Below are 144,179 nucleotides of genomic sequence, written 5' to 3' on the forward strand. Positions count from 1 at the left end.
CTCTGGAAAGAAATGAGTCCTAAATGGATGCTCACATTTCCCTCTGTGAGTAGACCAGACACTACTGTCTCCCTCTGCTTGATGAACGCTAAAGATTTCTTAGTGGGTTTTTTTTTTGGGGGGGAGGGTGGGGTATTAAAATTTGGGTCTCAGAATATGTGATAAATGCTAAAGATATTGCAATATTTAAATGATAGGGTGGATGCAGGTAGATGACAGATTGTTTTTCAGTCTAATGGCTTAAAATATGCAGAGTACAACTTTTAAATTTTAGTGTAATTAATTGCTACAGTTGTATAATTGCTTGTCATCTCAGTTTTTGTCTTAATATGAATATTTTTTTCCTTCTCTGCAACCTCTCACTTGAGGGAGAATAGAATCCAACAAATATACTACAAACAATACACTAAAATTATGTGCATATGGAATCATAGCATATATGGAAAAAATCCTTTTGAAAACTATATAATAGTGTCATCATTTAATCTAGACCTTTTATTTTCACTCATGAAGGAATCAACTCTGGGAGATAAGATGACTTTCTAAAGACTACACAAAGACTACACTAAGAGAACGCTCTTAGTTACTAAGCATACTGACCCTGAGTCCAGTCCCTTTTCTATCATATCCAAAAGCTTTAATACTTCCTAAAGTCTTAGCAAAAATTTTCCATGTTCCTGTATTTCTTTGTTCTTCTGCAATCATCTTCTAAACCACTGGCCTTGAACTTATGTAGAGTACAGAAAAGCTCATCTGAGGCGGCACAGTGGGAATGACCCAGAACAGATCTCATCCTCTAAATCTGACTTGCGTTTGTGACTATTAGTTCTTCTCAGGTGTTGATGGGTACTGTCATATAAAAGCTAAGCAAGAAGGGAGACGAGACCTGAGATGCTAGTAATAACATAGTGCTGTCGATAAACCAAGTTTTGTGTCTTTTTCATTTTTGCTAAAGAATGTCACATTCCTATAAGAAGGGTCAGGTCCTGAAGGAGCTATTAGTGGCATCCCAACCAAGGTCCTTCCAGATATGATGACTTTCCTCTGTGGAAGTTTGGGTTGTCCTAGTACGCTTGAGTGTGCTGTCCGTGGTGCTGAGGGTCCAGTGCTAAAAATAGCTGTTACAAATTCCTCTCCCTTCTGGCGAAATCATCTTACCGTGTGTTTCAGAGCTTTACAGTTGCCTAGAGGAAGTTTTGAAAGCTCTACAACCATTTCAAAAACATAACAGCTCAAAAAGGCAGCTTTCAGAACATCCTGTTTATGACAGCTGAAGTTGAAAAATTCATATCACCAGGAGAAACAGATTTAAATTTTTGTAACTATTTTGCTGTTCTTAAAATAATACTCCATATATGTTTTTAAAAATTAAAGCAAGAGCTTTGATTGCTGTGTCCCTAGTTAAATTTTTCTCCAAAAATTTGAAGTAGTATAATATGACATAGAGTAATTGTCAACCAAAAGAATAAAAACTATCCAAAGAAAATTAAATACAGTTCACCCTGTGGATACAGGAATACTAGATAAGAATTAAGAGTCAGCTTCAAGTTGGGGTCTATATAAAATGATCAAACAGGAGCAGAAAAAAAAAGATGGGAATGCCTTTTATGGTATGAGTTAATATAAGTTGCATGGTGTGAATAATTGCATATTTAGAAGATCCCCTTTATCTACAGTCCCTACATATTAAAAAAAAAAAAAAAAAGCTCCTTATTCAGCTGCTACACCCACTAAAGTGAATAGGGGATATACTGCTGTACTTAATTACTCCAAAATGGCCTTAGATGCTTTCCTATTTTTCTGGGGGACCCTTATTGTAAATGGAGCCATTCTCTATGATGAACATAGTATCAGAATTTTAAACTGCACTTATGCCCTCTTATCCATCTCTGATATACATTGATAACATTTTTATTGACATTCAAGACTTCTGACCTTTGTCTCTGCTAGTAGAATATGATCTCCCTCAAAAAAGCCTCTGCAATGTGAAATTCTGTGCCTAGTTGAGATTTGCAACTCATCTCATATTTTATTTGCAATTGCTTTTCACTTCACTTAGGGTAGGAGGTTGTCCTAATATGAATTCCTAACAGGTAGTTCTAAGATAAACCTTGGAATACTCCACCATGCTATTTTACTTATCATGCCCAATCTCTTTCTGAGTTTCGAACTGTCTAGACCCTGAAAGCAAACAAATGGGAGAAAGTAAGGCCACCAAAAGCACTAACAACCATGAAAGTCACTGCAAACTAGGTATTCAAAGGCCCTCCCTAACTGTATTACTTGCCAGTTATTGAAAGATCTCTATAAACACTTCTTTTTACACTTTTTTCTGCCTACTGATGCTTTGGGTATTGCTGATACTTCTTAGGAGGTGAGTCTATTTTTATAAATCTTAACTATTGATGATGTTACTTTTCTCATTCTTGCTGTTTCTAAACTCACACTATCTCTGTTGATGAGCATTTCCTTATTAGAGTTACAAACATTTTATTAAGCACTAGTGACCTTCTCATTACTAAATCTTGTTTAACTTTTCTTCAGTAAGCACTCTCTTACTTTGGCCCTGTGACACCATACCATACTATTCTTTTCTTCCACTGCTGCACATATCCTTGAAGGTTAGTGTTTCTGTACTAGGTTTTCTTCTACATTTGCCAAAGTGGTTTTGTCTACCATCAAATATTCAATTATCCCTCATGTACTAATGACCTACTCCTGCTGCTGCTGCTAAGTCACTTCAGTCGTGTCCGACTCTGTGTGACACCATAGACGGCAGCCTACCAGGCTCCCCCGTCCCTGGGATTTTACAGGCAAGAACACTGGAGTGGGTTGCCATTTCCTTCTCCAATGCATGAAAGTGAAAAGTAAAAGTGAAGTTGGTCAGTCATGTCCGACTCTTCGTGACCCCATGGTCTGCAGCCTACCAGGCTCCTCCGTCCATGGGATTTTCCAGGCAAGAGTACTGGAGTGGGGTGCCATTTCCTTCTCCGGACCTACTCCTACCATTTTCCAAAACTCTTATTCCAAATGTCCAACTACCTTTTCAACATTTCTACCCAAGTATCTTGCTGGATTCTCTAATCCACATATCCAAAATTGAACCTATTGCCTTACCCTGCACCCCCCCCACACACAACCTTCTTTATTACCACCTTTATGTTTACTTTCAAAGAATAAAACCAACATCATGGTTATCCTCACCAAACTTCTGGCAGCTTTCCTTAACCCCATTTTCCCCTGATACTTCCATACAGAAACTCACTCTTTCTTACCCACTCTATTCTATGGCCATTTTCCCTTCTCTCACTTTCAATCACAAACTCAGAGGAGCCACCATCAGCTCTTATCTGAATTGCTGCAACAGCTCTGTTTTCATTGCTACCCAGCACTACCTCCCCTCACCTATTCTTCACAAAGAAGTCATCATAGTTTTAAAGCATATTTTATTATAATGATTCTCATGTAAGTTCTGAGTGTTTTTTTTTCTAAGTCACCATTAGGATGAAAATCACACCTGCCAGTTCTGACCCTTGACTGTTTCTCCAGCCTTTCTCCTGACTCTTCACTGCCTCCCTTTGTTTCATGTTCCAATCATGTTGACAGCTTTAAAATTTGTTAAATAGGCCATATTCTCTCTGGACTTCTGATCTTCCTCTGTTTCCCTTCCTACTCTTCTCTTTATGTAGCTGATTTAAAAGTCATTTTCTCTAAGAAACCATTACTGTGGCTCCTTCATTCTCTCCACACACTCAGATGCTTTGCTGTCCTCACTTCTGGTGCATTCCCATTGTATCATTTATTTATGATTATTCCTTTCTTTTCCTTTATTTTGTCTCCAATATTTAGCACAGTGCTTGGTACAGATAGGCAATTATCATCCATTGGAAGAACAGAAGAATACATGAAAGTACAAAGTGGTTTTTTTCCCATTGAGTTAATGTATATTTTTCTTTTGTCTGTAATACAAGGCTGCCCTACATGCTGACTATATACCCATGTATGTTTAGTGTCTGCAGAGTGGTGTGTAGGGAAAGAATTGAAGGTAGGGTTGGGAGAAATAGGAGACGGAGAATGGATTCCAGTCAGATGTAGTTCTTCAAGGCTTCAAGGCAGTTAAAATTGAGAAAATTCAGTAAGTAGCTTTGGATTTTTTTTTAATCATAAAAAGCTGTTTATTTTGAACTTATGATTTTTGCCTTTCAGTGTATTGGGAATACTTATTTGAGAGGAGTGAAGGAATTAAAAAGGCCTCTGCATATTTCTTATGAATTCTTGCTAAAAAATAAAATTCAAAGAAATCTTTCATGTTTTCTTTTAATTTAGCCTCAATAGAAAATAGCTAAGGTAAAAGGGACATCTTGGGGCTTCTCCAAATACAAAATTATTTCTACCTGGGTTTAGGATCAATAGAATGACATTTTATAGAGATCAAAAAATTCATGCTCCTAACTATGATGTGCTTATGTAAAGATTAAAGAGAGTTTACATTACTTATACACATATCTGCAAGAAAGGATCTGGAGAGTTTTGGAAATAGACAAGGGTCTAGGAATTTCTTCAACAAAAAAATCCATCTATAGAATGAAAAGTTTATATATTATCTAAATTTTTGTTTGACTTTTATTGTACACATATAATCAATACTATATATATATATATATATATATATATATATAATATGCATATTCAAATTTGTTTGCCCTGGTTGACATGATAAAAACATGAAATATAACAATAAGTTATTACATGGTCTTTGGTTCTACTAGTTTGTAATGTTATTTCCCTAGCTGACAATAAGAAGGCAGGATTTTTTTTTTCTCAAGCAGGAATCATACATATAAAAAGGCATTTTAAGAAAGACTCTTTTGTGTATGTTTGCCTGCCTGCACCTCTCTCTCTGTTGTTGTGTATATGTTTATGTGTGTGTAAAGTCAATGAGATTTTAGCTCCATCTGATTTGGAGATCCTGCACAGAACTAAACAGAGTTAGCTTAGTTTAGGGATCAGTTAGTCGCATGGTTTTCCTACACGGGGCTAATGCTGTCCAGAGCTTTGGTCCTTCTCAAGTCCTATCAAATAAGCTATATTTACATGCATATATGCATATTCAAAACTTCACATAAAGTTTTTGGAAGATGGGAACTTACACAGGGTTCCAGCTTTTCACCATCTTGCTTCATTGCTTTCTCTTCTTTCTCTTTAGTTTCCCCAAACCCCTATTTTTCTCTTGTGAAGGGAAGTCCTACATCTCTTTTGTTTCTTGCTTTGAGCTAATGTATGTCCTCCTTTGCTTCTCAGGGTCTTCTTTCCTTCCTCCCCTATAAGAGGCTTATCAAAATAGTTCTCAAAACAAAAACTATTCTCTCAATAAAATCATTGTCTTAGCTTCTTAAAAACAGCAAAACCAAAAGAACTTTATCACATTACAATAAAATTAAAATTGTATCTTTTTAAAGAACTAATGTTATCCATTAGTTTATACTTTGTCATTTTTAATAATACAATAAAGTTAAATGTGTGTGCTCAGTCATGTCCGACTCTTTGTGACCCCATTGACTGTAGCCCACCGGTCTCCTTTGTCCATGGAATTTTCCAGGCAAGAATACTGGAACGGGTTGCCATTTCCGATTCCAGAGCATCAAATCTGAGTCTTTTTTGTCTCCTGCATTGGCAGGCAGATTCTTTAGTGCTGTGCCACCTGGAAAGTTCCAATCTATGTAAAGCTGTCTATAAATTCCCTCTGTATATAATAAAGTTATGCTGATTTTTAATAATAATAGTTTGTGGGGAAAACAAAGTGCTAATTGTCTTTTAGTGGTAATGGAAACAATATAATTAACCAATATAAAATTTCAAAATCTAAAATAAAGTGATTAATTTTGCATTTAAGAGTAGGGAACTATACTTTGATATACTGTCATTAGCATTGGTTTTTTTTAAAGAATGTAAGTTAGTTAATAAATGAACTTTTCAATGGCTGATCAAATGTGTGTGTGACTGGCATGCATATTGTGTGAAAATTGCAATTTCTTGAGACTAGTTATGCTGAATAATACTTCATTGACTACTTAAGTATCTACTTATGCCTAAATATATAAATAGTTTGCCTTTTATTACTTTTAAATTGAATACTACTTTACCTTCCTAGAGTAGTAATTCAGAATTATTGTCACTATACTGCCTAAATTAGATAAGCTTGAGATGAAAACAATCTACTGAATTCAAGCTTCAGAACAGCTAAAGAAGAAAATCCAATACTTCCTTATATAAATATAATACAGTAGGCTATGGAAACAAATTAAGGGCAGAAAATTTAGTTCTAATATTTGAATTGAGCAAGTATTGATCACAAAATTTGAGTTTATTTCAATTCTACCATATTTGAAAAAAGATTATTCATTTATATAGGGCCTTTTTATTTTTAATGTTTTTTTTTCCCCATTTTTACTACAATTTCTTCAATAGTAAAAGGTAAAATTAAAGGAAAAAGTTTGACAAAGTCAAAATGTTATATTACAGTTTGGCAGCTTAAAATGTTAGCTATGGACCTTTGAAACTTCTGTCCCAGCTGTTGAGAGAATCTTTTATATGAGAGGGCTGGTAAATCATCATTTCAGTCAATAAATCTCCATGGAGGTTGTATCATTGCCCAAGTGTTGGTAAGTTCAGCTACTGCCCTTTGTGTCCTAACAAGCTATTCAGGACTGCAAGACAATGCTATTTTTTAGGACTTCCTAGCATGAAGCAAACGATATAAAATTACTACCATTAAATTGAATAAAAAGGTGAAGCTATTACTCCTAGTCATAAAAATAATCTTGGAACAATTTGGAGTAAGTTAAACCCTCACATTATTGCTCCTATGTGCTTTGAGTCCCAGTATGAGGCTTGTGTTGGCAGAAATCAAAGAATCTCACTCTGTGAGTCACTTAAAATGGTCAGGAATGATGGCAAATGCTGCAAAAATGATCAGAAGTATATCCCTAAAACAATTGATGAGACTATTTGCATTATTCAATAAATATTTAATGACAAGCTCTTGACCCATATTACTTAATATGCTTTTTCCAATTTCGCAGGCACCACTTTTTCTTTATGGAATTGTAAGATGTATATCAAGGAGAAGGCAATGGCACCCCACTCCAGGACTCTTGCCTGGAAAATCCCATGGGTGGAGGAGCCTGGTAGGCTGCAGTCCATGGGGTCTCTAAGAGTCGGACACGACTGAGCGACTACACTTTCACTTTTCTCTTTCATGCATTGGAGAAGGAAATGGCAACCCACTCCAGTGTTCTTGCCTGGAGAATCCCAGGGACGGGGGAGCCTGGTGGGCTGCCGTCTATGGGGTCACATAGAGTTGGACACGACTGAAGGGACTTAGCAAGATGAACCAAAGATTATAGGTCATCTACTCATAGGCTTTTTTTCTGGATTCCAGTCATTCCGTTTTTTATGGTCCAGTGATGAAAATTAAATACTGACTTTTTTGAAATTTAAGGATGAGAGCAAAAAAAAAAAAAAATAGATAAATGAAAGCAATATCAGAATCATTTCAAATTGTAATGATTCGTACGTAGATACAAAATAGTTGCATACAACTTAGATCCTACGTGTTAAAATATATGTTTTATATTTTCTACTCATAAATTGAATCCATTTTTTTTATTTGAAGACTGAAGTTACAGAGAAATATTAATGTAAAAGAAAATTCCCTTTAAAATAAATACATTCTGTATGGAAAGGAATACACAGAATTTTTTTTCTTTTTTCCTCCCTCATAGCTCATGGTGATTTTGGCCTTCAGCAGGCCAAGGTCTTTTTCTCAAAACTTCTTTATGCAGTTTCATGACCTTCTAATAATTTGAGTTTTATAATGAGTTCAGTTGATTACAAGCTACCTTTCTATAACTTAGATACAAGGAAAGTAATATTTCTATCCCCTTTATTTTTCATTGGTTGCTCTGGTCTCTTTCATTAGAAACCACATACTGATTGGTTTTTTAAAAATTAAGTGTATCTCCTATCCAGTTTAAAACCTGAACTAATCATACTATTAAATCATCCTTCAGATAAACTTTCAGGTAACTTCTCCACTTATCCTAGTCGGGGGTGGGCTTTGCATTTGTGAGGACAAGGCCCCTGACCTCATGCCAGTCATGAGCTGGGCATTGGCTGGTATCTGCTGATTGTGAGGTAAATTCTAGGTCTTTTGTCTTTATATGCACTTGCCATGCCCATTAACCTTTGTTCTACTCTCAGATCTAGAAACAGTCCTAGAGGGAGTCTTTGATGAGCCTGATCTACCTAAAGATTTGTTAATCAGAGATTTGCATGTGGCGAACACTGATCTTAGAGCAGTCTCCTCTGATTGCTCCTTGTACTACCTTAAGAGATTCTAGCAAGCCTTTCAGTTGTTTTTACTTCGGTAATAAAGGAAACAAAAGTGTTCCTCTGGAGAAATAAGACACAATTGTTTTTCTCTGCTGGATGGTGCAGTACCACCAAGTTACTTTAATATGTGTGTTGCCAGATCATTGATCCTAGGCTCCTCAGAGTTTCAAGTTAATAGTGTCCTAACTATTGTGCTTTGATTTCTTCTGTAAAAAAGTCCTAATTTTCTCCAGGCAGGACAGAGTTGGGCAAAAAGGATGTCAGATAAAGAAAAGTTTCAAAAGTTAAATAGAAAAGCACTTAAATAACCCCAGACCATCACACTTATTACAGATATTTTTTATATTTATGTTTTTAAAAGTAGAGCATGAATTAAAAAAACATATTAAAATTCAAAGGAGAATAGCCTTTATGGAGTATGTTCCAGAGTCAGAAAATATATATTGATACTGATAAAGTTTAAAGCATAAAAAATTAAACACATTTCTATGGTAAAAATAATGGTCAAAAATTAACAGCATATTGGTGAAAATGTTCTTAATGTAGCTATAAAATCACTGATACCCAGAATTCTCAAAAACTCTTACATATAAATAATAAAAATAAAGGTATTCTATTCATAAATAACTATTTGTAAAAGTAGAACTGCAGATGGCCAGCAAACATTAAAATAAACGTTCAGGAGACTTCTAATTTCTAGTTCTGCATATAAGAAGCTTGGAAGCTTCCAGTCTATCTGAACAATAGGTAAAAAACTGAACAGACTAAAAAATCAACAGCTTTTCTTGGATCCATTAGAAAAGGGAAGATCCAGGGCACACTGCAACCTCTAAATTTAAGACATAGACAAATCTGGGGAATCACAGTTTACCAGATCTGAGACCACTGTGGAAAACAGAGCCAGGTAGGAAAATCTGAGCTGTAATTGACAAATTGCTGAAGGCTCAGTGAGGACCACTCTGAGAACCAAAAGTTTCCAGTAAACTCACTTTAAGTGGAACCACAACAATTCTGAGTGAGATTTATTTTCAGGAGCCCACCCTGATTTCTGGAAAATATTGGACAAAAATCCACTCATGTTTCCAGCAGAGGCAGTGGAAAAAGGACTATTTTGAAACACACCAGCATACTCCTTTTCTTAACAAGACCTGCACTCAGAGGAAATGAGATAACTAGAGCCTAACCTGCTGGGGTCTTATCAGAAGTAAATTAACCTGAGGTAGAGGTAATCCCTTCACAGATCACTACCTTGTTGTGGTGAAGGGGCTTGCATAACTCAATGAAGCTATGAGCCATGTCATGTAGAGCCACCCAAGAAGGATGGATCATAGCAGAGAGTTCTGACAAAATGTGATCCACTGGAGGAGGAAATGGCAAACCACCCTTGTATACTTGCCATGAGAACCTCATGAAGTGTATAAAAGGAGAAAAAAATACGACACTGAAAAATGAGTCCTCCAGGTCAGAAAGTGTTCAATATGCTACTGGGGAAGAACAGAGGAGAACTACTAATAGCCCCAGAAAGAATGATGTGGCTGGGCCAAAGCAGAAGTGATGCTCATTTGTCTATGTGTCTGGTGATGAAAGTAGAATCTGATGCTGTAAAGAACAGTATTGCATAGAAACCTGGAATATTAGGCCCATTAATCAAGGTAAAATGGACATGGTCAAGCAGGCGATGGTAACAATAAACATCAACATCTTAGCAATCAGTGAACTCAAATGGATAAGAATGGGTGAATTTAATTCAGATTGCCATTATATCTACTACTGTGGGCAAGAATCCCATAGAAGAAACGGAGTAACCCTCATAGTCAACAAAAGAGTCTGAAATGCAGTACTTGGATGCAGCCTCAAAAATGACAGAATGATCATGGTTCATTTCCAAGGTAACCATTGGATGTCACAGTAATTCAAATATATGTCCCTACCACTAATGCCAAAGAAGCTGAAGTTGATCAGTTCTATGAAGACCTAGAACTAACACCAAAAAAGATGCTCTATTCATCATTGGGGATTGGAATGCCAAAGTAGGAAGTCAAGAGATACCTGGAGTAACAGACAAGTTTGGTCTTGGAGAACAAAATGAAGCAGAGCAAAGGCTAACTGAAGTCTGCCAAGAGAATGCACTGGTCATAGCAAATACCCTCTTTCAATAACACAAGAGATGACTTTACACATGGACATCACCAAATGGTCAATACTAAAATCAAATTGATTGCATTCTTTGTAGTTAAAAATGAAGAAGCTGTATAGAGTCAGCAAAAATAAGACCTGGAGCTGACTGTGGCTCAGATCATCAGCTTCTCATAGCAAAATTCAGGCTTAAACTAAAGAAACCAGGGACAACCACTAGACCAGCCAAGTACAACTTAAATCCCCTATGAATATGCAGGGGAGGTAATAAATAGATTCAAGGGATTAGATCTAATAAACAGCATGCCTGAAGAACTATGGACAGAGGTCCACAATATTGTACAGGAGGCAGGGAATAAAAACATCCCCAAGAAAAAGAAAAGCAAGGAGGCAAAGTTGTTATCTGAGGCTTTACATATAGCTGAAGAAAGAAGAGAAGCCACAAGCAAGGGAGCAAGGGAAAGGTATATCTAACTAAGCGCAGAGTTCCAAAGAATAGCAAGGAAAGACAAGAAGGCCTTCTTCAATGAACAGTGCATAAAACTAGAGGAAAACAACAGAAGGCAAAAGACTTGAGGTCTCTTCAGGAAAATTGGAGATATCAAAGGAACATTTTGCCCAAAGATGGACACAATAAAGGACAGAAACTGTAGAGACCTAATAGATGCTGAAGAGATCAAGAAGAGATGGAAAGAATACATAGAAGAACTGTACAAAAAAGATATTAATGAACCAGATAACTATGATGGTGTGGTCAGTCACCCAGAGCCAGACATTCTGGAGTGTGAAGTCAAGTGGGCCTTAGGAAGCACTGCTGTTAATAAAGCTAATGGTTGTGATGGAGTTCCAGTAGAGTATTCAAAACCCTAAAGGATGATGCCATCAAGGTGTTGCACTTAACATGTCAGTAAATCTAAAAGACCCAGAAGTGACCACAGGACTCAAAAAAGACCAATCCTCATCCCAATTCCCAAGAAGGGTATCACTAAAGAATGATCAAACCATTGGACAACTGCACTCATCTCCCATGCTAGTCACATCATGCTTAAAATCTTGTATGCTAGTCTTCAGCATTATGTGAACCAAGAACTTCCAGATGCCCAAGCTGGGTTTAGAAAAGGAAGAGGGACAAGAAATCAAATTGCCAACATTTGCTGGATCATACAGAAAGCAAGGAAATTCCAGAAAAGCATCTACCTCTGTTTCATTGACTACACTAAAGCCTTTGACTGTGTGGATAATAACACACTGCAGAAAATTCTTAAAAATATGGGAATATTAGATCACCTTACCTGTCTCCTGAGAAACCTATATGCTGGTCAAGAAGCAACAGTTAGAACCCTGTATGGAACAACTGATTGGTTCAGGATTGAGAATGGAGTATGAGAGGGCTGTCTGCTCTCATCCTGTTTGTTTAACCTATACTCTGAGCACATCATGAGAAATGCTGAGCTGGATGAGTTACAAACCGGAATCAAGATAGGCGGGAGAATCATCAACAACCTCAGATATATGGATGATACCAGTCTAATGGCAGAAAGTGAAGAGGAACTAAACAGCCTCTTGATGAGGGTGGAAGAGAGTGAAAGAGCCAGCTTAAAACTAAATATTTAAAAAAAAAAACACTAAGATCATGGCATCTGGTCCCATTACTTCATGGCAGGGGAAAGGTGGAAGTAGTGACAGAATTCGTTTTCTTGAGCTCTAATCTAAAATCACTGTGGATGGTGACTTCAGCCATGAAATTGGCGATTGCTTCTTGGCAATAAAATGGTGACAAACCTGGACAGTGTGTGGAAAAGCATAGACATTACTCTGCCAACAAAGATCTGTATAGTCAGCCTATGGTCTTCCCAGTGGTCATGTATGGCTGTACGATCTGAACTGTAGATCCAGATAGGTAGAGTGCCAAAGAATTGATGCCTTCAAACTGTGGTATTACAAGAAACTCCTGAAAGTCCCTTGGACAGCAAGGAGATCAAAGCAATCAATCTTTATGAAAATCAACCCTGAAAACTCATTGGAAGGATTGATGCTGATGCTCCAATATTTTGGTCATCTGATGTGAATAGTCAACTCATTGGAAAAACAACTCATTGGACCCTGATGCAGGGAAAGACTGAGGGGAAAAGGAGAAGACAGTGTCAGAGGATGAGATGGCTGGATGGCATCATCGATGCAATGGACATGAACTTTGGCAAACTTCAGGAGATGGTGAGAGACAGGGAGGCTTGGCATGCTGCAGTCCATGGGGTCATAAAGAGTTAAACATGACTGGGCAACTGAACATCAACAAAGGTAATATCTGGGGCTTCCCAGGTGGTGCAGTGGTAAAGACTCTGCCTGCTGATGCAAGAGATGCAGGTTTGATCCCTGGGTCCAGAAGATCCCTTGGAAAAGGAAATGGCAACCACTCCAGTATTGTTGCCTGGAAAATCCCATGGACAGAGGAGCCTGGTGGTCTATAGTCCATGGGGGTCACAAAGAATCAGACTTGACTGAGCACATGTGTGTGCATGCACGTGTGTGCTCACACACATACACATATACAAAGGTAATACCCAACTCCAGACAGCTCTAGCATACTGTTCTACCTAAGACTGGGAGGGAAGAAAAAGCCTGAGAAACACTTGTTAAGTTCACAGTCAGAAGCACAGGCTCACTATAAGACTGAGAACTAATCATTAGAATATAGAATATTTCCCATCTTCCTACACCTCACCACTACATTACAAAAGGCCTGTTTACAGTTCATTTTACTCTGTACATCATGCCTGTCTATGACAGAAGAACTGCAAAGCATATCAAAAAGAGGGGAAAAAAAAAAAAAAAAAAAAAAACTTTGAGGAGGCAGAACCAGACATAGCAGTGGTGTTGGAATAATCAGATCATAATTTAAAACACCTATGTCTAAAATGCTAAGGGCACTAATGGATAAAGTAGACAACAGGCAAGAATAAATGGCAAATTAAAACAGAGAGTTGGAAATCCTAGGAAATATCCAAAAAATAAATGTTAGCAATAAAAACAATTTAACAGAAATGAAAATACCTTTAATGAGTTTGTTAGTAGACCAGCCATAGCAAATGGATCCCTGAACTATAAGATACACCAATAAAATCTCCAAAAACTGAAAAATAGAGGGAAAAAACAGAATATCCAAATATTGTGGAATAACGGCAAAAAGTGTAACATATACATACTGAGAATAAAAAGGAAAGAGAAGAAAAAGTAAGAGAAAAATAGCTGAAACAATAATGACTGAAAATTTCCCCAAATTAATGTCAATAGATCCAGGATGGTGAAAGAATACCAACCAGGATAAATGTCTAAAATGCTACACCTAAGCTTATGTTTCCAAACTACAGAAAATCAAAGATAAAGAAAAAATAGGAAAACTCAGAGATTAAAAATATCTTACTGATAGAGACATAAATATAAGAATTTCAATCAATTTCTCCTAAGAAAGTACACAAGCAAGAAGAGCATGGAGTGAAATATTTAAAGTATTGAGAGGAAAAAAACTCTACCAATCTAGAATTTATATCTACTAAAATTATCCCTCAAAAGTGAAGGAGAAATAAAGACTTTCTCAGCTCCCCCCATCTCTGCCAAAAATGAGGAAATTTGTCTGCAGATCTACCTTGCAAGAAATATCAAAGCTATTTCTTTAGAGGAAAGGAAAATAATATAGGTCAAAAACTCAGATCTACATGAAGTAAGAAAGAGCATTAAAGAAGGGATAAGTAAAGATTAAAACTTTTATTTTTCTCATTCTAATTGACCAGATAGCAGTTTGTTAAGAATAATTATAATAATAATGTATTTCGATTTCTACATACACATACTTTAATGCATGCTTACACATAAGTGAAATAAATTATAGCAATGATAAAAGGGACTGGAGGAAGGAGTTAGGATTATTTATAAGGAACTCACACTACCTGTGAGAGGTATAGCATTATTTGAAAGAAGATTCGGATTAGCTATAAATGTATATGGCAAATTTGATATAATCATTTAAAAAGTAAAAAAAAAAAAAAGGATAACTGATATGCTAAGAGAGGATAAAAATGGAGTTTTATAAATGTTTGATTAAAATCACAAAATGTAGAAAAAAGGAGAAGACAAAATTAGGGAAAAAGAATGAAGGCCACAAAGAGTAAAACATGTGGTAGATATTAATCTAACTATATCAATAATCACTTTGAATGTCAATGACCTAAATGTATCTATTAAAAGACAAAAATTTTAAGAATGGATTAATAAAAAAAAACAAATACAGTATGTCTGCAAAAAACTAATCATAAACACATAAAGATTTAAAGTAGATGTATGTAGAAAAGGATACTATGCTAATACTAATCCAAAAAAAGTAGGGTTAGATATAGTAATTTGGGACAGAGCAGACAGTAGCAGGAATAGAGGAGGGCACTACCTAAAGAAAAAGGGATCCATTTTTAAAAAAGATATTACAATACTTAACATGTATGCACCTGACCAAAAATAGATAAACTATGTGAGGCAAAACTAATAGAATTACAAAGATAAACAGAAGAATCCACAATTACATGTGGAGTTTTCAACACCCATTGATCAGAAATGGACAGGTCCTACAGGGAGCAAGTCAGGAAGGCTATCACTGAACTCACCAGCACCATTAATAAACTGGCTATACCTTATATCTATAACTACTTCATTCAACATCATCAAAATATATACTCTTCTCAATCTCACATGGAATATTCACCAGGATGGACCTTGATCAAGATCCAGAATGGCCAAGCAATCCTGATGAAAAATAACAAAGCTGGAGGCATAAACCTCCCAGACTTCAAATACTACTACAAAGCTACATTAATAAAAAGAGTGTGGTACTGGCACAAAAATAGACATATGGATCAATGAAACTGATAGAGAACCTCCAAAAAATCCCACACACCTATGGACAATAAGGCAGGAATGACCAACCTAGATAGCATATTGAAAAGCGGAGACATTACTTTGCCAACAAAGGTCCGTCTACTCAAGGCTATGGTTTTTCCTGTGGTCATGTATGGATGTGAGAGTTGGGCTGTGAAGAAGGCTGAGCGCTGAAGAATTGATGCTTTTGAACTGTGGTGTTGGAGAAGACTCTTGAGAGTCCCTTGGACTGCAAGGAGATCCAACCAGTTCATTCTGAAGGAGATCAGCCCTGGGTGTTCTTTGGAAGGAATGATGCTAAAGCTGAAACTCCAGTACTTTGGCCACCTCATGCAAAGAGTTGACTCATTGGAAAAGACTCTGATGCTGAGAGGGATAGGGGGCAGGAGGAGAAGAGGACGACAGAGGATGAGATGGCTGGATGGCATCACTGACTCGATGGACGTGAATCTGGGTGAACTCTGGGATTTGGTGATGGACAGGGAGGCCTGGCGTGTTGCAATTCATGGGGTCGCAACGAGTCGGACACGACTGAGCGACTGAACTGAACTGAACTGATACCATGGAAAAAAGATACACTTTCAGTAAGTAGTGCTGGGAAAGCTGGACAGGCTTATGTAAATAAAAGAAATTAGAATACTCTCTAATGCCATATACAAAAATAAACTCAAAATAGTTTAAAGACCTAAATATAAGATATGACACCATAAAACTCCTAAAAGAGAACATGAACAGAATATTCTCAGACATAAATTGTAACAATATTATCTTTAGTCAGTCTCCCAAGGCAAAAGAACTTAAAGCAAAAATAAGTGAGACCTTATCAAGCTTAAAAGATTTTGTGAAGGGAACCATAAACAAATGAACCTAAAGACTGGGAGAAAATATTTATGAATGATGTAACTGACAAAGGGTAACTTCCAAAATATGCAAGCAACTTATGCAACTCAATGCCAAAAAAAAAAAAAAATCAAAAAATGGGCAGAAGGCCTAAGTAAACATTTCTCCAAAGACAGATAGCCAAAAGGAACATGAAATGATGCCCATCATGACTAATTATTAGAGAAATGCAAATAAAATAAAAATGCAGTATCACCTCACACCAGTCAGAATGGCCGTCACCATAAAGTATGCAAACAATAAAGCTGGAGAGGGTAAGGAGAAAAAGGAAACCTCCAATATGTTAGTAAGAGTGTAAATTGGTGCAGCCACTATGGAGGTCCCTCAAAAAACTAAAAATAGAGCCATCATCAGTTCAGTTCAGTTCAAGTTGCTCAGTCGTGTCTGACTCCTTGCGACCCCATGAATCGCAGCACGCCAGGACTCCCTGTCCATCACCAAATCCCGGAGTTCACTCAGACTCACATCCATCGAGTCAGTGATGCCATCCAGCCATCTCATCCTCTGTCGTCCCCTTCTCCTCCTGCCCCCAATCCCTCCCGCCATCAGAGTCTTTTCCAATGACTCAACTCTTCGCATGAGGTGGCCAAAGTACTGGAGTTTCAGCTTTAGCATCATTCCTTCCAAAGAACACCCAGGGCTGATCTCCTTCAGAATGGACTGGTTGGATCTCCTTGCAGTCCAAGGGACTCTCAAGAGTCTTCTCCAACACCACAGTTCAAAAGCATCAATTCTTCAGTACTCAGCCTTCTTCACAGTCCAACTCTCACATCCATACATGACCACTGGAAAAACCATAGCCTTGACTAGACGGACCTTTGTTGGCAAAGTAATGTCTCTGCTTTTGAATATGCTGTCTAGGTTGGTCATAACTCTCCTTCCGAGGAGTAAGTGTCTTTTAATTTCATGGCTGCAATCACCATCTGCAGTGATTTTGGAGCCCCCAAAAATAAAATCTGACACTGTTTTCCACTGTTTCCCCATCTATTTCCCATGAAGTGATGGGACCAGATGCCATGATCTTCGTTTTCTGAATGTTGAGCTTTAAGCCAACTTTTTTACTCTCCACTTCCACTTTCATCAAGAGGCTTTTGAGTTCCTCTTCACTTTCTGCCATAAGGATGGTGTCATCTGCATATCTGAGGTTATTGATATTTCTCCCGGCAATCTTGATTCCAGCTTGTGCTTCTTCCAGCCCAGCGTTTCTCATAGTGTTATTTAATTGGATTATCTTGAGAAGAACTTTCTAAGGAAAAAGAAGAGCACTGGAAATTCATTGGGCCTAATTAGTTGTGGCTTTTATTTTGCTGTGTAATTATCATTGTATCATGTATTCTTACAGCTCCCAATATGTAGAAATAGTTTTGTAAAGTCTCTACAGTATCTTCTTTCCCATAAGAATATTCTATGTTGCCAAAAGTAAGAAAAAGTTATCAGAGAAGATAAGATGGGTGAAATTATTTCTTTCTGGAAGGTTAAAAAGTATGTTGAGAGTGTATGTGTGTCCTGAAGGGATGTTTGCCGTACCGTAATACTAAATCATGGAGTAGTATCTTACTAGTGTTTGTCATTTTGAGATCTGACAGCACATCAAGATGCTTAGGGGAAAAAGCAAAGTAAAACAAGACAAAATATAATTTAACACAACAAATAAAGCCCTTTGAAACACAACTGAAAATTACTGCATTCTCTTTTTTGGTCTTTCATGTTTTTTCCCCCATTTTCAGAGGCAAGTATAAGATATTTTCTTTTCATAATCTCTGTCTTGAAAGCCTTCTATGGTTTTCAGTGGGAAAGAAAAAACTGTGAAGTCTTGGATAAGTTGTTAAACACAAAAAATACTTATTTATTTTTCACTTGCATTCAGTTACTCTTATCTGTGCATTGAACACTCTGTTGGGATGTGGAGAAGTAACCTGACCTTGATCTTCAAGGAATTATTTCAACAGCTAAATACAGAAGTCTTTAGGGAGTGAACACAGGCGTTTGATCATTTCTATGAGATACCTGATTTGCATTGAGATAAACACAGTGATTGGCCAATAGTCCTCACATACACAGTAGCATATTTTGAATGCCCCAATAAACCTGTGTTCTCTCTGATATTTGGCCTTGGAAACAGCTATGATTCAGACTGACAATATTTAGCTTCTACGTGGTTACCTGGGCCTGAAATTTAAAAGTCATCTTTGCTCCTTCATCTTCACCTACCACTACATATCAAGGTTCATCAGTTCTGTCTTCAAATCACTTGAGGAAGACAAATTTTACCCAGAAAAACCTTTCTATCACTTGATATCTCTTACTACAATTGCTCCTACAGCCTCCTAAAGTGTCCTTGTGCCTCCAGCTTTTCTCCCTCCAATCCAGCTTTAGCACTGAAACCAGCATGCTCTTCCTAAAATATAAATGTGATTGCTTGTTTTCCTGCCTCCAAATGCTTCCAATTTCTTTTTAGAGAAACTCCAAATTATTATAAAGTCTTTCATGATCTCTACCCTATGTATCTTTCTAGTTACACTCACATAGAGCGCCTTTCATTTCCTTCTATGCTCCTTCTTACTGATCATCTTGTTCACAGACTGTACCATTCCACTGCTGTTTTCAACTTTGTGACTTTGTACTTGCCTTAACTACCACCTCCTGCCATGCTCTTAACTCTCACTTCATTTCCTGATTCAATCCAGCTCATCTTTAAGACTAGGCTTAGGTGGCATTTTCCCCAAGAAGCCCCAAGAAATCTCTTGTCATGGTTAGAGGCTCTTCCTGAGCACTAGAGTATCTACACAACTCTGCTGAAGAACTGCTCATGATGAGTTATAGCTGTTTGCAGTTTATAGGTTTAAAATGCCAAAAGGTCAACCACTCTTATGCACAGAGTGTCTAGCTCTGTTCCCTGTCTTGAACAAATTAAGAAACATACTCTTTACTTCACATGAAGGTGAAGGATCCTAGGAGATGTTATCCTTTCTAGTGGAAGAAAGAATGAGATATTCGGTTGGTCAAAAAGTCTGTTCGGGTTTTTCCATAATATCTTATGAAAAATCCGAATAGACTTTTTAGCCAACCCAATAAAAAGCATTTCTGCTATTCTAGGCAAGTGGAACATTTCTTAGGACCTTCCACCAGGTGTCCCCTGAGTAAAAAAATAAATGGAAATTCATAGAAGATCAGAGGGCAGGGCTGTTCTCACATCCTGCACCAGCCCAACAGCCAGGGTCTGTTCTGCACTTTGAACATTACACTTGAATGTAGGGGTGTGTATTTAAATACCAAGAGAATGACAATTTTTATTGTCTAGCCTATAACAGTTCTGGTTTATGCAGTTATCTTAGGCTATCTCATACACATAACCTTTCATGTAAAACCTGTTAATTAAAATTTAAGACTATTTCCCACAACTTGAAGGGAGAAACTATCTAGAATTACTAAGCATACTTCACGGTACATATACTACATAATGTAGAACATGTATAAATATAAAATGCAATTTTAATAGTAATATAAAATTTTCAAGATACAGAAGCAGAAAAGAATAAAAACCATGCATAAGCTTATCTCTCTCATAGATCTTTACAAACTATCAGTTCAGTTCAGTTGCTCGGTCACATCCAGCTCTTTGCAACACCATGGACTGAGGCATGCCAGGCCTCCCTGTCCATCACCAACTCCCAGAGTTTACTTAAACTCATGCTCATTGAGTCGGTGATGCCATCCAACCATTTCATCCTCTGTCATCCCCTTCTCCTCCCGCCTTCAGTCTTTCCTAGCACTAGGGTCTTTTCAAATGAGTTAGTTCTTCACACCAGGTGGCCAAAGTATTGGAGTTTCAGCTTCAACATCAGTCCTTCCAATGAACACTCAGGGCTGGTCTCCTTTACGATGGACTGGTTCGATCTCCTTGCAGTCCAAGGGACTCTCAAGAGTCTTCTCCAACACCACAGCTCAAAAGCATCAATTCTTCAGCACTCAGCTTTCTTTAGAGTCCAACTCTCACATCCATACACAACTACTGGAAAAACCATAACGTTGACTGCTGCTGCTGCTGCTGCTAAGTCACTTAAGTTGTGTCTGACTATATGAGACCCCATAGACGGCAGCCTAACAGGCTCCTCCATCCCTGGGATTCTCCAGGCAAGAACATTGGGGTGGGTTGCCATTTTCTTCTCCAATGCATGAAAGTGAAAAGTGAAAATGAAGTTGCTCAGTCGCATTCGACTCTTTGTGACCCCATGGACTACCAGACTCCTCCGTCCATGGGATTTTCCAGGCAAAAGTACTGGAGTGGGATGCCAATGCCTTCTCCGATAGCCTTGGCTAGATGGACCTTTGTTGTCAAAGTAATGCTTTGCTTTTTAATACGCTGTCTAGGTTGGTCATAACTTTTCTTCCAAGAAGAAAGCGTCTTTTGATTTCATGGCTGTAGTCATCATCTGCAGTGATTTTCAGTTCAGTTCAGTTGCTCAGTCATGTCCGACCCCTTGCGACCCCATGAAATGCAGCACGCCAGGCCTCCCTGTCCATCACCATCTCCCGGAGTTCACTCAGACTCATGTCCATCGAGTCAGTGATGCCATCCAGACATCTCATTCTCTGTCATCCCCTTCTCCTCCTGCTCCCAATCCCTCCAGCATCAGAGTCTTTTCCAATGACTCAACTATTCGCATGAGGTGGCCAAAGTACTGGAGTTTCAGCTTTAGCATCATTCCTTCCAAAGAAATCCCAGGGCTGATCTCCTTCAGAATGGACTGGTTGGATCTTCTTGCAGTCCAAGGGACTCTCAAGAGTCTTCTCCAACACCACAGTTCAAAAGCATCAATTCTTCAGCGCTCAGCCTTCTTCACAGTCCAACTCTCACATCCATACATGACCACAGGAAAAACCATACCCTTGACTAGACGAACATTTGTTGGCAAAGTAATGTCTCTGCTTTTCAATATGCTATCTAGGTCGGTCATAACTTTCCTTCCAAGGAGTAAGCGTCTTTTAATTTCATGGCTGCGGTCACCATCTGCAGTGATTTTGGAGCCCTAAAAATAAAGTCTGACACTGTTTCCACTGTTTCCCCATCTATTTCCCATGAAGAGATGGGACAGGATGCCATGATCTTCGTTTTCTGAATGTTGAGCTTGAAGCCAACTTTTTCACTCTCCTCTTTCACTTTCATCAAGAGGCTTTTGAGTTCCCCTTTCTGCCATAAGGGTGGTGTCATCTGCATATCTGAGGTTATTGATATTTCTCCCAGCAATCTTGATTCCAGCTTGTGTTTCTTCCAGTCCAGCCTTTCCCTTGATGTACTCTGCATACAAGTTAAATAAGCAGGGTTACAATATACAGCCTTGATGTACTCCTTTTCCTATTTGGAACCAGTCTGTTGTTCCATGTCCAGTTCTAACTGTTGCTTCCTGACCTGCATACAGATTTCTCAAGAGGCAGGTCAGGTGGTCTGGTATTCCCATCTCTTTCAGAATTTTCCACAGGTTCTTGTGATCCACACAGTCAAAGGCTTTGGCATAGTCAATAAAGCAGAAATAGATGTTTTTCTGGAACTCTCTTGCTTTTTCCATGATCCAGCAGATGTTGGCAATTTGATCTCTGGTTCCTCTGCCTTTTCTAAAACCAGCTTGAACATCAGGAAGTTCACGGTTCACATTTTGCTGAAGCCTGGCTTGGAGAATTTTGAGCATTACTTTACTAGCGTGTGAGATGAGTGCAATTGTGTGGTAGTTTGAGCATTCTTTGGCACAGCCTTTCTTTGGGATTGGAATGAAAACACCTTTTCCAGTTCTGTGGCCACTGCTGAGTTTTCCAAATTTGCTGGCATATTGAGTGCAGCACTTTCACAGCATCATCTTTCAGGATTTGAAATAGCTCAACTGGAATTCCATCACTTCCACTAGCTTTTTTCGTAGTGATGCTTTCTAAGGCCCACTTGATTTCACATTCCAGGTTCTCTGGCTCTAGGTCAGTGATCACACCATCGTGATTATCTGGGTCATGAAGACCCTTTTTGTACAGTTCTTCTGTGTATTCTTGCCATCTCTTCTTAATATCTTCTGTTTCTGTTAGGTCCATACCATTTCTGTCCTTTATTGAGTACATCTTTGCATGAAATTGGTATCTCTAATTTTCTTGAAGAGATCTGTAGTCTTTCCCATTCTGTTGTTTTCCTTTATTTCTTTGCATTGATTGCTGAAGAAGGCTTTCGTATCTCTTCTTGCTATTCTATGGAACTCTGCATTCAAATGTTTATATCTTTCCTTTTCTCCTTTGCTTTTTGCTTCCCTTCTTTTCACAGCTGTTTGTAAGGCCTCCCCAGACAGCCATTTTGCTTTTTTGCATTTCTTTTCCATGGGAATGGTCTTGATCCCTGTCTCCTGTACAATGTCACGAACCTCAGTCCATAGTTCATCAGGCACCCTATCTATCATATCTAGGTCCTTAAATCTATTTCTCACTTCCACTGTATAATCATAAGGGATTTGATTTAGGTCATACCTGAATGGTCTAGTGGTTTTCCCTACTTTCTTCAACTTAAGTCTGAATAAATTACAAAGTATAACTTAGATTATATTTTAAATATGAATTTTATGGCGTTTTTTTCAATTAATATTGTAGATAAATTATCTCCTATTGTAAAGAAAGTACTTGTCAAGTTTGAAGCACCAAAAATTACAAACAACTGTACCCATCTTTCCTGGACCTTGGATAAACCAGCAATAAGATATAACAACATAACTCCCTGAAAGACTTTTAAATATAATATATTATCCAGGTAAAGACCAGTAATCAAACTCCTATGAAATATCAAGCAAAAAATTTTTTTCAATAAAGTATTTTTAAAAAAATGAATAATCTCGGTGTTTTCTATCAGCAAGTGCTTAAAGATAATTGGAAGCAACTTATTTATAGTATAATTAAAAATGAAGGGACACATAAAATGGCATGCAGCCACATGAAAGTTATCCTAACAGACTTACTGGGAAATCCTAATTGCAATGTGCAGGTGAGATTGATTCCCACCGTTGACTTACTCCTGACATTTAGCACTAGATTTATGCCAATTAAAAGGTTTTTTTTTAATTATAATAAATGGAATAAAAGAGATATTTCCAATGGGTACCGATAAATGGAAAACTCCTCTTTAGCTGATCACTACGTGGGGTATATAAAAGAAAATTGATATTAGAAGACCATAATTTCTAGACCCTACTATACAAGATAATTGAAAGATTAAAATAACTATACAATATACCAAACCAGAGGACTTGTGAATTACAAAAAAAAAAAAAAAAAAAATTCACCATGAGATCTTAGAATGTAAAGTACTTTTCCTTAATGAGTAAATCTGCATTCACATACACCCTGGGGATTTCTATACTAGTTCTATAATGTAACCAGGTATTAACATTTAGTATAGATTTTTTTCTTTGGTTAAAGAGGGCCAGGTCTAATAATGTTTATGTATAAAGAAAGGAGCCAAGAATATATGATAGGGAAAGGAGAATTTTTCTAATAAATGATGTTGGTAAAACTGAATATCTAGAATGAAACTGAAATCAACTAATGCAGACAAAAATTGACATGTATTAAACTAAAATGTATTTAGTACTAAGTCTTATATTTAAGACTTGAAACTGTAAAACTCCTAAAAAAAATCTCAGATAGTAAGCTTCTGGACATCAGTCTTGTCAACAGTTTCTCTGGATTTGGCACAAAAAACAAAGACAACAAAACAAAAAATAAACAAAGCAAAACTACACCAAATTAAAAATAAAGCTTCTTTTCAACCAAGGAAAGCATCAACAAAATGAAAAGATAACTCACAGAATGAAAGAAAAGCCTATATGAACTATGAGATACCATTAAGAGACACAATTATGTATTACTGAAGTTCCAGAAGAAGAGAGGGGAAAAAGGGGCAGAAAATGTATTTAAGGAAATAATGAATGAGAACTTCGTAAGTTGAGGGAGATATTTACACAATCAAGTTCATGGAGCTCAGATGTCTCCAAAATGTTTTAACTCAAAAGGATTTCTACAACACATTGTAATATAATGGTCTAATCAAAGATAAAATTTTAAAAGCAGTAAGAGAAAATAAATTCTCATATACAAGTGCAACTACATGAGAGTATTGGCATGATTCTCAGCAAAAACCTGGAAAACCAGGAGAAAATGGAATGATATATTCAAAGTACAGTAAAAAAAATTTCCAACCAAGGGTACTAACCCTAACCCAGAAAAATTGTCCTTCAGAAATGATGGCGAGATAAAGATTTTCTCAAACCAGAAAAAGAGAGTGAGAAAGATTTGGGACTTTATCACTGCTAGTCTTGCCTTACAAAAAGTGCTAAAAGGACTTCTTCAAGTTAAAATGAAAGAAGGCTAACAATATGAAAGCCCATGAAAGTATAAAATTCACTATAAAGCTAAGAATACAGACAAAATCAGAATATTCTAATCAGATCAGATCAGATCAGTCGGTCAGTCGTGTCCGACTCTTTGCCACCCCATGAATCGCAGCACGCCAGGACTCCCTGTCCATCACCAACTCCCGGAGTTCACTCAGACTCACGTCCATCTAGTCAGTGATGCCATCCAGCCATCTCATCCTCTGTCGTCCCCTTCTCCTCCTGCCCCCAATCCCTCCCAGCAGCAGAGTCTTTTCCAATGAGTCAACTTTTCGCATGAGGTGGCCAAAGTACTGGAATTTCAGCTTTAGCATCATTCCTTCCAAAGAAATCCCAGGGCTGATCTCCTTCAGAATGGACTGGTTGGATCTCCTTGCAGTCCAAGGGACTCTCAAGAGTCTTCTCCAACACCACAGTTCAAAAGCATCAATTCTTCAGTGCTCAGCCTTCTTCACAGTCCAACTCTCACATCCATACATGACCACAGGAAAAATCATAGCCTTGACTAGATGAACCTTTGTTGGCAAAGTAATGTCTCTGATTTTGAATATGCTATCTAGGTTGGTGCTTTGAAAATTGCTTTTAGCTCTGATATAAAACTTAAAAGGCAAATATTTAATAACCATAGCTACAATAATGTGTTAAATGTGTGCTGTGCCCTGCTTACTTGCTCAGTCGTGTTTGACTCTTGTGACCCCATGGATTGTAACCCACCAGGCTCCTCTGTCCATGGGGATTCTCCAGGCAAAAATACTGGAGTGGATTGCCATGTCCTCCTGCAGGGGATCTTCCCAACACAGGGATCAAATCCAGGTCTCCCACATTGCAGGTGGATTCTTTACCATCTGAGGCAACAGAGAAGCCCAAGAATACTGGCGCTGGTACCCTATCCCTTCTCTAGGGGATCTTCTCAATGCAGGAATAGAACACAGTCTCCCACATTGCAGGCAGATTCTTTACCAGCTGAGCTAATAAAAGATGTAAATTATGGGATCAAGAATATAAAACACAGGGACAGTAATGATGCTGGGCTTTAAATGGGATCAAATTCAATTTATCAACTTAAAATATACTGGCACATATATAAATGGTTATATGTAAGCCTCATGGTAATCACAAGGGAAAGTCTCACAGTAAATAGAAAACAGAAAAAAGTAATACAAGCATATTATTAAAGTTATCAAACACAAAGGAAGAGAGCAAGAGAGAAACAAAGGAAAAAAAGACCAACTACAAAAAAGAGGCAGAAAACAATTAATAAAATGGCAATAAGTATATTCCTATTAGTGATTGCTTTAAATGAAAATGGATAAAATTCTCCAATCAAAAGAAACAGAGTGGCTGCATGGATGAAAATAAAGAACAAAAATAAACATGACCAATATATATGCTATCTACAAGAGACTCACTTTAGAATTAAGGACTCACCTGGACTGAAATTGAAAGAATCAAAAAAGATATTCCATGTCAATATAAACCAAAAGAAATCTAGACTAGTGCTACTTATATCAAACAGAATGAAACAAAGACTTTATTAAAAGACAAAGAAGAGCATTACATAATGATGAAGGGGTCAATCTAACAAGAAGATATAACATTTGTAAATATTTACACACCCTAAGTAGGAGCACCTAAATAAAAAAGCAAATATTAACAATTCTGAAGGGAGAAAAAGCAATAAAATAATAGTGGAATTTCACATCCTACTTACAATGATGGATAGATCATTCAGATAGAAAGTCAATAAGGAAATATTGACCTGAAATGACATATCAGACCAGATGGACTTACAACATATTTGTAGAACATTCCATCCCAGAGCAACCAAATACACATTCTCCTCCAGCACACATGGAGCATTTTTCAAGACAGATCATATGCGTTATGTTCTTGTTATGTTCATGTGTTATGTCACAAAACAAGTCAACAAATTTAAGAGGATTGAAATCATATCAAGTATTATTTCCAACCAGAGTGGTATGAAACTAGAAATTAATTACATGAGGAAAACTTGAAAAGTAATAAATAGGTGGAGATTAAACAGGATGTTATTTAATATCAATTTGTCACAGGAGTAATCAAAGGAAAATATACAAACACACAGTAAGACAAATGAAAATGGAGATGTAATATAGCAAAATTTATGGGATGCAGCAAAAACTATTCTAAGAGGGAAGTTCATAGCAAAAAATGGCCTACCACAGGAACTCAGAAAATTCTAAAATAAAAACTTTATGCCTCAAAAAAAAAATGAAAAAAGAAGGAAAAATGAAACTCAAAACTAATACAAGGAAGGAAATAACAAAGATAAGAGCAGAAGTAAATGAGATAGAAACTTAAGGTATTAGAAAAGATCAGTGAAACTAAGAGCTGGCTCCTGATAAATAAATTTTACAAACTTTAGCTAGACTCATGAGGAAAAAAATGAAAGAGTACTCATAAAATTAGAAGTAAAAGAGATGATGTCACAACTGATACCACAGAAATATAGAGAACCACTATAAAAAACTGCTATGAATAACTGAGTACCAAAAAATTGGACAACTTGGATAAATGGATGGATCACAGAAACACACAACCTTCAGACTGAGTTATGAAGAAATACTAAATCTGAACAGATTGATTACTGTTAATAAGATTGAATAAGCAATCCAAAACCTCCAACAAACCAAAGTCCAGGACCAGATGACTTCATTTGTGAACTCCACTGAGAATTAAAAAATTAACATCAGTGCTTCTCAAACTTTTCCAAAAAATAGAAAAGAAAACTTCTGAACTCACATTACAAGGCCAGTATGAACCTGATACCAAAACCAGATGCAGATATGAAGACAAGAAAATGACAGACCAACTGAACATAGATACAGAAAACCTCAACAAAATATCAGCAAGTTGAATTTTACAGTACATTAAAATGTTTATATATCATAATCAAGAGGGATTTATTCTAAGGATTCAAGGATCATTCAACATCTGGAAATGAATCAATGTGATACACTACTTTAAAAAAGGATAAAAATTATGTAATCATCTCAACAGATGCAAACAAAAGCATTGACAAAATTCAATATCCATTTATGATTAAAGACCATCAATAAAGTGGGCATAGAGGGAATGTACCTCAACATAAGAAAGGCTATATGTGACAAGCCTAGAACTAACATCATATTCAATATTGAAAACTTGAAAAATTTTACTCTAAGATCACAAGAAGACAAGGATGCCCACTCTTACAACTTTTATTCAACCTGGTATTCTATGTTAGTATTCATATTGTTTACAGTTCTTGCCAGATGATACAAGCAAGAAAAACAAATAAAAGGCATCCAAATTGGGAAGGAAGAAGTGAAACTGTCACAACTTGCTGATGACATAATGTTATATAAAGAGAACCCTAAAGACTCCATCAATAGACTTTTAGTACTAATAAATATACTCCATAAAGTTGCAGGTTACAAAATCAATACACAAAAATTGAATGTATTTCTATGCTATCAGAAAGAAAAATGAAGAAAACAATCTCATTTATAATTGCATCAAAAATAATAAAATACCTAGAAATAAATTTAACCAAAAAGTGAAAGACCTACTACTTATGTACTGAAAGCCATAAAACATTAATGAAAGAAATGGAAGAAGATACAAATAAATGGAAAGATATTCTGTGCTCATGGATTGTACTAATATTAAAATGACCAATTGCCCAAAGCCATATACAGATTCAATGCAATCCTTATCAAAATTCCAATGGTATTTTCACAGAAATAGAATAAAACAACGCAAAATTTTCATGGAATCTTCAGTTCAGTTGCTCAGTCATCTCCGACTCTTTGCGACCCCATGAATCGCAGCAGGCCAGGCCTCCCTGTCCATCACCAACTCCCGGAGTTCACTCAGATTCACGTCCATCTAGTCAGTGATGCCATTCAGCCATCTCATCCTCTGTCGTCCCCTTCTCCTCCTGCCTCAATCCCTCACAGCATCAGGGGCTTTTCCAATGAGTCATTCTTCCCATGAGGTGGCCAAAGTTGGAGTTTCAGCCTCAGCATCAGTCTTTCCAGTGAATACCCAGGACTGGTCTCCTTTAGGATGGAATGGTTGGATCTCCTTGCAGTCCTAGGGACTCTCAAGAGTCACCACAGTTCAAAAGCATCAATTCTTCAGTGCTCAGCTTTCTTCACAGCCCAACTCTCACATCCATACATGACCACTGGAGAAACCATAGCCTTGACTAGACGGACCTTTGTTGGCTTGAAAGACCATAAATAACCAAAGAAATCTTGAAAAGGAAACACAAACACACAAAGTTGGACAGAGTAGACTATTTGATTTCGAAATACTATAGAAAGCCATATTAATCAAAACATTTGTATATTTTGGTGGGAATATAAACTGGTATCAGTTCAGTTCAGTTCTGTTGCTCGGTCGTGTCTGACTCTTTGCGACCCCATGAATCGCAGCACACCAGGCCTCCCTGTCTATCACCAACCCCTGGAGTTCACTCAAACTCATGCCCATCGAGTCGGTGATGCCATACAGCCATCTCATCCTCTGTCATCCCCTTTTCCTCCTGCCCCCAATCCCTCCCAGCATCAGAGTCTTTTCCAATGAGTCAACTCTTCGCATGAGGTGGCCAAAGTACTGGAGTTTCAGCTTTAGCATCATTCCTTCCAAAGAACACCCAGGGCTGATCTCCTTTAGAATGAACTGATTGGATCTCCTTGCAGTCCAAGGGACTCTCAAGAGTTTTTCCAACACCACAGTTGAAAAGCATCAATTCTTCGGCACTCAGCTTTCTTCACAGTCCAACTCTCACATCCATACATCACTGGAAAAGCCGTAGCCTTGACTAGACGGACCTGTGTTGGCAAAGTAATGTCTCTGGTTTTCAATATGCTATCTAGGTTGGTCATAACTTTCCTTCCAAGGAGTAAGTGTCTTTTAATTTCATGGCTGCAGTCACCATCTGCAATGATTTTGGAGCCAAAAAAAATAAAGTCTGACACTGTTTCCCCATCTATTTCCCATGAAGTGATGGGACCAGATGCAATGATCTTCATTTTCTGAATGTTGAGCTTTAAGCCAACTTTTTCACTCTCCATTTTCACTTTCAAGAGGCTCTTTAGTTCCTCTTCACTTTCTGTCATAAGGGTGATGTCATCTGCATATCTGAGGTTATTGATATTTCTCCCAGCAATCTTGATTACAGCTTGTACTTCTGCCAGCCCAGCGTTTCTCATGATGTACTCTGCATACAAGTTAAATAAGCAGGGTGACAATATACAGCCTTGACGTACTCCTTTTCCTATTTGGAGACAGTCTGTTGTTCCATGTCCAGTTCTAACTGTTGCTTCCTGACCTGCATATAAGTTTCTCAAGAGGCAGGTCAGGTGGTTTGGTATTCCCATCTCTTTCAGAATTTTCCACAGTTTATAGCCACTATGAAAAACATATGTAAGTTCCTCAAGAAATTAAAAATAGAGTTGCTATATGATTCAGCAACTCTACTTCTTTGTATTTATCCAGATGAAATAAAACCATACCTTGAAAAGATATTAGCACTCCCATGTTCACTGCAGTCTATCTTCCACAGCCACATTATGGAAACAACTCAAGCGTCAACTGGCCAATGAATGGATAAAGAAAATATGATATATTAAATGTGATATATATGTACACATATGTAAAGAGTAAAATATTATTCTTCCATAAATAATATTCTGCCATGAAATCCTGCCACTTGCAACATTGATAAACCCAAAGGACACTGTGCAAGAGAAATAAGCCATAAAGAGGAAGGCAAATACTGCATAATATCACTAATATGTGGAATCTTAAAAAAAAAAGAAGAAAAAACTAAAATTCATAGTAATATAGAATAGAACGATCTTTATCAATGGTCTCAATATGCTAAGAGTAGATTTCAGGTGCATGCATCTCACAACCAAAATGTAAACTTCCTAAGGAGATGTTAATTATCTTGATTGTAGTAACCATTTCACCATGTGTATATGAAACGACCATGTTGAATACCTAAAATATAGACAATTGTGTTCAAAAATAAGATAAATGTTCTCTCCTAGGCAGAGAAATTTTTCTACTTAATTCTGAATTTTAATTATATTTTTCTAGTAAAGTAATGCTCAAAATTCTCCAAGCCAGGCTTCAGCAATACGTGAACCGTGAACTTCCAGATGTTCAAGCTGGTTTTAGAAAAGGCAGAGGAACCAGAGATCAAGTTGCCAACATCCGCTGGATCATGGAAAAAGCAAGAGAGTTCCAGAAAAACATCTATTTCTGCTTTATTGACTATGCCAAAGCCTTTGACTGTGTGGATCACAATAAACTGTGGAAAATTCTGAAAGAGATGGGAATACCAGACCACCTGATCTGCCTCTTGAGAAATTTGTATGCAGGTCAGGAAGCAACAGTTAGAACTAGACATGGAACAACAGACTGGTTGCAAATAGAAAAGGAGTTCCTCAAGGCTGTATATTGTCACCCTGCTTATTTAACTTATATGCAGAGTACATCATGAGAAATGCTGGACTGGAAGAAACACAAACTGGAATCAAGATTGCCGGGAGAAATATCAATAACCTCAGATATGCAGATGACACCACCCTCATGGCAGAAAGTGAAGAGGAACTCAAAAGCCTCTTGATGAAAGTGAAAGAGGAGAGTGAAAAAGTTGGCTTCAAGCTCAACATTCAGAAAACGAAGATCATGGCATCCAGTCCCACCACTTCATGGGAAATAGATGGGGAAATAGTGGAAACAGTGTCAGACTTTATTTATCTGGGCTCCAAAATCACTACAGATGGTGACTGCAGCCATGAAATTAAAAGATGCTTACTCCTTGGAAGGAAAGTTATGACCAAACTAGATAGCATATTCAAAAGCAGAGACATTACTTTGCCAACAAAGGTTTGTCTAGTCAAGGCTATGGTTTTTCCTGTGGTCATGTATGGATGTGAGAGTTGGACTGTGAAGAAGGCTGAGCACTGAAGAATTGATGCTTTTGAACTGTGGTGTTGGAGAAGACTCTTGAGAGTCCCTTGGACTGCAAGGAGATCCATCTAGTCCATTCTGAAGGAGATCAGCCCTGGGTGTTCTTTGGAAGGAATGATGCTAAAGCTGAAACTCCAGTACTTTGGCCACCTCATGCGAAGAGTTGACTCATTGGAAAAGACTCTGCTGCTGGGAAGGATTGGGGGCAGGAGGAGAAGGGGACGGCAGAGGATGAGATGGCTGGATGGCATCACTGACTCGATGGACGTGAGCCTGAGTGAACTCCGGGAGTTAGTGATAGACAGGGAGGCCTGGCATGCTGCGATTCATGGGGTTGCAAAGAGTCGGACACGACTGAGTGACTGACCTGATCTGATTAACTTTTAACATATAATGTCCCTTTACCCCATGTTTGCATTGTGAATTATTTTGTATAAAATATTGGAAAGAGAAAAGACAGATGCCAGAAAAAGTGCTGATGTTCACATACTGTTAGAAAATTTTTAATCACCCCTATATTATTCTTTTAATGTCTTTGGTTTTTCCTGTTCCCTAAACACATTCCCTTAGTTAATCATCATTGGAAGACCTTTAGAGTATGACTAACCTTAGGATTTTCCAACTTTTAAAGGAAATAATGTATTTTTAACAGGTTATAGCCATTTCATGACTGGGAGCTAAATTATGTAAACTGAAGCGGGTAGTTGTTTTCTTGTTTTATTCTTTTAATGTGGCATCATTGACATATGAGTGGAGGAATATTTTCAATAAGATATATGTTTAACTGGTGGTCTTTGTTTTCAGTAATATGCATTTTTGTTGTTGTTGTTGTGTTCTTTATTCTGTCTACAGATATTTTAGAGAAAAACTTGATCTGATTGCATGGGCCTTAAAAATAGATGCCATTTTAGCAAAATATAGTCATATTTTTGAAATAAATTTTAAAAAGAAATGTTTAAAACAAGTAACATTGAACTCCATATATCAATAAAGTGTGATAATATAAAATCTACCTTCAGGACTTGGAACTGAATGAATAATAAATTTATCTTTTATTTTTAAAGTTTTTTGTAAAACCTGTTCAAAATATTGACATGTAACCCAGAATATTAAGATTATAATTTTAAATGTAAGATGACATATTCACTTTTATTTTGTAATCTGTTTCCATAAATAATTTAACTTTTGATTATATAATTTATCAATATGAAATTTTCTTGTTATGAGGAAGTTGTGATCTATAATTTTTGAGTAATTGATATAATGGTGTTATCACTAAATTGTTTTAATTACCAAAAGTTATGACTCTTAACTGTTTAAAGAAATATGGCAATATTGATCTGCCTCATTCTCTTGTTAAGATCCATGTGCTTAAGAGAGAAAGAAAACAAAGAGGTGTATTTGTATATAATTGTATAAGTAATGTGGCCACTTGTACACTGCATGCAACATGTTCATTAGAAATTACCTATCCTGTAGTTTTGTTATTGATCTTCCCAGGTGACTCAGTGGTAAAGAATCCACCTGACAATCTAGGAGATGCAGGTTCAATCTCTAGGTCAGGAAGATTTCCTGAAGAAGGAAATGGCAACCCATTCCAGCATTCTTACCTGAAAAAGCCAGTGGACAGAGGAGCCTGGCAGGCTACAGTCCATGGGGTTGCAAAGAGGCAGATATGACTAAGCACACAATTTCATTCTTATCTTTGGCTATAATAAAGAACTATACCACTCGTGCAAGCAAATATTTTCTTCCCCACTATCTGATGTCCCAAATTATACCAGCAACATTCTGGTAGGAAGCATGGGACTTGCAGTTAGATGTCCTTTGATACACTTTGTAATTAGTTTCTCAGAAACAAGAGCAATGTTTTGAAAAGGACATGTGGTTTTGAAGGACAACAATTTAAAATGACTTTCATGGCTGGTTCCTTTATTTCCTTATTCTTGCTTATGCTGTTTTTCAAATGATTGATTCTGTAATCACTGGGTTTTACTTGATAAATGAAAAGTATTTTGACAGTGTTTATTATGCAGTGAAATTTGATGTGCTAGCAATACACTGAATGAATTTATATATTTCTCTTTAATATTTCACAGAACGTACACATTAGCATACTCAGAAGCAAAAATGCTAACTTCAAAATTTACACTGTTGCTCTGATTCACCATTTCCACCTTTGAAAAATTCTCATTTTTAAGAAAGGGAATTATCCTTTTTTCTTTAATACTAAATTCTAAGAGAATTTTCATAAATTGCACTTTATTGTAGGATTTACATTTAATAACACATTATTAGAAAAAATAGAAACAGGTTTTTTAGGTTGTAGTTAAAAGGGCTGTATTGGTTTCCTATGGCTGCTGTAACAAAGTATCAAATACTGAATTACTTAAAACAGAAATTTATTGTTTTACAGTTCTGGAACTAGGAGTCTGAAAGCAACATGTTGGGAAGTAGAAGCAGAGAAATCTTTTGACAAAATTCAACTTCCATTTATGATAAAAACTCTACATAAAATCAGCATGCTACTGCTGCTGCTAAGTTGCTTCAGTTGTGTCCGACTCTGTGCAACCCCATAGACGGCAGCCCACCAGGCTCCCCCTTCCCTGGGATTCTCCAGGCAAGAACACTGGAGTGGGTTACCATTTCCTTCTCCAATGCATGAAAGTGAAAAGTGAAAGTGTATAGGAACCTAATTCAACATAATAAAGGCCATTTATGACAAACCCACAGCAAACATTATCAAAGGTAAAAAACTGAAAATATTTCCTCTAAGATCAGGAAAAAGACAAGGGTGCCCACGCTCACCACTATGATTCAACATGTTTTTGGAAGTCCTAGGCACAGCAATCAGAGAAGAAAAAGAAATAAAAGGAATCCAGATTGGAAAAGAAGTAAAACTCTCACTTTTTACAGATGACATTATACTATGTATAGAAAACCCTAAAAAGGTCACCAAAAAATCATTAGAGCTAATCAATGAATTTAGTCAAGTCACAGGATATAAAATTAATACACAGAAACCTCTTGTATTACTACACACTAACAATGAAAAAAACAGGAAGAGAAATTAAGGAAATATTCCCATTCACCATTGCAACAAAAAGAATAAAACACTTAGGAATAAATCTACTTAAAAAGACAAAAGATCTGTATTCAGAAAGCTATAAGACACTGATGAAAGAAATCAAAGATGACACAAACAGATGGAGAGATATCCCATGTTCTTAGGCTGGAAGAATCAATATAGTCAAAATGACTATACTACCCAAAGCAATCTACAGGTTCATAGACTCTATAGCTATGGCTATCAAATTACCAGTGGCATTTTTCACAGAACTAGAACAAAATTTTTACAATTTTTATGGAAATACAAAAGACCTTGAACAGCCAAAGCAATCTTAAAAAAGAAAGATGGAGCTGGAGGAATCATCCTTCCTGTCTTTAGACTATACTACCCATCTACAGTCATCAAGACAATATGGTGCTGGCATAAAAAAGAAATACAGAACAATGGAACAAGATAGAGAGCCCAGAGACAAACCCACACACCTATGGGCACCTTATCTTTGACAAAAGAGGCAAGAACATACAATGGAGAAAGATAGACTGTTCAATATGTGGTACTGGGAAAACTGGACAACTACGTATGTTCAAAAGAATGAAATTATAACATTTCCTAACACCATACACAAAAATGAACTCAAAATGGATTAAAGACTTAAATGTAAGGCCAGAAACTGTAGAGCTCTTAGAGCAAAACACAGCTAATAGACTCTTTGACATAAATCACAGCAAGTTTCCTTCTGACCCACCTCCTAGAATAAAGGAAACAAAAATAAAACTAAGCAAATGGGATGTAATTAAACTTAAAAGCCTTTGCACAGGAAAGAAAAAAATAAGATACAATAAGATAAAAAGACAACCCTCAGAATGGGACACAGTTATTATAAATGAAGCAACAGACAAAAGTTTAATCTCCAAAATATATAAGCAGCTCATATAGCTTAGTATCAGAACAAACAACCCAATCAAAAAATGAGGAGAAGACCTAAACAGACTTTTCTCCAAAAAAAGACATACAGATGACCAATAAACACATGAAAAGATGCACAACATTTCTCATTATTCAGTTCAGCTCAGTTGCTCAGTCATGTCCGACTCTTTGCAACCCCATGGACTGCAGCACGCCAGCCCTCCCTGTCCATCACCAACTCCCGGAGTTCACCCAAACCGATGTCCATTGAATTTGTGATGCCATCCAATGATCTCATCCTCTGTTGTCTCCTTCTCTTCTTGCCTTCAGTCTTTCCCAGTATTCGGGTCTTTTCCATTGAGTCAGTTCTTCACATCAGGTGGCGAAATTATTGGAGTTTAAGCTTCAACATCAGTCTTTCCAATGAACACTCAGGACTGATCCCCTTTAGGATGGACTGGTTGGATCTCCTTGCAGTCCAAGGAACTCTCAAGAGTCTTCTCCAACAACACAGTTCAAAAGCATCAGTTCTTCGGCACTCAGATTTCCTTACAGTCCAACTCTCCCATCCATACATGACCACAGGAAAAACCATAGCCTTGACCAAATGGACCTTTGCTGTCAATGTCTCTTCTTTTTAATATGCTGTCTAGGTTGGTCATGACTTTCCTTCCAAGGAGTAAGTGTCTTTTAATTTCATGGCTGTAGTCACCATCTGCAGTGATTTTGGAGCCCAAAAGAATAAAGTCTGCCACTATTTCCCCAACTATTACCCATGAAGTGATGGAACTGGATGCCATGATCTTTGTTTTCTGAATGTTGAGTTTTAAGCCAACTTTTTCACTCTCCTCTTTCACTTTCATCAAGAGGCTCTTTGGTTCTTCTTCGCTTTCTGCCAGAAGGGTGGTGTCATCTGCATATCTGAGGTTATAGATATTTCTCCTGGCAATCTTGATTCCTGCTTGTGCTTCATCCAACCCAGCATTTCTCATGATGTACTCTGTATATAAGTTAAATAAGCAGGGCGGCAATATACAGCCTTGACATACTTGTTTTCCTGTTTGAAACCAGTCTGTTGTTCCATATCCAGTTCTAACTGTTGCTTCCTGACTGCATACAGATATCTCAAGAGGCAGGTCAGGTGGTTTGGTATTCCCATCTCTTTCAGAATTTTCCACAGTTTATTGCGATCCACACAGTCAAAGGCTTTGGTATAGTCAATAAAGCAGAAATAGATGTTTTTATGGAACTCTTGCTTTTTCGATGATCCAGTGGATGTTGGCAATTTGATCTCTGGTTCCTCTGCCTTTTCTAAAACCAGCTTGAACATCTTGAAGTTCACGGTTCACGTACTGCTGAAGCCTGGCTTGGAGAATTTAGAGCATTACTTTTACTAGTGTGTGAGATGACTGCAATTGTGTGGTAGTTTGAGCATTCTTCAGAGAAGGCAATGGCAACCCACTCCAGTATTCTTGCCTTGAGAATCCCAGGGACAGGGGAGCCTGGTGGGCTGCCGTCTATGGGGTCACACAGAGTCGGACACGACTGAAGTGACTTAGCAGCAGTAGCAGTTGAGCATTCTTTGGCATTGCCTTTCTTTGGGATTGGAATGAAAACTGACCTTTTCCAGTCCTGTGGCCACTGCTGAGTTTTCCAAATTTGCTGGCATATTGAGTGCAGCACTTTCACAGCATCATCTTTCAGGATTTGAAATAGCTCAACTGGAATGCCATCAGCTCCACTAGCTTTGTTCGTAGTGATGCTTCCTAAGGCCCACTTGACTTCACATTCCAGGATGTCTGGTTCTAGGTGAGTGATCACACCGTCATGATCATCTGGGTCATGAATATCTTTTTTGTACAGTTCTTCTGTGTATTCTTGCCACCTCTTAATATCTTCTGCTTCTGTTAGGTCCATACGATTTCTGTCCTTTATTGTGCCCATCTTTGCATGAAATGTTCCCTTGGTATCTCTAATTTTCTTGAAGAGATCTCTAGTCTTTCCCATTCTATTGTTTTCCTCTATTTCTTTGCACTGATCATTGAGGAAGGCTTTATTTTCTCTCCTTGCTATTCTTTGGAACTCTGCATTCAGATGGGTATATCTTTCATTTTCTCCTTTGTTTTTCTCTTCTATTAGAGAAATGCAAATCAAAACTACAATGAGGTATCACCTCATATCAGTCAGAATGGCCATCATCAAAATATTTACAAACAAACAAATGCTGGAGAGGATGTGGAGAAAAGAAAACCCTTCTGTATTATTGGTGGGACTATAAATTGATACAGCCACTATGGAGAACAGTTTTGTTCAGCCACTCAGTCGTGTCTGACTCTTTGTGACCCCATGGACTGCAGAACACCAGGTTTCCCTGTCCTTCACCATTTCCTGGAGCTTGCTCAAACTTACATCTATTGAGTCGGTAATGCTATCCAACCATCTCATCCTCTGTCATCCCCTTCTGCTACTGCCTTCAATCTTTCCCAGCATCAGCATCTTTTCTAATGAGTCTGCTCTTCACATTAGATGACCAAAGTATTAGATCTTCACCTTCAGCATCAGTCCTTCTAATGAATATTCAGAACACTATGGAGGTTCCTTAAAATCTAGAAATAACTCTACTATGATGCAGCAATCCCACTACTGGGCATATACTCTGAGAAAGCTACAATTCTAAAATACACAGGTACCCCAGTGTTCATTCCACCTTTATTTACAATAGCCAGAACATGGAAGCTACCTAGATGTCCATCAACAGATGAATAAAGAAGGTGTGGTATATAAATACAATCGAATATTATTCAGCCATAAAAAGGGATGAATTTGAATTAGCTGTAGTGAGATGGATGAACCTAGAGCTTGTTATACCGAGTGAAGTAAGTCAGAAGAAGAAAAACAAACATCGTATATTAATGCATATATCTGGAATCTAGATGCATTAACATAGAGTAAAAAAGCTGGGTTAAAATTCAACATCAAAAAACTAAGATCATGGCCTTGAGTCCTATCATTTCATGGCAAATAGATGGAGAAAATTAGAAGCAGTGACAGACTGTATTTTCCTGGGCTCCAAAATCACTGTGGATGGTGACTGCAACCATGAAATTAAAAGATGCTTGCTCCTTGGAAGAAAAGCTGCGACAAACCTAGACAGCAAATTAAAAAGCAAAGACCACTTTGCCAACAAAGATCTGTGTGTCATCAATGCTATGGTTTTTCCAGTAGTCATGTATAGATGTGAGAATTGGACCATAAAGAAGACTGAATGCTGAAAAAATGATGCCTTCAATTTGTAGTGCTGGAGAAGACTCTCAGGAGTCACTGGACTGCAAGCAGATCAAACCATTCAACTATAAAGGAAATCAACACTGAATATTCATTGGAAAGACTGATGCTGAAGCTGAAGCTCTAATACTTTGGCCACCTGATGTGAAGATCTGACTTATTGGATAGACCCTGATGCTGGCAAAGATTGAAGGCAAAAGGAGAAGAGGGCATCAGAGGATGAGATGGTTAGACAGGATCACCAATTCAATGGACATGATACTGGGCAAACTCAGGGCGATAGTGAAGGATAGAGAAGTCTGGTGTGCTGTAGTAACTGGGGTTGCAAAGAGTTGAACACAACCTAGTGACTGAACAACAGCAACAAATGGAATCTTTAAAAAAAAATGGTACTGATGAACCTTTCTGCAGGGAAGGAATGGAGATGCAGATGTAGAGAACAGACTTGTGGACAGAGTTGGGGAAGGGGATGGTGGAACAGACTAAGTAGCCTTGACATATATACACTTGAAAAAGATAACTAGTGTGAAGTTGTTATAAAACACAGAAAGTCCAGCCTGGTGTTCTGTGATGACCTAGAAGGGTGGAATGGGTGGAGGGGAGGGAGGCTCAGGATGGAAGGGATATATATATATATATATATATGTAATTGAGTGATTTAAATGGTTGTATGGCAGAAACCAAGGCAACATTGTAAAACAATTTTCTCCAATTAAAAAGTAAATTTACTAAAAAAAAATGACGTTGGTAGGGCCATGCTCCTTCTGAAACTGGAGGGAAATACTTCTTTGCCTCTTCCACGCTTCTAATTGTTTGCTGACAGTCTTAACATGATCTTTGACTTACAGCACAACTCCAACCTCTGTTGCGTAACATTTGTTATCACATGATATTCTCCCTGTATCTCTGTGTCTTCACATGGCTGTCTTCTTATAAGGGCAACAATGGTAATGGATAAGGAGCCCTCAGCACTCTAGAATGAGAGTATCTTACTTATTGAATTACATCTGTAATAACTCTTCCCAGATAAGGTTTCATTCTGAAGTACTGGTGGTTAGGAATTCTATATGTATGTGTGTTTATTTGGCTGCTGCTGCTGCTAAGTCGCTTCAGTCGTGCCCGACTCTGTGCGACCCCATAGACGGCAGCCCATCAGGCTCCCCCGTCCCTGGGATTCTCCAGGCAAGAACACTGGAGTGGGTTGCCATTTCCTTCTCCAATGCGTGAAAGTGAAAAGTGAAAGTGAAGTCGCTCAGTCATGTCCGACCCTTCGCAACCGCATGGACTGCAGCCCACCAGGCTCCTCCGTCCATGGGATTTTCCAGGCAAGAGTACTGGAGTGGGTTGCCATTGTATTTGGCAGGAGGGTACAATTCAGCCCTAACAGTGTCCAACCATATTTAGAAGTGTGGAAGCAGGTCTTGGTATTTTGACTAGGCTAAGGCATTGAGTGCTATTATCAAACTTTCTCTCAGATCTCTTTTCTTGCTTTTTTTCTTTCTCCCATAGAACCTTTGCTCAAGATGTCTTCTCAACATTTTCTCAGCATTTTCCCCCTTTATTTCTGTGTATTTAAATTTGGTTCAGTCCCGTTCTGTATACTGTCTTTATATGTTGGCTTATGAAGCTCTGGTCAATGTACTTATAGATTCATCAGTATGGCAGTGATTTGATTAATGCCTTCCTCCTTTAATAGGCTGGAACCTATATAAATACAAAGACTCTAATTCTTTCCCCATTATATTATGACCCTAGTGCCTTTCACAGTGTCTGGAACAAAATTAATATTCTGTAATTTTTTTTGAGGAAATGACTGAATATTTCTATGCCATGGGAAAAGAAATAATACCATCATTTGGTGTAAAAAAAAAATTTTTTTTTTGGCTGCATGGTGGCATGTGATCTTAGTTCCCAACCAAGGTGCAAACTCACCTTCACTGCTTGGAAACAAAGAGTCTTAACCATTGGACAATCAGGGAAGTCCTCAGTGTATGAAATCTTATAACTGTTTAAGAAAGGATGGCTTTTTACAATTATTGTACATGAGGTATGTGACTGATAATCAAATAAGAAAAATAATGCTATAAAAATAAGAAAAGAAACTTAGAAAAATGAACCTATGGATGAGGAATTATAAGATCATAGGCATATAAAGTAATAACTTAAGAAAACACTTTGGAAATAAATATCTGTGATTTCACATGAATCACAGGTCTGACAATGGTCCATATAGTCAAAGCTATGGTTTTTCCAGTAGTCATGTATGGATGTGAGAGTTGGACAATAAGGAAAACTGAGTGCTGAAGAATTGATGCTTTTGAGCTGTGGGATTGGAGAAGACTCTTGAGAGTCCCTTGGACTATAAGGAGACCAAACCAGTCAATCCTAAAGGAAATCAATCCTGAATATTCATTGGAAGGATTGATGCTGAAGCTCCAATCCTTTGGCCACCTGATGAGAAGAACTGATTTGTTGGGAAAGATTGAAGGCAGGAGGAAAAGGGGATGACAGGATGAGATGGTTGGATGGCATCATTGACCTGATGAACTTGAGCAAGCTCTGGGGTTGGTGATGGACAGGGAAGCCTGGTGTGCTGTAGTCTATGGGGTCGCAAAGAGTCAGACACAACTGAGCAATTGAACTGAACTGATCTGTGCTTTCAGAACCACAAAGGCCATTTTTAAGCATGGATTTCTAGTGTATCATGACTTTATGACTAAGATTAACTTTTCTTGGTCTGAGTTGAAATTCCAGTTCATTGTTTACTCTTTGTCTGACTGTGGTCACATTACTGAATCTGTTTACTGACCTGCAAAATGGGGATGATAATGAAAACCTATTTCTAGTGTTATATTTAATTTCTGTCATTCAAGTAAAGCATTCAGCAAATATAATTGTTGACCCTGAGCTCAGTCTTGAAAGGTGATAATGTATTTTTTTCCTAAGAAGAAAAAGTATTCAGATAGGGGTATTTTTCATTTTTCCAGGAAAATTTTTCAAAAAGGCCTCAAAAGTCATTATAGGGAACAAAGTGCATGGTAGCTAGGACACTGCATGACAACAAAAATATGACAGGCTCTGTTCCTAATCACTGTGAAGCAGATATCAAAAAGGGACATGTGTTTAATATGTTTTGGACAAAGGTAACCAACAGATATATTTTTCAGAGTTAGTAGGAAGATAATGAGAAAGAATGCATTAGAAAAAATGTTTCTCCATCTTTAATATGCATTTGAATCACTTGGGAACTCATAAATATGAAAATTCTAATTCAGTGTGTCTGGGATGGGGCCTGAGATTCTGCTTTTCTACCACATCTCCTGGTGATTCCACGGCAGTTCATCCTTGAATCAACCTAAGGATTAAGTTTCAGATATACAATAATAAGATATAGGTTATCTTAAGAAGCACAAGCTGGAATCAAAATTACCGGGAGAAATATCAATAACATCAGATACGTAGATGACACCACCCTTATGGCAGACAGGGAAGAGGAACTCAAAAGCCTCTTGATGAAAGTGAAAGTGGAGAGTGAAAAAGTTGGCTTAAAGCTCAACATTCAGAAAATGAAGATCATGGCATCTGGTCCCATCACTTCGTGGAAAATAGATGAGGAAACAGTGGCTGACTTTATTTTTTTGGGCTCCAAAATCACTACAGATGGTGAGTGCAGCCATGAAATTAAAAGACGCTTACTCCTTGGATGGAAAGTTGTGCCCAACCTAGATAGCATATTGAAAAGCAGAGACATTACTTTGCCAACAAAGGTTCGTCTAGTCAAGGCTATGGCTTTTCCAGTGGTCATGTATGGATGTGAGAGTTGGACTGTGAAGAAAGCTGAGCGCCGGAGAATTGATGCTTTTAAACTGTGGTGTTGGAGAAGACTCTTGAGAGTCCCTTGGACTGCAAGGAGATCCAACCAGTCCATTCTAAAGGAGATCAACCCTGGGATTTCTTTGGAAGGAATGATGCTAAAGCTGAACCTTCAGTACTTTGGCCACCTCATGCGAAGAGTTGACTCATTGGAAAAGACTCTGATGGCGGGAGGGATTGGGGGCAGGAGGAGAAGGGGACAACAGAGGATGAGATGGCTGGATGGCATCACTCACTCGACGGACATGAGTCTGAGTGAACTCCGGGAGTTGGTGATGGACAGGGAGGCCTGGCGTGCTGCGATTTATGGGGTTGCAGAGAGTTGGACACGACTGAGAAACTGAACTGAACTGAAGTGCTTATTTGTCTTCCATTAAAAACTTCCTTGGAATATTATGGAATTTTGGTTAGCAGGTAAAAAAGATCATTGAGCCAATGATTTTAGTCACTAAAATTCTTGGTGCATCTTATTAAGACTGGTTTTGTAATTCATGGGCTTCCCTTGTGGTTCTGCTGGTAAAGAATCCACCTGCAATGTGGGAGACATGGGTTTGATCCCTGGGTTGGGAAGATCCCCAGGAGAAGGGAAAGGCTACCCACTCCAGTATTCTGACCTGGAGAAGTCCATGGACCATATAGTCCAAAGGGTCGCAGAGAGTCAGACATGACTGAGTGACTTTAATTTTGTAATTTTGGGGCCTCACTGGCCAGGTTTTCCCATGTGAGATACTATAGTAATTGTTACCTCAAACATAATCACACAAATATCATTTTCATCAACAACTCCAAGAGAAAAATATATCAGACCCTTCACATAAAATAGAATTAAAAGGCCACATATTATTGAAAAAATTGTCATTTTACATATTTCTGGGGCTTTCAATCTTTTAAAGAAGGAAATATTTGTTTGATTATAAGTAAATTGATAACATTTTAATGAGAATAGTATTTTATTATTCCTGAATGAACGTTCTACATAGAGGACAAACACAAGATAATATTTGATTTGATAGTCTGTTTGTCTGGAAACTCTGTTGCCCTATTAACAATATTGTATCATGTGAACATGCCCAGATTCACTTCAAAAATCATTAAAAGGCAGCCTGCATGTACACTAGATTTATTGAGACATCAAATTTTCATTTCATGAATTCCAAATGTTCAATTATAGCTTAGAGAGTTTTTATGGGTCTTCTAATTTGATTCTGTGGATGTTGGAAAATTGGAAAATTAGAAACATATTAACAGTACCTAAGTTTTAGGAAATAATCAATGACAAAAAGCCTGAGAGAAAAAACTAGTCAATACAGCTGGGAAATGGAGAATTAAGGTATATTTAATAAATAGATTTTCTCTAACCTGTGTACTTCCAAATACATTTTGGAATAAATAAACCTGAACATGAACTCCTACGTGTTATTCAATCCTTATGGATTCAAAGAGGACATCTAATCTGAAAGCCTCCAAATATTCGCTCTTTGTAAACTTTATTAACAAACAGGTTCGCTAATAGCCATCACGTGTAATTTATGATGAACCAAACAGAACAGTTGAGAAGCAAATTCCATATATCAATTTTTACATTTATGGTGACTCAGAATGCAACCACTAAAATAAACTAAATCATCAACTAAACTAAGGTTTAAAATTTCAATAGGTAATGTAGGATATAATCGAATATACTTTTCTATACGCATTTACACACAAACCACACAAACATGCATAAAAACATAAGTGATGATTTGCATTCCTGATTTACTTCTGTAATGTGGAATAGTTTGGGCTTGGATACTGAAATATTTGCACCCTACACTTTCATAGGAACCCAAAGAATCACTACCTATACCCTCACCAAGAAGATGAATTTTGTTTGTAAAAGGGGCAAAAGACTGAATCTTAAGCTATAAATTTTTTTTAAAAATAACTCCAAATTTTGGCGAAGAATTTGTAATAAGTAGCTCTGATGGAAGTAGCTCTGAAAAATTAAGCTGAGTGTAAAATATGATAGCTGAGCATTACTGAAAATATCAGCCAAACTATTATTTTTCATCTATGAACTGAGGAAAATAATTACTGCCTCATAGGTTTTCTGTGGAGATTAAATGAGATGGCAAATATATAACTATCTTATTGTAGATGTAAAATAAGTATTTATTCATTTCATTTCATTTCTCTCTGCCTTCTCTTTTTGAGTTATTTAGTGAATTATTTTCATTGATTCAGGTTCTCTTTTGCAAATTGAACCCATTAATGTACTATATATTTGGTTACCCTAAGAACTAGTAAATACAAAATTAAAAGTGGTAAATATATGTCTTACCTGGAAAAGAAATTAAAAAGTGGAAGAAACAAGCCAACTGGACATATTAAGATTTCTTTTATATAAGCATGTAGCGTAAATCTAGTAACTGTCAAAATTAGTTTAATAAACAGACACAATTGACAGTCTAGTTTAGTAGCTTAACTGGATATGACGTACCTTAACTGGATATGGGTGACCAAGATAAGCAATGTATACAACCTAAAATTTTAAAAGACTTGACTTATCCTACCATCTCTGATATACTTGCCATCAAAATTTTTGCCACCAACTTCAATTAAAACTCTTCATAACCTTAACTGTCTTCCTTTTTCCAAATGTCTCCTTTAAGCATAGCTCAAAGCAGCAAACAAATTAACTTTTTAAAAATCCCATAAGTTCCTGTCACCTCCCTGCTCAAAATCTTCCAGTGGCCTCCCATGTTACTTATAATAAGAACCCAGACTCCTTACCAAGTACCGCAAAAGCCTGTATGCTCAAACACCTGTATACCTTGCTTGTCTCTTCAAACCTTATGTACTATCTCTCTGTTCTTTACTCCTATACAGCTACAAAGCCTTCTAATATAACCAAGTGAAATGCTGTATTTTATACAGTTTTGCATAAATTTCATTTATATTTTTACTGTGGTATCCTCAGTTCAGAAAGAACCTGACTCTCAATAAACGTATATATTGAGTAGATTAATTTCAACTCTGCTTTATTCTATGATGTACAGTCTAACTGAATTGAACAAACTTACTGAGCACGTAATGTTGATAAGGCACAGAGTTATATATTATGGATAAATATAGAGATTGACAATACATTTGTTCCCTCAAAGAGTTTACAGTCTATTAAGGATATACATATACAATGTGTATATGTGTATACGTATATAATATCCTTCAATACATATATAATGTATTGAAGTTTAAACTAATAAATGGTATAAAATTGTGCAATATAAATACTTGAGGGAAATTCATTTTTATTCTGGCAGAGGTATTTAAGCTTAGTCTTAAAATATGAATAACATTTTAAAACTATCATCACCAGCATTTTTGCATAAGCAATGTTGAATCATATTCATGAATATCTACATAAATGTAAAAATGGCCTATAATTCTAGTGCTTCAAAATATTAAGATCTGTGACAACCTAGAGGGGTGGGATGGGTGGGAGGTTTAACAGGGAGGGACATACGTATACCTTTAGCTAACTCAGGTTGATATATGGCACAAACCAACACAATATTGAAAAAAAATTATCCTTTGATTAAAAACAGATTTTTAGAAAAGAAAAAAAATTAAATATTTGGCTCCTTTTCCTTCTAATCTCTTTTTATATTGATACTATTTGTACAGTTACAATTAGGATATACATTCAATTCTTTCTTTTACTTTTTAATACCCATAAACTTTTAAAAATTTTATTTATAGTTTTCAGTTTAATATATGAATAAAATTCCAGAGTGTTTTAAACAAAATTTAGCTGTTTTATGGCTACTTAATTTCTTCTCAATTATTCCTTAAAATGAATACATTTTTAATGAACATGCTCAAGCACATGCCTACTTAAGAATCAAGAAGATTCAGCAATGAACATGAGAAAAATTGTATTCTAGGGATAGGAGATAACACTACACAACCTAGCTATAGAATAATTTTTACAATTTAGGAGTAAAAGGATTTAAGACATCATCCACTTACTTTATCACATTTTCCAGATGAGGAATCTGAGGTTCATACAAGTTATGTGACTTTTCAACAATGACATGGCTAGTGGTCTGCAGTTCAAGAACAAGTTTCAATCTATATTACTCTAGATCCCATAGTCACTCTAATCTGCAACTCAGTTCAGTTCAGTCCCTGAGTCCTGTCCGACTCTTTGCGACCCCATGAATCACAGCACGCCAGGACTCCCTGTCCATCACTAACTCCCGGAGATCACCCAGACTCACATCCATCGAGTCAGTGATGCCATCCAGCCATCTCATCCTCTGTCGTCCCCTTCTCCTACTGCCCCCAATCCCTCCCAGCATCAGAGTCTTTTCCAATGAGTCAACTTTTCGCATGAGGTGGCCAAAGTACTGGAGTTTCAGCTTTAGCATCATTCCTTCCAAAGAAATCCCAGGGCTGATCTCCTTCAGAATGGACTGGTTGGATCTCCTTGCAGTCCAAGGGACTCTCAAGAGTCTTCTCCAACACTATAGTTCAAAAGCATCAATTCTTCAGTACTCAGCCTTCTTCACAGCCCAACTCTCACATCCATACATGACCACAGGAAAAACCATAGCCTTGACTAGACGAACCTTTGTTGGCAAAGTAATGTCTCTGCTTTTGAATATGCTATCTTGGTTGGTCATAACTTTCCTCCCAAGGAGTAAGTGTCTTTTAATTTCATGGCTGCACTCACCATCTGCAGTGATTTTGGAGCCCCAAAAAATAAAGTCTGACACTGTGTCCACTGTTTCCCCATCTATTTCCCATGAAGTGATGGGACCAGATGCCATGATCTTCGTTTTCTGAATGTTGAGCTTTAAGCCAACTTTTTCACTCTCCACTTTCACTTTCATCAAGAGGCTTTTGAGTTCCTCTTCACTTTTTGCCATGAGCGTGGTGTCATCTGCATATCTGAGGTTATTGATATTTCTCCCAGCAATCTTGATTCCAGCTTGTGTTTCTTCCAGTCCAGTGTTTCTCATGATGTACTCTGCATATAAGTTAAATAAGCAGGGTTACAATATACAGCCTTGACGAACTCCTTTTCCTATTTGGAACCAGTCTGTTGTTCCATGTCCAGTTCTAACTGTTGCTTCCTGACCTGCATACAAATTTCTCAAGAGGCAGATCAAGTGGTCTGGTATTCCCATCTCTTTCAGAATTTTCCACAGGTTATTGTGATCCACACAGTCAAAGGCTTTGGCATAATCAATAAAGAAGAAATAGCTGTTTTTCTGGAACTCTCTTGCTTTTTCGATTTTCCAGCAGACGTTGGCAATTTGGTCTCTGGTTCCTCTGCCTTTTCTAAAACCAGCTTGAACATCAGGAATTTCACGGTTCACATATTGCTGAAGCCTGGCTTGGAGAATTTTGAGCATTACTTTACTAGCATGTGAGATGAGTGCCATTGTGTGGTAGTTTGAGCATTCTTTGGCATTGCCTTTCTTTGGGATTGGAATGAAAACTGACCTTTTGCAGTCCTGTGGCCACTGCTGAGTTTTCCATATTTGCTGGCATATTGAGTGCAGCACTTTCACAGCATCATCTTTCAGGATTTGAAAGAGTTCCACTGGAATTCCATCACCTCCACTAGCTTTGTTCGTAGTAATACTAGGCACTAATTATGAAAATTTAACACATCATTTAACATATGGTATTTTAGCACTGGCTACCTGGTAATATCAGTTTAATGCAACTACCAGACATTAATTATGAAAACTTAACACAACATTTAACATATGGTATTTTAGCACTGGGTACCTGGAATGTCTGTTTAAAGCTCATTCTTCATTTAGTTCCTCTTTTGGTTTCTGAATGATGCATTAAGTCTGATATTTGATGGACTTCCTTATTTATCTCAAGTGTTACTATCATCAGTATCAGTCAGCTCAGTCACTCAGCTGTGTCCAACTCTTCATGACCCCATGAACTGGAGCACGCCAGGCCTCCCTAACAATCACCAACTGCCGGAGTCCACCTAAATCCATATCCATTGAGTAGGTGATGCCATCCAACCATCTCATCCTCTGTTGTCCCCTTCTCCTCCTGCCCTCAATCTTTCCCAACATCAGGCACTTTTCAAATGAGTCAGCTCTTTGCATTAGGTAGCCATAGTATTGGAGTTTCAGCTTCAACATCAGCCCTGCCAATGAACACCCAGGACTGATTTCCTTTAGGATGGACTGGCTGGATCTCCTTACAGTCCAAGGGACTCTCAAGAGTCTTCTCCAACACCACAGTTCAAAAGCATCAATTCTTCGGCACTCAGCTTTCTTTACAGTCCAACTCTCACAACCATACATGACTACTGGAAAAACAATAGCCTTGACTAGACAGACCTTTGATGGCAAAGTATTGTCTCTGCCTTTTAATATGCTATCTAGTTTGGTCATATCTTTCCTTCCAAGGAGTAAGCGTCTTTTAATTTCATGGCTACAAGCACCATCTGCAGTGATTTTGGAGCCCCCCAAAAATACAATCAGCCACTGTTTCCCAATCTACTTGCCATGAAGTGATGGGACCGGATGCCATGATATTCATTTTCTGAGTGTTGAGCTTTAAGCCAACTTTTTCACTCTCCTCTTTTGCTTTCATCAAGAGGCTTTTTAGTTCTTCCTCACTTTCTGCCATAAGGGTGGTATCATCTGCATATCTGTGGTTACTGATATTTCTCCCAGCAGTCTTGATCCAGCTTGTGCTTCCTCCACCCAGCATTTCTCATGATGTACTCTGCATAGAAGTAAAAAAAGCAGGGTGACAAAATACCCTTGACATACTGCTTTTCCTATTTGGAACCAGTCTGTTGTTCCATGTCCAGTTCTAACTGTTGTTTCCTGACCTGCATACAGGTTTCTCAAGAGGCAGGTCAGGTGGTCTGGTTTTCCTATCTCTTTCAGAATTTTCCACAGTTTATTGTGATCCACACAGTCAAAGGCTTTGGCATAGTAATAAAGCAGAAATAGATGTTTTTCTGAAACTCTCTTGCTTTTTTGATGATCCAGCGGATGTTGGCAATTTAGGATCTCTGATTCTTCTGCCTTTTCTAAAACCAGCTTGAATGTCTGGAAGTTCACAGTTCATGTGCTGTTGAAGCCTGGCTTGGAGAATTTAGATCATTACTTGTACTAGCGTGTGAGATGAGTGCAATTGTGCGGTAGTTTGAGCATTCTTTGGCATTGCCTTTCTTTGGGATTGGAATGAAAACTGACCTTTCCAGTCCTGTGGCCACTGCTGAGTGTTCCAAATTTGCTGGCATATTGAGTGCAACACTTTCACAGCATCATCTTTCAGGATTTGAAATAGCTCAACTGGAACTCCATCACCTCCACTAGCTTTGTTTGTAGTGATGCTTCCTAAGGCCCACTTGACTTCACATTCCAGAATGTCTGGCTCTAGGTGAGTGTGAGTGGTCACACCATCATGATTATCTGGGTTATGAAGATCTTTTTTATATAGGTTTTCTGTGTATTCTTGCCACCTTTTCTTAATAACTTCTGCTTCTATTAGGTCCATACCATTTCTGTCCTTTATTGAGCCCATTTTTGCATGCAATGTTCCCTTGATATCTCTAATTTTCTTGAAGAGATCTCTAGTCTTTCCCTTTCTATTGTTCTCCTCTATTTCTTTACATTGATTCCTGAGGAAGGCTTTCTTATCTCTCCTTGCTATTCTTAGGAACTCTGCATTCAAATGGGTATATCTTTCCTTTTCTCCTTTGCTTTTCACTTCTCTTCTTTTCACAGCTATTTGTAAAGCCTCCTCAGACAGCCATTTTGCTTTTTTTGCATTTATTTTTCCTGGGGATAGCCTTAATTCCTGTCTCCTGTACAATGTCACGAACCTCCATCCCTAGTTCATCAGGTACTCTGTCTATCAGATCTAGTCCCATCATGAGTATATACGTATACTAATAATCAGTATATATGTATATATATGTGTGTATGTACAACTGTCTGCTTTAGTTCTTTGTTTCATGTGATTTTTAAAAGAAATACAATGAAGTCGTGTATAGGTCTTTCTTTATTTGAATTTGGAGTCTGTGATATGTGCACACATGTGTGTGTGCTTGTGTTTATTCATCAGACTGCCAATGGACAGAACTTAGTTGTCTTTCTCTGTGATCTCTATTTCCACAAATATATAAACTGAATTATGAATATTCAAACATGAGGATATTTGATCTAACACAAAAGATATAATAATTTGGTACCGTGATTCCAATGTAAAAAAGTAAAACCTTACCAACAATGGGATGATAGTGCAGTCAAACTCAACCTTAAGCAATATAACAAATTTTATACTCTAAATACCTCTTCTACTTATTAATTCAGCACATTAGGATGTGAAATCCTTGAATTCCATTGCTTTTTTAGGGCAATGTACATTACCATTTCAACATCCTTAAACCAAACTATCATTTTCAAGAGCTCTGCAAAATATGTTGTTTACTGAACTATATAATTTCCTATTAGAAAATTAACTCCTTATTGTCAAATTCAGACTTAAATTGAAGAAAGTAGGAAAAACCACTATACCATTCAGGTATGACCTAAATCAAATCCCTTATGATTATACAATGGAAGTGACAAGTAGATTCAAGGGATTATATCTGATAGACAGAGTGCCTGAAGAACTATGGATGGAGGTTTGTGATGTAATAGAGCAGGCAGTAGTCAAGACCATCCCCAAGAAAAAGAAATACAAAAAGGTGAAATGGTTGTCTGAGGAGACCTTACAAATAGCTGAGAAAAGAAGAGAAGCTAAAAGCAAAAGAGAAAAGGAAAGATATTCCCATTTGAATGCAGCTTTCCAAAGAATAGCAAGGAGATATAAGAGAGCCTTCCTCAGTGATCAATGCAAAGAAACAGAGGAAAACAAAATTGGAAACTAGAGATCTCATCAAGAAAATTAGAAATACCAAGGGAATTTTTCATGCAAAGATGAGTGCAATAAAGAAAAGAAATGGTATGGACCTAACAGAAGCAGAAGATATTAAGAAGAGATGGCAAGAATACACAGAAAAATTATATAAAAAAGATCTTCATGACACAGATAACCATGATGGTGTGATCACAAACCTAGAGCCAGACATCCTGGAATGTGAAGTCAAGTGGGCCTTAGAAAGCATCACTACGAACAAAGCTAGTGGAGGTGATGGAATTCCAGTTGAGCTATTTCAAATCCTGAAAGATGATTCTGTGAAAGCGCTGTACTCAAATTTGCCAGCAAATTTGGAAAACTCAGCAGTGGCCACAGGACTGGAAAAGGTCAGTTTTCATTCCAATCCCAAAGAAAGGCAATGCCAAAGAATGTTCAGACTATCGCACAATTCTACTCATCTCACACACTGGCCAAATAATGCTCTAAATTCTCCAAGCCAGGCTTCAAGAGTACATGAACTGTGAACTTCCAGGTGTTCAAGCCTGATTTAGAAAAGGCAGAGGAACCAGAGATCAAGTTGCCAACATCTGCTGGATCATCAAAACAACAGAGTTCTAGAAAAACATCTACTTCTGCTTTATTGACTGTGCGAAAGCCTTTGACTATGTGTACCCCAACAAACTGTGGAAAATTCTTCAAAAGATGGGAATACCAGGCCACCTGACCTGCCTGAGAAATCTGTATGCAGGTCAGAAAGCAACAGTTAGAACTGCACATGGAACAACAGTTGATTCTAAATTGGGAAAGGAGGATATATACAGTCAGGGTTGTATATTGTCACCCTGCTTATTTAACTTAAATGCAAAGTACATCATGTGAAATGCCATACTGGAAGAAGCACAAGCTGGAATCAAGACTGCCGTGGAAATATAAATAACCTCAGATACACAGAAGACACCACCCTTATGGCAGAAAGTGAAGAAGAACTAAAGAGCCTCTTGATGACAGTGAAGGAGGAGAGTGAAAATGTTGGCTTAAAACTCAACATTCAGAAAACTAAGATCATGGCATCCAGTCCTATCACTTAATGGCAAAAAAAAAAAAAAGGGGGGGGGGAACCAATGGAAACAGTGAGAGACTTTATTTTGGGGGCTCCAAAATCACTGCAGATGGTGACTGCAGCCATGAAATTAAAAGACACTTGCTCCTTGGAAGAAAAGCTATGGCCAACCTAGACAGCATATTAAAAAGCAGAGACTACTTTGCCAACAAAGGTCCATCTATTCAAAGCCATGGTTTTTCCAGCAGTCATGTATGGACAGGAGAGTTGGACTCTAAAGAAAGCTGAGCACCAAAGAACTGATGCTTTTGAACTGTGGTATTGGAGAAGACTCTTGAGAGTCCCTTGGACTGCAAGGAGATTCAACCAGTCCCTCCTAAAGGAAATTAGTCCAGAATATTCACTGGAAGTAGTGATGCTGAAGCTGAAACTCCAATACTTTGGCCACCTGATGCAAAGAACTGACTCTTAGGAAAAGACCCTGATGCTGGGAAAGATTGAAGGCAGGAGTAGAAGGGGATGATAGAGGATGATATAGATGGATGGCATCACTGACTCGATGGACATGAGTTTGAGTAGGCTCTCGGAGTTGGTGATGTAGGCCTGGCCTGTTGCAATCCATGGGATCACAAAGAGTCAGACACGAGTGAGTGACTGAACTGAAACTCAGAAAAAAATCACTTTGCCTCAAATGATTTGCTTGTTTCTTTTAAAAATATTTTCTTTTTATATGTAAGAAGGTATATAGAACTTTACCAAGAAAGCATTCTTCATAAATCCCACCAGTTTTTATCAGAAACATTTGCAAAATCAATACTAGGATACTGAGTTGCGCTGTTTGCAAATTACTCCAAAACTCAAATCTTAATATCAATGTATACAGAACATTACTTAGAGCACAGAATCTTCAATTCAATCATGCATTCAAAGCACCCTAACCTATTCTACTTTGTAGGTGTGAGTATTTCTTTTTAATATATGCAGGAATTATTGTTCAGAGAGAAGATGTGACTTGAAAATTCAAGAGGAAAAAAAGCATTTTTCATTATATGGCAACCAAGCAGAGAGCTGGCCTCATAAAATCACTCCATAGATTATATCATGTGATGGTGAATAATGTTCTGCAATGCAATTACATAACACATGAACTACTTTTCAAAGTATGAAAATGAAGTTTTGATAAGGTTGGAAAAGAAAAAATCAAACAGAAAAAAATGTTTTTAAATAATGTAACTAAAACATGTTTTGCAGGAGAATACACAAGTATTACATATAAATATAGATACAGAGATTTATAGACATATATTAAAAATTTGTTGAACTTATCACTAATTTAAAATAAATACCTGAAAAATTAAAGATTATTATATAACCATAGTATGCTTTATTTAAACTGAGTTTTGTCTATTAAGTATATATACATTGAGAAAATCATATAGTCTTAGAAGCAGAAAATACTTCACCTAAGAGTTCAACTCTATTGTATGGTTGAGGATTAAATCTTTATCAAAAGTAGAAAGTGCCTTTGTAACAGGTGGAAAGGAGCAGGGCACAGCTTTTGAAACAGTGACATAGCTCAATTCTGTTCGGTTTAATTGCTCAGTCATGTTCAACTCTTTGTGACCCCATGGACTGCAGCATTCCAGGCCTCTCAGTCCATCACCAACTCCAGGAGTCCACCCAAACTCATGTCCATTGAGTCGGTGATGCCATCCAACCATCTCATCCTCTGTTGTCCCCTTCTCCTCCCACCTTCAATCTTACAAGCATCAGGGTCTTCTCAAATGAGTCAGTTCTTCACATCAGGTGGACAAAGTATTGGTGTTTCAGCATCAACATCAGTCCTTCCAATGAATACTCAGGACTGATCTCCTTTAGGATGGACTGGTTGGATCTCCTTGCAGTCCAAGCGACTCTCAAGAGTCTTCTCCAACACCACAGTTCAAAAGCATCAATTCTTCGGTGCTCAGCTTTCTTTATACTTCAACTCTCACATCCATACATGACCACAGGAAAAACCATAGCCTTCACTAAACAAAGCTTGGTTGGCAAAATAATGTCTCTTCTTTTTAAAATGCTGTCTAGTTTGGTCATAACTTTTCTTCCAAGCAGCAAGTGTCTTTTAATTTCCTGGCTGTGGTTACCATCAGCAGTGATTTGGGAGCACAAGAAAATAAAGTCTGTCACTATTTCCAGTGTTTCCCCATCTATTTGCCATGAAGTGATGGGACTGGATGCCATGATCTTAGTTTTCTGAATGTTGAGCTGGAAACCAACTTTTTTGCTGTCCTCTTTCACTTTTATCAAGAGGCTCTTTAGTGATTCTTCCCTTTCTGTCATAAAAGTAGTGTCATCTGCATATCTGAGGTTATTGATATATCTCCCGGCAATCTTGATTCTAGCCTGTGCATCATCTGGCCCAGAGTTTCTCATTATGTACTCTGCATATAAGTTAAATAAGCAGAGTGATAATACACAGTCTTGACGAACTGCTTTCCAAATTTGGACCCAGTCTGTTGTTCCATGTCCAGTTCTAACTGTTGCTACCTGACCTGCATACAGATTTCTCAAGAGGTAGGTCAGGTGGTCTGGTATTCCCATCTCTTGAAGAATTTTCCACAGTTTCTTGGGGTCCACAGAGTCAAAGGCTTTGGCATAGTCAACAAAGTAGATGTTTTTCTGGAACTCTCTTGCTTTTTTGATGATCCAGTGGATGCTGGGAATTTGATCTCTGGTTCCTCTGCCTTTACTAAAACCAATTTGAACATTTGGAGATTCACAGTTCACATACTGTTGGAGCCTGGCTTGGAGAATTTTGAGTATTATTTTGCTAGCATGTGAGATGCGTGCAATTGTGTGGTAATCTGAACATTCTTTGGCCTTGCCTTTCTTTGGGATTGGAATAAAAACGGACATTTTCCAGTCCTGTGGCCACTGCTGAGTTTTCCAAATTTGCTGGCATATTGCATGCAGCACTTTCACAGCATCATCTTTCAGGATTTGAAATACCTCAACTGGAATTCCGTCAGCTCCACTAGCTTTGTTCGTAGTGATGCTTCCTAAGGCCCACTTGACTTCACATTCCAGGATGTCTGATTCTAGGTGAGTGATCACACCATCGTGATCATCTGGGTTGTGAAGATCTTTTTTGTATAGTTCTGTGTATTCTCTCTACCTTTTCTTAATATCTCTGCTTCTGTTAGGTCCATACCATTTCTGTCCTTTATTGATCCCATCTTTGCATAAAAAATTCCCTCTAATTTTCTTGAAGAGATCTTTAGTCTTTCCCTTTCTATCGTTCTCCTCTATTTCTTTGCATTGATCGCTGAGGAAGGCTTTCTTATCTCTCCTTGCTATTCTTTGGAACTCTGCATTCAAATGGGTATATCTGTTCTTTTCTTCTTTGCTTTTCATTTCTCTTCTTTTCACAGCTATTTGTAAGGCCTCCTCAGACAGCCATTTTGGCTTTTTACATCTCTTATTGTTGGGGATGGTCTTGATCCCTGTCTCCCATACAATGTTATGAACCTCTGTCCATAGTTCATAAGGCACTCTATTAGATCTAATCCTTTGAATCTATTTCTCACTTCCACTGTATAATTGTAAGGGCTTTGATTTAGGTCATACCAGAAACCTAGATAGCATATTGAAAAGGAGAGACATTACTTTGCCAACAAAGGTCTGTCTGGTCAAGGCTATGGTTTTTCCTGTGGTTATGTATAGATGTGAGAGTTGTACTGTGAAGAAAGCTGAGTGCCGAAGAATTGATGCTTTTGAACTGTGGTGTTGGAGAAGACTCTTGAGAGTCCCTTGGACTGCAAGGAGATCCAACCAGTCCATTCTGAAGGAGATCAGCCCTGGGATTTCTTTGGAAGGAATGATGCTAAAGCTGAAACTCCAGTATTTGGCCACCTCATGCTAAAAGTTGATTCATTGGAAAAGATCCTGATGCTGAGAGGGATTGGAGGCAGGAGGAGAAGGGGACAAAAGAGGATGAGATGGCTGGATGGCATCACTGACTCGATGGACGTGAGTCTGGGTGAACTCCGGGAGTTGGTGATGGACAGGGAGGCCTGGTGTGCTGCGATTCATGGGGTCGCAAAGAGTTGGACACGACTAAGGGACTGATCTGATCTGATCTAGAAGATCCTGTAAGTCTTCATAGAAACGTTCAACTTCAGCTTCTTTAGCATTACTGCTCAGGGCATAGACATGAATCACCATGATATTGAGTGGTTTGCTTTGAAAACGAACAGAGATCATTCTGTTTGTTGAGATTGCACCTAAGTACTGCATTTTTGACTCTTGTTGACTATATTGGCTACTCCATTTCTTCTAAGGAATTCTTATCCAAGATAGTAGCTATAATGGTCATCTGAGTTAAATTCACCCATTCCAGTCCATTTCAGTTCGCTGATTCCTAAAATGTCAATGTTCACTCTTGCCATCTCCTTTTTGACCACTTCCAATCTGCCTTGATTAATGGACCTAACATTCTAGGTTCCTATGCAATATTGCTGTTTACAGCACTGGACCTTGCTTCCATCACCAGTCACATCCAAAACTGGGTGTTGTTTTTACTTTGCCTCAGCCTCTTCATTCTTTCTGGAGTTATTTCTCCACTGATCTCCAGTAGCATATTTGGCACCTACTGACCTGTGGAGTTCATCTTTCAGTGTTTCATGTTTTTGCCTTTTCATACTGTTCATGGGGTTCTCAAGGCAAGAATACTGAAGTAGTTTGCTATTCCCTCCTCCAGTTGACCACATTTTGTCAGAACTCTCCAACATGACTCATTCATCTTAGGTGGCCATACATGGCATGGCTCATAGTTTTGTTGAATTAGACAAGGCTGTGGTCTTTGTGATCAGATTGGTTAGCTTTCTGTGATTGTGGTTTTCACTCTGTCTGCCCTCTGATGGAGAAGGATGAGAGGCTTATGGAAGCTTCCTATTTGGAGAGACTGACTGAGGGCGAAACTGGGCCTTTTTCTGATGGGAGAGGGGGGCATGCTCAGTAAATCTTTAATCCAATTTTCTGTTGACAGGTGGAGCTCTGATTCCTCCCTGCTATTTACCTGGGGCCAAACTATGGTGGAGGTAATGAAGATAATGGTGATTTCCTTCAAAAAAAATCCAATGCATGTAGTTGGGGGCACTACACTCAATACCCCCAACCTTGCATCAGGCCACCACCAACCCACACCTCTGCTGGTGACTCCTGGTCACTCCCAGGCAAGTCTGGGTCAGTCTTTTATGGGGTCACTGTTCCTTTCTCCAGTATCCTGGTGCACACAAGTTTCTCTTCGTGCCTTCCAAGAGTCTATTTCCCAGTCCTGTGTAAGTTCTGGCAGCTCTATGGTGGGGTTAATGGCAACCTGCTCCAAGAGAGCTTATGCCATACCTAGGTCCGCTGCACTGCATCCTGTCACTTTGGCAGTCCACTGCTGACCCATACCTCCACAGGAGATGCTCAAACACAGTTCTGTCTCAGTCTCTGTGGGGTCTCTGGGTCCTGGTGCACAGAGTTTGTTAGAGCCCTCTGAGTATCTTTGCGGGAATGGAGTTTGATTCTAAACGTGAATTCGCCCCTCCTTCCGTTTTTCTAGGACAGTGGAGCGTGAAAAAGTTGGCTTAAAGCTCAACATTCAGAAAACGAAGATCATGGCATCTGGTCCCATCACTTCATGGGAAATAGATGGGGAAACAGTGTCAGACTTTATTTTGGGGGGCTCCAAAATCACTGCAGATGGTGACTGCAGCCATGAAATTAAAAGACGCTTACTCCTTGGAAGGAAAGTTATGACCAACCTAGATAGCATATTGAAAAGCAGAGACACTACGTTGCCAACAAAGGTCCGTCTAGTTAAGGCTATGGTTTTTCCTGTGGTCATGTATGGATGTGAGAGTTGGACTGTGAAGAAGGCTGAGCGCCAAAGAATTGATGCTTCTGAACTGTGGTGTTGGAGAAGACTGTTGAGAGTCCCTTGGACTGCAAGGAGATCCAACCAGTCCATTCTGAAGGAGATCAGCCCTGGGTGTTCTTTGGAAGGAATGATGCTAAAGCTGAAACTCCAGTACTTTGGCTACCTCATTTGAAGAGTTGACTCATTGGAAAAGACTCTGATGCTGGGAGGGATTGGGGGCAGGAGGAGAAGGGGACGACAGAGGATGAGATGGCTGGATGGCATCACTGACTTGGTGGATGTGAGTCTGAGTGAACTCCGGGAGTTGGTGATGGACAGGGAGGCCTGGCGTGCTGTGATTCATGGGGTCGCAAAGAGATGGACACGACTGAGTGACTGATCTGATCTGATTTGATCTGTGGGGTATCTCCCCACAGCTGCTCTAGCACTGTGCAGCCACCGCTCCAGCGCCTACCATCTTACTGGGTTCTCTGACCTTGGACTTGGTGTATCTCCTCATGGCCACTCCAGTGAAGCATAGCCATTGCTCCTAACATTGGACATAGGGTATCTCCTCATGGCCGCTCCAGCACCGCGCGGCCACTGCTAGCTCCAGCGCACCACTCCGTGACATAGCCCAAGGACACAATACAAACCAATTAGAATCAAATGGGACCAAGATGGCAGACAAGACTAGACCTTGAGCTTCAATCAGCAAATGAAATAACACACCCAGAGGTGCCATGACAGTTCCAAGGCACTATTAAAAGACCAAGGAGTGAGCAGTGGCCCAAATCCTGGAAATCTCTGCCCCTTCCCAAATATAGTTGGAATAATCCTCCCACTCATTAACATATGAACTTGCCCAGCCTATAAAAACTAACCATGCCACATTTCACAGCCATGCTCACCCTCTGTGATGCCCCAGGCTCTGTGGGGTATGCTTCTCTCTGTATCTGAATAAATCCACTTCTTACCTATTACTTTGTCTCTCACTGAATTCTTTCAATGATGAGACATCAAGAACCTGATCTTCATTAGATCCAGAAACCAGATACCATGGATTTTGGCTGGATTTGAGTCCCAGACACGTTGGTTCAAGTCCCAAGCTGGGTTTTGGCTGGGTTTGAGCCCCAGCCATGTGGGTTTAGGTCCCAAGCAGGGTTTTGACTGGGTCTGAATCCCAGCCAATGGGTTCAAGTCCAAATCTGAGATATATGGTTTCAGTTTGAGACTGGAATCCCAGTTTTCTAACTTTACTAGTTTTTTAACTGTATGAATAATATCACATGATTTTCTGAGTTTCAGTTTGATCATCTGCAAATCTTTTACAATACCCCTATGAAAGCACAGAGCTGACTCTGGCTGCCATAAAAAAAAAAAAGAAAAAAAAAAAGAATTTATTAGAAAAATAATGCAGTATCAATGGGAGGCTGCAAGACAAGCTAAATCTGAGGGGAAAATTAAAAGAAGCCAGAAGGAAGAGTGGACCCCTACATTACCAGCAGTCATGACTTGGGGCACAATAGTCATTTCAACAGTTATGACTTGGGATACATTTTTTTCCAGTAAGATATCAGGTAATTCTATCTTATTTCATCTCATGCCAAACCCTTATATACACAAGCTATGATCTTATTCTTTCTCAGTAACTATAAACACGTTTCTGAGTCCAGTTACTTAAGAGTATCATATGGTTAATGGAAAAACTGCAAATGAAAAGGGAGTTTTTTGTTTTTATTGTTATTGTTGTTGGCTTGCTGATTGGTTGTTGTTTTGCCTTTTATAAAATACATGTAGATGTAGCTGGGCTAGCTGATAGCTTACAGTGAATGGGGTTGGATTCATGATCTCTGAAGAAGATTTAGCTTTGGGACCAGGGACCAGGCTTGATCACTCAAGAGCTTTTGTGTAGCAGAATTTTATTAAAGTGAAAAAGGGACAGAGAAAGCTTCTGACATAGACATCAGAAGGTGGATGGAGAGTGCCCCCCTTGCTAGTCTTAGCTGGGGAGCTATATGCTTTTTCAATTGGTTATTACAGTAAATCAAAAGAATATCTCAAGATTGTAAAGTGAAAGTGAAGTCGCTCAGTCATGTCTGACTCTTTGTGACCCCATAGACTGTAGCCTACCAGTTCCTCTGTCCATGGGATTTTCCAGGCAATAGTACTGGAGTGGATTGCTATTTCCTTCTCCAAAGGATCTTCCCACCCCAGGGCTCAAACCCGGGTTTCCCGCATTGTAGACGGACACTTTACTGTCTGAGCCACCAGGGAAGTTCAAGATTGTATTTTTTTTTCTTTTTTTTTTTAAATTTTATTTTATTTTTAAAAGATTGTAAAGGTCTTACCAAACCCACTCCTACAATTTACATTTTAAGATAATGGGATTAGAACTAACAATAGAAAGGTCTTACCAGACCCACTCCCAAAATTTACATTTTAACATGACAGCATTAGTCAGAAGGTTCTCATGAAGGAGAAACATGTCCTCCAACACGATACATTGTTGTTATATAATCATGGGTACAGAGTTTAAGGAAAAACATATCCTTGAGCAAGATGAGTTTTTTTTATTTTTTTAGTTTATTTATTTTAATTGGAGGCTAATTACTTTACAATATTGTAGTGGTTTTTGCCATACATTGACATGAATCAGCCATGGGTGTACATGTGTTCCCCATCCTGAACCCCCTCCCACTCCCTTCCCATTCCATCCTTCAGGGTCATCCCAGTTCACCAGCCCTGAGCACCCTGTCTCATGCATCAAACCTTGACTGGTGATGTATTTCACATATGATAATATACATGTTTCAATGCTATTCTCTCAAATCATCCCACCCTCACCTTCTCCCACCGAGTCTGAAAGACTGTTCTATACATCTGTGTCTCTTTTGCTGTCTCTCATATAAGGTTATCATTACTATATTTCTAAATTCCATATAAGTGCATTAGTATACTGTATTGGTGTTTTTCTTTCTGGCTTACTTCATCCGTATAATAGGCTCCAGTTTCATCCACCTCATTAGAACTGATTCAAAGTCTTTTTTATGACTTTTTAATGACTGAGTAATTATTCCATTGGGAGAAGGCAATGGCAACCCACTCCAGTACTCCTGCCTGGAAAATCCCCTGGATGGAGGAGCATGGTGGGCTGAAGTCCATGGGGTTGCTAAGAGTCGGACACGACTGAGCGACTTCACTCTCACTTTTCACTTTCCTGCATTGGAGAAGGAAATGGCAACCCACTCCAGTGTTCTTGCCTGGAGAATCCCAGGGACGGGGGAGCCTCGTGGGCTGCCGTCTATGGGGTCACACAGAGTAGGACACGAATGAAGTGACTTAGCAGCAGTAATATTCCATTGTGTATATGCACTACAGCTTTCTTATCCATTCATCTGCTGATGGACATCTAGGTTGCTTCCATGTCCTCGCTATTATAAACAGTGCTGCAATGAACACTGGGGTACGCATGTCTCTTTCAATTCTGGTTTCCTCAGTGTTTATGCCTAGCAGTGGGATTCCTGGTGGTATGGAATCTCTTAAAAGATTCCAGTTTTTAAAGGAATCTCCACATTGTTCTCCATAGTAGCTATACTACTTTGCATTTCCACCAACAGTGTAAGAGGGTTAGCCCTTTTCTCTGCACCATCTCCAGCATTTATTCTTTGTAGACTTTTTGATAGCAGCCATTCTGACCAGTGTGAGATGGTACCTCATTGTGGTTTTAATTTGCATTTCTCTGAAAACAAGTGATGTTGAGCATCTTTTCATGTGATGAGTTGTTTTGTTGTGCAATCATCAGCTCTGGGCTTAAAGAAAAAAAAAAACATTTATCATTTTCTCCTCCTTGAAAACTCTGGACAATATCTTCTCCAGAGTCCCAGACCCCTTTTTCCTCCTTGGGGTCTGCGGACTTATCAACCTGCTTAAGAATTGACTCTCTCATAGCCTTAATAAAAATTTTCAAGTTTGATGTAGGCCAACGTGTCATGGTGAGGTAAAAATACTATAAAAACCACCAGATTGAAACCACAGTGTTTTTAGCCATTAGGCATGCAAATAAGAAAGAAACGAGTCAGTTATACAATGAAGGAGCAATTGTGTAATAGTTTCTCTCAATAATATCTGATCATTTATTTTGCTGGTGCTGGAGAAGACTCTTGAGAGTCCCTTGGACTGCAAGGAGATCCAACCAGTCCATTCTAAAGGAGATCAGCCCTGGGTATTCTTTGGAAGGAATGATGCTAAAGCTGAAACTCCAGTACTTTGGCTACCTCATGCAGAGTTGACTCATTGGAAAAGACTCTGATGCTGGGAGGGATTGGGGGCAGGAGGAAAAGGGGATGACAGAGGATGAGATTGCTGGATGGCATCACCAACTCAATGGACGTGAGTTTGAGTGAACTCCGGGAGTTGGTGATGGACAGGGAGGCCTGGCGTGCTGCGATTCATGGGGTCACAAAGAGTCGGATAGGACTGAGCGACTGAACTAAACTGAACTGATATATAAAAAAAAATTAATATTATTTGACAAAAAGTCTCTTTTATCTTTATTTGCATTTTTAAATTGTGAGATTAAACATTTTACTATTTATTTCATAATCTCTGCATTCTTTGTTATAAATGCTTTTAGCCATTTACCTACTAACAATTAACATATTTAAGAGGGGGCTAGAGAAAAAATAAATATTCAATCAAAAAGCTTTATAGTAGAAATGGAACTGCTTAAATTTCTGAAAGAGTTTTTAAGCTTTCACAAGATCTTTAAGTCTCTTAAAGGTCATAATATACTATAGGGAAGTTAGATTCATGGTTAGGTTTTGCAGAAACATTCATGTTATTGCATTGTTTGGATTAAAACCACAAAGTCTATAATTTACCTATGTTGGGTGGAGAAACAATCAGAAATAATTATATGCAGATATATTTATTATAGATGCAGATATATATTCTAAGAGGATAGTTTATAATGATAAAAGACCACCTCAGGAAATAAGAAAAATCTAAAATAAATAGCAAACTTAGATCCAAACTAGAAGAAGAAAAATCTGAAGCCTGTAGAAGGAAAGAAAAAAATAAAGATCAGACCAAAAATTTAAAAGTAAATAAATAAAATATAGACCAAAAGATCAATAAAAGGAAGAGCTGATTCTTTGAAAAGATAAACAAAACTGGCAAATCCTTAGACAGACTCATAAGGAAAAAGAGGGAGCCTAAACATAAAATCAGAACTAGAAGAGGATCTGACACCACAGAAATATAAAGGATCATAAGCAATTACTACCAACAATTATATGACAAAATATTGGACAACAAAAAAATCAGGAAGAAATATAAAATATGAACAGACCAATTACAAGTAATAAAATTGAATCAGTAATTTTAAAAAGAAGCTGTCAACAATTAAAAAGTCTAGGAGCAGATAGCTTCACAAGTGAATTCTACTGAACATTTAACATATATTTAACACCTATCCTTCTACAAAAAGTTGAAGAAGATGGAACACTTCTGAGATCAAATTATGAGGCCAACATCACCTTGATATCAAAAACCAAAGACAAAGAAAATTAAAGGTCAGTATCACTGACAACATGGATGCAAATCCTCAATAAAATATTAGCAAATAATTCAACAGTTTATTAAAATATCATATACCATGGCCAAGTGGGACTTATCCCAGTGATGCAGGGATATTTCAATATCTGCATATTAGCTAATATGCCAAATCTCATTAATAAATTGAAGAAAAATTATAATACCATCTCAACAGATGCAGGAAAAGCTTTGCACAAATTCAACATATTTATGTTAATTCTCAACAAAGTGGGTATGGAGGAAATATACCTCAATATAATAAATGCTAAACATGACCAACTCAGCCAATATCATAATCAACACTGAAAAGTCAAAAGCATTGTTTCTAAGATTAGAAACAAGACAAGAATGTGCACTTGTGCCACTTTTGTCCAACATAGTATTGAAAGTTCTAGCTGCAGAAATAAAACGGGAAAGAAATAAAAGAAACCTAAATTTGAAAGGAAGAAGTAACACTGTCAATATTTGCAGATGACATGATACTATATAATACCATCAAAAACTATTAGAACTAAGAAATAAATTCACTAATACTTCAGGATACAATATTAACATATAGAAATCTGTTGGGTTTCTGCACATTAACAAAAAACTATCAGGAAAGAAAATTAAGAAAACAATCTCATTTATAATCACATCAAAAATAATAAAATATCTAGGGGAAAAAAACTCTAACTTAGGAGGTAAAACATCTGTATTTGGAAACTATAAGACAGTGACAAAGAACACTGAAGATAATAAATATATATATGTTAGAGTAGGAAAATTAATATTATTAATATAATAAAGATACAATAATCAAAATAGCATGGTACTGGCACAAAAAACACATAGATCAACAGAATAGAGAGTTCAGAAATAAACCCATGCATTTATATAGTCAATTAAACTGCAACAAAGGAGGTAAGAGTTAATCATGGGAAAAACCAACCTCTTTAATAAATGGTATTGGGAAAACTGGACAGCTACATGAAATAAAATCTAATTGGACTACTTTCTCATATCATATAAAAATTAATTCAACATGGATTAAAGATTTAAATATAAAATTTGAATCTACTCCCAGAAAAGAACATAGTCAGTACGCCCTTTGACACTGGTCTTTTCTAAATTCTTTAGCTATATCTTTTCAGGCAAGGGAAACAAAAGCAAAAAGAAACAAATGAGGTTACACTAAATTAAAGAGCTTTTGCAAAGAAAGGAAGCTATCAATAAATGAAAAGTCCACCTATATAAAGGATGAAGATATTTCTGATAAACCTAATAAAAGGTCAATATCCAAAATATACATAGAACTTGCACAGCATCAAAAACTCCAACAGCCTCATTTTTAAAAAAGCATAGGAACTGAATAGACATTTTTTCCAAAGAAGACATACAAATGGCCAAAAAGCACATGAAGAAAATGCTCAACATAACTAATCATCAGGGAAATGCAAATCAAAACCATAATAAGATATCAACTCACATCTTTCAGCATGGCTATCAAAAATGCAACAAGAGAGATGTGGAGAAAAGAAACCCTTGTGTGCTGTAGGTAGGATTGTAAATTGGTGCAGCCATTATGGAAAATAGTATAGAGGTTTCTCAAAAATTAAAAATAAAATTGCCCTTTGATTCAACAATTTTACTCATGTGTAATTATTTAAAGCAAAAACACTAATTTGAAAAAAATATGTACACCCTATGTACATTGTAGCTTTATTTACAATAGCCAACATATAGAAGCAACCTAAGTGTCTATTGATAGATGAATGCATAAAAAGGATATTATATATATACATATATGCATATATATAATGGAATATTAGCCTTCAAAAATGAAATCTTGCCTTTTGCAATAACATGAATGGATCTAGAGCAACTACGTAAAGTTGAATAAGTCAAACAGAGAAAGACAAGTACCACATGATCTCACTTTTACGTGCAGTCTCAAAAACCAACCAAACAAAATACAATGAAAACAGACTCATAAATATAGAGAGCAAATGAGTGGTTGCCAGAAGGGAGCGGGTAGGGGATGAGTGAAGTAGGTGAAGGGGATTAAGAGATGTAAACCTATGGTTGTGTAATTAATGTCATGAGGATATAATATACAGCATAAGGAACTTGGTAACTTTATATGGGTCAGATGGTTACTAGACTTAGTGTGGTGATCATTTCATATGCAAATGTCAAATCATTATGTGGTACACTTGAAACTAACATAATATTATATGCCAATCATATTTCAATTAAAATATGCTAAAAAATAAAAATGTTATTTTTCATTTGGCTTTTTGAAAGAAAATTGCTACCCTCCATAATTCCCACCCCCTTCATCTTGTGGAAAAGGATGGGAGAGTGAAAACACTTCTTTCACGTCACTTATAGACAGGCAAATTTTCTAAGCATTTTCTAAGCAAATTTTGGAGCATGTCCTTCTCAGTTTGGGAAAAAATGGAAAGCAAGTGAAAGAAGTTGCTTAGAGAGCTGCTTAACCAGGGAAAAAACAGGTAACTGAGTGCTTCTAGGGAATAACTGGACTACTTTTCACTGATATATCAAAATATGCATGAGTGCTTCCTTGAAACAGAAATAAGCAATATAGGAGAGTGGGCCTAGAGCTCTTTTAAGTCCTACTAAAGAGAAATGTTTAAAAAGTGTGCCAAGACTCTAGAGACTATGAGGAGTGAACTACACACACACACAACAGAAAGGAATAGTGAAGCCATCGACTGAGAGAAAAGTATTGCTTATGTTCTGAATGTTGCCCCTGAAAAGTGCCATCAGGAGAATGTGTTCAGCACCAAGGACAGATCCCACAATATTGCCTCTATTTAAATGTCAGCCAGTCATACAGAGCAAGAAGTGACGTCCCTTTCATCTTCTCCAGGGCATTTTCCAACCCAAGGATCAAACCCAGGTTTCCTGTATTACCATCCGAGTCATCTGGGAAGCCCAAGAAATTTAATTGATTTATTTTCTTTATAGTTCACCTTCCCATAACATCTCTCTATTCTCTAGCTATGAATGAGTTAGTTTGTTTATTAGAGAGGCATGGAGTTGAGTGGGAGAAATATTAGAATTGAATGACCATAATGGCCATCCCCACTGCTAATTGACAGTTTACTATGGTTTTTCTGGAGGATGGGAGAGGAACTGCTATTTAATCACATTTGACACTGTGGTAAATTACAGTTTTCCAACACTTCTTTGTTCCCTCTATGCCATTGTCTCTTCACCTACCTCACTGTAAGAGATAATTTCTCACCTCATTGATGTTAAGCTTGGCCATGTGAGTTTCCATGGCCAATGGAATTGTAGTGAGTATAATAAAAGCAGAGGTTTCAAATCTTGCAGGATTTGTTTTGATCTCTTGTACTTCTACTATTTACCATTAGGAGCAAATACCCTGAGTAGTAGCTGGTTGAAGCATGATGAAGACAAATGAGAAAAGCATAAACTAAACTGAAGCCTCATATACAGCTTAAACTAGATGAACCCAGGGGAGTTGGGTTCTCAGATCTCAGAGTAAGAAATAAACACTTTCCCTGGCAGCCACTGACATTCTGAAGATATTTTCAATGCACTGAAAAACTTGCTATTTCAAACAACTTGATTAGTATAAAGGATTGTCTTTTCTAATTTCTTAATTAAGATTCTATTAATCTATATGACTACAGAACAATTTACTATCTAAAAGCTATTTTTAGAACTTTGAAATCAAAGACAGAGATTGTTTTCAAGAGAAAGAGAAAAATACTTTTCCACCAACTATGTTAAGGGAAAAATGGAAAATAAGAATCAAGATGCATATTTTTGAGTACCACAAATTTTGTCTATTTTTTCTAGTTTTTAAACAGCTTCAGGGTAGTAAGACCCCTTTCCACTCAAAATTATAAACATCAATAGCACATGCAAGAGTATCCTAAATCTTATTTCCTAACACTTCCCAACATAAATTCCACATAAAGTAATTAGCACATAAAAGGTCAGAATATATGTTTTTCAAATTTACAATGTCTAAAACTAAGTCAACAGGACACAACCTGAATTAGCTTCATTGTGTGTGAAAAATGCTTTTACAAGTTTACTGCTTTCTAATGCTGAGGATGAAATAAGTAAAAGAAATATTTTTTTTCATAATTCAATTAAATTTGACTAATATTTATTGCAAGCCCTAATATTTCATTTAATAAAAATTTTACAAAGGTCACAATCCAGGAATAAAAAAAAACACAAAAATGTTATTTAGGTGTATAACAAGAAAGCTAAACATTTTAATCATAGACATTAACTTATGCTATGCCAGAACACGAAACTAATATGTCTGCTCATATTTTCTATTCAGTCACAATCCCTTCATTTTAAATAAAAGAGAATTTCTATAGTTTTCATCACATAAGCCTGAGCCCAGGCCCATTTCATACAAGATAATAAGATGATGTTAATCTTTTGATTTCTTTCTCTAGATTATATCCTATTTTAAATCAGACACAAATAAAATCTTACAGGAAACATAATGAGAAGTGAAATTGCTTTAAAGCACCTTTGTCTCTAGAGGAACCTTTTCCCCCTCTGTGATGTGCTAGGATGTATCTAATCTAATGATCATCTGCCACCAGGTAATTGAATATCTGGAGTTTGAACTGCTACAGACTGTGCATTTTACTCCTCTTATTTTTACCTCTAAACAAATAAAGGGATGAAATGGACCTTCATGACATTTAATTGCGGCTTTTGATGAGAAGTTGCATATATTTGTAGTGGTTATTTTCAAGACTTTGTTGTATTTTTTAGCACACATTAATACTTGAAGAACTAAAGAGCCTCTTGATGAAAGTGAAAGTGGAGAGTGAAAAAGTTGGCTTAAAAGCTCAACATTCAGAAAACTAAGATCATGGCATGGGTCCCATCACTTCATGGCAAATAGATGGGGAAAGAGTGGAAACAGTGGCTGACTTTATTTTGGGAGGCTCCAAAATCACTGCAGATGATGACTGCAGCCATGAAATTAAAAGACGCTTACTCCTTGGAAGCAAAGTTATGACCAACCTAGACAGCATATTAAAAATCAGAGACATTACTTTGTCAACAAAGGTCCATCTAGTCAAGGCTATGGTTTTTCCAGTGGTCATGTATGGATGTGAGAGTTGGACTGTGAAGAAAGCTGATTGCAGAAGAATTGATGCTTTTGAACTGTGGTGTTGGAGAAGACTTTTGAGAGTCCCTTGGACTGCAAGGAGATCCAACCAGTCCATTCTAAAGGAGATAAGTCCTGGGTGTTCATTGGAAGGACTGATGTTGAAGCTGAAACACCAATACTTTGGCCACCTGATGCGAAGAGCTGACTCATTTGAAAAGACTCTGATGCTGGGAAAGATTGAGGGCAGGAGGAGAAGGGGACAGAGCATGAGATGGTTGGATGGCATCACTGACTCAATAGACATGAGTTTGGGTAGGCTCTGGGAGTTGGTGATGGACAGGGAGGCCTGGCATGCTGGGGTTCATGGGGTCGCAAAGAGTCAGAACACAACTGAGGTATGAACTGAACTGAATACTTGAAGAGGCATACTTGAAAATATATTTACTCATCAAAATGAATATATAGGATTGTAAAGGTAATTTTAATGTAGCTCCAGAAATTTAAATTCTAAGCCCTCAAAAACCTTTAGCATCTTTCTTGATTATGAAATACAAGTCTTTAGAAAAAATATTATGGTAACTAAGGTGATGAAATGGACTTCCCTATGGCTCAGATGGTAAAGAATCTGCCTGCAATTTGGGAGACCTAGGTTCGATTCCTGGGTTGGGAAGATTCCCCTGCAGAAGGAAATGGGAACCCATTCTAGTATTCTTGCCTGGAGAATTTCATGGACAGAGGAGGAGGGCAAGCTATACTCATGGGATCGCAAAGAGTTGGACACGACTGAGCAACTAACAAGGTGATAAAAATACTAAGACCTTTCTCTTGTGGAAAAATAAAATAAAAATTACATAAGCAATGCAACTGAGGAGTTTCACCAATTTGTTTTTGATGGGGTGAATTCTTATTTTTGCTATGTTACCCCTCAAAAAAGAGTATTTTTCTGCTCCTGCTACATAAAAAATAACTAAGAAAAAGATGGTTAGGGTAATTTACTCTAAGCATAGCAAAGATCATCTTACTACAAATAAGATTTTAAAAGTGTATAAAAATTATAAAGCACTTATGAACAGACATTCTTATGACCTCTAATCTCCTTTAACTTATGTACTTCTTCTATGAAAATTGATTGCTCATATGTAATATTCCCCTTTCCTGGTAATTAGCAAAGCTGAAGTCTAAAATTCATCCAAGAGAACAACAATCCCATCTCCAAAGACAGCTTGGGAGAAATATGTAGCAATGCAAGCTTTCTTATCTCTAGGACTATTCAATGGCTAATGAGAAAATTTGTAATTTAAAATAGCTGGTTCAGGATGGGGAACACATGTAAACCTGTGGCGGATTCATTTTGATATTTGGCAAATCTAATACAGTTATGTAAAGTTTAAAAATAAAATAAAATTAAAGGAAAAAAAAAAAAATAAAATAAAATAGCTGGTTTCCAACACACAAAGTTGCTGATGGTAGCAAAGCTCTCTAATTAAGTTATATTATAGTCTTAGCACATTGAGGAAAGCCATTTCTAAGGAGGAACCTTTAATATAATTCTCCACATGTTTAATTTTAGATAATAACCAGGTGGTTCAAAATTTATAGAGTTAATTTGAAGGATATGAATTATATCCTGAATGTTAAAATTTCACCAGTATACAATCCTGCCCAGCCCATTCCTTTAACCACACAGGCAGAGGAGACATTGCACAGAATTATTTTCAACAAAGTCATTAGTGTAGAGGTAGCCAATCCCTATAGGTATGTCCATCTTCAGAAAAGTATGTGGAGCAACAGCTTACCTAGAGGGATACTCAGTGGCAATTCTTTTCCCCCTGACACTTCCAGTGCCATTTTTGGAGTTCTCTTTTCTCTCCTTTATTCTTTCAGGCATTTTCCCAATTCTATCCCTAAAATCATTTACCTTTGAATCACAGGCAATTGAAAAATTGCAGTCATTGGGCACATAGATGATGTCTATGCTTTGAAAATTTAAGTTACTCTATACTGCCATTTCTTTCAACACTTTTCTTATATTTCTAGTCATTTCATTATCTGTAAATACGATCCTTCTATTACCTATTCTCTAGGTTTCTCTGATTCTCTTTCTACTAACTTTTCTTCCACCCTTTATCAATCTTTCACTTCTATATTCAGGCACTGGATCCTGTCATTATAAACAAATACAACTTCTTCCTAATCTCAGTTTCATGCATACCACTCTCTGCTGCTGCTGCTGCTGCTAAGTCGCTTCAGTCGTGTCTGACTCTGTGCGACCCCATAGACAGCAGCCCACCAGGCTCCCCCGTCCCTGGGATTCTCCAGGCAAGAACACTGGAGTGGGTTGCCATTTCCTTCTCCAATGCATGAAAGTGAAAACTAAAAGTGAAGTCGCTCAGTCATGTAAGACCTTCAGCGACCCCATGGACTGCAGCCTTCCAGGCTCCTCTGTCCATGAGATTTTTCAGGCAAGAGCACTGGAGTGGGGTGCCATTGCCTTCTCCATACCACTCTCTAGTTACTTTAATTCACTCCCTTAGTACTGCAACTCCATTAATTCTTTCATACCCACTAGAACCTATAGTCTATGAATCTGACTACCATTCTACCATGCCTCACCATACTCACATCATCATTTTCAACCTTAGTTTTGATTCTATATCCCATCAATAAAATTACTCCTTTCCATATATTTTTAAATCTCATCACCTTTATATTTTGTATTCATTTTAGCAAAATCCTAACCCTAGTTAAAAACCCTAGTTAAATCTAACTCTCTGTCTCCTCTGATCCTATACATGAGTAACTAAATATGGCTAGAAATTTATATACCATCATGCTGTTTACACTTTATGCATATTACTATCAATGTAAAGTACACAATCTATAGAGTTCCATGGCAATCATGCTGTATTTGCCAGATATGTTCACTTTATTCCCTCATAGTTGGTGAGTCTGCTACAAACTGAGAAAAAAATTCTAGGAATAGAACATCAGTAAGTCTCCGTATCACTTAATAATATATATTCCATCTCTTTTTTTACTAGAGACAAAATATCTACACCTCTAGCTAAAATCAAGTGCATTAATTCTTTTCCCCTAGTGAATATTTTTAAAATATGGCTTTTATCATTCCTTTACTTCTTTGCACCTCCATGCTCTGGTACCATAATCCACAAGCCATAACAATTTCTTGCTTAGATTATTTTAGCCGTCTCTAAATTTGTCCCTCTGCTCCATATTTATTCCTTATAATCTCCTTGACCAATTACTTTTTTTTTCTTTAAGCCATCCAATGACTTAAAAGAATAACCAAATCATTATGATAGCCTATGAGGCTCTACTGATTTTATTTTTCCTTTTCTCTCCAATCACATCTCCCCATTATTTCCTCCAAGCACAGTGACCTCCTTTACTATTCCTCAAACATTCTGGGCAAGCTTTGACCTAAAGATTTTGCACAAAACCCTGATTTTACCTTGAGTACTCTTCCTATAAACAATGCTGTATTTCACCAACTTTGGGTCTTGACCCAGTTTTCAATTTCATAAGACTTTCATCTCCTTATTTGTTGCTTCATTTTTCTCCATGGCATTTGTTAATACCTGATTTATTACTTTATTATGCTTATTTATTTTGTTTATTGTCTATCTGTACTAGAATACAAGCATCACTGGAAAGATGTTTTCTCTATTCCTTTTTATGACCTCTTAGCTATATGCCTGAAACACAGTAGGCATTAAGTAAATATATTTGAATCAGTGAATGAATAACCTTCACTGATAACTGGGGGTTGATGAAAATCCCATAGTTCTGTAAGAAGAAAATTGTGATATGCTTCTTATGTGGATATATTTTTATAATTCCTAAGGACATTGGAACATACCAAAATTCCTCTTGAAAACTTTTTCTCTTAGATTTTAATCTATAATAGCATCCCATATCAGCTTTATAATCAAAATGTAATAATCTCAATATTCCTATCATGAGCTATTTTAGAAGAAATTATCTCTAACATTTCTGTTCAAGGATTATAATTCCTTAGAAATTGTCATTTTATTGAAAATGAAAACTTGGTTCCTAAACTTACTCCATTAATATTTCTGTCTTTAAATCTGATTGTAAATTACTTGGAACAAAATAGAGTAGTAATTTTAGGATTAAGTTGGAACGACATTTTCAATAATGTATAACATTTTGACGTATAAGAAACATATAAATTCCATTATATTTCCTTCTGAAAAAGATCATTTTTCTAACAAATGTCTACATATTAAATACAGGCTAAAACAGGTTTTGCATATTTGATTTCTGGACAATTAAAAAGCTATTCTACCTCTTCATGTATATAGCAGCTTTAATTTTATTGGACAGTTCAATATTCTTAGAAGCCAGATGACTTCTAACTTTCATTTCTTCTTTCTTATATATTATAAATAATTCTCATTTCTATCAGTTTATTCTCATCCATTATCCAGAATAACACCTGTGACTGGGATTAACTTTATCATGGCTCATAAATAAAAGTAGAGTTGCCTACAGTTGGCATACACACATGCTAATCTAATTTAGAATATAGTCACAAAGGTCAACCTTCTTTCACTGCCAAAAGAGCCAGTATGGAAGCCAGTAAGTGAGTATATCTTTTTGAAGTATCAAAAAAGAACAAACAAACACAATTATAATAAATAATTAATATTTTGTACTAACATGTCATGGTCTAAGCAAAAGAATGACATAATCAGACTTGAATTTTAGGAAAATCATACCAGGATGATTTTAATAAATGAAAACTTCTAAACCCAACCTCTTTCACTCTTACCATAATAAGAGGAAAACAAAGAGAAGTAAATTCCATTACTTTAATTAGAGGTAGATATGATGGATTGGAGCCCGATAGCCATCTTAATATATTTCTGGAATGGTTTCATATTTCAGAGGCTACAATTCTGCATTTTTCTACAAACTCTTGCAACTACAGTTCTGTATATGATTTTGGCTCTGCCAATCAGATACATTGTCATGACATTAGCATGATTAATGTGATGTAGAGGCTACTTATGCTTTTTTTTTTTCCCCGTTTCTACTTGCAAAGACCATCACAGGGTGTCTGGTTTTCTTTTGCAGCATTAACAAAAATATTAATGTGTGGTCACTTGATCCATGAGTATTAATTATAAGAGTTGTGTAGGGTATTCAATTTCCTGGTGACTTTTTGCAGGTGTTTTGGAAGCTGCAGTTGTAACAGTGCCTCCCTGATCATGAGGATTTTCTGAGAATGGCTTTTTGACTAAATTTTCCGATCTTGCTGTGGCCTCCTTATTTGGTTATATGGCACAGCATGACTCTAGAGCTGGGATATGCAGTGACAGCTTTCTAATTTTCTTAGTCAAAGAATATTACTTCCCATTGTGACTCTGTTCTTCACTGAAGTCCTTTTGAAAGCTTAACCTAAAATATATTTCTTAAGCGTAATCAATGACTTTTAAAGCCATTAAATACACGGCAACATATCTTCCTGTGCTTAAAATATCTAAATATCCTATTCATCCAAAATAAAAGAAACTCCCACTAAACAAGACAAACCAGATACTTTTGTTCTAAAAAATGGACAAATGATGCACATAGATAATTTTAGAAAGAAGATATATGAATGGCCAACAAGAATAGGAAAAGGTGCTCAACATCACTAATAATAAGAGAAATGCAAATCAAAATCACAATGAAATAGCATTGTGAATCTATTAGGATGGCCACTATCAAAAGAATAGGAAATGAGTACTCACAAGGATGTAGAGGAATTGGAATCTTGTGGATTGTTGGTGGAAATATAATGGTGTAGCCCTTATGCAAAATTATACAGAGGTTCCTCAAATAATTAAAAATAGAACTGCCATATGATCTGGCAATTTTACTTCTGGGTGTATATCTAACAGATCAAAGCAGTATCTCAAAGAGATATGTGAACTCTCCTATTCATTGCAGCATCATTCGTAAGAGCCAAAAGGTAAAAGCTACCCAAATATCCATCAACATATGAATAAATAAAATGTAACATATACATATAATGGAAAATTACATAGTCTTAAAATGAAATCTTGTCAATGTTAAAACATGGATACACCTCAAGGTCAATATTCTGAGCAAGGTAAGTCAGTCACAAAAAAACAAACACTATATGATTCTACTCATAGAAAGTATATCTGATTGATCAAAATTATAAAAACAAGATAGAAAAGTAATTGTGAAGGGGCAGTGGGAGGGGAAGGGAGAATTGGTCTCTAGTGGGTACAGAATTTCACTTTTTCAAGAAGAAAAAGCTCTAGAGATCTGTTGCCCAACGATGTAAATATACTTAACATACTGAAGTATACACTTAAAAATGGTTCCCAGTTAAATGTGATGCTTTCTACAATGTAAGAGTCTACCTTCTCTGAAACTGAACCCTGACTATTTTACATTGTCGGATGTTAAACCAAATATCATGCAATAGCAAACAAATACCATAACTGCTAGAATATTACAAAGGAAATGGATTTTATAGTCATCAATAATTAAATCACAGCTCTATTCTAAAGAAAGTTTCATTTTTAAAAGAAATAAATGCAGTAAATTGCAACATCCTCTTATCAAAGTTTACAAGGGACCACAATATGAGATTAAGTAGGCTCAATGATTTAGAAATGCCATTTGGCATCTTCAGCAAATAGTATTCGAGTAAATTTGGAAAAACTCACCACTTGGATACATCAGGGTTTGTGTAGATTTCCAAAGAATCATGAGTCATTTCCAATGTGGAGAACATTTTCAAGGATAGGAGAATAACTGTACCTAAATTTAGAGAAATGAGAGAAGATATGAAAGCTTTCTATAAAAGAGATGACTGCTTTAAGCTACTTGTACTGTGAAACCAATAGTAATTGCATATTTCAGCATACACACAGCAAATCCAGCAAAAATCAATCTCTGACACAACTTATTGCTGTGTGGCTGGCTCAAGGAGGATAAAAGAATTTCCTTAAAATAAAATGATTCTCTGCCTAAGTGAGAAAGATGTATTCTGCCAATTTTTCATTCAGATGTCACATGAAAGGTATTGAGCACAGAAAAATTATTTTCTTTGAAAAGAAAGTATGCTCAATAAATTCATTCAAAAAGCACATTCTTACAGGTATTAATCTATTAAGACTTCTTCTAGTCTCAGCTCTTTCTCTTTTATTTTAATCTTTCTGGATATATATGATGCTAAATCACATCAACAATATCTCTTCCAGGTTTAGTATTAAAAATAATTAAAAAAAAATTCTGATAGAAGTGCCCAATCAAAGGGAGGTTCAAAAAGGAAAGGGAAAATCCACTTATTTTTAGGTGGAGAACATCCATTCAAACACAAATAGAAAAAAAAATATGGATGCTATGTAAATATTCTGTAACGTATAAGAAGAAAACCATAAGAGATAAATAAGGAACACACTTTAGAAGATTTACTGTGTGTGTTAGCCATCTGTATGTCTTCTTTGGAGAAATGTCTATTTAGTTCTTTGGTTCAACATCACTCATTATCAGAGAAATGCAAATCAAAACCACGATGAGGTACCATTTCATGCCAGTCAGAATGGCTGCCATCCAAAAGTCTACAAGCAATAAATGCTGGAGAGGGTGTGGAGAAAATGGAACCCTCTTACACTGTTGGTGGGAATGCAAACTAGTATAGCCACTATGGAGAACAGTGTGGAGATTCCTTTAAAAACTGGAAATAGAACTGCCATACAACCCAGCAATCCCACTGCTGGGCGTACACACTGAAGAAACCAGAATTGAAAGAGACACGTGTACCCCAATGTTCATCGCATCACTGTTTATAATAGCCAGGACATGGAAGCAACCAAGATGTCCATCAGCAGATGAATGGATAAGACAGCTGTGGTACATATACACAATGGAGTATTACTCAGCAATTAAAAAGAATACATTTGAATCAGTTCTAATGAGGTGGATGAAACTGAAGCCTATTATACAGAGTGAAGCCAGAAAGAAAAACACCAATACAGTATACTAATGCATATATATGGAATTTAGAAAGATGGTAACAATAACCCTGTATATGAGACAGCAAAAGAGACACTGATGTATAGAACAGTCTTTTGGACTCTGTGGGAGAGGGAGAGGATGGGATGATTTGGGAGAATGGCATTGAAACATGTATAATATCATGTATGAAACGAGTTGCCAGTCCAGGTTTGATGCACAATACTGGATGTTTGGGGCTGGTACACTGGGACAACCCAGAGGGATGGTATGGGGAGGGAGGAGGGAGGAGGGTTCAGGATGGGGAACACATGTATACCTGTGGCGGATTCATTTTGATATATGGCAAAACCAATACAATATTGTAAAGTTAAAAAATAAAATAAAAGAAGATTTACTATATAAAATAGAAACAGTTGTTAGGTACCAGGTTGTTTAAAATATGAAGGAAAATTAAACAGAACAAAAAAGAGAAAAGATGAGATAAAATTATATCTGAGATGAAAAATGAGCTGACGTTATTTGTTAAAGTCAGAAGCCATATAATTGAAGCTATTAGAAACAAACAAAACAATGAAATTAAAATTTCAAAAATAAATCATTTTGATGAAATATTTGAGAGGCTATTTCTGAATATTAAAAAAAGGAAAATGAATTGTTCAAGAAACTGAGAGACTTAAGGAAGACAACAGGAAGATTAAAACACACATACCTCAGAAAAGAAGAGAATAAGTGGAGAGGAGATCAAGATTGCCAACTAGGAGGACATAGAGCTCACATCCCTTCAAGAAAATATCAAAATACATCTATATATGGAACAATTCTTACTTGAATCTAGCAGAAGGACTCCTGTACAGTGAAGACTGTAAGAAAGATACAGAAGTATTAGTTAGAAAATGAAGAAAAGATACTTAGTCAGGAATTGTGCATCTTGGAGGAGACACAAAGGTAAAGGGAGGTCATAGGGCTTCATGAAAACCCACCCTAAGGGAGTGAGCCAAGGATCCTATGGAGGAGAGAAGCACCCAGGGCCTCCGGAACAGATAGAAAATCTAAGAAACACTGAACTCTGTTCACAGAAGAACACACAGACACGAGCTGCCCCCAAGGCAAGGCAGAGAAGGTCAAGTGTAGCAGCAACAAGGCTTCCCAGGACCCTTTTGCTGCATGGTCCAGCCCAAGATGAGTGAATGCTCCAAGCCCACTCACCCCACAACACAGTAAATCACTGGGCCTGGGTCAAACAGGGCAGAGAAAAGAGTCGACCTAGGGACACAGAAGGGACCCAGTCCCAGGGGCAGCCCAGGGAGAACAGTGACAGCAATTCTTGGCACTTACTCAAGTGGTGTCCCAGAAACAGCCCAGATTTCTGATGGCAGAAGCTCTATCACAGCCCACCCTGGATACTTGCAGAGAAATCACATGGGTCTCACACTCCCCCACAGGGCAGTTTCACACAGAGTGAGAGCCACAGAGGCTGGGGTCATCAATGAGCTATGAGAGACAAAGGTGCCTTGGCCCTGAGGCAGACTGGAAAAGGTCTGCTCTACTGAATGCCAGGTGTCCTGAGCACCTCACCATGTACCCCAGCCCAGGCCAAGCAAATGATCTGGCTCCACTCAGTCCACATCATAGTCAGCCTGAGGTGTCCAGGACCAGAGACAAGACTCAACCATGGGCTATGTCTGAGTGAAGCTGAAGATGCCTACACAGGCAGCACACTGGACCTCTGCATGTGCACAGGCCCCATTTGCTTAAGCACACCTTCCCTCTAAGACAAAGAACCTGCTGTGAGGAGAGGGAAAACCCACACATAAAGGGAACAGAGCCATCTCCAGCCTGTTTTCAGGGCTTCTGCCCCAGCAAATTGGGATCAGACGCTATGCATGACAGGGCAGTGATGGCCACTGAATAGAGAGGAAGTTCCCCCTCAGTCATGGCGCTAGCTCCTCCATCTCCAGTCCAATGCCCAACCAACGTGACAATCGTCAGCACAACCTGAGGAAAGACATGACTGGCAACCACCTCAAATCCAGCCATCCCATCAAAGGAAGTGGGCATATGCGGTTTGCATTGAGACACTCCCACATTAAAGCACACCTTGAAGAGCACAATAGGTAACTCTTTTACCTAAATTCATAGAGGAAGAGAATACTTAACGTTTTAACAAGGAACTAGAAAATATAAAAAGTCCCAATAAAAATAAATAATTCAATACCTGAAATTTAAAAGACAAAAATACACATACACTAGAACAAATGAACAGCACACTAAGTGACACAGAAGAATACAATATGTGATCTGGAAGATAGAATAATGGAAATCACCCAATCAGCAGAAGCAGAAAAAAGAACAATTAAAAAAATGAAGCAACTTAAGAGATGGCTAGGATAACTTAAACTATTCTAACATTTACTTAATAAATGTTCCAGAGAGGAAAAGAGAAAGAAGGGGATCAAAAATGTATTTGAAGAAATTATAGTTGAAAATGTCCCACACCTGAAGAAGGAAATATATCTCGGTACAGGAATCACAGAACTTCAAAATAAGATTGAAGCAGGAGCTAGATGGACCTCAGAGTGTACAGCTGATTCTCTGCTGGGGACAGATACTCCAAAATAGCAGGAGAGATGAGCTGAGCCCTGCCCAGATAAAACACAGAACCCACATATTTTTCATTCTTAAAATCAAGAAAACCTTTCAACTTTATCAGTTCAGTTCAGTCTCTCAGTCGTGTCCAACTCTGTGTGACCCCATGAATCACAGCACGCCAGGCCTCCCTGTCCATCACCAACTCCCGGAGTTCACTCAGACTCACATCCATCGAATCAGTGATGCCATCCAGCCATCTCATCCTCTGTCGTCCCCTTCTCCTCCTGCCCCCAATCCCTCCCAGCATCAGAGTCTTTTCCAATGAGTCAACTCTTCACATAAGGTGGCCAAAGTACTGGAGTTCCAGCTTTAGCATCATTCCTTCCAAAGAAATCCCAGGGCTGATCTCCTTCAGAATGGACTGGTTGGATCTCCTTGCAGTCCAAGGGACTCTCAAGAGTCTTCTCCAACACCAAAGTTCAAAAGCACCAATTCTTCGGCGCTCAGCCTTCTTTACAGTCCAACTCTCACATCCATACATAACCACAGGAAAAACCATTGCCTTGATTAGATGAACCTTTGTTGGCAAAGTAATGTCTCTGCTTTTGAATATGCTATCTAGGTTGGTCATAACTTTCCTTCCAAGGAGCAAGCATCTTTTAATTTCATGGCTGCAGTCACCATCTGCAGTGATTTTGGAGCCCCCAAAAATAAAGTCTGACACTGTTTCCACTGTTTCCCCATCTATTTCCCACGAAGTGATGGGACCGGATGCCATGATCTTCATTTTCTGAATGTTGAGTTTTAAGCCAACTTTTTCACTCTCCTCTTTCACTTTCATCAAGAGGCTTTTCAGTTCCTCTTCACTTTCTGCCATGAGGGTGGTGTCATCTGCATATCTGAGGTTATTGATATTTCTCCCGGCAGTGTTGATTCCAGCTTGTGCTTCTTCCAGTCCAGCATTTCTCATGATGTACTCTGCATATAAGTTAAATAAACAGGGTGACAATATACAGCCTTGACGAACTCCTTTTCCTATTTGGAACCAGTCTGTTGTTCCATGTCCAGTTCTAACTGTTGCTTTCTGACCTGCATACAAATTTCTCAAGAGGCAGATCAGGTGGTCTGGTATTGCCATCTCTTTCAGAATTTTCCACACTTTATTGTGATCCACAAAGTCAAAGGCTTTGGCATAGTCAATAAAGCAGAAATGGATGTTTTTCTGGAACTCTCTTGCTTTTCCATGATCCAGCATATGTTGGCAATTGGATCTCTGGTTCCTCTGCCTTTTCTAAAACCAGCTTGAACATCAGGAAGTTCACGGTTCACATATTGCTGAAGCCTGGCTTGGAAAATTTTAAGCATTACCTTACTAGCGTGTGAGATGAGTGCAATTGTGTGGTAGTTTGAGCATTCTTTGGCATTGCCTTTCTTTGGGATTGGAATGAAAACTGACCTTTTGCAGTCCTGTGGCCACTGCTGAGTTTTCCAAATTTGCTGGCATATTGAGTGCAGCACTTTCACAGCATCATCTTTCAGGATTTGAAAGAACTCCACTGAAATTCCATCACCTCCACTAGCTTTGTTGGTAGTGATGCTTTCTAAGGCCCACTTGACTTCACATTCCAGGATGTCTGGCTCTAGGTCAGTGATCACACCATCGTGATTATCTGGGTCGTGAAGATCTTTTTTGTACAGTTCTTCTGTGTATTCTTGCCATCTCGTCTTAATATCTTCTGCTTCTGTTAGGTCCATACCATTTCTGTCCTTTATTGAGCCCATCTTTGCATGAAATATTCCCTTGGTATCTCTAGTTTTCTTGAAGAGATCTCTAGTCTTTCCTATTCTATAGTTTTCCTCTATTTCTTTGCATTGATCACTGAGGAAGGCTTTCTTATCTCCTCTTGCTATTCTTTGGAACTCTGCATTCAGATGCTTATATCTTGCCTTTGCTCCTTTGCTTTTAGCTTCTCTTCTTTTCACAGCTATTTGTAAGGCCTCCCCAGACAGCCATTTTTCTTTTTTGCATTTCTTTTCCACGGGGATGGTCTTGATCCCTGTCTCCTGTACAGTGTCATGAACCTCATTCCATAGTTCATCAGGCACCCTATCTATCATATCTAGGTCCTTAAATCTATTTCTCACTTCCACTGTATAATCATAAGGGATTTGATTTAGGTCATACCTGAATGGTCTAGTGGTTTTCCCTACTTTCTTCAATTTAAGTCTGAATTTGGCAATAAGGAGTTCATGATCTGAGCCACAGTCAGCTCCCGGTCTTGTTTTTGCTGACTGTACAGATCTTGTCCATCTTTGGCTGCAAAGAAAATAATCAGTCTGATTTTGGTGTTGACCATCTGGTGATGTCCATGTGTAGAGTCTTCTCTTGTGTTGTTGGAAGAGGGTATTTGTTATGATCAGTGCATTTTCTTGGCAAAACTCTATTAGTCTTTGCCCTGCTTCATTCTGTATTCCAAGGCCAAATTTGCCTCTTACCCGAGGTGTTTCTTGACTTCCTACTTTTGCATTCCAGTCCCCTATAATGAAAAGGACATCTTTTTTGGGTGTTAGTTCTAAAAGGTTTTGTAGGTCTTCATAGAACTGTTCAGCTTCTTCAGCGTTACTGGTTGGGGCACAGACTTGGATTACTGTGATATTGAATGGTTTGCCTTGGAAACGAACAGAGATCATTCTGTCATTTTTGAGATTTCATCCAAGTACTGCATTTCGGACTCTTTTGTTGGTCATGATGGCCAACAAAATGGCTACTCCATTTCTTCAGAGGGATTCCTGCCCGCAGTAGTAGATATAATGGTCATCTGAGTTAAATTCACCCATTCCAGTCCATTTGAGTTCGCTGATTCCTAGAATGTCGACATTCACTCTTGCCACTTCCAATTTGCCTTGATTCATGGACCTGACATTCCAGGTTCCTATGCAATATTGCTCTTTACAGCATCAGACCTTGCTTCTATCACCAGTCACATCCACAGCTGGGTATTGGTTTTGCTTTAGCTCCATCCCTTCATTCTTTCTGGAGTTATTTCTCCACTGATCCTCAGTAGTATATTGGGCACCTACTGATCTCCAGTAGCATATTGGGCACCTGGGGAGTTCCTCTTTCAGTATCCTATCATTTTGCCTTTTCCTACTGTTCATCGGGTTCCCAAGGCAAGAATACTGAAGTGGTTTGCCATTTCCTTCTCCAGTGGACCACATTCTGTCAGATCTCTCCACCGTGACCCGCCCGTCTTGGGTTGCCTCACGGGCATGGCTTAGTTTCATTGAGTTAGACAAGGCTGTGGTCCTAGTGTGATTAGATTGACTAGTTTTCTATGAGTATGGTTTCAGTGTGTCTGCCCTCTGATGCCCTCTTGCAACACCTACCGTCTTACTTGGGTTTCTCTTACCTTGGGCATGGGGTATCTCTTCACGTCTACTCCAGCAAAGCGCAGCCACTGCTCCTTACCTTGGATGAGGGGTATCTCCTCACCGCTGCCCTTCCTGACCTTCAACGTGGGATAACTCCTCTAGGCCCTCCTGTACCCACGCAGCCACGGCTCCTTGGATGTGGGGGTTGCTCTTCCCAGCCGCCACCCCTGACCTCGGATGCGGGGTAACTCCTCTCGTTGCCGCCCCTGACCTCAGACGTGGGGTAGCTCCTCTCGGCTGCCCCCCACCCCGACCTCAGACGCGGGGTATCTCCTCTCAGCTGTTCCTGCGCTGTCACAGCCTGGCACTCTCAGCCGCTGCCCCTGACCTCGGACGTGGGTTAACTCCTCTTGGCTGCCACCCTTCGGTCATGGGGGTCCTCCTTGCTTCTGCCCCTGACCTCAGATGTGGGGTAGCTCCTCTCTGCCACATGTGCATAAAGGCTCCTTGGAGGTCAAAAGGGAGGGAGTGTCACCTCATAGTAAATGATATCAACATACCATAGGCCTTTTTGCTAGAATCCATCTTGGCTAAGAATGCATGCTCAAACATGAGAGGACACTGAGATTTACCAAAAATACAGATTCAGAACCAGGCAAAGCAAGATGACTGGCCAAAGGAAACCTGGAATAAATGCCCCATAAAAGTGATTCAGGCTACCACACGGGTGCAGCTCTCTCTCAGAGCCCACCCTTGTGTCTATTCATAAGCACTGTAGTCTTTTTTTTTCTTTTTTTCCTGCTAATGAACACTTTACTCGTTTGACTACCTTCCATCTTGGTGGGAAATTTTTCTGCAAAGCCAAAGGGTTAGGGCCTTGTCACTGATCAGTAGTCTAGTGGCTAGGATTCAGCTCTCACTGCCAAGACCCTACCTCAGTCTCTGAATGGGAACCTAAACACTGCTTCAGCTGCTGCAGGTCAAGGCAACCTGAGATTTAGATGAACTCCTCCCTCCACAAAAAAAAAAAAAAAAAAAAAAAATTCACATCAAGATGTATCAAAATTGAAAGAAAAAAAAAGATAATTCTAAAAGTAGTGAGAAATACAAAGAGTAATATACAAAGGAATTACCATAAGATTATCACCTGATATTTCTGTAAAACCCCTGAAGAAGAAGGGAATACCATGATATACTCAGAAGGCTGAAAGTGGAAAACCTGCACCTAGAATTCTCTTTCCAGAAAGATTATTTTTTAGTATAGAGGAGAGATAAAGAACCTCACAGACAAGAAAAAACTAAAGAATTAATCAATATTAAACATACCCTCAGAGAAATATTGCAGGATCCTCTCTAAATGGAAAAGAAAAAAAGAAATGTACAAAATATATAAAATGTATTTTAATATTTTATATAAATACTTTATATACATTTATACATGTATTTTATATAAATATATAAAAAATGAAAAATACCACTAGGAAAGACAAATCTGTATAAAGATTAAAGATCACTTAAATAAGCCAGTAGGTAGATTAAAAGACAAAATAATGTAAAAATCAACTATGGCTACAACAAACAGTTGAGGGATAAGTAGGAAGGTGTAATCCAAAACACAAACTGTGAGGAATGGGAGTTTAAAAAAAAAAATACAGATCTTTTAGAATGGGTTTGAACATAAATGACTACTAGTTTTAAAAAAGGGTCACAGTCTGGTTCAACCAAAGAAATACGTGCTCAGCATGTTTACTTTTTAACTCAGGGAAGACAGATAACAAACAAAATGCATAGTTAAATCCTACAGGACACTGCTGCTGCTGCTGCTAAATCGCATTAGTCGTGTCCGACTCTGTGTGACCCGATAGAAGGCAGCCCACCAGGCTCCTCCGTCCCTGGGATTCTCCAGGCAAGAATACTGGAGTGGTTGCCATTTCCTTCTCCAATGCATGAAAGTGAAAACTGGAAATGAAGTCGCTCAGTCGTGTCTGACTCTTCGCGACCCCATGGACTGTAGCCTACCAGGCTCCTCTGTCCATGGGATTTTTCAGGCAAGAGTACTGGAGTGGGTTGCCATTGCCTTGTCCAACAGCATACTGAGATGTGACAAATACTATAGGAAAAATAAAATAGGGAAGCAGGTTGGGAGGGCAGGGGATGGCAATTTATTAAAACAAGGGCCTGGAAATTTCTGCATTTGCAGCAACATGGATAGACCTAGGGAATATTATGCTTAGTGAAATAAACCAGACAGAGAAAGACAAATACTGTAGAACATCACTTATATGTGGAACCTAAAAAGTAATACACATGAGTGTATATACAAAAACAGACTCAAATATATAGGAAACAAAATTAGTGTTACCAAAGGGAAAGGAAGTGGTGGAGTACAAACTAGGGGTATGGAGGAATAAAGAGATACAAAGTACTATGTATACAACAGATGATCAGCAAGGTTATATTGTACAGCACAGGGAATTATAGTCATTACCTTATAATAATTTTTAATGAAGTGTAATCTGTAAAAATACAAAAATCAGTATGCTAAACACCTGAAACTAATATAATATTGTAAATTAACTGTACCTTAACAGAAAAAAAAAAATTCTTTGATACTAAAAAAAAGATTAAGTGGAAAAAACATATTTCAAAAATCTAAGAAAAAAAGATGACTAAACCCTGAATCTCTAATTGGCAGGAGCTCACTAAGGCAGGGATTCTTATGAAAAAGTTAAAACAGGACATCCACTTTGCTTTTCAGCCTCTTAGAAGCTGCCACTCCATCCTTACAACAATCAAAATGATGAACAACCTGAAAAAGCAAAACTTAGATCTCTGAAAGGAGGGCTGGGAGCAGGAGTAGCGGAGAAACCATGTGTTCTTGCACTGTAGATATTAACAAGTAAATACAGAGAATTACAGCTTACCAGGGCCTCCCTGGTGGCTCAGCTGGTAAAGAACCCTCCTGCAATGTAGGAGACCAGGGTTTGATCCCTGGGTTGGGAAGATTCCCTGGAGAAGGGAAAGGCTACCCACTCCAGTATTCTGGCCTGGAGAATTCTTGGGGTCACAAAGAGTCAGACACGACTGAATAACTTTCACTTCACTTCACAACTTACCAGAGCAGAAAACCACAAGCTGAAACTTCCATAAGAACTAGCCATGCAGTAATAAAGTCTGAATTGACATTGTTGCATTACTGAAAGTCCACTGTGGACAGACAACCTTTTGCATTAATACTCTAGGAAACCCAGTCAGAGATGAGCTTCCACAATTTGGTTAGATTTACTCCAGGATCTTGAGTGAGTGTTCACAGTAAATACCAGAAAAGACCCCACTCAGCCTTCCAGAAGGGAAATAGAAATTGAAGCCATTTTAAAATGCACCAGAGCATGTGTTCTTAACAAGGCCTGCCCTCAGGGGAAACTAGTTAACCAGAGTCTAAGTTGCTAAGTTTTATTAAGAGTCTAATTGACCTGGGAAAATAGAAACATGAAACCCGCTGTCTGTATTTTTCTTTTTACTTGAAGAGAAGAAAATACTCAGTGCCCACTTTAGGTATTCTGTCTCACCTAAAAGAGGGTGAGGATGAGAAGCACTGTGCAGCTCATAGTCCAAAGGCATAGGCAGACTGAAATACTGAGATCTAACTATAACACTGTCTTAGAGCTTCCTCTCCCTCCATAACTTACCACTACTATATTCCAAGCCTACTTACAGATGTTTCTTTTATCCAGTACATTGTATTCAGCTACCAAACAAAAACAAGACATATTCAGAGGCAAAACAAAGATTAAAGACAAAACATGCATCAAACATGATGCATGGATCAGTACCAGACCCCAAAATGGCAAGGATGTTGGAATTATCAGACCAAGAATATAAAACAGCTAGGATAACTATTGCTGGATTGCTCAGAGAAATATCAATAACCTCAGATATGCAGATGACACCACCCTTATGGCAGAAAGTGAAGAAGAACTAAAAAGCCTCTTGATGAAATTAAGAGGAGAGTGAAAAAGTTGGCTTAAAGCTCAACATTCAGAAAATGAAGATCATGGCATCTGGCCCCATCACTTCATGGGAAATAGATGGGGAAACAGTGGAAACAGTGTCAGACTTTATTTTTGGGGGCTCCAAAATCACTGCAGATGGTGATTTCAGCCATGAAGTTAAAAGACACTTGCTCCTTGGAAGGAAAGTTATGACTGACCTAGACAGCATATTAAAAAGCAAAGACATTACTTTGCCAACAGAGGTCTATCTAGTCAAGGCTATGGTTTTTCCAGTAGTCATGTGTGGATGTGAGAGTTGGACTCTAAAGAAAGCTGAGTGCCAAAGAATTGATGCTTTTGAGCTGTAGTATTGGAGTCTTGAGAGTCCCTTGGACTGCAAGGAGATCCAACCAGTCCATCCTAAAGGAAATCAGTCCTGAATGTTCATTGGAAGGACTGGTGTTGAAGCTGAAACGCCAATACTTTGGCCACCTGAGGCAAAGAGCTGACTCATTTAAAAAGACCCTGATTCTGGGAAAGACTGAAGGCAGGAGGAGAAGGGGATGACAGAGGATGAGATGGTTGGATGGCATCACTGACTCAATGGACATGAGTTTGGGTAATCCCCGGGAATTGGTGATGGACAGGGAGGCCTGATGTGCTGCAGTCCATGGGGTCACAAAGAGTCGGACACAACTGAGCGACTGAACTGAACTGAGGATAACTACCTTAGAGTTCTAATGACTGAAGAAGATATCATGCATAAGCAGATGGGTGGTATAAGAATAGAGATGAAAATTATGAGCAAGACTCTCCCCGCAAAAAAAACACTAGCAATTGAAAGCACTATAAGAGAAATGAAGAATACCTTTGGCAAGCTAATTATTAGCAGGCTGGATGCAGCTGGGGAAAGAATATTTGAGCTCGAGGATATCTAAATAGTAATCTCTCAAAGTGCAAAAGGCAAACATCAATTAAACTATGAGAAAAAAAAAAAAAAAACAGAAAAAATATCCAAGAGTTGCATGGATTAAGTGATAGTTGCTCAGTCATGTCCAACTCTTTGGGATCCCATAAAATGTAACCTTCCAGGCTCCTCTGTCCATGGGGATTCTCCAGGCAAGAATACTGGAATGGGTAGCCATTTTCTCCTCCTGAGGATCTTCCTGAACCAAGGATCAAACCCCAGTGTCCTGCATTGCAGGCAGATTCTTTACCATCTGAGCTACCAGGGAGCTATGGGAAAACTGCAAAGATGTGACATATGATAGGAATACCAGAAGGTAAAGCAAGAGAGAAAGGGGTGCAAGCAATATTTGAAACAATAATGACTGATAATTACTCCAAACACCAAACCACATTACCAGGAAGCTTGGAGACAACAAGAAAGATAAATGCAGAAAAAAAAAAAAAAAAACCTCACCTAGGCACATTATTTTCAAATTATAGAAAACAGAAAAATTAAAAAAATCCCTAAAGGAAAAAAGCTGGGAAGGAAGTACTTACCATTATCACAGAGATAATTATAGCAATTATAACTGATTTCTCTTTAGAACAACATGCAAAGAAGACAATAGTGGAGTAAAATACAGAAATTACTGAGGAAAAATCCTGCCACACCAGAATTCTGTTACCTTGCAAAATTATCTTTCAGAAGTGAAAGGTAAAGCCTTTCCCAAACAAAAATTGAGGGAATTTGTTATTAGTTGACTGCCTTGCAAGAGATCTTAAAAGAAGTCCTTTTAGCAAGGAGAAATTTAGGTAGGTATAAAACTTGGGTCTACACAAAGAAGGAGTACCACAAAATGGATAATTGAAGGTAAAAGAAAATTTTTAATTTTTATGGACTATGCTAACACATAACAGATTATTAAAAATAGTAAAAGCAACAACACATATGAATAAACAACATAAATAACAGTGATACAAGGGGCTAAATAGAGGATCATTTTGTTATTGTAAGGTATTCCCTCCACCAGTGAAGGGGTATAATGTTATTTGAAAGTATACTTGGACTAGATGTAGGTGTACATTGCAAACTCTAGGACGGTCATGTAAAAAAGTGGAAAAATACATAAAATTGAAATAATAAGAGAGCAGGGAAAATGGAATCATAACGTGCTCAATTAAAACCACAAAAGTCAGAAATAGTGGAAGATAAAAGTAGGAACAAAGATCAAAAGCAAGAAATAGAAAGTACTAACACACACGGTAGATATTAACACAACTATATCAATAATCACTTTGAATATCAATAGTCTAAATGCTTTAATTAAAAGAGAGATGTCAGAATGGATCAAAAATGAGAGACAACTATATGTTCCTTATTTTTTAAATATTAAGACATTTACAGATTAAAAGTATAAGGATGAAGAAATTTGTAACAGGCTTTCAAAAAAATGTGAGGGTAGCTATATTAGTCTTTGCACAGAGCACAATTCAGAGTAAGAAAGTGGCAAGAGTAAAGAGGGGCATTTTCTATGATAAAGGGGTCAATTCTCCTATAAGACATAACAATTCTCATTGCTTATGCACCTAACAGGAGAGTGTCAAATTTACGAGGCAAAATCTAATAGAATTCCAAGGAGAAATGAACCCCGTTTAGATATGGGACTTCATCACTGCCCTATCAAAAATGGGGAGTTCCAGCAGGCAGAAAACCAGAAAGTACAGATTTGAACTCAACAACACCATCAATCAACAGGATAGAATTGACATCTATAGATTACTGCATCCAGCAAGAGTAGAATACATGTCATTTTCAAGCTCACATGGAACACTCACCAAGGTAGATCCTATTCTGGGACATAAAAACATAAATTTAAAAGAATGACTTTGATACATCTGCTCTCATTCAAAAACAGAATTAAACTAGAAATCAATAACAGCAGAAAAATCCCCAATACATGGAGATTAAACAAAACACTTTTATATAATACCTGGGTCAAAGAAAAAAAAACTCCAAAGAAGTTAAATTATATTTTGAAGTCAATGAAAACAAAAATGTCATTTATCAAAATTTGTGGAATTTAGAGAAAAGCCAGCGTTAGAAGGATAGTTAGGTACACGTATCATTGAATGTATACTCAATAGCAGTTAGATATTTCAGCATACATACAGCAAATCCAGCAAAAATCACTCTCTGTCATACTGTATCACTGTGTGGTTGGTTCAAAGAGGATACATGAATTTCCCTAAAATAAAATGATTCCCTTCCTAAATAAGAAATGTGTATTCTGCCAATTTTTGGCAGATATCCCATGAAAGGTATTGGGCACAGCAATATTATTTTCTTGGAAGAGAAAGCAGGCTCAACAAATTCATTCAAAAAGCACACTTCTGCAGTTGTGTTAATCTATTAAGACTCCTTGTCTCTTTTCTCCTCTTCCTTAATCTTTCTGCATGTCTGATGCTAATTTATTTCAACAATACCTCTTCAGAGGTTGAGTAAACAAAATAATTTTTTAAAAGATTCTAGTAGAAGTACCCAGTCAAACAGAGATGTAAAAATGTAGGGGAAAAACTTCACTTAGTTGTCAGATGGAGTAAAGGGGAAAGTAGGAGTCTTGAATATTTTGCATTCATTCAAACACAAATAAAAAAATAATATGATGCTATGTAAATATTCTGCAATGGGTGAAAAAAATAACCAATAAGAGATAAAGAACATACTTTAGGAGATTTAATGTATAAAATAGAAATAATTGCTAGACACCAGAGGATTTACAATCTGAAGGGGAAAAAGAACATAGTGCAAAACAAGAGGAAAGATGAGAAAAATTACACCTGAGAAGAAAAATGACCTGCTATTATTTTTAAAGTCAGAAAGCATACAACTGAAGGCATTAAAACAAACTATGGGATTAAAATTTCATGAAGAAAATCATTATTTTGAGAGGATATTTGGGAGGTATTTCTGAATATTGAGAAAAGGAAAATAAATTAAAAATTTTCAAAAGACATAGAGAGACCAGGAAGACAGAAAAATAAAATATGAAACTGATGCTTAGGAACAGAACAGAATAAGTGGAGAGAAAGACATCAAGATGGCAGAGTACAAGGACCTGGAGCTCACATCCCTTCATGAAAATGTAAAAAATGCATATACACGTGGAAATATTCTCACTGGAAACTAGCTGAAGGACTCCTGTACAACCAAGGCTATAAGATATACATTTAATTGGTTAGGAAGAGAGGAAAAGAGATCCAGTTCTGACCTGTGAGACTGGCAGGGGATTAGAGGAAAAGGGAGTTTGCAGGGGTGGCACCCATCCTGGGCAGTGAGCTAATCAAGGCATGGACTAGGAGTCCCTGTACTGGGGTCTTGTGAGGAAGAGACAAGCACTGTTGGCTGATTGGAGGACCTCAATAACAAATAGAAAGGCCAAAAAAGACTGAACACTGATCATGAGAAGTATACACACACACATATACACACACACACACACACACACACACAAGCTGCCCCCAAGGCAAGGCAGCTACAGGGCTTCCCAGGACACTCTTGCTGCATGCCCCAGCCCAAGATGAGTGAATGCTCCACATCACAGTAAATCACTGGATCTGGATCGAACAGAGCCAGGGAAAAAAGCTGACCTCAGCCCACAGAGGGGTCCCAGTCCCAGGAGAAGCCCATGTCGGGTGGTGATAGCAATTCTTGGCACTTACTCAAGTGGTGTCCCAGAAACAGCCCAGATTTCTGATGGCAGCAACTCTGATACAGCCCACCCTGGATACTTGCAGAGAAAAAACACGGCCCGCATTCTCCCCTGCAGGGCAGTTTAACACAGAGGGAAAGTAGGAGAGGCTGAGGTCAGTGAAGAACCATGAGAGACAAAGGCGACTTGGCCCCAAGGCCGAGTGGAGAAAAGTCTGCTCTAGTGAATGCCAGGTGTCCTAAGAGCATCTCACCATGTGCCCCAGCCCAGACCAAGCAAATGCTCTGGCTCCACTCAGTTCACATCACAGACAGTCTGGGGTGGCCAAGACCAGAGACAAGACTCAACCGTGGAGACACCTGAGTGGAGATGAAGATATCCACACAGGCAGTGCACTGGACCGGAGAAGGCAATGGCACCCCACTCCAGTACTCTTGCCTGGAAAATCCCATGGATGGAGGAGCCTGGTAAGCTGCAGCCCATGGGGTCGCTAAGAGTCGGACATGACTGAGTGACTTCACTTTCACTTTTCACTTTTCATCCATTGGAGAAGGAAATGGCAACCCACTCCAATGTTCTTGCCTGGAGAATCCCAGGGACGGGGGAGTCTGGTGGGCTGCCGTCTATGGGGTCGCACAGAGTTGGACACGACTGAAGTGACTTAGCAGCAGCAGTGCACTGGACCTCTACATATGCACAAGCCCCACTTATTTAATCATGCCCCTCCTCTGGGGCAAAGAACATGGTGCAGGTAGAGGAAAAACACACAGAGAAGAGAACAAAGTCAGCTGCAGCCTGAACCTCAGGGCTTCTGCTCCAGCAAATTGGATTCAGACCCTACGCATCACAGGGTAGTGATGGCCACTGAGAAGAGAAGAAGTTCCACCTCTATCATGGTGCCAACTCCTCCATCTCCAGCCCAGTGTGCTACCAAGGTGGCAACTGCCAGCACAACCTGAGGAAAGATGTGACTGGCATCCACTTCACATCCAGCCATTCCAGCAAAAGCCTTGGGCACATGCAGTTTGCACTGGGACACTCCCACAATAGTGTACACCTTCAAAAGCACAATAGGTAAATGTTTTACCTAAATTCATAGAGGAAGAGAAATTTAAAATCCTAAGGCAGAAGAACTACATCCGGTTGAAAGAGCAAGAGAAAACCCCTGACAAAATAATGAAACCTAATTTAAACAAAACACTTACAAGATAAAGAATTAAAAACATTGGTAATAGACTGTTAATTAAATTAGGGAAAATAATCTAAATATTTAACATTTTAACAAGGAACTATAAAATATAGAAAAGACCCAGTCAAAAATTAATAATTCAATAACTGAAATTTAAAAAACAACAATGCACACACACTAGAAGAAATGAATAGGACACTAAGTGATGTAGAACACATATGTCATCTAGGTGATAGAATAATGGAAATCACCCAATCAGGATGACAGAAAGAAAAACAATTTAAAAAATGAAAGCAACTTAAGAGATGGCTAGGATTAAACATTCCAACATTTGCATTATAAGTGCTACAGAAGTGCAAGAGAGCAAGTAAGGAATCAAAAATGTGAAAAATGTAAAATCAAATATGAAGAAATTATAGCTGGAAATGCCCCACATTTGAAGGAGGAAATAGATTGGCTTCCCTGATAGCTCAGTTGGTAAAGACTCCACCTGCAATGCAGGAGACCTGGATATTATCCCTGAGTTGGGAAGATCCCCTGGAGAAGGGAAAGGCTATCCACTCCAGTATTCTGGCCTGGAGAATTCCATGAACTATACAGTCCATAGGGTCGCAAAGAGTGGGACATGACTGAGTGATTTTTACTTTCATAAGAATCACAGAAGATCATAATAAGGTGAACCTCCCAAAGATCCACATAAAGTAATATAAAAATTAAAAATAACAGAAATTAAAGAGATAATTCCAAAGGCACCTAGAGAAATACAAAGAATCATATAAAAAGGAATTACCATTAAGACTATTAGCTGCTACTTCTGCAGAAAGTACACACCAGAAGGGAATAGTGCTGAAAGGGAAAAACCTCCACTTAGCATATTCTAGGTAGCAAGATTATTGTTTAGTATACAAGAAGAGATAAAGAACTTCTAGACAAGCAAAATATACAGCAATTTATCAATATTATACCTACCCTAAGATAAATGCTGTAGGGTCTTCTCTAAATGGAAAATAGAATATATAGAAAAGGAAAAATTCCACTTGGAAAGGAAAATCTATAGTAAAGATTAGAGATAAATAAGCCAGAAGGTAGATTAAAAGACAAAATAGTATAAAAGCAAGTATAACTACAATAAATAATGAAGAGATAAGTATGATGATATAAGATATGACATCCATAACACAAAATGGAAAAGGGGAGTAAACAACGCATATCTTTTAGAGTGTGTGTGAATGTTAATGACTACCAGTTTAAAGCAGGGTCATAAGAATGGTTCAAGAGTACCTGCTCAGGATACTTTTGAGTTTTTTAACTCATGGAAGATAGATGACAAACAAAATGAGTAGTTAAATCCTACAGTATATTGAAATGTGGCAAATGCTATAGAAAAACTAAAGCAAGGAAGAGGGTTAGGGAGGGCTGCTGCTGCTGCTAAGTTGCTTCAGTCGTGTCCGACTCTGTGCGACCCCATAGATGGCAGCCCACCAGGCTCCCCTGTCCCTGGAATTCTCCAGGCAAGAACACTGGAGTGGATAGGGAAGGCAGGGGAGGGTAGTTTATTAAAACAGGGTCCTGGAAATTCCTGCATTTGCAGCAACATGGATAGACCTTAGGAATATTATGCTTAGTAAAATAACTCAGACACTGAAAAACAAACACTGTAGAATATCACTTATATATGGAAGCTAAAAATAATCAAATCAGTGTATATGCAAAATGGAGATTCACAGATATAGGAAACAAACTTATGATTACCAAGGCGATAGAAAATCTGGGAGGAGTAAATTAGAAATATGGGATTAGGAGATTCAAACTACTATGTGTAAAACAAATAATAAACAAGGATATATTGTATAGCACAGGGGATTGTAGTCATTACCTTGTAATAACTTTTAATGGTGTATAATCTGTAAAAATACTGAATACCTTTGCTGCACACCTAAAACTAATATTGTAAATTAACTACAGTTCCACTTAAAAGCTTACATAGCTCTGGTACAAAAAAAGGAAAAATAAATGGGAAAACACACTTCAGAAATCTAAGAAAAAAAAATGGTTCTTAAATTTCTGAATTGCTGAATCTGTAACTGGCAAGGGGTCACTGAAACAGGAATTATTATGGATAAGACTTCCAGTTTCTTGTTCAGCCTGTTAGAAGTTTAGAAGCTAGCACTCCATCCTAACAATGGGGGGGGGGGGGGGGGGGACAAAACACTGAATAACCAAAAACAGCAACAACTCTTCTAAGATCCCTCAGGGGTAGTGGTGGCACCAAAGGACAAATTATTGTTCCCAAATTAGAGCTATTCACGGGTAAATACAGAGAATTACAACCTACCTGAGCAGAAAACCATAAGTTGAAACTTCCACAACAACTAGCTGAAATAGGAAAGCCTGAACTATTATTGATGCATTTCTAGAAGCCCACTGTGGGCAAATTTGAGAGTTAAAACCTCCAAAAAACCTAGTCAGAGAGGAGCCTCCACAATTTGGTGAGATTTACCTCCAGGAACCTGACCAAGTTCTCACAGTGAATACCAGAGAAAATTCCACTTGGGCTTCAGGCAGGCAAAAAGGAAGAGGAGCCATTTTAAAATGCACCAATGCATTTTGTTTTTCTTCATAAGGCCTGCACTCAGAGGAAACTAGTTAACCAGATTCTGAACTGCTGGGGATGATCAGAACCTAAGTAATCTGGGGGAAAAGAAATATGCAGCGCTGCTGGCTCTAATTTTCTCCTTGGAGAGACAAAAAGACCCAACGCCAGTTCACTTTAGCCATTCTGCCCTCCTAAGGGAGGCTGGGGATGAGAAGCACTGCGTGCAGGTCACAGTCCAGAGGCATGGGCAGACTGAAAAACAGATCTAACCATAGCACTATCCTACAGCTTTCTCTCCCTCCACAACTCACCACTACAGTACTCCAAGCCTACTTACAGAAGTTACTTTTATCCAGTATATCTTGTCCAACTACCAAACACAAAACCAAGACATATTCAAAGACAAAAACATAGATAAAAGACAAAACATGCATGAGACAGAGAATGCATCAGAACCAGACCCCAAAATGGCAATGATGTTGGAATTATCAGACCAGGAATTTAAAACAACTAGGATTTGTAGGCTCAGGGATCCAGTAGAAAAAGTAGATAGCATGCATAAACACATGGGTGATATTAGAGATGAAACTTGTAAGAAGGACCCAGAAAGAAATGCTTAAGATCAAAAACTCTGTAACAGAAAGAATATCTTTGATGAGCTTATTAGCAAATAGGACACAGCTGAGGAAAGAATTTCTGAACTTGAGGATATCTAACTAGTAATCTCCTAAACTGCAAAAAGAAAACAGCAAAAAGCCTCAGGGGAATAAAAAACAAAATATCCAAGAGCTGCGGGACAACTACAGAATATATGACATATGGCAATAGAAATAATAGAAGGAAAAACAAGAAAGAAAGGATTAGAAACAATATTTGAAACAGTAATGACTGATAATTATCCCAAACACCAAACCACACGTCCAGGAAGCTTTGAGAGCAACAAGCAAGGTAAATGCCAGAAAAGTTCACCTATACATGTTATATTTAAATTACAGAAAAATAAAGGACAAAGGAAAAAAATCCTGAAAGGAAAGAAGCTTGAGAAATGGATACTTCTATAGAAGTAATTATATCTCACTTCTTAGAAAACATGCAAAGATGATTACCAAGGAGAAAATATTGAAAATGTTGAGGAAAAATACCCCACCACCTTAGAATTCTGTACCTTGCAAAAATATCTTGCAGAAATGAAAGATAAAGATTGCCAGAAAAACACAAATTGAGGGAATTTGTTACTAGTAGACTGCCTTGCAAGAGATGTTGAAAGTTCTTTAGTAAGAAGGAAATTACATAGGTATGAAACTTGGACCTACATAAAAGAAGAGTATCAGAGAAGGGATGTTGTGCTGTGCTTAGACGCTCAGTCATGTCCGACTCTTTGCTACTCCATGGACTGTAGTCCACCATTCTCCTCCATCCATGGGGATTCTCCAGGCAAGAATACTGGAGTGGGTTGCCATTTCCTTCTCCAGGGGATCTTCCCAACTCAGGTCTCCCGCATTGCAGGCGGATTCTTTACCATCTGAGACACTAGGGAAGCCCACGAATACTGGAGTGGGTACAGAGAAGGAATAAGTGAAGATAAAATAAAAATCTTCATTTTTCTAGATTGTACACATAATGCATAACAATTTGTTCAAAATAAAAATAACAAAAATTAATGTGAATAAGCAACATGAAGAACATCAATGTACAAGAGGTAAATTGGAGGAATTAGATCATTTTGTTATTGTGAGGTACTTGCACTAACTGTGAAGTGGTACAGGTTATTTTAAAGTATACTCGCATCAGTTGTAAGTGCACATTGCAAATATATTACCTATATTAATAGCACAAATATATTATATGTTAAATATATTGTTAATTAATATATTAATAATCACTTTGAATATCAATAATTTAAATAGCCCAAAAGACAGATGTCAGAATGGATCAAAAAGACACAACTATATATTCCCTATACTTTAAATATCAAGAACACTTATAGATTAAAGGTAATAGGATGAAGAAAGGTATAACAGATTTTCAAAAAATGTGAGGGTAGCTAGCTATATTGGATTCTGGATTATGCACCCTTCAGAATAAAAAAATATCAGGGATGAGGAGGGGCATTTGCACAATGATAAAGGGGTCAGTTCTCCTAGAAGACATAACAATTCTCATTGTGTACGCACTTTTTGTATACAAAAGAGTGTCAAATTCTATGAAGCAAAAACTGGTAGAACTCCAAGGAGAAATAAATGAACTCACTTTACAATTGGAACTTCATCACTCTTCCATCAAAAATGGAGAGATTCAGCAGGGAAAAAAATTCAGAAAGGACAGAGTTGAACTCAACAATACCATCAATCAGCAGGATATAATTAACATCTGTAGATTACTTCACCCAACAGCCACAGAATACACAAAATTTTCAAGCTCACATGGAACACTGAACAACACTGGCCCCAGTCACCTTGTCTGTCCTGACACTGAGTGCCTTCAATAAACTCTATACTTTCCTTCACCACAGCTTGGTGTCAATAATTTGGCTTTGTTGTCCACTGGATGAACTGACCAAATTTGGTTTGGTAACAAAATAATTAGCAAAGAAAAGCATACCTCCGTTACCCAGTATTTCCTTGTCTGCTTTTATTTATTGCGCCAGGGAAAGAGGTAGGGAAAAGACAGACGAGATTCCTTATATCCTGGGGCAAGGGTAGAGGGCATCACAGTAACCATGGTTTGTCTCCCTTCCCTGTCTGGCATAGACTTAATAAAGAGAGAAACTTGGAGAGAAAAAGAAAGTAAAATCATGTATTAGTGAATAAGGAAAACATTTAGAAATAATGAATTAACAAGCAGGTTCTTTAGAGGAAAAATTAAATATAAAAGACCAACTAGGAATTTTAAAAAAGAAAAAGCAAATGATGAAAATAATAGATGCATCAGAGAATAACATGGAAACAGAAGATATAAATCAACTGATAAATTGTTAGCCTAGAAAGTAGAATAAAAACCACACAGAAATAGAGTAATAACCATGGAACATTCAGAAAACGAAGATCATGGCATCTGGTCCCATCACTTCATGGGAAATAGATGTGGAAACAGTGTCAGACTTTAGTTTTTGGGGCTCCAAAATCACTGCAGAAGGTGACTGCAGCCACGAAATTCAAAGACGCTTACTCCTTGGAAGGAAAGTTATGTCCAACCTAGATAGCATATTCAAAAACAGAGATATTACTTTGCCAACAAAGGTCCTTCTAGTCAAGGCTATGGTTTTTCCTGTGGTCATGTATGGATGTGAGAGTTGGACTGTGAAGAAGGCTGAGCGCCAAAGAATTGATGCTTTTGAACTGTGGTGTTGGAGAAGACTCTTGAGAGTCCCTTGGACTGCAAGGAGATCCAACCAGTCCATTCTGAAGGAGATGAGCCCTGGGATTTCTTTGGAAGGAATGATGCTAAAGCTGAAACTCCAGTACTTTGGCCACCTCATGTGAAGAGTTGACTCATTGGAAAAGACTCTGATGCTGGGAGGGATTGGGGGCAGGAGGAGAAGGGGACGACAGAGGATGAGATGGCTGGATGGCATCACTGACTTGATGGACATAAGTCTGTGTGAACTCTGGGAGTTGGTGATGGACAGGGAGACCTTGCGTGCTGCAATTCATGGGGTTGCAAAGAGTCGGACACGACTGAACTAAACTGAACTGAAGTAGAGGAAATTAAGCAGACTTATCAAGAAAAAGGACTTCCCTGGTGGCTCAGACGGTAAAGCATCTGTCTACAATGTGGGAGACCCGGGTTCAATCCCTGGGTTGGGAAGATCCCCTGGAGAAGGAAATGGCAATCCACTCCAGTACTATTGCCTGGAAAATCCCATGGACAGAGGAGCCTGGTAGGCTACAGTCCAAGGGGTTGGAAAGAGTTGGACATGAGTGAGCTACTTCACTTTCACTTTCATCAAGAAAAAATATAAATGACATTAATTTTAAAATATATATTAGAAATTAATAGAGTGTCAGTATAGACTTGTAGATATCAAAAACATAACATGGAAATATTGTAAACAAGGTGATGCCATATACTCAGCAACTTCAGTAAAATGGACTAATTTCTTGAAAGACACAAATCATCAAATCTCAAGAAAGAATAATCAGAAATCTAAACAGTTCTATATGTATTAAAGAAACTGAAAATTTTAGTTAAAACCTTCCAACTAAGAAAACACCAGGATCAGATAGTTTCACTAGTGAATTTTACCAAACTCTGAAGGAAGAAATGATACCAAAGCTACACAAACTGAGAAAAAAGAAGAGAAAGGAACACTTCCCAATTAATTCCAGCCCCTGATTTTCAGGTCATGAGTTAAACTTTCACCTTTTTGCTTTCCAGCAATGCTAATGAGCTGCCAGGTTGTGAACCACTGGCATGGTGACCAGGCAGTCTCATACTAATGTTGGACAGCTAAATATGCAACATGGTAAGGCTTTCATGGACAGAACTGTAATATTCAAAGTCCTCAAATAATTCTTGTTTTTTTTTTTTTTAAACCCAATTTTAGTATTCAACCTTAAAAAATCAGAAATAACACATTGAAATGTAAGTACAAGAGGATTTTTTTTTTAATCACAACGTTTTCTTAGTAGCATGTTGTTTAAATAATGTATGGTATGGCTTTAGGAAGCATCACTATGAACAAAGCTAGTGGAGGTGATGGAATTCCAGTTGAGCTATTTCAAGTCCTAAAAGATGATGCTGTGAAAGTGCTGCACTCAATATGCCAGAAGATTTAGAAAACTCAGCAGTAGTCACAGGACTGGAAAAGGTCAGTTTTCATTCCAATCCCAAAGAAAGGCAATACCAAAGAATGCTCAAGCTAACACAATTGCACTCATCTCACATGCTAATAAAGTAATGCTCAAAATTCTCCAAGCCAGTCTTCAACAGTACGTGAACCATGAACTTCCAGATATTCAAGCTGGATTTAGAAAAGGCAGGGGAACCAGAGATCAAATTGCCAACAGCAGCTGGATTATCAACAAAGCAAGAGAGTTCCAGAAAAACATCTACTTATTGACTATGCCAAAGCCTTTGACTGTGTGGGCCACAACAAACTCGAAAATTCTTGGGATGGGAATTACCAGACCACCTGACCTACCTCTTGAGAAATCTGTATGCAGGTCAGGAAGCAACAGTTAGAACTGGACATGAAACAACAGATTGGTTCCAAATAGGGAAAGGAGTACGTCAAGGCTGTATATTGTCAGCCTGCTTATTTAACTTATATGCAGAGTACATCATGCAAAATGCCGGGCTGGAAGAAGCACAAGCAGGAATCAAGATTGCTGGGAGAAACATCGATAACCTCAGATATGCAGATGACACCGTCCTTATGAAAGAAAGCGAAGAACTAAATAGCCTCTTGATGAAAGTGAAAGAGGAGAGTGAAAAAGTTGGCTTAAAACTCAACATTAAGAAAATTAAGATCATGGCATCTGGTGCCATCACTTCATGGCAAATAGATGGGGAAACAGTGACTGACTTTATTTTGGGGGGCTACCAAATCACTGCAGATGGTGACTGCAGCCATGAAATTGAAAGACACCTGTTCCTTGGAAGAAAAGTTATGACCAACTAAGACAGCATATTGAAAAGCAGAGACATTACTTTGCCAGCAAAGATCTGTCTAGTCAAGGCTATGGTTTTTCCAGTAGTCATGTATGGATGTGGGAGTTGAACTATAAAAAAAGCTGAACACCAAAGAATTGATGCTTTTGAGCTGTGGTGTTGGAGAAGACTCTTGAGAATCCCTTGGACTATAAGGAGATCCAACCAGTCCATCCTAAAGGGTAAAACTGGGCTCATAAAATTAGTTAGAAAGTATTCTCTCTGCTTCTCTCTTTTTGAAGACATTGTAGAGAATTGTATAATCTATTCCTTAAAAATTTGGTAGAATTCAATAGTGAATCACTGTATGCCTGGTGCTGTTTTGAATATTAATTATTGATTCAAGTTCTTTATTAGTTATCAGCCTATTCAGATTGTCCATTTCTTCTTGTGTGAATTTTGGCATATTGTCAATCAAGGGATCAGTCCATTTCATCAAGTTAATGGGCATAGAATTGTTCAGTTTTCCTTTAATATTTATGGGATCTACCCTGATAACCCTCTTTTTATTTCTAATAGTAATTTGTGTCCTCTTTTTTTCTTAGCTCACTGAATTTGTTGCTCTTTTCAAAGAACCAGCTTTGGCTTCATTGATTTTCTCTATTGATTTCCTGTTTTCAATTGTATTGATTTCTGCTCTGATTAATATTTATTTTCTTCTGCTTACCTTGGATTAATTTGATCTTGTTTTTATAGTTTCCTAATGTAGAAGTTTATATAATTAGTTTGAGGTCTTTCTTCTTTGCTAGGTCTCACATTCAATGCTATAAACTTTCTTCTAAGCCTGACTTTTGCTGAATTCCACAATTTTTGATTTTACGTTTTTATTTTCTTTGATTTCAAAATATATTTTAACTTGAGATTTCTTTGACCCATGTACTATTTAAAAGTATGTTGTTTAATCTCCATGTTGTGGGGATTTTTCAGCTGTCTGTTGTTTCTAGTATTACCATCAATCAGCAGGATGTAATTAACTCTTAGATTTTTATTTATTTACTAGAAGAGGAAGTAAAAATATGCTTCATTAATGTGAGAGTTAAAGAAGGAGACAAGAAAGTCTAAGAGACCCTAAAAAATCTGTACATTTAATATGTCTGAACTATTTGTCTTGGGCCTTTTAATTTAAAAAATTACCTACCTTATCTATAATTCATTCCACTTGTTTAGTCTTCAGTGAATCAGCAACTTTTCAAAAATATCATACATCACACAACTTGAGGGAGGCAAAATAAGATCAAAGTGTAATCTTTATGTTAGTATCAAGATATTTTAAAAAGTAATAAATTCCTAGACTATTTTGGGTAAAGTGAAGAGTCATTTTGATGCCACCATTGAGATAATTTATCAGCCTTCTGGTCTCTGTCTCCAAATTTTAAGCTACTATCTAGTAGAACAACAGAATGGTGTTGTGGGCTCTAAAATATTCATATTGGCAAATACAGTATGGAAAGCAAAACATTATGGGATTAGTCATTTCTCCATATCACTTTAAGTTATGTACATTGCCAGACCTCCAGGTGAGTACACAGAAAGCTCAGGGTTCTAAGGCCTCATTATTGTGATTTTGGCAAATGAGCATAAGCTTAAAATGAGAATTGTCTCTTCATCCAATGGCATCACCATGTGTTCATTCCTTTCCCCTGCTTCAGTTGTTCAGTTCTTCATATCACACATTTTTTTTCTTCAAATTAAACTATTCCAGCTTTCACCATTTGAAGAAACAGTATATATTTCTAGTACTTTCATCATTTTGTTTATGCCTACAATTACTTTGAAGTTCAAATCTAGAATTTGAAAGGGCTATGATCATTATGCAATTAATTAAAAATAATTCAGTATATGTGGGAATATCTTGAAACATGAAGTTGGGAAGTTATTAAGTCTACTGAGTGATGTGTGAGTGCATGTATATGTTTTAAGTCCATAAATATTGGATATCACATTGCAGAGAAACTCTTCTTTAACCCAAGAAAAGAGGAGGATAATGTTAATGAAGTTGTGACACCATACCTAATCATTCTGGATAATTCCAGAAAGTAATTTCTAGATGACCTTAAGTTTCTCCATTGTCATATTAAACTTTAAATAACAGTTTATTTACACTTCAACACCAAAAATCTGTAAGGTTCTTTTTCTGGTATTCATTGTAATTTTACAGATGAATTCCAATGAACAGTGGTAAACATTATTGCAAAAGGAAATAAAATCTGGGAATAAATTATTGCCATTGCTATTCATTCTCAAATATAAATATTTCACTTTTTCCAAAAGATTTTGCTTTAATGTGTACACAAACTTATTAAGAGAAATATTGAAAAGGAACATCAATGAACACAATTCATGCTTGAAAAGATAATTGTGGTCAGTGGCTTATAAATAATAAAATTAGGAAGTGATAATATAATAGCAGTGTAAGCAGTCACTTTTACTCATGATTAAGTGATTCATTTTTAAATAAATCTAATAGATGGAGACATTGTCAAGTATGTGGATTATATGATATTATGCCATGCAACAAAGGATAAAATCTGCACTTGGCTTATTGTCAGATAGTGCTTTAAATTCCTGTCTGGATTTAAAATGCAGATGTTTCACTGTGGACTTCACCTCATTAGAAAAGATCAACCACCCACATGAAATCACAAAATATATAAACTCAGAGTCTATGGTAGTTTGAAGAGGTTCATAAACTTGAATTGACTCTAAGCATTTTACTTCTGTTAGCAACTGGAGATATTTATATATATATAAAATACTCCTTTGAATCCTAAGCACTACCAGGTATCTTATGTAACACATCATCTTCAAACTCTAATCTTTGATTTATACTAGACGCGAATCAGAATTTACTGATCTACTAGTACTTTTCAAAGAGATGGGTAAATAGATGAAAGTGAAAAAAGGACTTCCCTTGCAGTTTAGATGGTAAAGAATCTGCTTGCAGTACAGGAAACCAGGGTTTGATCCGTGTGTGTGTGTGTGTGTGTGTGTGTTAGTCGCTCAGTTGTGTCCAACTCTTTGCAGCCCCATGGACTGTAGCCTGCCAGGCTCCTCTGTCCATGGAACCCTCCAGGCAAGAATACTGGAGTGGATAACCATTACTTTTGCCAAGGATCTTCCCAACCCAGGGAATGAACCTGGGTATTCCACATTGCTGGCAGATTCTTTACTGTCTGAGCCAACAGCAAAGCCCTTTGATCCTGATAGTTATTATAAAATACTAGAGTTGGACATGACTGAGTGCTTTCACTTCACTTCACATTTCATGTTGTATAATATATCCTTATAGATTATTTTATATATAACAGTTTTTAATTATTAATCCCCTACCTTTATCTTGTCCCTCCTTCCTTCCCTCTTCCCACTGGTGGTTTGTTCTCTATGCCTTGAGTCTGTTTCTTTTTTGTTACATTCACCAGTTTGCCATATTTTTAGATTCTAAATATAAGTGATATAATGTAATATTTGTCTTCTGCCACAGCTGCTTTATCCATTTATCTGTTGATAAACCTACCTACACTTAGGTAGCTTTGTGTCTTGGCAATGGGAAATAATGCTACTGTGAACATTGGAGCATGTACCTTTTCAAATTAGTGTTTTGGTTTTTTTTTTTTTTTTTTTTTTTTAGATATGTACTCAGGAGTAGAATTGCTATGTCATATGATAGTTCTATTTTTAATTTTTCAAGAAACATCCATACTCTTTTCCATAGTGGCTGCACCAACTTACACTCCCACCAATAGTGTATAAGGGTTCACTTTCTCCACATCCTTGCCAACATTTGTTATTTGTATTCATTCTGATGATAGTCATTCTTGAGTTGAGTGGCTGCTGCTGCTAAGTCGCATCAGTCATGTCCGACTCTGTGCGACCCCACAGACGGCAGCCCACCAGGCTCCCTCATCCCTGGGATTCTCAGGCAAGAACACTGGAGTGGGTTGCCATTTCCTTCTCCAATGCATGAAAGTGAAAAGTGAAAGTGAAGTCACTCAGTCATGTCCTACTCTTAGCGACCCCATGGACTACAGCCCACCAGGCTCCTCCATCCATGGGATTTTCCAGGCAAGAGTACTGGAGTGGGTGGCCATTGCCTTTTCCAAATGTCTGTAAAATGGCTTCATAGTAAGGCTTTCTCTAAAGGAGAAAGCTAATGGGGCTCAAGGAGATATTTTCAAATCAGTAAGAACAATATGAGGAGAGAAGCCTGCTGATGATTCAAGTCTAAGACAGGGCTGATGTTTCTATGTTGTGGAAAGCTTGGAAGTTGCAAATTGCTATTGAAGAGGAATGCTTTTCAACATTTTTTAAAATATACATCATAACTCTAACAGAAATGTCACTGTTTGTAAGACTGAAGTAAATGGTTATGATTTGTTATTTTAAAAGTTAGTAGTCCATGGTTCTTATTCTCCCAGGTCCTTCCCTGGCTTCTTATATAAGCAATTATTTAGCATATGTAAATATACAAAAAGGAAACTTTAAATATATATGTCATATGTGTATGATTCTTGAAAGATAAGAACTCACTATACATCTCCAAACTGATTTTCACAATCGTTAATGAGTTGGACAATTTTAAAAAAAACTTAGGATGATGCCTACATTATATTAAGTAGGGTATAAGAATTTATTATATTTTCTGCATAACAAAAAGTTGTCTTCTCTTTAAAATCTGTGTATTATCTGTGTATGTGTATATCTGTATGCATATGCATCTTCACCAAGTAAGATCAAATAAAAATCATTTTAAACATGTTTTATAGAGGGTATTGGAGAAGGAAATGGCAACCCACTCCAGTGTTCTTGCCTGGAGAATCCCAGGTGTGTGGGAGCCTGGGGGGCTGCCATATATGGGGTCACACAGAGTTGGACATGACTGAAGTGACTTAGCAGCAGCAGCAGCATAGAGGGTATTATGTACAAAAACAAACTTATAGTTCTTAAATTTATCTCAGTTAGATACCAAATGAATGAGTAAAGTTCAGAAGAATTCCCAACTTCAAAGCCATGGAGTATTTATGTTGAAAACAATGAATCTATCAAGTCTGCTTTATCTTCACATCATTCAGGATGTAGTTTCCCTCAGTCTGAATCCCTATGGCTTTTCAAATGGAGGAACTGGATATGACACTTTCTGAAGGTCATACTCAAGTTAAGCTCTTCTTTGAGTGAAATCTTTCTTTAGAAAATTATACACATCCGCACTCATGAGTCTGCCAGGGCTCCTAAATTTTATGTGTTTTCCTACTAACTTTGCTGTCTGCTATCTACGTTAATCTTAATAAAAGTTATATTCGGTAAAAATATTCATTAAAAATCATACCTTCCAATGTTCAATATGTAGAAGTAGACGCAAACTTTGAAATGTATATCTTTTCCACATTAAATTTCTTTGTGGTGGATTCATTTCGATATTTGGCAAAACTAATACAATATTGTAAAGTTTAAAAATAAAATAAAATTTAAAAAAAAGAAAATTTTAAAACAAACAAAAAGAAATTTCTTTGAGAAGATTAACTTTCAATTTTTCTTTCATTTGACTCATCAGCAACTTTTTAAATATCTGATATAAATAAATAAGTTGGTACTATACCTTCAACTTTCAATGTTAATGTTTAATTCAAACAAAGAGTGAGTTAGAAACTTTTTTAACCTGTGTTCCTTCTCACCAGTTTTGCAAGTTTTAAAGAGGCTCTGAATAATAGGAAAGGGCTTAAGCACATGCTAACTGCTATGAAAAGTGAAACATTTAATGTAATATTTGACATTCTTAGAGAAATCCTATCAGAAATAATAAAAACTAAATTGAAGACTAGGTCTACTTGTATTTCTGGTATTGACCTCAGGTCCACTGATCTGGAAAATTAGCATCTGGCCAAGAATGATAAGACCTACAATACTTAAGGAGCAAATGGAAAATAGATTTTAAGAAATTCAAGAACAACTTCTTACAATGTGCACGCCTGGGCTGCATGCTGAATTCATAAACTTTATGCCTATGTATATACTCAGATATTTTCAAGTAGACTGTGCTTAAAAGTATTTCTACCTAAATAAAGTCGTGATTGAAGTGGGTGAGCAGATGGCAGCCTAGATGCAGAGACTGGCTTACTCAAAGAATAATAAGAATTTTACTTCACATATAGGCTTTTAGTAAAAACTGCAAAATTGAAGTAATACTATTATTCTCATTTTACTCTAATTTGTCAGTATTTGTGAAAAGGAAGATAAATTCGATTAATGATCCTAATGCCCAAAGCGTATGCTTAAGAAGAACTAAAGACTTTAGATTGGGTTACTATGGTTCAAGTGGAAGCTTATGCATGCTTAAGAGTTGATTAGAGAAAATAAGTTCCTTCTTAGGTGTTAATGGAATCTGTCACTCTCAGAGATGATCTTGGAAAGTTTCTCATTTATTAATAAACAAAATTCAGTCTAGATCTAAGTTTATCTGGATCTTGATGTTCAACCACGAAAACATAGTTCAAAAAATTTGTGCTCTGCAGGAACCTGACAAGGTTAGCAGTTTAATCTGCATGTGTAATTAATTTAGGGAGATGAGACAAATTGTTGGTATGTGGAGATAATGATTAGTTTTATAGACTGAATAGTACCCATTGTAAAATATGTGTTCAGCCAGTATTGTGGGCTTCCTTGGCAGCTCAGCTGTAAAGAATCCTCCTGCAGTACACATGGGTTTGACCCCCTGAGTCTGGAAGATCTCCAGAGGAGGGCATAGCAACCCACTCTAGTATTCTTTCTGGGAAAAATCCCATGCACAGAGGGGCCTGGCATACAATGGTCCACGGGATCACAGAGTCAGACACTACTGAAGCAAGTGAGCACAGCACGGCAGTCAGTATAGTACAATACTTCTCCCATGGGCACAGTGAAGGTACAGTGAAGGCTCAGGGTAATTTCTTTTGCGACTTACAAACCATGTCTGTGATTATGAATTGGTTTTTCATTTTCTATTATATTCAGCTGCATTTAGGTAAATTCACTAACTCTCTTTCATTTATCTCATTTGAACAGCTTTTCAGATCTGAAACAAAATATTGTTTTCTTTACAGCAGTGCATGCACAAGCAGAATCATGTGGTGGATACCTAGCCACTACAGCCCGGGAGACTGGTTAAAAGAATTTGGATTAAGAAAAGAAAGGCTAGATTAGGATCCAGAGAATTAAGTTCCAATCTCTGCTTAGTCCCCACTGTCAAATGGTATGACTTCAGTCAGAGTCCTATACTTCCAAGAGTGAGTCGAGTTGGCCTGTAACTTGAGTTATAAAATAAAGAAGTCAATGTAAATGTTTTCAGGTTTCCTTTAAGGAATAATATTTCATCATTTAAGTCTATCTGGTCTGATTTGTATTTTTCATTTGCACAGATGATAAATAGCTAGAAAAGAAGGAAAGCAGCCCAGGATCTCTAAGTGAGAGAGCCTGGATTAGGCCTAATAGCTATTTTCAAGGTAAGTTTAGGCTTAGGATAAAACATTATTTTCAATATCTTGGGATCTAAGTGATAATAATATGTTCAAGTGGAAGATCATTATTAAAAGTGGGTCTGAAAAGGAAAATTATAGACCAATAGCTTTCATGAATACAGATGCAAAAATCCTCAACAAGATATTAGGAAGCCAAATCCAACAATACATAAGGAGGATCATATGCCACAGTCAAGTTGGATTCATTCCAAGTTTGTCATGCTGGATCAACATATGCAATTCAATCATTATGATACACCACAACAAAAGACAAGACAAAAATCACATAATCATCTCAATGGTTGCATAAAAAGCATTTTATAAAATTCAACATCAATTATTGGTTAAAAACTCTAGGCTAAGTGGGTATAGAAGGAAAATTATTTCCACATAATAAAAGCCACTTATTACTAGCCTACAAGTAGCGTAATATTTAACAGTGAAAAGACAAAAGACTTTCCACTAGGAAGAAGATGAGTATGCTCACTCTCATCATTTCTATTCAACATACTATTTGAAGTCCTAGCCAGAACAATGCAGCAAGAAAAAGAAATAAAAGGTATCCAAATCAGAAGGAAGAGACGAAACTGTTTGTAGATCACAGGATACTCTCTAAAGAGAATCCTTTAGTCTCCACACCAAAGCTATTTGAATAAATGAAGCCAGCAAGGTAAAAGAATACAAGATAAATATACAGAAATTTTTGTATGTCTTTACACTGAAAATGAAATGAAATATCAGAAAGATAAAGCAAAAAAAGTAAATTGCATTTAAATTGCATTTAAAAAATACCTAGGAATAAACTTAACCAGGGAGGTGAAAGACCTATATGTTGAAAACTGTAAAACATTGATAAAACTGAAGACGGCTCAAAGAAATAGAAAGATAGCCCATGCTCTTGAGTTGAAACAATTAATATTGTTCAAATGGCCATACTACCCAAAGTAATATACAGATTTAATGTAATCCCTATTGAATATCCATAACATTTTTCACAGAACTAGAACAAATTATACTAAAATTTATATGAAACCACAAAAGATCCAAAATTGCTGAAGCAATTCCAAAGAAAAAGAACAAAACTTGAGGCATAAACCTTTAAGACTTCAGACAAATACTACAAAGCTATAGTAATCAAAATAGTGTGGTATTGACACAGGACATATAGATCAATAAACAGAATAGAGAGCCCAGAAATAAACCCAGACACCTATAATCAATTAATCTATGACAAAGGAGGCAAGAATATACAATGTAGAAAAACAGTCTCTTAAAAAAGCAAAATAGCTGAACTCATAAAATAAGACAAATAATAATAATTAAAAATAAAAAAAAAAAAAACTGGTGTTAGGAAAGCCAGACAGCTATATATAAGCCAATGAAATTAGAGCACTTCTTCACACCATACACAAAAATAAACTCAAAATGACTTATAGACATAAATTTAAGACATGACACCATAAAACTCACAGAAGAAAACACAGGCAAAACATTCTTGGACATAAATTATAGCAATATTTTCTTAGATCAGTCTCCCGAGGCAATAGAAAATAAAGCAAAAATAAACAAAGGAATCTAATCAAACTTAAAAGCTTTTGCACAGCAAAAGAAACCATCAACAAAATGAAAAGACCTACAGAATGATCGAAAATATTTGCAAATAATGCAACTGAGATGGGGTTAATTTCCAAAATATGTGGCAAATCATACAACTCAATACTGAAAACACAAACAATGTAATCAAAAATGAGAGGAAGGCCCAAATTAGACATTTCTCCAAAGAAGACATAGTGTGTGTTCATCACTCAGTCAACTCCAATTCTTTGTGACTGCAAGGACTGTAGCCCATCAGGCTCTCTGACCATGGAATTCTCCAGGCAAGAGTACTGGAGTGAGATGCCATTTTCTTCTCCAAAATAAGACATGCAGATGGCCAAAAGATGTTCCACATCACTAACTACTAGAGAAAAACAAATAATAACTACAATGAGGTATCACCTCACACTGATCAGAATGGCCATCACCAAAAAAGTCAAGAGATAAATACTGGAGAGAAAAGGGAATCCACACTGTTCGTAAGAATGAAATTTGGTGTAGCAACTATGGAAAACAGTATGGAGGTTCCTTAAAAAAATAAAAATAGTGCTACCAGATGATCCACCAATCCCACTTCTGGGCATATATCCAGAAATGATTAAAACTCTAATTCAAAAAGATACATGCACCTCCAATGATCATAGCAATGCTATTTATAATAGCTAAGCCATATAAACAACCCAAGTGCCCACCAACAGATGACCAAATTAAGATGTGGTATATATAAACATAATCAAATATTACTTAGACATAAAAAATGAAACACTGCCATCTGCAGCACATAGATGAACCCAGAGAATATTATACATGGTCAAGTATGTCAGTTCAGTCGCTCAGTTGTGTCCAACTCTTTGCGACCCCATGAATTGCAGCACGCCAGGCCTCCCTGTCCATCACCAACTCCCAGAGTTCACTCAAACTCACATCCATCGAGTCGGTGATGCCATCCAGCCATCTCATCCTCTGTCGTCCCCTTCTCCTCCTGCCCCCAATCCCTCCCAGCATCAGAGTCCTTTCCAATGAGCTAACTCTTCGCATGAGGTGGCCAAAGTACTGGAGTTTCAGTTTTAGCATCGTTCCTTCCAAATAACACCCAGGACTGATCTCCTTCAGAATGGACTGGTTGGATCTCCTTGCAGTCCAGGGGACTCTCAAGCATCTTCTCCAACACCACAGATCAAAAGCATCAATTCTTCAGCACTCAGCTTTCTCTAGAGTCCAACTCTCACATCTGTACATGACTACTGGAAAAACCCTAGCTTTGACTAGATGGACGTTTTTTGGCAAAATAACGTCTCTGCTTTTTAATATTCTGTCTAGGTTGGTCATAGCTTTTCTTCCAAGGAACAAGTGTCTTTTAATTTCATGGCTGCAGTCACCGTCTGCAGTGATTATGGAGACCAAAAAAATAAAGTCGGTCACTGTTTCCATAGGGGGATACACCAAAATATCATCAAAAAATACCTAATGCACACTATTACTGAACCAGGTTCATTTGCTTGATGTGCAGCAAGCCAAGGAGAACCCACTCCAGTACTCTTGCCTGGAAAATCCCATGGTCGGAGGAGCCTGGTAGGCTGCAGTCCATGGTGTCACTAAGAGTCAGACATGACTGAGCAACTTCACTTTCACTTTTCACTTTCACACAATGGAGAAGGCAATGGCAACCCACTCCAGTGTTCTTGCCTGGAGAATACCAGGGACAGAGGAGCCCGGTGGGCTGCTGTCTATGGGGTCACACAGAGTCGGACACGACTGAAGCAACTTAGCAGCAGCAGCAGCAGCAGCAGCAGCAGCAAGCCAAAACAGAGACACCAAGATTTGCAGCAAAGAAAGGGTTTATTCACAAGGCAGCTAAGCAAGGAGATGGGAAAGCCAGTCTCAGATCTTCCTCCCTGAAGGTGAGGGGCTTGAGCTATTTAAGGGATACAGAAGCAGGTGGTCTTAGGCGTGGGGAAAGACAATTGGAGGCAGAGAAAAGGTGAAGTAATCAGTATTCTGTGAAGTCTCAGTTACACTGCTTCTGTATGGGATGTGTGTTCTAAAATGGTGGGGTTTAGCATGATCTGAGGGGAGAGTTTGGGGCCCTCTAATGTCAAAAGTTTATTTATTGGAATCTGCATCAGTTCAGTTCAGTTCCTCAGTCGTGTCCGACTCTTTGTAACACCATGAATCGCAGCACACCAGGCCTCTCTGTCCATCACCAACTCCCGGAGTTCACTCAGACTCACGTCCATCGAGTCAGTGATGCCATCCAGCCATCTCATCCTCTGTCATCCCCTTATCCTCCTGCCCCCAATCCCTCCCAGCATCAGAGTCTTTTCCAATGAGTCAACTCTTCGCATGAGGTGTTCAAAGTACTGGAGTTTCAGCTTCAGCATCATTCCCTCCAAAGAAATCCCAGGGCTGATCTCCTTCAGAATGGACTGGTTGGATCTCCTTGCAGTCCAAGGGACTCTCAAGAGTCTTCTCCAACACCACAGTTCAAAAGCATCAATTCTTCGGCGCTCAGCCTTCTTCACAGTCCAATTCTCACATCCATACATGACCACAGGAAAAACCATAGCCTTGACTAGACGGACCTTTGTTGGCAAAGTAACGTCTCTGCTTTTGAATATGCTATCTAGGTTAGTCATAACTTTGCTTCCAAGGAATAAGCGTCTTTTAATTTCATGGCTGCAGTCACCATCTGCAGTGATTTTGGAGCCCCCAAAAATAAAGTCTGACACTGTATCCACTGTTTCCCCATCTATTTCCCATGAAGTGATGGAAACGGATACCATGATCTTTGTTTTCTGAATGTTGAGCTTTAAGCCAACTTTTACACTCTCCACTTTCACTTTCATCAAGAGGCTTTTGAGTTCCTCTTCACTTTCTGCCATGAGGGTGGTGTCATCTGCATATCTGAGGTTATTGATATTTCTCCCAGCAATCTTGATTCCGGCTGGTGTTTCTTCCAGTCCAGCCTTTCTCTTGATGTACTCTGCATGTAAGTTAAATAAGCAGGGTGATAATATACAGCCTTGATGTACTCCTTTTCCTATTTGGAACCAGTTTGTTGTTCCATGTCCAGTCTAACTGTTGCTTCGTGACCTGCATACAGATTTCTCAAGAGGCAGGTCAGGTGGTCTGGTATTCCCACGTCTTTCAGAATTTTCCACAGTTTATTGTGATCCACACAGTCAAAGGCTTTGGCATAGTCAATAAAGCAGAAATAGCTGTTTTTCTGGAACTCTCTTGCTTTTTCGATTTTCCAGCCAATGTTGGAAATTTGGTCTCTGGTTCCTCTGCCTTTTCTAAAACCAGATTGAACATTGGGAAGTTCATGGTCCACGTATTGCTGAAGCCTGGCTTGGAGAATTTTGAGCATTTCTTTACTAGCATGTGAGATGAGTGCAATTGTGCGGTAGTTTGAGCATTCTTTGGCATTACCTTTCTTTGGGATTGGAATGAAAACTGACCTTTTCCAGTCCTGTGGCCACTGCTGAGTTTTCCAAACTTGCTGGCATATTGAGTGCAGCACTTTCACAGCATCATCTTTCAGGATTTGAAATAGCTCAACTGGAATTCCGTCACCTCCACTAGCTTTGTTTGTAGTGATGCTTTCTAAGGCCCACTTGACTTCACATTCCAGGATGTCTGGCTCTAGGTCAGTGATCACACCATCATGATTATCTGCATAGGTCCAGTTTTAATGTTGGTGGTCCCAGCCAGCCTCAGCCTGCTCAAGCTTGAACTAGACACAGCTGATTCAAGTTCCTGGGAAACACATGTGGCAAACACCTTACTGTGTGGGTTATGTGAAGCTTGGAGGGTATGCAACTTGCAATAAAATAATTAAGGTGAGCTTGCTCAGTAAAGATATGCCAAGGTGAAGGGGGTTTTAACAAACAATAGGACAAGCTCAAGGATTTCTATTAGTCATCAGTTTTTGTTCACCCTTTGGGGTTTGGTTTCAAAATATGTTTTTTAACTCTATGGGGCATAGGTTCAATACTTTTATCACACTATAATACCATGGAGATACTACCAGATACCACAGAAATTTCAGATGTTTTCTTGGCTAATATCACCTAATGAGAAACTGAAGTTATGAGCAGCCTATAATGACCCCTTATACTTCTATTTGTTTCTTTCCTTTTTCTCTCATAATGTTTTCTATGCTGTTTAGGCCAACTATGTCCTACTCTTTTGTGTCTCCTACTATTCAGGCCACTGAAACACCCAAAAAATCAAGTTCAAACTAGTGTTAAGACATCGAGGAAACAATTGTAACAGTTTTTGTGGCTCACCTGGTAAAGAATCCACCTGCAATGCAGATGACCTGGGCTCAGACCCTGGGTTGGGAAGATCCCCTGGAGAAGGGAAAGGCTACCCACTCCAGTATTCTGGCCTGGAGAATTCCATGGACTGTATAGACCATAGGGTCACAAAGAGTTGGACATTACTGAGTGACTTTCACTTTTATAATACTGTTTGACCCAGTATTGAATCCCTGGCAAGAGTCTGCTCAAGCTGCTTTCTTGAGCAGCCTATTTAGTCCATACCCACCACTACCTTACCTATCGGACTCTTATATCCTGGATCAATATCCACCTACCTTAATTAACCCAGGGCCAGGTACTAAGCAACCATGGACAGACCCTGCTCTTTAAAGCCACTAAAATTATTCAAACTTGGCCAGTTCTAAGCCTGTTTGCCCTGTCTTGCCTGCTTTCCCTTGGAAACCACAATATAGGCTCTTGCTAATGGTCTGCCCTTCAGTTGATCACAGGTGATTCCTAGTGTAGCCCCTCATGATGTGATGTGTTCTCCCTCTCTTGAATCTGAGAGTACAAACTATCTATTCAATGGCAGTTATCTTCTGGCCTGTTGGCCTTATCAAACCCAAACAGTTTAAAAAAAGAAAAAAAAAGATATTCCCCCCAAAAAACACCTATTAAAATATTTTGTTAACATATCATTTTCTGACATTTCATTAAAACTATATCCCGAGGGCCGCAGTTAAAGGTTTCTAACAGCTTGATATATCAATAATATTCTTTCTCTTCAGGGTATGAGCAGATATGTATGATAGTTTTCATATAACACAACAGTTCAAGAGGACTTAGAAATTGCCAATAAGCGTGATCTTTTATTTTTCTGGAAAGTTTAATGTGTAAGAACATAGCCATGGGCTCAAAAAGCAAAAATTACAGAATTTCAAGTACTAAACCAAATATATTCTTGTTTTTTATGTAGAGACATATATTTTAAAAGTCATTTTATCAATATTTTCCATTTTGAATTACTCTCTAATCAAATCTTTTGTACCAAGACTATCAGGTTTCATTAAAAAAAATTTACATCTGAGTTAAGAACATGCGGCTCTGATGTTTATAAAATGATTTATTTTGCATATTATTATACTTGTTAAGAGATTTATTTCTGTTTTGCTTCATTTCTTTTATTTTGAAGCTATGGTGGTACACACCGTGTTTGGGGGAGACATAGAAGTGGGGGAAGGAGAATTATTTCTAACAGAATTGCTAAGCTTTTAAAATAATAATATTTTAGAATTATAGAATACATAGTAAATATGATGGTAATCTTTTAATTTCAATGTTTTATAAAATCTTGGATGCCCCCCAAAAGAAAAAAGATGAGGAACTAACTAAATTCAACTACCAATGAATATTCTGAAAGCTCAAGAAAACTCTGGTGATTCTGGGGTAAACCAAACACAGCTTTGCATGGCTCAGGAGGGATTAATATACTTTGAATTACTTTAATCCTTTAGGCTCAAGGTAGTTGTTATATTAACTATATATGAAACTCCTGGGAATAGATTTCCCAGCTTTATACAAATTTTTATAGTGATCCATGTAGTGTTATAACTGAACTGAAATCACAAATACTGATTATGTTTAGAGGTCAATGCTTTCCAATCCCATCCCAATGGTTTAATTTCTTATATGATGTGAGTTGTAGTCACAACTGCCTGTTTGCCCTGGGAATTGTGAAAAAATCATAAGTAACTGTGGAGATTAAGTTTTTTCTATTTTATTAGTTTGAAACCTACATTTGCATATGTGGATTTATTTTAACCTTAGTCCAAAATTTTAGCACAACAAAAGATTCCCCACTCCCTCTCTCTTCTTCTTATTGGGTCAGGTCTGTATAATCCCTTCCCCTTAGGTTGTCCCATTTTTGTTTACGTGTATTTTCCCTCCACAGTCAATTCCTAGTTCTCATTCTTGCAGATAGGTACTGATTGGTATACTCACTTCAGTACTCTGGGGAAACTTTCTTACCTATATATTGCAGACAACTAAGGAGCCCGCATGCTGCATGGAAGACTGAAGATCCCATGTGCCACAACTAAGACCCAGTGAAGACAAACAGATAAACAAAGACTTTTTAAAAAGAAAAAGGAAATCACAACTTACCAGAACAGAAAACCATGAGCTGAAACCTCCATGGAAAATAGTGTGGGGTAAGAAAATCTTAATTCTAGCTGAAGAATTGTTGGAGGCTCAGGGTGGAAAGCCTGAGAAGTAAAATCTTCAGGGTGAACAACTCACAGGGAGGTCCCCATATTTTGTGAACTTCACCCCAGGAGCTTAACTAGCTTCTCACAGTGAATCCCAGAGAAAACTACCCTGTGCTTTCCACATGAGCAGAGGAAAACAGCCATTTTGAAATACAGTAGAGCAATCCATGATTCTTAATAAGATCTGCTCTCAGTGGAAACTCATTAACTAGAGCCTAACCAGGTGGGATGTTATTAGAGGCTAAGTAACCTGGATGGCATCACTGACTCAATGGACCTGAGTCTGAGTGAACTCCGGGAGTTGGTGATGGACAGGGAGGCCTGGCGTGCTGCGATTCATGGGGTCGCAAAGAGTCAGACACGACTGAGAGACTGAACTGAACTGAACTGAACCTGGGAAAGGGAAATAGCCTACTCCAGTTGGCTCTTGCCTCCTGCATGGAGAAAAGAAAGTGAGAAATACCAGTCTCCTCCGGCACAAATGAAAAAGAACAAAAACACACAACTCCAGCCCATTTTAAAGGGGGGTACTGAGAAGTACCTGTGAAGTTCACAGTGCAGAGGCACACCTAAACACAGGATTATACAATGCCTGCCTGCCCCCACAGCATACTGCCACATTACTAAAGGTCTATTTACAGCAGTTTCTTTTACCCAATTCTTCATGTACAGATATCAGGAAAAAATTACAACAAAGTGTAAAGCCCCCTGGCATTCCCAGGCGGCTCAATGATAAAGAATCCATCTGCCAATGCAGGAGATGTAGGTTCGATCCCTGGGTCAGGAAGATCCCCTGGAGAAGGAAATGGCAACCCACTCTAGTATTTTTGCTGGGAAAATCCCATGAAAAGAGGAGCCTGGACATGGGATCACAAAGGGTCAGACAATACTGAATGACTAAGCACACAGCTCCGTCCAAAAGACTGAGAAGTTTCCCAAACTAATGTCAGACACCGAACTACAAATCCAGGAAGCCAAGAGAACACCATGCTGGATAAATGCTAAAATATTAAACTTGGGCATATCATTTTCAGACTAAAGGAAATAAAAGATACTGAAAAGGTCCTGAAAGAAGCCAAAAGGAAAAAAAAAAAAAAAAACCTTACATATGCAAGAAAAAAGCTAAGAAATATTTGTAACTTCTCAGAATCCATGCCAAAAAAAAAAAAAAAAAAAAAAACACAAAACAAAACAATGAGTGTACTGAAATGTTTAAAGTGCAGAGAGAGAAAAAACTAGAATTCTGCACCCTATAAAATTATCTTTCAAAAGTGAAAGACTTCCTAAGGAAAATAAAAATTGAGAAAATGTATTGCCAGTAGACCTGTCTTGCAATAAATGCTTGAAGATTTTTAGAGAGGAGGAAAACAACATAGATAAGATGCAGGAAGTAAGAGCATCAAAGAAGAAATAAGTGAAGATAAAAATTTATTTTTCTTATTCTATTTGATCTAACAGAATACTTTCTTCAAAATAAAAGAGTAACGTGTATTTAAATATACATACACACACACACATATATATATATATACACTTACAGACAAGTAAAATGAATAACAGCAAAATAAACATGTTAGAGGGAGGAATCAGAATTATTTTGTAATAATAAGGTAGTATTCATGAAGTGATATAGTGCTATTTGAATATCTACTTGTATTAGTTGTAAAGGTATATTGCAATCTCCACAGCAGTAACTAAAACACATTTTGAATGAAATGTAACTGATATGCTACAAAAAAGAGAATGGAATCATATAAAATGCTCAATTAAAAACACAAAATGCAGGAAACGATTGGAATATGAAAATTGGAACAAAGAACAAGACAAGTAGAAAACAGCAACAAATATAGTATATATCAATACAAATTATATCCACAATTAGGTTAAATGTTAATGGTCTAAATGTAATATAGATTAAAAGTAAATAGATTGAGATATACCATGCTAATACTAATCAAAGAACACATGAGCAGCTATATTAATTTCCAAAGGAGTCAACTTTGGAGCAAGGAAAGTTATCAGGACTAATGAAGGATATTACATAATAATAAAGGAGTCAACCCTCATAGAAGACACGACAATTCTCAGTGTGTGGTGTGCTGAACACAGCATACACTGTGAGAAACAATAAGTGGAAAGACCACAAAAAGACATAAATGAATCCACTATTGCAGCTGGAGATTTTAACACTCCTCTATCAGAAATTGAGAGAGTCAGCTGACAGAAAAGCAGTAAGCACATAGTTGACTCAGTAATTGCATCAATCAATGGGATATAATAGATAACTACAAACTACTTCATCCAACAACAGTGCAATAGATTACTCCCCAAGATACACCACATTCTGCACCATCAAACAAGCAAATGTTTGATGAGAATTCTTATGACTCTCCTCTCATACAACAGTGGAATTACACTAGAAATCAATAACAGAAAGCTGAAAAGTCTAAAATATTTGGAGATTAAACACATTCTAAATAATACTCAAAAAAGAAATCTTAAGAGAAGTTAAAATATATTTTGAACTCAATGGAAATAAAAGCACAGCCTAAAATTTATGGGATGCAGAAAAGGAAGCACTTTGAGGGGAATTTATAGCATTGAATGTATATATTAGAAAACAGACTTAAAATCAATCATCTAAGTGTCCACCTTAGGAAAATATATATATATATAAAGAACAAATTCAAGGTAAACAAAAGAAAAAAACAAGAATTAGAGCAGAAATCAATAGAGAAAATTAGTGAATGCAAAAGCTGTTTCTTTTAAAAGATTAGCAAAACTAATAATAAGACTCCAGCTAAGCTAACTAAGGAAAAAAAAAAGAGAAAGGGCATAAATTGCTAAGATCAGAAATAAAATGAGATTATCACAGCAGATCCCTTGAACATTAAAGTTTTATTTAAAAAATATGATTAACAACCTTGTTCCCACAAATTTGATAATGTATATGCAAAAGATCAAGTCCCTGAGAGATACAGTCTTCCCCAAATTACACAAAATGAAATAGAAAATCTGCATAGGCTTATATATATGAAAGAAATTGAATCATTAATGAATACAACAGAAAACAGCAGGCCATAAGTGTTCACTGGTGAATTCTACTAAATATTTAAGGAAGAAATTATATGAATTGTTTATAGTCTCTTTTAGAATAGAGAAGCAAATGGAATACTTCCTAACTCTGAGCCCAGTATTAGCCTAAAACCAAAGCACATAAAAATATGACAAGAAAACTATAGACCGCTATCTTTCATTAACATAGATGCAAAAGTTATCAACAAAATGTCAGTAAATCAAATCTGACAGTGTGAAAAACATTATATACTATGGCCAAAAAGAGTTTATTCAAGGTATAAAAGACTAGTTCAATATTTGAAAAACAATCAATGTAATTCATCACATCAACAAAAGAGAAAAAATCAATAATCATATTAATAAATGCAAAAAACCCATTTGATAAAATCCAATACCCAATACCCTAGTTTACTGAGTGTCTCATAAAGACACTCAGTAAACTAGGAATAAATAGGAACCTCATCAAATTAATAAAGAATACCAAAAAACCTACAGCTAGCATCATATTTAATAATGAGAAATTCAAAGCCTTCCTGCTAACATCAGGGGAAAAAAAAAAAAAAACCCTGTCACAAATGCTTGTAAACTTGTACCAGAAGTGCTAGCTAATGAATGGGACAAGAAAAGTATATGAAAGATATACAAATTAAGAAGAAATAAAACTGGTTTTGTTCACAGATGACATGGTTACCTATGTAAAAAATCTGAAAAGAATTGACAAAAATTCCTGAAACTAAGTGATTATAGCAAGGTTGCAAGATACAAGGTTAATATACAAAAGTCAATTGCTTTTCTATGCGTAAGAAATAAATAAGTGAATTCAAAATCAATATTGATTATACTTTATTCAGTAAAATTAAATAGATATGAATTTAAAATGTGTACATAGTCTATAAGAAGAAAGCTAGAAAACTCCAATGAACAAAATACAAAAAAGGACAAAACAAATGCAGAGATATTTCATGTCAAAGCATAGGAAGGCTCAGAATTGCCAAGATGTTAATTCTTTGCAACTTGCTTATATGTTCAATGCAATCACAATCAAAATCCTAATATTATTTCATGGATAATGACAAACTGATTCTAAAATTCATATGGACAGGCAAGAGACTCAGAATAGCCAACAGAATATTGAAGAGCAAAGTTGGAGGATTTATAATCCCCAATTTTAAATCTTACTATAAAGCACAATAATCAAGACATTGTTGTGTTGAAGAAAGAACAGAAAATATATTAAAGGAACAGAATAGAGTCCAGAAATAGATCCACATAGATACAGTCAATTGATCTTCAATAAAGGAGGTAAGGCAGTACAATGGAACAAAGACAGTGTTTTTAATAAATGATGCTAGAGAAATTGATATTGACATGTAAAAAAGTGAACCCAGACACAGACCCTACTCCTTTCACACAAATTAACTTAAAATGAATCACAGACCTAAACATAAATTGCAAGAGTGTAAAACTCCTATAAGATAATATAAGAGAAAATCTAGGTGATCTTGGGTATTGTGATGACTTTCTAGATAGAACACCGAGGGCATAATCCATGAAAAGAAGAATTGATAAGCTGGATGTTATAAAAATGAAATTTTCTGCTCTGGGAAAGACACTGTCAAGGGGATAAAAAGACAAACCAGAGACTGGAAGAAAATGCTTGCAGAAGAATCATTTGAAAAGTATTGTTTTGAAAGTAGTGTTTGAAAGTATTGTTATCCAAAATATACAACGAACTCTTAAAAGTCATTAATAAGTAAACAACCAACCAATTGAGAAAGGGACCAAAGACCTTAAGAGATACCTCATGAAAGAAGATAAATGTCAAATAGGCATAGGAAAAGATGCTCCACACCACATATCACCAGGGAAATGCAAATTAGAACAATGAGTTACTACCACATGCTTATTAGAATGTTCAATATCCAAAACACCACCAGATGCCATTAATAGCAAGGATGTGAAGTAACAGGAACACCTATTCATTGCTGCTGCTGCTGCTAAGTCACTTCAGTCGTGTCCGACTCTGTGTGACCCAAGAGATGGCAGCCCATCAGGCTCCTCCGTCCATGGGATTTTCCAGGCAAGAATGCTGGAGTGGATTGCCATTTCCTTCTCCAAGGGATCTTCCCGACCCAGGAATCGAACCCGGGTCTCCCGCATCGCAGGCAGACGCTTTACCATCTGAGCCACCAGGGAAGCAAAACAATAGAGCTACTTTGAAAGACAGCTTGACTCTTTCTTACAAAACTATATTTACTCTGATCATATGATCTTGTAATTTGTTCCTTGGTATTTACCCATGAGTTGAAAAATTATGGGCTTCTTAGATGGCTCAGTGGTAAAGAATCCACGTGCCAATTCAGCAGATATGGGTTTGATCCCTGGATCAGGAAGACCCCCTGGAGAGGGAAATGGCAAGTAACTCCAGCTTCTTACCTGGAAAATCCCATGGACAGAGGTACTTGACCTGCTACAGTCTATGGGATCACAAAGAGTCGAACACAACTGAGCAACTGAATACACATGCCTGAATATTATATCCACACAAAAATGTGAACATATATGATTACAGCATGTTTACTTGTCTTCCCTGGTGGCTCAGATGGTAAAACGTTTGCCTGCAATGCGAGAGACCCGGGTTCGATCTCTGGGTGGGGAAGATCTGCTGGAGAAGGAAATGGCAACCCACTCCAGTACTCTTGCCTGGAAAATTCCATGGACAGAGGAGCCTTGTAGGCTACAGTCCATGGGGTCGCAAGGAGTCAGACATGACTGAGCGACTTCACTCCAGCTTTACTTATAACTGCCAAAACTTAGAAGCAACCAAGATGTCCTTCAATAGGTGAATGGACAAACAAACTGTGATACATCCAGACAATTGAATATTATTGATTGCTAAGGAGGCATCTTCAATACATATTATTGCCTGAAGGACACCAGTCTTAAAAGGCTACATACTGTATGATTCCAACTATATGGTATTCTGAAAAAATAAAAACTATGAAGATAGCATAAAGTTTAGTTATTGCTATGGGTTAGGGAAGTGAGAATGATAAATAGGTAGAGCACAGAGGAATTTTTTAGGGCAGTAAAACTATTCTGCATGGTACCATAATGGCAAATACTAGGCTATGTTTCCAAAATCCAAAGCCTATGGGTTTTGGGTAATAACAATGTGTTGAAGTAGACAAATACATGTATCACTCTGGTGGGGGATGTTGATTATGATGGAGACTATGATGTGTGAAGCTGGGGGTATATAGGACATTTATGAACTTTCCACTATATATGCTTCATTTCTTCCTTTAATTAAAAATCTTTTCATAAATTTATAGTTGCTTTATATAGTGGATATAAGCAAATTAAAAAAAGAAGAGAACTTCTTAGTTTTTTCTGAGGTACTAGAATAACTGAGTTGAAAATAATGTAGCTATATTTCTTGAAAACAAATTTCTGAGGATAACAGAATTCAAGGTGCCAAAGAATTTTAGTGGGTTGTTAATGGGAAAGACCATTAAAAAAAACACAGCAATAATCCTTCAATGTGTATTTCATTTAGTGATGTGATTCATGACAGATTCTATAACAATACTTTTGCATTTGCACCTACCTAAAAACTATATTTTTATAAGCAAGCTGGGAAATGAGCCATTAAATAGCAAAGAATTAAAATTAATTCTGAGCCCCATTCAAAAATAAATATAACCATTGCATTAAAATGTGTTTGTAAATGTGTCTTTTGATGAAATAAATTTTCTAAGGTGATTACACTGGAAGGATTTCCTACATAAACAGAAGCTTACCAGTTTTTACTTCTTCTTTAGTCTTTAGATAATGTCGCTACTCAATTTAAATTTTAAAATATTTCAGCACTATTTTAGACTACTGGCCTATGGTCTGAAAGCATTGTTGGGAAATTTTTACTTAAATTTGAATCTTTCCTTCTATGTACAATTAAATAAAAACAATTACATGGCCACTTGTCTTTCCAGAGCATAAATATTTCACTCATTCATAAAACCCTCTTGACCTACATAGAAAATAAACCACTACTTAAGGGCAGACAAGTGGAGAGATTTGTGGAACAGAGTTCCTACATTTTTTCCCAACTAACTCAAATGTTCAAGAATTTACTTATTCATTTTCCTATTGATTCATTTATTTAGAAATCTATTGATTATCTACCATGTGATAGGCACTATTCTTAGTATTCCCATTACATAAAGGAAGTCAATATTTCTGCAAGGCACAACCTAAAGATCTCTCAGTTGTTTGATTTTTGCTAGTATGTGTCTGTGTGCTAAGTAGCTTCGATCTTGTCCGACTCTTTGTGACCCTATGCACTATAACCCGCCAGGCTCCTCTGTCAATGGGATTCTCCAGGCAAGAATGTTGGAGTTGATTGCCAGGCCCTCCTCCAGGGAATCTTCCTGAGCCAGGGATCAAACTTCTATCTCCTGCATTGGCAGGCAGGTTGTTTACCACTAGTGCCATCTGAGAAGCCCTTTGCATAGTATAGAGAATCATGATATTCACAACTTTAACCCACAGGAGTATTGTGAAACAAAAATTGAGACAATGCAGGGCAAAGCCCTTTTGAAAAAAACTAAAGCACTATAAAAATGAAAGGAATTGCCACTACTAAAAGTTAAATGGCCTAGATCCCTTTGACTACAAGTTACTGCTCTTATGTCACCTCTTTTCCCTTTAACAAGACCATAAATTTTATGCTGTACAAAAACTATAGAGTGTACTGGCTGCCTAAAACAATATCTAAACAGGAAGCACTTCTAGGAGTTGCTTAATTATCAAATATTCTTTATTATTTAAATAGAATTTCTAGTGACCTTGAAAGACTTTTAATTTTTCCTGTGTTTAGATTAATCTTACTTGCTATAGAAAGATTTCCTTAAATTTGCATCTTAAAGGTAAATAATCTTGTATTCCTTTGAAATCTGTATTATTTTATAGATGTATATTTTATTACTTTCTTTATTCCTCTGAGATGTAATTTGTTTTAATGCAGTTTTCATGGATTTAACCAAACTTAAAAAAATTGATTGCAAAAACTTTCAAAAATATTTTTATACAATTTTAAAGGTTGCTTTCCACTTGCAGTTATTAGAAAATTTTGGTTCGATTCCCCGTATTGTATAATACCTCCATGATCCTATCTTACACCCAGTAGTTTGGGCCTTCCATGTCTCCATTCCTGTACTACATACCCATCACTGGTAATAACCACTAATGTGTTCTCTCTATCTGTGAGTCTGCTTCTTTTTTGTTATATCCATGAGTTTGCTATATTTTTCACATTCCATGTACAAGTGAAAACATACTATATTTGGTTTTTTCTGTCTGACTTACTCCATAAGCACAATACCCTCCAAGTCCATACATTTTGCTGTAAATGGCAAAATATTGTTCCTTTTTATGGCTGAGTAATATTCCATTGTGTATGCATGTACCACATTTTCTTTATCCATTCATTTGTTGGTGGACACTTAGGGTTTATTCAATATCTTGGCAATTGTAAATAATGCTGCTATGACTATTTGGGTGCACGCATCTTTTCAATTTAGTGTTTTTAGGTTTTATTTTTTTTCTTTCAGATGAAAACCCAGAAACGGAATTGCTGGGTTATATTGGAATTCTGTTTTTAGTTTTTCAACAAACCATCATACTGTTTTCCCACAGTGGTGCACCAATTTACATTACCACTAACAGTGTACAGTAGCTGACTATATTTTGAATGCTGGAATCTGTCTGACTCTTATAAGTGTTTAATGAATAAAGATTGATTGAAATAAAAAACTGTACCATCTTTACAGCTGCAATTGCCTTTTCACAAAACTATACATTTCTCCAAATTTTATTATAAAAATTATAACAAAAGTTTGAAAGTATAATACAGTGAACATATTCAAAAATTGTATAAATGTTAGCATTTTTCAAATATGCATTCTCTCCTTATTATATATATAAACACAGAAATAAAAATAATATTTCATAAACAATTAAAGTAAGTTACAGACAACATGATGCTTTATTCCTAAATCCTTTAGAGGACAGATCCTTAGAATAAGGACATTTATGTATATTGCAATAATAACACACACCTCAAATAAAATTAACAATTTCTTAATATATCATCCAGATTATAATCAGATTTTTCCAATTCTGCTTAAATACTTGTTACTTTCAAAATCATAAAGTAGCCTAAATGTATGCCTTACTTTTAAATACGTGTCTGTAGTCTTAGTGTAGGACAATCCTCCTACCTTATTTTCTCCCATGATACTGGATTTTTGAAAAGATTAGGTCAGTATTTTTATAAAATGTCACACTCTGCACTTGGTTGAATGTTTCCTTGTGGCATCATTTAATGATTTCCTCTAGCTCATACATTTCCTGTAAATTGGAAATTACACCTATCTCCTTGATGAAATTCATACATTTCTTTCCAGTAATACTATGTGATGCTGTACACTTCATTCTGGATCAAATCAGGTGGTACAAAATGACATGTCCCAATATCATATTGCTCCATTATTTCAAATGTTGATTTTGATCATTTAAGGTGGAAACCTCCCAAAATTGTTAATGGTAAAAGTATGTGTTTTTTTGCCCATTCAATTAGAATGGATCCTTGAACAACAGGGGTTGAACAGTTCAGATCAACTTACACAGAGACTTTTTTCATTAAATAGGTACTGTTACAATACTACATGATCTGTGGTTGATTGAATCCACAGAATTGAAACCACATTCATGGAGGAACTGCTTATGTGGAGGGCTGACTGTCAAGTTATGTGAGGACTTTCTGCTGAAGGGACAGTGGTGCCCCCTAACCCCCACATTATTCAAGGGTCAATTGTTTTATGAACACTATAGGGATACTCTGCTCTCTAGTGTCTTTCAACTAATGGTTTTAATATTCCTAAAAGACTTTTAATGATATATAAAAAAATACAGTCTCTTCCTCATGGGTACACAAACTGAGAAATAAAAGACATAACTGCAACAGCTGTGTGCAAGACAAATGATTATATAACATTATGTTCCACATGTAAGATACTCAAGTGTTAAGCATGTTACAGATTTTAAAAAGGATATTTGAAAGTCAGGAATATTAAAGTTCAGAAGCAAGTAGGAATAACAAGATAGTCAAAGGAGCTAAAAACTAAGAGAGATTATGATTTACAGCAATTAAGCAGCTGACATTGGTGTTGGTCTAGGGTAGGGTTTTAGTGTCCCTGCTTCATAAGATGATGAATCAGGTGATGACCTAATGGAAAAAACCAAAGGCTTATTAGGGTGAACTTCCTGAGTGGGTAAAGTTGGTAAAGAGGAAGTTTCTTTAATAAGCGGAGACTTTTTGCTCTGATTTATTAAGATATTTTGACACTACCATCTTCAATTTTCCTCTTTTACCTTAACAACCAATCATCTCAGAGTTATCTTTTCCTTGTAAGGTGATGTTGGGGATGACAAGTAAGATAAGTGTGATTGACAATAGCAAGAGCTTCTTTTCAAGATATTACCAATAAAGTACTTTCTCATGAAGACTAAGATAGAATCATACTGCTGTGTGGTTGATACAGAATAGCAACAAATAGAACATAAATTACCAGTGTAAAAGACAGTGAGAAGAGAGAAATAAGACAGAAAAGAAAAATATTCATCAACTACTGAAGTATAAAGGAAGATAGAGAAGGATGCAAGGATTTGTACATAATTGTAATAGATTTCTGATATAAATTAACATTGTTAACTACTGCCTTAAATAAATGGACACACACATACAAAAAATCTCTGTGGTAAAATAAGCCAAACAGAGATTAAAAAAAAAAAAATTACCCAAGGTTACAAAGCCAAGAAAGAGAAAAGCTAGGATTTGAGTACAGACCATGTATTCTAGCATTTACTTTTTTAATCTTAAATTCTGACTTTGTGTCAGAACTGATTATCAGAAGCAACCAGAGGTCTCCAGGTGATTTTTATCCCAAATTATAGAGGTCAGGTCCTGGAAAATCCCCATGTGCAGGTAATTATTATGTGGTAACTATTTTTAGCTTAGTAAGCAACAGAACTTGTTTGGAAAGAGTCTGGAAAGAACTAAATTTCAAGTGGCATTTCTGAACAGTTTCTTCAATGGTTATTTCCTGCAGTTTTCTTATTTGTATTCTTTTCAGTTTCAGAAATTTTTTTCCCTTTCTTTACCCGTGATAAAGCATATTCTCTCTGAAGAAATAAAACCAAAGAATTCTGGAAGCTGTAATTTAATAATTAATCCTCAAAATACTCATGCAATGGCTTAAAATCTTGGCATTTATATTTTCTATGGGGCTATGATATCACATAGAGAAAACAAGAACATATTGAGATCTGAATCTTAAGGGAAATATTACAATAGAATAAATAACATCTTTCTGCATAAGCCACACAAGAAGGAATTTTAATAACAGATAACAAAAATTTAAACCCATTTACTTTTGTTTTATATCTCACAAGGAACAAATACTAAATAATTTAAGGAACATACTTGTCAAAATAACAAATAGAACCTGGGTAGATTGTAAAAAATGTATGACTTGTTTATCAGGTTTCAAGTTAGTCTTACTAAGCAGCTTTGCAGCAGATTGTTATTGAAAGAACTTAATTAAATGTAAACCTGTCCTCAATGACCAAAAAAATCACATGGAGACCTTACTGAAAAAAAAAAAAAAGAAAAAAAATCTATGTTCACTCACCCTACATTTTTCCCCCTCTAACTATAAGTTAATTGGTATGCACATCATTTTTTAATTTTTCCTGTAGCTACAGGTGGTCCTGCTGATCAGCTGGATGTTGAAAAGGACTGTGTTAGTTTCCTAGGGCTTCCATAAAAAAGTACCACAGACTAGATATCTTTAACAAAAATGTGTGTTCTCAAAATACTTACCCTTAGAAGTCTGAGATCAAGGTGTCAGCAGATCGGTTTTTTCCGAGGTTTCTCTCCTTGGCTTGTAGCTAATCATCTTCTCCCCATACCCTCACCTGGTCTTCTCTTTGTGCATCTCTGTCCTTATCTCTTCTTATAAGAAGATCACTCATGCTAGATCAGGGCCGACGCTAGCAACCTCACTTCAGGACCTTCCCTGATGTCCAGTGGTAAAGAAATCACCTTATAATGCATAAAACTCAAGTTCCATCCCTAGTTGGGCAACTAAGATCCCACAAGATGCAGAGCAACTAAATCTGCTCAGTAACTACTGAGCCTGCGTGTTCTGGAGCCCATGTGACACAACAAAAGAACTCACACAAGAAAGACCCCGGGAGCTGCAAATAAGACTCCACATAGCCAATTAAGAAGAAGGGTCTACCTCCAAATAGAGTTATGTTCTAAGGTACTGGGTTTTTAAGATGTCAATATGTGAATTTGGCAAGGACACAATCCAGTCCATAACAAAACTAATCTAGAAAGTGATTAGTTAAGGATAACATACAACTAAAACTTTTGAAACTATGAATTCTATTACATACTTCTAAATCCTTTATGATAAATTGAACTGGAGGCTTTTATACTAAACAAGAATGTAGTTTAGAAATTCACAGTACTGGAATACTTTTTCTTTTTAAACATTTTTAACTGATAATGCTTTATCTCTAAAGTAACCATTTCCACATCTCTATAACTTCAAAGTAGAAACTTCAGATAAAGTGTTGTAAAGATGGTAATTAGAATAGTAAAAAACCCAAGGTGTCCATCCACAGAAACCAATTGATTCATAGGTGAAGGCTAGAGTCAACCAGAGCCATGAAACCATGATTTCCCAATTTATTACAGATTATCAATTATAGGTCAGGCTTCCCAGGTGGTGCTAGTGGTAAGGAATCTGCCTGCCAATGCAGGAGACTCAGGTTCGAACCTGGGCAGAGGAGCCTGATGAGCTATAGTCCATGGGGTCACATGAGTTGGGCACAACTGATCACACACACATTCATACATACATACATATATAGTCATATGGCAAGCATGGAAAGTTACCCAATCATTTAGGGACATTGGTTTCACATGTGAATCAACTGGAACTATTTTTAAAATTTTACTTCATGGACAATTAAAAACAAGTAAGTATGAGATTCAGGTGTAGGTATTTTTAAGGTGATAGCATGTGTAACCAAGTTGGGGAATACTAAAGCGTTCTAACAGACAGCACCTGAATATAAACCTAATTAAGTTTTTAATGGTTTTCAACCCTGTTAATTTCCCTGTTGCTCTTAGATAATCTACCTCATCCAACTTTCCTAAAAATATACAGAGCCAAGGGGATGGAAATTTGAAAGTAAGAGGCCACACCTAAACTTACCATTTTAAGCATAAATCTAGATAGGTAAAATACTTCATAAAAATAGCAAATACTGTGCATTGTTGTTAAATTCCATGTGAAAAGCAACCCTTATCAATAATCCAAATCCCTGCAATGTGTTTTTCAATTATACTTGAGTTCATTTCCAACCTAATTTCCAGTTTTCTAGCTTACTATCAAAACACCCAACAACCTTCTCAGTGACAGCTTTGAGACAATGCCAGAAATCCTGAGTATGTCCATTAAAAAATAATGACTCTATAGCTAGATGTTTTATTACACTGTTTATGAAAATGAACACCATAATGTTAAGAATTAAAATCAAAGAAGGAATTGGTGTTGTTTCTATATGTATTATATCCATCCTAAGTATTTTTAACCATATTTTTACTAACCATACAGTTTTAAAAATCAAATTTACTGAGGTATAATTTCCAAAATAAAAATTGCCATTTTTAAGTGTAGTATTCAGTAAGTTTTCACAAATATAAGCACCAGTACAATTAAAGTATAGTCTCATCACCACAAAAAGTCCCTTGGTCCCTTTTCCCAACCAATCCCTCAAGCTCTGTCCTCCCAAATTATGAGATTTATGACTATATAAATTAGTTTTGCATTTCCTAGAATTTCATTCAACAAGAATCATAATAGGATGTATTTTTTGTTCCTGACTTCTTTCATCCAGCAGTTTTTTTTTTAATTATGTATTTTATTCATGTAGAGTCTATCAGTAGTTTGTTCTTTTAACTACTACATATTTCATTATAAAAATATGCTAAAATTTATTTTATTTACCTATTAACCTGATGAATATTTAAGTTACTTCTGGTTTGGGGCAATTATAAATAAACCTATGGTGAACATCCATGTAGAATTCTTTGCTGGATATAAACTTTCATTTCTCCTAGGTAAATACCTAAGAGTGGAATGAATGGGTTGATTGTTATTTTTCTAGGGCTGCTATAATAAAGTAACACAAAGTGCATGTCTTAAATACAAAATGTATGCCTTACTGTTCTACAAGTTGGAGATCAATGACGTCAACTAATTTTGTCAACAGGATTGGTTTCTTCTGAGAGTTAAGAATTAGCATCTGTTCTATGTTTCTGTCATAGCTTCTGGTGGATTTCTGGCCATCTTTGGCTTGTAGCAGCATCACCCTGATATCTGCTTTCATCTTCATATGGCATTCTCCTCTGTGTCCAAAATCCGCCTTCTTATAAGGACACCACTCATATTGGATTAGGGTCCACACTACTCCAATATGATATCATTCTCACAGAACAAAATGACTTTCCTGAAAAGAAAAAAGCTTAGGCTAAAAATCAGAAAGTAGTCCTTCATGGTGCTCCTGCTGAAAATATATAATCTGAGTATAATCATGTGGACACATTGGACAAACCCAAATTGAGAGACATTTTATTGAACTAATTCCCTGTACTTTTCAAATATCAATATCACAAAAGACAAAGAAGGACTGAGGAATTGTTCTATATTAAAAGTAACTCAAAAGACTTGAAAAGTAAATATGATATGTGATCCTGTTGTGGTAAAGGACATTTGGAGGACATTTGATGAAATGTTAAAGAAGTTATTACATTAAAAATGGTATTATTATATATCAATCTTAATTTTTATAATTATATTATTGTTATATAAGAGAAAACCTTGATTTTAGGAAGTACACACTGAAGTGTTTTGAGAAAGTGGGAATAAGGTATGTAAATTACTGTAAAATAGTACAAAAAATTAAATATACTCCTCCCCCCCAATATAAACATAGAGGAAATGATAAAGTCAATATGGGAAAATATATATTTGGATGAGATTACCAAGTGAATGAGTGTAAATAGCAAAGAGAATAATGCTAAGGAAAAGTGTTCCAGTATCCCAAAGTTTAGAGATAAGGGAAAATGGGGGGGGGGGGAATGAAAAAAAAAAAAAAGGCTCAGCTGAACTAGGTTGAGAGGTAAGATCAAAATTAGATGGAAAACTTTGAAATCTTAACAGCTTATTAGAATTTTCAGAGAAACAGAACCAATAGGAAATACCTATATCTATTTCTATATTTATATCTATCCATGCAATTGCTCACAAAATTATGGAGGCTGGCGAATCCAAAACTTGCAGGATAGGACATCAGATTGGAGACCCAGAGAACAGCAGCTTGAGTCCAAAGGCAGCCTAGAGGCAGAATTCTCTCTTTTTAGGGGAACATTAATCATTTTTTCTCGAAGGCCTTTAACTATTTGGATGAGGCCCACCCATACTATGAAGGGTAACATAGTTTACTTCAAGTCCATTAGTTTAGGTAGTCTTACCTAAAATTATATCTTTATGGTGACATCGAAACTGGTGTTTAACCAAATAATTAGAGATCATAGTACAGCCAAATTGACACAAAACTATCCATCACTAAAGCTAACTAAAAAAGAGGATATCAAAGCCAAGAGAATGTGGAAATAGAAAAAAAAAAAGAATTTGGCTATAAATTGACCATCAGAATTAGCAAACAATGCCACTAATGATTACAGAATCACTGCAGATGGTGATTGCAGCCATGAAATTAAAAGATGCTTACTCCTTGGAAGGAAAGTTATGACCAATCTAAAGAGCATATTAAAAAGCAGAGACATTACTTTGTCAACTCTGATGCTGGGAAAGATTGAGGGTAGGAGGAGAAGGGGACAACAGAGGATGAGATGGTTGGATGGCATCACCGACTCAATGGACATGAGTTTGGGTAAACTCTGGGAATTGGTGATGGACGGGGAGGCCTGGCATGCTTCAGTTCATGGGGTTGCAAAGAGTCAGACACAACTGAGCAACTGAACTGAACTGAATTCAATTATTACATATGGTTTGGATGGTGGTACCTGATTGGAGCAAATCCAAATGAGAATGTGAAAAGAGATATTGGATGCAGTAAGAATAAACAATTGTTTGAGGAAATTTTTACTTTACAGATGGGGAGAAAAATGACATGGTAGCTTCTGTGATGGAGTCAAGAGAAGATTTTACTTTTTAAATATGGGATAAGTAGCAATATATTTGCTAAAGATAGTAATCTAGCCGAGAGAATGAAGAAGAAAAAAGAGAAATGCAACATTTTGAATAGTTGGAATGGTAAAGCTCCCACAGAGACATGGAGGGGTTGAATTTAAACAGGAGTGTGGACTGTTAATCATACAGATGGGAAGTTGAAGGTATGGGCAGAGAGGTAAGTTATGATGAGAGTTTAGTAATAGGTGCTTATGAAAGTTCTCTTTCTATTTCTAATGAAAAAGGACAGGGCAAGCTTTATGGTGTACAACCCATACAACTGCACAGGACCCAGTACTCAGAAGGGTCCCATAAATTTTGAATCTCTGTTGTTGATGTTATATAATTCTTAAAAGATTTATGTTTGACCTTCTGTAAAGTCCAATGAGACAAAGTAACATGAGTGTGAGCAGAGGAGATATACACAATTGATGTATCTTCTCTTTCTTACTATCACTTTCACATATGACATTCATGATGCCCTGTGAACACAGAACTCCAATGGATATGCTAGGCATGGGAATTCAGCAAGACTCAGAGCAAGCACAAGGTAGACAAGCCTATAACTACGAATGCCTGGGACGCTGACAGCCTAAGAAGCCACACTATCAGTTGTACAAGAACTTGCTTGCAACTCAGAAAAAAAGGCAATAGTGATCCAAGAAGCACAAAAAAGCTCCAGAATTTGTTATATCTTTTCTTATTCAAGTTATAATACTTCCCTGTAGTAGCTCACTTCTTATACTGAAAATGATGACATGAAAGGGAAACACAGGGCAACCTAGACTTCTTTTTATTTCAGTTTTTCCTCACTCAGCAGTAAGCTGAGGTAGAGAGTTTAAATAGAATGTTCATGAATAAAGAAGGAAAAAGAAAATGTTTGGTTAGTTTTGTACATTTCCTCTATTCTGGCAAAAACAAAATACATATGCATATACGAAACACAAAATGTAAGTTTTGTAATTTTGCTGGTTCTGCATACAAGTTTTCTTATATTTGAATTGAAAACTGACATTGTATAATATAAAGATTAATGGTAAAATCCATGATAATAAATTAAACTTTTAAAATTTTTCTTTACTTACGACAAGATTAAATACAAAGTAAAAAAACTGCCATGATATTGTGAGAGAGAGAGATGATGAAAGAAAAAAATTTTATATCTCAGTACTTTTACTGTCATTTTGTTTCCTATTTTTTAAATAAGAGGCTCTGCATTTTTTATTTCATATTCCCTCCTGCAAATTATGTGGCTGGCTCTGAAACAGCAAGCACATGATCAGCTAAGAATGATGATGAGAGAGGAGATTTTGGAAGTTTGCGGAAAGAGATGTTACGGCTGAGTGGAAGTGTGAATAGTAATAGTACAATGAAATATGATTACTGGGTAGCATTAAGAAACCACTTGAGGTTAATGATCATAATTATAAAGAGTGTACAGTCAGCATGACTGTTTCCCTCAGACATATTCATTTGCATGGAGGGCAAGGAGGTTGAGTGTGTATGAAAGGAAGCAGAACCATTATAATAACTGACTAGGAAATTTAATCTAAACAAGGAGGGAAGTGAGAATTTAAGGAGCTAACAGATTTTTGAGAAGTCAGAAAATCAAATATGTTCTTATGTTTGGAGAACTGTTAGAGTTGGAGTACTAGAGGGAGTGAGCCAGAAATAGAAAAAGTGGGAGGTTTGATGTTGAAATTTTGGACAGGACGTTGTTATGGTCATAAGCACTAGGATATAACCATGAGAATGTGTGGCTATGATAATGTAAAAGAGATCAACCTACTGAGCGATCTGAATATTGGAAGGATCTTCGTGGATGGCAAAATCTGAGAGTTATGAGAGCAGTATTGCTGGAGAATACTATAGGGAATCCAGCCCTGACATCAAAGGAGGAAGAATATTGATTCTAGGAAGTGATAATTGACTCCAAGAGAGAGAGGTGTTGACAGATTAGTGATAAAAGATTCAGAGATATAGGGAATCTAAATTTCCCTTTAGCAGAAGAGGAGTGGGAGTTGAGGTCAGAAGGTAATTACAGAATGTAAAGGAATCAAAGTTCTAAGTGATGAGTATTAATGTAGAAGACTAGGGTTTCTATAGTAACAACATGAAAAGGAATAAATAAAGAGCATGATAGTGTGATCATTCTTGATAATCTCAAGTTTTGGGGTTGCATAATTCTGGGGTACCCCTGGAAACCTGCTCATGGAAAATCCAAGTCCTACAGGGAAGTTTGATCATTAATGACTGGACATGCACAACCTCTCTAATGACAATCAGTGGAGCATGTATGAATTTATGAAGATCTGCTTATTCAGAGAAATGACAAGTAATTTGAAAACAAGCATAAGCTAAGTGTGTGGGAGTAAAAAAGGTGAAATTTTAAAGGTGGACAATTTTAAAGGGATTTGAGCTTCAGCCTACATATAAAAAGGAGTCTTTTTAAAAAATTTTGTTGGAGGTATAATTTACAATCTTGAATTAGTTTCAGGTGTACAATAAAGTAAATTTGTTTTCCATGTACATATATCTACTCTTTTTAAGCTTCTTTTCCCATATAGGCTATTAGAGAGTATTGAGTAGAGTTCCCTGAGCTATACAACAGGTCCTTATTAGTTATCTATTTTATGTATTGTTGTGTGTATATGGGCTTCCCAGGTGGCACTAACGGTAAAGAACCTACCCGCCAATGCAGGAGACTTAGGAGACGTGGATTCGATCCCTGGGTGGGGAAGATCCCCTGTAGGGAGGATATGACAACCCACTCCAATATCCCTGCCTGGAGAGTCCCATGAACAGAGTGTGCATATATCAATCCTGTTCTTCCAATTTATCCCACTACTCCTTATCCCTAAGGTAACCATAAGTTTATTTTTTACATAAAGAGGAGTCTTTTATGGACCTCAGTTCAGTTCAGTCGCTCAGTTGTGTCTGACCTTTTGTGACCCCATGGACACACCAGGCCTCTTTGTCCATTACCAACTACGGGAGTTTACCCAAACCCATGTCCATTGAGTGGGTGATGCCATCCAACCATCTCATCCTCTGTCGTCCCCTTCTCCTCTTCTCAATCTTTCCCAGCATCAGGGTCTTTTCAAATGAGTCAACTGTTTGCTCAGGTGGCCAAAGTATTGGAGTTTCAGTTTTAGCATCAGGGTTTCCAATGAACACTCAGGACTGATCTCATTTAGGATGGACTGGTTGGATCTCCTTGCAGACCAAGGGACTCAAGAGTCTTCTCTAACATCACAGTTCAAAAGCATCAAGTCTTCTGCACTCAGCTTTCTTTATCGTCCAACTCTCACATCTATACATGACTACTAGAAAGACCATAACCTTGACTAGATGGACCTTTGTTTGCAAAGTAATGTCTCTGCTTTTTAATATGCTATCTAGGTTGGTCATAACTTTCCTTCCAAGGAGTAAGCCTCTTTTAATTTCATGGCTGCAGTCATCATCTGCAGTGATTTTGAAGTCAAAAAAATAAAGTCAGCCACTGTTTCCACTGTTTCCCCATCTATCTGCCACAAAGTCATGGGACCAGATGCCATGATCTTCATTTTTTGAACATTGAGCTTTAAGCCAACTTTTTAACTTTCCTCTTTCACTTTCATCAAAAGGCTCTTCAGTTCTTCACTTTCTGCCATAAGGGTGGTGTCATCTGCATATCTGAGGTTATTGATATTTCTCCCAGCAATCTTGATTCCAGCTTGTGCTTCCTCCAGCCCAGAGTTTCTCATGATGTCCTCTGCATATAAGTTAAATAATCAGGGTGACAATATACAGCCTTGATGAACTCCTTTCCCTATTTGGAACCCATGTCTTGTTCCATGCCGTTCTAACTGTTCCTTCCTGACCTGCTTACAGGTTTCTCAAGAGGCAGATCAGCTGGTCTGGTATTCCCATCTCTTGAAGAATTTTCCACAGTTTATTGTGATCCACACAGGCAAAGTCTTTGGCATAGTCAATAAAGCAGAAATAGATATTTTTCTGGAACTCTCTTGCTTTTTTGATGATCCAGCAAATTTGGCAATAAGGAGTTCATTATCTGAGCCACAGTCAGCTCTTGGTCTTGCTTTTGCTGACTGTATAGAGCTTCTCCATCTTTGGCTGCAAAGAATATAAACAATCTGATTTCTGTGTTGGCCATCTGGTGATGTCCTTGTGTAGAGTCGTCTCTTGTGTTGTTGGAAGAGGGTGTTTTCTATGACCAGTGCGTTCTCTTGCCTTTGCCCTGCTTCATTCTGTACTCCAAGGTCAAATTTGCCTTGGAGTACTCCAGGTGTTTCTTGACTTTTGCATTCCACTCCCCTATAATGAAAAGGACATCTTTTTTTTTTTTTTTTTTTGGTGTTAGTTCTAAAAGGCCTTGTAGGTCTTCATAGAAACATTCAACTTCAGCTTCTTCAGCATTACTGGTCAGGGAATAGACTTGGATTACCGTGATGTTGAATGGTTTGCCTTGGAAACAAACAGAGACCATTCTGCTGTTTTTGAGATTGCATCCAAGTACTGCATTTTGGATTCTTTTGTTGATTATGATGGCCTAGCTGGGGTAATATAAAGAGGCTATAGTAAGGAAAGATTGATATTCAATTCTGCAACTAATTGGCTGTGTGAACTTTGATAAGACACGCATATTTTCTGCAAGTTAAAAAAGGAAAAATAATGCATATAAACATTTATTTTACATTAATTTAGCTTGGAAGAGACATTATCAGATCTATTCTATAATCGTAATTCTTGAAGAAGGGTGACTACTCTCAATCAGGCCAGAAAGGGTAGAGAGCCATGTCTCAGAACAAAAGGAGAAAGGGTGATGAGACAATATTGATTAAGTGGTAAAAGTCCCATTAAATTAACCTGATTGTGACCAACTGGATCTTTGATTAGAAAAGAGTAGAAGGCAAAGATAAATTCAAAGACACCAGGGGCTATGATTTAGTAGAATCAAAGAAGAAAGTGGCATAAACATAAAGATTATGCTGTATACTTTGGCAATCTTAGATTGGAAGAAGTATAAATCCAGCTAGTGGGATCCATTGAGGAAATAGATATATTCAAAAAGACGCCGGTCCACAATAAAGACAGAAATTTGAAAGTCATAGAATTTCAGGCACTTGAAGAGACAAAAAGAGAGTGTAATAAGGTGTGATTGTTTAAGTGAAATTAATGTAAAAGTTCAGTAGAAGTGAATGTTTTTGAGGTGTTAGATGAATCTACAGTTTCATTATTCAGGGAGGGTAAGGGTGGCTGGGAGGAAACCTGGCAATCATCTGCAAAGCCAAAAAGGATTAGGTTACAGGGGCCTACATTTTGCTTGTTATTGTCTTCATCACTTTGTGTGCATGGACCATCATGCTAAGAGAGAGAGAGAGAGAGAGAGAGAGAAGAGGAAAGAGGAAGAGAAAGGAAGAGAAGAGCCTCTAAAAATATTTAGAGATCTCATAGTTTTCAGACGCTTCAGAAAAAGACTGAGCTGTCAAATCACTCTAAGATATGTTCAAGACATTAGCCCAACATCTCTCTAACAAATGCTTGAATATTTTTTAGTATATATTGCCTGTCTACCTTGCATGCATGCTTACTTAGTCATGTCTGACTCTTTGAGACCCTTTGGACTGTAGCCCACCAGGCTCTTCTGTCCATGGGATTTCTCAGGCAAGAATACTGGAGTAGGTGCCCATTTCCTCCTCTGGGGGATCTTCCCAACCCAGGGATTGAACCCACCTATCCTGTGTCTCCCACATTGCAGGCAGATTCTTAACCCATAGAGCCATCAGGGAAGCCACACCTTTCATAAGATAGTGCAATATAAAGAAAAGAGATCAGTTTCTGATGTTGGAATTAAATCCTGGATCTGCTATGCAATCTTGGATAAACTTATTCTATTTATAAGATGGATAAGTATTTTATAGGTCTGCTAGGATAGTGTGACATTATATCCGAAAAAGATGTACACAGTTGTGTGGATGCACCCCCACCCAAGCATATATATATATATATATATATATATATATATATATATATATATATTCATAACCCAGCCCTAAACTACACACGCTATTGTACAGACAACCTTGAGAATGTTCTTACATAGTACTAGTCAAGCTATTGGTCTTAATTTTACCCCTTGGAGGGATCCAGACAAATCCTGTCCTTCTTGTCTAAGTGGGATGCTGATAAAGAAACTGTAGGAAGAGGGAGGCAAAGATTGTCTTGACATCAAAGATGTTGAAGCAAGGAGGATTTGGAGGCATTTGATATATGTGAAATTATGGTACCTAGATCTTAGATTAAGTCAAGTGCATTTGAAAGCTTTCCCAACTGTGAAAGTCTCTCTAAGTAGTTCTCTCAACAGGTTCACCTCAGGAAATTAACACACCCCAGGACCAATTGAAGTTCTCATCAATTAAGCTAATTGACACAGCAGGCTTAACCTATTTTCCAGTGGTGAATATAAAGTATTTGTTCAACAAACAAAGGCCTCTTAAGTCTTTTGAAAGCCTACTCTAGTCAATTGGTTGAAGGCAAAAAATTTAAAAACAACAAAACATATAAATGTATAAGCTTAATAACACCAAACTCACCCTTCAATTAGGCAGGCCTTGGGTTGAGGAGAAGGGATTTATTACATTCAGCTAAACTTATGATTTTGTTTAAAAATTTTAAACATCAAGATTTCCATATTTTCTTTAAGGAAAGCAATGTTCTAATAAAATTCTTTACAGTCTTTTAAAAATATGCTTTAATATTTTTATTGCTACCAAAATATAATATGAAATAATCATTTCATTTTTAAGCTTTGTGTTCAAATTGAAAAATAATTATTAAGTTTTCAAATGGTGTTCTTTTAAGTCCATTACAAATTTCCCCCTCAAACCAAGCTTCTGTTGACAATGAATTAAAAAAAAAAATAGGATAGAATTTATAAAATTTCTTTGTAAAATTTAAATTATTTTTAAAGTAGATCTTATTACTATTATCCTGGAAGCCAACCTGATGACTTTTATTTTGGTCTCCTGTTGAAGTTTATGTACTCATTCAAATTATAACACAGGTTTTGTTCTTGTTTCTCCATTTTACAAGTATATTGTCTGCTTGACCTTGGAAAACTTATTTAACCTCTCTACATCTGTTTACTTATTAGTAAAATGGGCCAGTTTGAGAGAGTCATTGTGAGAATCAAAAATGAGACTATGCAGTAAAAGTTTTACTGTGTTTGCTAGTATAAGTTAGCACTCAATAAATGTGAGCTATTATAGGCAGAAAAATGGAAAAAGAAAAGGAGAGGAGAGGCACTCTGAGTGGAAGGGATGTTGCATGTCAAAAACACAGAAGTAGAGCTCAGCTGTGCTTGTTGATTGGCAGGGAGCTGTCAGGCTAGAATTCTGATGTTGCAGGAAGTGATGACAGGTGATGATTCATGAGGATTTCGTAAAGCCAAAGTGAAAGTCTGGGTTTTAAGTTTTGTTTAGTGCATAGTGGGGAGATTTTGTTTGTTTTTCTTGTTTTAATTTTTTTTAACAGTAAGTGTCATGATCAGGAAAATCTTTTAGGAAGATTTAACTGGAGCAATGAATGGATGTTGTTGAAAATGAGAACAAGCCTGAAATGGAGTCACTAAACTCCACATCACCAAACCAAGACCTAACAATTACTATTTTGGCTTTTCAGGAAAGAAATTTTAAACCAGTCAATCAGGAATTGCCTGATCAGCACTAGATAGGTCATTTGCTGAAAGATTCCTGCTATCTTCTAAAAGAAAGTTATCTTGAAATAATCAACTTGCTTTTTGTCTGGTATAACGTTTTTTATTCCTGCTCCCTTCTGCCTTTAAGTCTATCATTTTGTTCAGCTCCTTGGAGCTCCTTTCTATGTTAGATGGAATTCTGCACAATTCATGAATTGTTGAATAAGGTCAATAATATCTTCATAATTCACTCAGCTAAATTTTGTTTTGAATTTTGTTTTAACAATGTGAACTTTGAAGACTAGAGATTAGTCAGGAAATTATTATAAGAAGCTGGAAATAGGTTAATAGTATTTATTGGATCACAAAACAATACAGGAAGACTTAAAGATAAGTTAGTATGTTCTTTCTCCATTTCTGAATTTTTTATACAAAGAAATCAAAGTATAAAATCAACTAATGATTTACTTGGGACACACAACCAGTTCTACTAAATCTAGGGCTAGAACAAAATGCTCATGCTGCCAGGTCCGTGCTGTCTCCCTAACAGCAAGCTATCTCAGTTCAGAAGGCACATATTGAAAATACCATGTGCAAATCACTCAAATGGGTACCTCAGGTAATATGAAGGGAAGGCATGAATCGTAAAAAAGAAAATGTGATTGGTTTATAAAAAGTGAAAGTGTTAGTTGCTCAGTTGTGTCAGACTCCTTTGCAACCCCATGGACAGAAGCGCACCAGGCTCCTCTGTCCAAGAGGTTCTCCAGGCAAGAATACTGGAGTGGTACTTCAGGGGATCTTTTCGACCCAGTAATCAAAACTGAATCTCCCACATTCAGGCAGATTCTTTTACCATCTGAGACACAGCAGACTTTTATGATGGCTTATACCATTATGCTTTTGCTTTGGAGTATTTGAAGATGTCACAAGAAATTATTTCACAAATTTGCAAAGACTTAAATACTGCTAGTAACTCCATTTGTAGCAACTTAAAAATGTCCAGTTTTATTATCTGTCAACCAAAAAAATTTTCAAAAAAGTATAGTAATTCTGAATTGCATAGGATTATTAGCTAGTGCAAAGGGCCTCTTACTGGCCTCCAATGAGGAAAATTCAGGGCTCTCCACTTGAATTTCTTTGACACCACACTGGCAGTGTGATAATCGGCCAAGGGGGTTCTTATACTTTGGTGACGTGAAAGTCACTCAGTTATGTCCAACTCTTTGCAACCCCAGGGACTATACAGTCCATGAAATTCTCCAGGCCAGAGTACTGGAGTGGGTAGCCTTTCCCTTCTCCAGGGGATCTTCCCAACCCAGGGATTGAACCCAGGTCTCCCACACTGCAGGCAGATTCTTTACCAGCTGAGCCATCTGGGAAGGCATATACTTTGGTAAGAATGGACAAAAAAGTTCCAGTTTCAACCTTTGTCAGTAAGGATGGTAGTAAGGCCATGGTTTTTCCTCTGGTGTTTGCTAGATAAGAGTGATTATTAGTTTTGCCAAATATCAAAATGAATCTGCCACAGGTATACATGTGTTCCCCATCCTGAACCCTCACAATTATGTAAAGTTTAAAAATAAAATAAAATTAAAAAAAAACAAAACAAAAACAAACAAAAAAGAGTGATTATTATCTACAATTTTTCTGTCTTTCTAGGCTTCCCTTTTTCTGGACCTTTGATTAAAAGAAATGAAATTTTCTTGGGGCTATTTTTGCTTGTGTGCATTAGTGTTTCCAGTATTTCTGGATTGCTGGCTTCTCCAGAACTAAATTTGGCTTGGTTAATCAATACTAAGCAAAAAGAAAATTCAGAGAATCCTCAATGTCATTACTTCAATCACAAGATCCCTAGACTGTCTGCTGTCTTCTCTCTATCTTTTTCTAGTCTTCCTAAGTTTGTATTATATATTATGCCAAAAGATTTTAACTATACTTAGTGGGAGGTATAAGGAAGAATATATCTATTCTAACTTTCCAAAATTGGAAATCATTTATGAGCTTTCTAACCTGATTTTTACATTGTAATTTAGGATAATTCCCCCCTCAAAATATTTTTTCTTGTCTTATTTTTATTGCAAAAGATCCAATTTTATAGTTTTTCCTCATAAAAGCAGCACATCTTATACATTTCAACCATATCATTTTAGATGTTAGAAAACCACTATTAGGTGCTTAGAATATTTCACATTCTGTGTTCATTACAGAATCCAACTGAAATTAATAAAACAATAACTTTAAATTTTTCTGATTCTAAGATTACTTATTATAAAGGACAATAAGTTTATCTCCAGAAGACATTAAATTGATAATTTAAGAAGAATATAAACTAATAGAACTAGAAAGAAAGATGTAATAGAACTAGAAAGATTTGTTTTGTCTTTAAGTGTTTGAAGAATAGAACAGTCAATTGGGTTATTGAGAAGTAGATATATTCAAATATCTACTGATAATATGTTTATATTGTATACATAGCAATTTAACCTGGCTGATTTTTCATGAATCCCTCCCCCCACCCCGATAATTAGTTTTATGCCATTTTGCTGGGAGGTATACTTTTCTCAGCCCTCCTGGGAATATCTAGAATATGGTTTAAGCACTATTATGAATAATATAATATGTTGATTTTTATCAACATACAGATTACATATTCATATTAAAAATTAAATGTGTAGAATGCATAAAGTATTGAGGATTCCTAAGTAACACTGGTCTGCAAAGTGAGCTCACATCACTACAATTACTGACATTTATTCCTTTTTCTGGGCTGGCAGGAGAGACTCAGTGGGCACTTGATCTTTTTCTGCTGGGAG

General features: G+C 37.3%; 1 long non-coding RNA gene across 1 annotated transcript; it reads right to left on the reverse strand.

The window, feature by feature from the left end:
- Positions 1-29,001: 29,001 nt before the first annotated feature.
- LOC123327704 lies at positions 29,002-118,658 on the reverse strand. The gene is made up of 4 exons (XR_006542379.2): positions 117,092-118,658; positions 76,239-76,332; positions 30,311-30,389; positions 29,002-29,046 (listed from the first exon to the last, which is right to left on the reverse strand). It is a non-coding gene; the product is annotated as an uncharacterized LOC123327704 (long non-coding RNA).
- Positions 118,659-144,179: the final 25,521 nt, after the last annotated feature.

The sequence above is a fragment of the Bubalus bubalis genome, chromosome 10 (assembly GCF_019923935.1).
Source record: "Bubalus bubalis isolate 160015118507 breed Murrah chromosome 10, NDDB_SH_1, whole genome shotgun sequence".
In the NCBI taxonomy this organism is placed as follows: domain Eukaryota; kingdom Metazoa; phylum Chordata; class Mammalia; order Artiodactyla; family Bovidae; genus Bubalus; species Bubalus bubalis.